Raw genomic sequence first — 140,872 nt, 5'->3', positions numbered from 1 at the left:
GCCAGGTGGGGCCAAGACCCCACCTCACAGTGTGTGCCGAGGGGCATGGACGGGACAGCGTACTTGTGGGGACGTTGTTATGACAAGGGACATCCAGGGTGGGCCGAGAGCAATCAATTTGTTGATTTCTCTGGAGACAGCTGCGTTCCTCTGGCTTTCTAGAGCATCCCTTTAAATCGTGTCAGGTCTGTGACCTGCAGCGGCGTCTGGTCGCGACGGCAGTTTGCTGGAGTTCGTCTCATGCCTTGCACAGCTTGCCCGTGCTTTGGCTCTGCCCCCACCTGTCACTCAGCAGCTTCCAGAGCCACCAGCGCTCTGCGGGGACTCAGGTTTGGGGCCGGGGCCCACAGTCTCTGTCTCCTCTGGCCAGACCTGGGGTCCCCACCTGTGGACACAGTCCAGGAATCAGGAGCGACCACACCGGGAGGCAGAGAGGCGTGTCCGCGTCCACACACGGCGGGGCTCTGGGTGGGGACCAGCTGCTGCCTTGGAAGCAGCAGTGAGGCCGAGGGGCCCCAGGTCTCCGGCCAGACTCAGCCCAGGGCCAGAACCCCCGAGAGCTCCTGAAGGCCACCTGGGTCAGGAGGGGTCAGTGGCAGTGGTGGGGGTGGGGATATTCAGGGAGGGGGTGTCCTTAGAGGACCCCCTAATTTATAACTGCAGAAACCCTGGGAGGGGCCAGGTGTGCACCGAGGCCAGTGTCTCCACTCCCTGCGGCCTGGCCAGAGCAGGGCACTGAGCTGGGTAAGCACAGGGCGCCGAGGGTCCCTGCCGTGTTTCCATGGGACACACTGTGCTGTTTTCTGTGCAGTTCATTTTTTAGACACGACTCCAGAGACTCTAAAGTGGTTCTGCTGCTGGCGTCAGGTCATGCCTGCCCTTGGGAAATCACTGCCTCCCTCCACCCAGACCTCGCAGCACCACCTCCTCCGGGAAGCCCTCCCTGACCGCCACCGCAGGGTGACCTGCTCTGGGCCCTCGCATGACCCCATGAGATCGGTGCCCTCACACTGCGCACCAGACCCAGAGGGAGACCAAAGGAGCTGGAGTTGAGCACAGTGGCCACAGGGTGCGTGGGGAGCCGGCGGTCTGACCACCCCTCGCCAGAGTCTTCCCTTCCCTCAGGTCCCCATCCTGCCCCTGGATGTGCAAGTCTGGGCTGCGTACTCTGCCTCCACTTAATAAACGTCTTTCAATAAAAGCAGAAGGAGCCACGAAGGCGCTGCCTGGGAGTGTTTGCTCGAAGCTGGAGCGATGTTTGTGCATTTTATTACAGTCACAGCAAACCATGGTGCACTCGCTATTTACGTGCTTATTAAAGAGAAAAGTGCAGAAGAAGTAATTGCCTGTGCTACAGTTAAAAATTGCCATCTCTATTTTATTTATCTATATAGGAAAATGGAAAGGTACCACATAATTCAGTGATTAGAACTTTACAGGTTTTCATTTCCTATAATTGCATGTTTTTATTCAGCCGAACCGTTGCTCTCATTTTTTTCTTAGCCCAAGTCCTTTCTGATCTGCAGGATCCTGGGTGAGGACGCGGGTGTGGGGTCGTCCTCCACCCTGTGGCTGCCGGGCCCTGCCCGCTGTGGGAGATGGGGAGGGATTCATGTCAGTTAACAAAGAGACAGAGATGGGGGTCTGGGGGTCACACAATCAAAGACCACTTTTCCCTGGAACCTAAATCCCACCCCCCAAGTGACGGAGGCCACTGGACATTCCTGCAAAAGGGGCAGCCAGCATCCTTCACTCAGGCTGTAGTTTAGGTGTCCTGCCTGTGAGCCTCGAGGACAGAGGGTGGACGGTGCCCTGACTATCCCAGGTTCCAGCCTCAGCATGGGCTGTGGCATCAGTCAGGTCCCCAGGGCTCAGGCTGGCAGGGTGCGGAGGAGGCAGCAGCAGTGGCAGGACGGGGGGCGCTGGCATGATGCAGAGGAGGAGGTGGTGGGTGCAGCGGGGGGCCTGGTGGGGTGCAGAGGAGGAGGTGGTGGGTGTGGGGGAGCTGGTGGGGTGCAGAGGAGGAGGTGGCGGGTGTGGGGGGCTGGTGGGGTGCAGAGGGGGGCTGGCGGGGTGCAGAGGAGGAGGTGGCGGGTGTGGGGTGCTGGCGGGGTGCAGAGGGGGAGGTGGCGGGTGCAGAGGGGTGGCTGGCGGGTGCGGTTGGGCGGCTGGCGGGTACGGTTGGGCGGCTGGCAGAAGCTGTGAGCAGCTCACTAGACTCCTCAGCCCGGGAGGCAAGCGCAAGCGCTGCCAAGTGCACAATCCTGGGTGCCTGGGCCGGGGCATGGACATTGCTCACCAGGTGGCCTTCCCAGGACCCGTGGCCTCCAGGGTCCCCAGGGCTGCCTCCCCCTCAGCCCCGAGTCTGAGGTTCCGTGCTGGCTCCTCTGACCTCCCGAGCAGGGTCTGGCTCTGTGGGGTCTCTCTGTGGGGTCACGTCCTCGCGGGTCCTCCCACCCGCACAGCTGTGGTGTGCTTCCCGTCCTTGAGGCTAGACAGGCCAGCACCCACCACGCCCGCGTGTCCCTGGCCGTCCCTAGCGGTCCCCGCTGACAGGAAGAGTGAGGGTCTGGGTGTGACTTTCCCCAGGCCCTGCCGATGGGGACCAAGACAGTGAACTCAGAGGGCCTCGGCGTCACCATAGGTGTGGCTGGGACAGAAGGCCCTGCAGACTGGGAGCCTAAAGGGGAAGCTCAGGGACCTGCAGCGAGAGCCCGTCCTCGCCCTGTGAGGACCCCGAGTGCAGCCATGTGCTGTGATGACCCTGAGTCCGTCCCAGCACCAGCACCAGCCCCGCCCGCCCGGCAGACTCAAGACATACCCGGGCGGAGACTCACAGCGAGGCCCCCGTGGCTGACGGGTCTGGGCGAGTGGCCTCTGTTCCAGTGTGGATCCAGCCACATTTGTGAAGATGGACTTTTCTCTGAAGTAGAAGGAGCTGAGAAGTAAGGCTCTGGGTGTGTTTTCCCAGTGAAGTCAGCTGTGTCTGAGGGTCCCCCACGGCCGTGGCCTTGCAGGGGCTCCCCATCCCTCCCTCCTGAAGCCGTGGGGTCACAGGACAGGTTCCTGTCTTGGTCCCCGTCGGCAGGGCCTGGGGAAAGTCACACCCAGAGCCTCACTCTTCCCGTCAGCGGGGACGGCCAGGGACGTGCGTGCTCACGCTTGGCTCCCGGGCTGAGGAGCCAGGCCATCTCCCACCCCGTGGCAGCTCCTGCTACGTTCCCCAGAGCGGGGACGGTGCCTGCTGTGGGAGGCGGTACCGCAGTAGGGCAGCAGGGCTGATGTTGCCTGGCCACTGAGGGTGCTGTGTGGCGTGGCTGGGCCTCCCTGGTCCTGCTCTTGGGGAGCCGTGCTGGGAGGTCCTCGTCCTTCTGAAAGAGAAACCGCACGAGTGTCGGGAGTTCCCCACTGATGCCGCCTGTGGGCGTCTGTCTTCCGCTGAGTGTGTGTGAGGCAGCGTCGCACACTGCGTGGACTTCTAATTGCCCGTCAGGATGCTTCGCAGGTGAGTCCCGATGAGCCCAAACCGCAACACTTCTTCAGCAACAGTGCAGGTTCACGGTTTCAGCGGGGGGACGTCAATTCAGTAAGACGAGTGAGGCGGCGCGTCTCAGCGGAACCCCGCCCACCGCCATCACCGTCGCTGACCACTCTGTTGGCTGATGTGGCGAGTGATGGCCGCAGTGGGGTTAGGATTCACCTTGGCAGTGACCTTCCACCTTCCAGGGGACGTCTCAAGCCCACCTCGTTGCTCTGGCCTCAGCCCCCCGGGCCACGGCTATGGCAGCATTGGCTCTGCCATCTGGTTCCAGGGAGGACCTGGGGGCACAGCCCAAGACGCCCACAGTGACATGAAACCTTCGTGGTCTTATTCCCCTGAGATGTGGGGCGTTTGCCCACCGTGGTGTTGCCGAGTCGCCACTCACAGGTGAAGCTCACAAAAAGCATCCGTGAGGCCGGGCGCGGTGGCTCAAGCCTGTAATTCCAGCACTTTGGGAGGCCGAGATGGGCAGATCACAAGGTCAGGAGATCGAGACCATCCTGGCTAACACAGTGAAAGCCCGTCTCTACTAAAAAATACAAAAAAAAAATACTAGCCGGGTGAGGTGGCGGCGTCTGTAGTCCCAGCTACTCGGGAGGCTGAGGCAGGAGAATGGCGTGAACCCGGGAGGCGGAGCTTGCAGTGAGCTGAGATCCGGCCACTGCACTCCAACCTGGGTGACAGAGCAAGACTCCATCTCAAAAAAAACAAAACAAAACAAAACAAAAAAAGCATCGGTGACTTCACTTCAAATCTTAGACCCAGCGCGTGCTGGCCAGAGTGACGACTGTCTCTCGAGCTGAACTGTGGACTCTTAGATCCTCACGGTGCCGCCCTGGTGGGTCTCCGCTCTCTGTACCTCTTTCGTCATCGGTGAAATTGGGGTGATAACAGCACCCAGGTTAGGAGGAGGATCAAGCAGGTCGACCGGGAGGCGGTTGGAGCACAGCCTCTGGGGACGGTTCCTGCCTGCAGGCTGCCACTTTCGCTAGGAGAATGGCTCCCGCTCACAGTGGGGAAGGCCGACGGGCGGACAGGGCAGGAGGGAGAGGAGATGAGGATGCCCTGTGAGGAGGCAGCGTTTCCACGTCTCATTAAGAAGTCCTGACACCTTGTCATCAGCGGGGCAAACCCACCAGGGCTCCTGTCCCGGCTGCGCGGTGCCTCTCACAGCTCCAGATTACCAGCTTGCTGCCTCAGGGAAGCCGCGTGGCTCCTGAAGGCCCAGTGTGCACGTTTCCTTGCACTTGGGGAGGCTGAAGCTACACCTTCCAGGAAGAAAGCATTGGTGTCAGATGCCAATGAAGTAAAAGTGACACGCTTTTAAAAAGGTCACATTCCGGTGGGAGCAATCAAGGGATGGTTTTTCCCAGCAATGCCCCGGTGCTGACATGGCCAGATTTGTGCTTCGTACTGGAAATGCCGCCTGTGCAGCCCGGCACCCTGGCGGTGGCCTCCTCCTGAGCTCGGTGACAGAGACCCCTGCCTCTGAGGGCCCAGGCCTCACAGCCTGCGGATGCTGCTGCCTGGAAGGCACCCAGCGTGGGGCAGCTCAGCAGGGGAGGGTTCAGCCCTGGGAGAGGCGCTGGCCCCTGTGGCAGGGACCTGGGTGCCGGATCCCGGATGCCATGGTGTCCTCTGGACCGGCCCGTTTTCAGTACCATGAGCCGTTTTTATAAGTTTGTGTATGGAAGTCTTGTCCAAATTCCTGATTTTCCCCAGGAATAAGAAGAAACCCCAAGAGAAGGTAAATCCTGGTGAGCTCGGCCTTGTGTCCTCTGGGTCGGCCGTGCTCCCCGTGCGTCCTCCGGGACGGCTGCGCTCCCCGTGCGTCCTCCGGGACGGCTGCGCTCCCCGCTGCGCTCCCCGTGCGTCCTCCGGGACGGCTGCGCTCCCCGTGCGTCCTCCGGGACGGCTGCGCTCCCCGTGCGTCCTCTGGGAAGGCTGCGTTCCCCTCACACCTGACCTCCATGTGGGCTTTCCTAGCTGGTTCACGGCTTTCTATGGCGTTTCCTAATGTTCCAGCCTTTTCTGCCATGTCTGTGCAAGAAATCAGCCGATACTAAAGTCATTGTTGTTAAGAGAATAAAATAAATACAAAAGACAATTTTTTTAAACCCCGTGATTCAGAAGTCACTGGTTCTGACTGTCCAGTGGGTCGTGGCTGGCAGAGGGAGCACCAGCCTTCCAGACGCCGGCTCCCAGCAGTGGCCAGTCACCAGCACAGGGACATGGATGCCCAGAACCCTGCGTGCTCGTTGTTGCTGAAATGCTGCAGGGATGCATCCTGGCCAGCTGCACGGTTTTCCTCACTCCCTGCCGATGGGTGGGAACCGTGGGGCTGGACGGGGCGGCCGACACCCAGGCAGCTGGGGCGCAGTGGGCAGCAGAGGCCTTGGCTTCCGTCCTTCAGAGGAATGAGTGATGCTGCCCCGGGGCTCAGGCAGTGTCTGCGGCTGCTGTCCCTCACCTCTGACCCTTGGAGGGCCTGGGTTTTCCTGTCCACGGCCAGGGGCCTGTCCAGGGGCCTGTGCATTCTGTCATTCTGGACAAGTCATGTCTCCAGAGCATGCCCTGCCTGAGTCGGTCACATGCCTTCACCATCAGGAACTCACCAGCCAGGCTGATGCCCTCTGGTGACCCAGTGCCCCACGCCGTGGGCTCTATCCTCCGTGCCCCCACAAGCTGGCACCACGACTCTCTCCCCAATTCTTTCCACGTCCCCCTCTGATTTTTTCGACAATGACCTCCCCTAGGTGGGGACCTCCTGCCCTGTGTCAAAGTGATGCTTCCTGGGAGTCTCCAGGTCGGCTGCACACCCCCGCGGCATGCCTGATGCTGGTGCACGTCCCTGGCCTTTGACCAAGGCCCACAGAGACCCACCCTGACCCTCGGCTCTGTCACTGTCCATTTCCAGCCTCTGCGTTTAAACATCATCTTTCCAACTTTCTCTGAAAAGCCTTGTGGCTTCCGCTCCGGGCTGCTGTGGTGGGAGCTGTGGTGTCCCCGGACACGTCCGGCCTGGAGGTGGCTTCCCTGACCGGCAGGGCGTCTGTGCGGGACGCCGTGTGTCAGGGCTGACCGAGGAAGCACAGAGACTGAGGGGCACCATCCTTCTCAGGAAATTCTGAGGTCGGCACCTTCGGACTTTCCGTGCAAAGGTTTGCAGGGTCCACTCTGCCAGGATTTGCACAACTCAGCTTTGCGGTAATGGAAGATTTCTGTGTCTGCTGGTTTTAAAGTCATGTATGAAAAACAGACGTGCAACAACCCTGTCGAGATGTGGCAAGATGCACGGCCTTTTCCTTAACAAGCTGATTGCTAGAGCAGGTCATAGCTTGTCCAGCGGATGGTGGGGAGATAATTGCAGTTAACAGAGACAAATTAGCGCTGACCCGTGACTTATAAGCCTGATGAACGGGGCTTTACTCAGCATTATAGCTGCAGTGCTGACAGGTTGTGCGTAACTTAATTTTTGCTTAATTGAGTTATATTCTAAATATGTTCTGAGGCGCAGCTCTCTGTTTGGAAGGAACTTGCTGTTCCTTGATGCAGGAGATGTTATCACAGTTGAGGTTTAACCTTAAAAATAAACCAGATTTCCATAAGCAGTTTACTAGCGGCTGTATTCACTCGGGCTTGAAGGGTGCCCTGCAGCCTCTGGCAGGGCTGGCTTTATTCTGCATATTTGATGGTTCAGAAACAATGTGTAAAATGACCACTTTCTGTAGAGTCCCATGTCCCCACTCCCAGTGTCATTTCAGACACATACTTTCCAGAAAGCATTTGGCCCTGGGATCTAATGAAGCCACCTCTCTTGGGTGAGATTCCAGGAGTAAAGTGGACAGGCAGGCACACACCTGAGTGCACACCTGTGTGCACACACAGACAACACACTCGCATGCACACACAGACAACACACATTCACACACACAACACACATGCACACACAGAACACATGCACACAGACAACACACTCACATGCACACAAACACGTGTACACACAGAACACATGTGCACACACAGACAACACACTCACATGCACACACACCACACATGCACACACAGACAACACACTCGCATGCACACACACAGAAAACACACATGCCCACACAGAACACACATGCACACACACAGAAAACACACATGCACGCACAGACAACACACATTCACACACACAACACACATGCACACACAGAACACATGCACACAGACAACACACTCACATGCACACAAACACATGCACACACAGAACACATGTGCACACACAGACAACACACTCACATGCACACACACCACACATGCACACACAGACAACACACATGCACACACACAACACACATGCACACAGACAACACACTCACATGCACACACAGAACACACATGCACACACAACACACATGCACACACAGACAACACAAATGCACACACAACACATTGCACACACAGAACACACATGCACACACAGACAACACACTCACATGCACACACACAACACACATGCACACACAGTCAACACACGCACATGCACACACACAACACACATGCACACACAGACAACACACATTCACACACAACACACATGCACACACAGAACACACATGCACACACAGACAACACACATGCACACACAACACACGTGCACACACAGACAACACAAATGCACACACAACACACATGCACACACAGACAACACACTCACATACACACACATGTGCACACACAACACACGTGCACACACAGACACAACACACATGCACACACAGAACACACATGCACACACAGACAACACACTCACATACACACATGTGCACACACAACACGTGCACACACAGACACAACACACATGCACACACAGAACACACATGCACACACAAACACACATGCACACACAACACACATGCACATGTGCACTTAACCACAAGCACACACATGCACACCTGCAGACAGTTGTGCATGCAGTGTCTCTCACATCCATGCTTGCACACTGGTACACACACACTGCACGTGCACACCCTCTGTGCACCTCTTGTGCACTTGTACACACACCCTCCGCACAGACCTGTGTTCTCACCCCAGCCCCATCTCAACCACTGGCAACTGGAATCTGTTCCCCAACTGTGACCACATCACTCTCCACGCTGAGCACGCTGTCTGAGTGGAGCCATAACATGTGTAAGCTTTGGGGACCAGCTTTTCCCCCAGCATGACTCCCTGGACATACGTGCAGGACGTCCCATCACCCAAGGTTCGCACCTTTCCGCCGCTGAGTAGCTCTTCACGGCACAGGTGGATCTCAGTGTGTTTAACATTCACACGAAGAGCATCCAGGTTATTTCCAGATGGGGCTGGTATGCATGCAACTGTTATCAACATTTGTGTGTAGTTTTTGTGCAAACACAAGTTTTGTTTGTCTGAGATAAATACCCAGCAATGCAGTTGCTGGGGCACGTGCTACTTGTATGTTTAATGTTTTAAGAAACCGTCAAACCGTTTTCAGAGGCGGCACCACTTCGCATTTCCACCGGCAGGTGCTGGGGATCCGGTTTCTTTGCATCCAGCATGTGCTGTTGATGCTATTTTTTATTTTAGCCATGCGGATAGGTGTGTTGTGATATTTCATTGTGGTTTAAATTTGCATTTCCCGAACAGCTGACAATATTGAACATCTTTTCATGTGCTTATTTGCCATTTATAGATCCTCTTGGTGAAATATCCCTCTCTGCCTTCTGTGCATTTTATAATTGGATTTTTTTGCTATTGGGTTTTGAGAGTTCTTTATATATTCGAGATACCAGTTCTGGGTTAGAGGTGAGGTTTGTAAATATTTTCTCTTAGCCTGTAGATTTCATCCTCTTAACAGTGGACTTTCACAGGACATGTATTTTACATTTTGATGAATTTTGAAAGTCTAGTTTATCACTTTATCCTTTTATTGAACATGCCTTTGGTGTCAAGTCTAGCCCTAGAGATCAAAGGTACTGAAGATTTTCTCTTTATGTTTTTTTCTAAAAGTGTTACATTTAAACCTATGGTCCATTTTGAGTTAATTTTCACGTAAGGTGTGAGGTTTAAGTCCAGGTTCCTGTTATCTGCCTGAGGGTGTCCACTTATTTCTGCACCATGAGCCCATCTCCAGGACGCCCACCAGGCTGCAGACCCCAGGCCGGGTCTTCCCACTCTACTGTCTTCCTAGGACCCTCTCGTCCCCTGGGTATTACTGAGAGGCTTCCCGCATTCTAGGTCCAGCCAATATCAGGTTTGGTTTATGAGAGAAGGAGACCTGGCCTGGATCAGACCTGTCCAGCTGGGCTGGCCACGGAGACAAAGTGCAGGCTCAGCAGAATTCCACCTCCATCCCCTGAGCCTCCCGGCGAGGCCTTCATGTCTCTCCACGTCCATCCTCTGAGCCTCCCGGCGAGGCCTTCGTGTCTCGAGGCCTGTCCTCACGAGTCCACCTCCATCCTCTGAGCCTCCCGGCGAGGCCTTCATGTCTCTCCACATCTATCCTCTGAGCCTCCCGGCGAGGCCTTCGTGTCTCGAGGCCTCTGTCCTCATGAGTCCACCTCCATCCTCTGAGCCTCCCAGTGAGGACCTCGTGTCTCAAGGCCTCCATCCTCTAAGCCTCTCAGCAAGGCCCTCGTGTCTTGAGGCCTGTCCTCATGAGCAGATTAGCATCAAAGTGGGTTTGTTATTGTGAGTGTGCTTATCACAAACATGAGTTTCCCCTCCTGTCCCCTTGCTGTTGCCTTCTCTTGCCCTTCTGCCCTCCCCGATGGGCTGCCACAGCATGAAGGCCCTTGCTGGAGGCCAGCACTTTGCCCTGGGACTTCCCCAGTCACCAGAAACAGCAGCCAAACACATTTCTGTTCATTATAAGTTAATCAGTCTGCAGCACTGTGTTATAGCAACACACAGTGGAATGAAACAGGAAGCTGGAAAGATGACTTATTCTAACGAGGTCTCAAGGGTGTCTTGTCCTTGAAGAGAGTCCTGTGTTCTTGAACTTCTTGTCCTGGAAGATAAAGGTGTTGCTTCCCTTCCAGTGCAGGACAGGTGCTTTCCACATGGGAATTTCATCTGCTTTTAAGAAAAAGCGCAAAGATCAAAGCGACCTGGCCGCACCTGCTGTGTTTCATGTGTCTTTAACTTAAAGTCAGTCTGCCAGAACAGCCTCTTTCAAGCCCTTCACTAACAAATATCAGCACCTGGGAGCTACGCATTCTACCCGGGGAACTCGGCACCCTGGGCTCCGGAGAGCTGGCCCGCACAGCCTCTGCTCCACGCAGGGCAGGAAGCGTGGCCTTGGGCCTGAGTCAGGCCCCAGCAGGCCTCGGGCCAGTGAGCCCTTTCTTCAGCCCCGATGTCCTCTCCAGATTTTTTTTTTTTTGAAACAGAGTCTCGCTCTGTTGCCCAGGTTGGAATGCAGTGGCACGACCTCTGCTCACTGCAACATCTGCCTCCCAGGTGCAAGCCGTTCTGCCTCAGCCTCCCAAGTAGCTGGGACTACAGGCATGTGCCACCATACCTGGCTAATTTTTGTACTTTTAGTAGAGATGGGGTTTCACCTTATTGGCCAGGCCAGTCTCAAACTCCTGACCTCATGATCTGCCTGCCTTGGCCTCCCAAAGTGCTGGGATTACAGGCATGAGCCACTGCACCTAGCTGTCCTCTCCTGATTTTAGAGTGGTCTGAGGAGCCTCTGGTAGAACCTGCTGACCAGTGGCTGGACAGACCCTGGCACCCCAGACCCTTCCAGACAGGGCTGCACACGGCGGTTGCTCTCCCCTCCCCAGGACCCCCATGTGCTTGAAGAGGCGATGCCCCCCACTGCCCTGCAGGGCTGCAGCCGGGAGTCGACTCAGGGAACAGCGCGTTATCAAAACGCAGAGGAGTTCAGATTCTGCCTCAGATGCCAAAGCCGCTTACACGTGCCGCAAATTAATTCAAGGAAAGATACGAGGCATCGTTTATGCCCTTTAGCTAATAAAAGGGCACGCAAAGCCATCAGTTTAATATCTGAGCGCTTCATTACATGCATTTCCTATTTTATAACCTCCACTTCCCCCAAGAAAACTTAGACTGGAACACTTTCCCTGGTTCCGTGAGTGTACCTGCAGCTTTGTGCATCGTTTCTACCTAACGGACGTGGCTCCTGCTATCAGCTCTGGGCCACCACAGTCCCCAGGTCCCCTGGCCTTTCCCGTGACTGTGTGGCAGTGGCTGGGCTGCCTGCATCCTGCTGGGTGCCGGCTCACACAGCCATGGGACGTCCTCTCAGGGTTTACACCACTTGCCCCAGCTGGTGGGGTGAATTCAGGGCAGGGTGCTCTCTGCAGATAACAGGTGGGAGGGGGAGTAAAGCCTCCTGAGTCTCCATCATCCTGAAGCCAGAACACAGGGTGCTCCAGCAGACAGAGTGTCCTGCTTGGTCCCAATGCCTGGACACTCTCTCCTGGTGACTTGCAAAGTGATGGTTTGCTCTCTGCTGAAAGGGCCGTTTGACAGAGGCTGTTAGAGGAAGGTGCTGGTCATTTCTCAGGCCATGGTCAGTCTGAGGCCAAGCAGTAAGTTATTAAGCCATGCAGAGATACAGGTGAATCTTAGACGCATCTTGCTAAGTGAAAGAAGCTAGTCCGAACTTACAGGCTCTGTGATTTCAACTATAAGATATTCTGGAAACTCTTAGGTTGGTAAACACATCAGTGGTTGCCAGAGAATCGGGCAGGGTGGGGAAGGGGGAAGGTTGACTGGATGATGCCCAGGGAATTCTTTCAGGGAGGTGGGACTGTTCTGTGTGATTCTGTGACAGCAGAAACGTAACACTGTCTATTTACCAAAGCCCATGCAACTTTACAGCACCAAGAGTGAGCCTTAAGGTATGTAAATTTGTAAAAACTCATTTAGGAGGTTGGGGAACCCCAGGACGGAATGCAGAATATGACAGGGAAAAGAATCCAACTGTATTACAAACTTAGAGACAACCTCACTGAAGGGAGTGGAGGAAAATGGGGCCAGGGCAAGCCACACGGGAAATAAGTGGCGTTTGCAACATTAAATGCAAAGGAGCTGTGCGTAGACTCTGCTCTCTAGTTGATAAGGTTGTTTCACATGGGCTGTGGGCTGACAGTTTCGAGGCTGCTGTGCGTGCACACTGGAATTGAACAATTAAGTGCACAGATGGTGGATGGTGGGAGCTGGGTTCCGCACTGTGCAGTAGGAGGTCACAGATGAGGAAGGAGGGACTGGAACGATGCATGTGGTGGTGGGTTAGAGTCGGAGCCTCAGTATGTATGCACGTTTAGCTTCACGTAGATATAAACTCTTCCATGGTGAGCTGGTCTAGGCAAAGCTACTCCTGGGGCTGAGGAAGCTGAGAGGCCAAAGAAAGAGGCTGACAAATCCAGTTTCTTACAAAGAAACATTTAGGTAGGGCGCGGTGGCTCACGCCTGTAACCCCAGCACTTCGGGAGGCCGAGGCAGGTGGATCACCAGGTCAGGTGCGGTGGCTCACGCCTGTAACCCCAGCACTTCGGGAGGCCGAGGCGGGCGGATCACCAGGTCGGGCGCGGTGGCTCACGCCTGTAACCCCAGCACTTCGGGAGGCTGAGGCAGGTGGATCACCAGGTCAGGTGCGGTGGCTCACGCCTGTAACCCCAGCACTTTGGGAGGCCGAGGCGGGCGGATCACCAGGTCAAGAGATCGAGACCATCCTGGCCAAAATGGTGAAACCCCACCTCTACTAAAAATACAGAAATTAGCCAGGCGTGGCGGTGCGCACCTGTAGTCCCAGCTACTCAGAAGGCTGAGGCAGGAGAACTGCTTGAACCCGAGAGACAGAGGTTGCAGTGAGCCGAGATCACATCACTGCACTCCAGCCTGGTGATAGAGTGAGACTCTGTCTCAAAAAAAAAAAAAAAAGAAAAAGAAAAAGAAGAAAGAAACATTTAACAGGGACTCACAAACAGAACCAATGTCCTGGGCAGCTACCAGATGAGATGGTGGATCCCCGGCCAACACCCCGCAGACCCAGGACGATGAGATGGTGGATCCCCAGCCACCACCCTGCAGACCCAGGACGATGAGATGGTGGATCCCCGGCCACCACCCTGCAGACCCAGGACAATGAGATGGTGGATCCCCAGCCACCACCCCGCAGACCCAGGACGATGAGATGGTGGATCCCCGGCCACCACCCTGCAGACCCGGGGCTTCTACCCCACAGGGAAGGGCCTTCCAGGACAATTGAAGTCAACCCTTCAAGGAAAGGCGAGGTCGCTGTGTGACTCTGTCTGAGGGCAGCATTGTGGTTGAGGTTGTTTTGACCTGAGGGCAGGATTTATGGAAACAGTAGAAAAAGTAGAAATCTTAGAGGAATTTGTCAATGAAAAGAGTTAAACTCTGTAAAATATTTGAAGTGACTTATTCTGAGCCAAATATGAGTGACCAATGGTCCATGACATAGCCCTAAGAGATCCTAAGAACATGTGTGCAAGGCGGTCAGACTATAGCGTGATTTTAGGCATTTTAGGGTGACATAAGGCATCAATCAATTGGTTAGGTCTGGGAAGGCAGGACAACTGGAAGGGGGTACTTCCAACTCATTGGTGGAGTCAAAGATTTTCTGATTGGCAATTGGTCGAAAGAGTCTGTCTAAAGATGTGGAATCCATAGAAGGGAGTGTCTGGGTTAGGATAAGGGGCTGTGGAGACCAAGGTTTTTATTATGCTGATGAAGCATCCAGGTAGCTGGCTTCAGAGACAATAGGTTGTAAATGTTTCTTATCAGACTGAAAAAGGTGCCAGACTCTTAGTAAATTCTTTCCTGGATCAGGGAAAGGACTTGGAAAGGGAACACGATTCTCTACAGAATGCAGGTTTTCCCCTTGAGAGACAGCTTTGCAGGGCCATTGCAAAATACGTCAAAGAAATAGATTTTAGGGTAAAATACTTTCATTTCTTTCAAGGCCTGCTCTCTGTCATGTGATGCTAAACTAGAGTCAGGCTGGAATTTGGTGTCTTACTGCTACAAATTCTTCAGGTCTCTGTTTAATGTTAATGTTGATCACCTGTGCCTGAATTCCAAAAGGGGGAGGGTGTCATGAGTACGTCCAACCCACCCCATCCCAACATGGCCTGAACTAGTTTTTTAGGTTTACTTTGGAATGCCCTTGGCTGAGAGGAGGGGTCCATTCAAATGGTTGGAGGGACTTAGAACTTTATTTTTGGTTTGCACATTCCTGGAGCTGGCATTAATCAGAAGCCAACATGTTGGATTAGCATATGAGATGGAGCTGCTCTATCCTGCTCACAAATGGTCACATGGGAACATTTAAGGTATGAATGTGGTTTAGTACATGCACGTACGTTTAAGATGTGAATGTAGTCAGTACATGCACATATGTTTGAGGTGTGAATGTGGTTAGTACATGCACATATGTTTAAGGTGTGAATATAGTCAGTACATGCACATACGTTTGAGGTGTGAGTGCAGTTAGTACATGCACATAAGTTTGAGGTGTGAGTGTGGTTAGTACATGCACATATGTTTGAAGTGTGAGTGCAGTTAGTACACGCACATACATATGAGGTGTGAGTGCAGTTAGTGCATGCATATACACTCACTTGCTCTGTTGGCAGATGGGGCCTGCAGTCAGTGACACCCCAGGAGCAGTGAGCACCCTACCACCCAGACCTTGGCTTACAAACACCCTTCTCCAGTGAAAGCAGTCAGGGCTCCCGATCTTATGACTGAGGCAAAAAACACACAAGGTGTGACTGGGGTATCTTATAGTGCCAGAAAGTGAGGAAGTGCTCAGATGCACAAAGAAATCAAGACAAAACACCCACAGTCACATCAACCGAAGGAGCCCCTCCATGAGGCAGGCCACGTGGGAACTCTGCACCATCTTCGCAGGGTTTCTGTAAATTTAAAACTATCCTAAGATTAAACATTTATTTACAAAAATAAATGCAGTGTGCATGGTGACTGCTTAGCCAGTTAGCCTCTGTGGGCAGAGGCCACTGGGCAGGGGGAGGAAGCATGGGCATGGGCTCCAGACGTGGGCAGTTGGGAGCCGAAGTAGCAGCTGGAGGGCTGAAGTCCTGGGAAGCACCCTCAGCCGTGGGCCCTCCCTTGGTCCTGTCAGCCCAGGATGCTGCATCCCATGGCACATCCTCCAGAACTAAACAAAACCCTCTGCGTGCATTGTTTGGGTTGAATCTAAAGCAGCAGCCTGCTGTTGTTTTCCTCGGGAGCAACTTCTTGTCTCAGGTGGGAAGGGATGCTCACTGCTCATTGTAACATTGTAGAAAATGCTGGGGTGGGGGAGTCACTTATCACCCCAGGTCCTGTAGCTCTGTGGCTCAGGACATGCTGTGTGGCTCTGTGGCTCAGACATGCTGTGTGGCTCTGTGGCTCAGACACGCTGTGTTGCTGTGTGGCTCAGGACACGCTGTGTTGCTGTGTGGCTCAGGACACGCTGTGTGGTTCTGTGGCTCAGGACACGCTGTGTGGCTTGTGGCTCAGGACACGCTGTGTGGTTCTGTGGCTCAGGACACGCTGTGTGGCTGTGTGGCTCAGGACACGCTGTGTGGTTCTGTGGCTCAGGACACGCTGTGTGGCTGTGTGGCTCAGGACACGCTGTGTGGTTCTGTGGCTCAGGACACGCTGTGTTGCTGTGTGGCTCAGGACACGCTGTGTTGCTGTGTGGCTCAGGACACGCTGTGTGGCTGTGTGGCTCAGGACACGCTGTGTGGTTCTGTGGCTCAGGACACGCTGTGTGGCTTGTGGCTCAGGACACGCTGTGTGGTTCTGTGGCTCAGGACACGCTGTGTGGCTGTGTGGCTCAGGACACGCTGTGTTGCTGTGTGGCTCAGGACACGCTGTGTGGCTCTGTGGCTCAGGACATGCTGTGTTGTTCTGTGGCTCAGGACAGGATGTATCCCTACTGGCTGTTGGTCCCAGGGAGCCTCTGGCCCCAGACGAGGCTGCATCGTCACAGCGAGCCTTTCCCGTGGGCCCAGGCGAGCATGTCTCTGATGGGCACATGGGGTGTCTCTGATGGGCACGTGGAGCCTCTGCGTGGCGTGCACACAGGTCAGGTGTGGAAGTCCTCCAGCAGTGCCGGAACGTGATGGGGGTGGATGTCCAGGGATCAAGCCGACCCCCACAAGGCCAGGCGTCCTGTGTGCAGCATCACCACCAGCTGTTGCAGGTCCACGCCGCCGTTCTGGAGACACAGTGTAGCTTCTGTGTCTGGGAACGACCCCCCGTGTCTGAGAACGGCCCCCCGTGTCTGCAAACGGCCCCCCGTGTCTGAGAATGGCCCCCCGTGTCTGCGAACGGCCCCCCATGTCTGAGAACGGCCCCCCGTGTCTGCAAACGGCCCCCCGTGTCTGAGAATGGCCCCCCGTGTCTGCGAACGGCCCCCCGTGTCTGAGAACGGCCCCCCGTGTCTGCGAATGACCCTCCGTGTCTGAGAATGACTCTCCATGTCTGCGAATGACCCTCCGTGTCTGCGAATGGCCCTCCGTGGACTCGGACGTAGCGTTTCCAACATAAGGAGCCTCCAGAGGCTGGGCCACGAGCTGCGCCCTCACTGTCTCGCCTTTCTGGTTTTGTGGAGGTTGTTGTCAGAGACAAGCAAAACGACAGTGGAGGAAATTAGAAGATAAAGGGAAATCACTGCCCATCACGAACCTGAAGTCACGTGGGATGAGGCTTCAAAGAAGGAAAATGGAAATGAATCATCACCAGTGCGAGCGTGAGGCGTGTCCTGGAAACCACGGCCTGGGCTGCTTCCCACACCTCAGCCCAGCTCAGCCCACACGGGCAGCTCCAGTGCCTGACGGGGGACGGTCTCCGACTGAGAGCCCATTTCTGCATCCGGGGCCTGTTCACTGGGGTCCTTTTCCTGTTTACATAAGAGCTTAACTATCTCTTTTCCTCAAGCAAAAAGCAATCCCAAACATGGCTTTTCTCCTCTGATGTGAAAAACATGACAATGAAGATTTTGCATTTAATATCCGGGAGATTCCTGCCACCGTGTGAGGAGCTCCCTGCCTGGGCAGCGTCGCTCCTGGGCTCCCTCCAACTCTCCAGGGCCTGATCCAGTTCAGCGCAGTGAAGTCCTGTGGTTTGCAGACAACGTCTGCCTTTTGCATCTCCTGGGCAGACACCAGGAAGCAGAGACTGTGCTTTGCACCGGGAGGTGGCTGTGGGAAGGCATCCCCTTGTTCCCAGCCAGGCCCCTCCCGCCCCACGCCACGCGAGGCTCACCCAGAGACGCAGGTTTTGTGGGCGTGTCGGCTCTGGTTGCTCCCCTCCTCCACACCAGCTGGGACCACAAAGAGGGTCCTGGGCAGAGCCTCTGGCTCGTGGCCAAGGAGGGACCAGGCCTTCACTGGGTGACAAGCTTCTTAGGGACTTCCCTCTGCCGCAGAAGCATCTGGGGGTCTGGTGTGGCTCGGGGCTTCCTCTGGACCCTGGAGGAGATGGCCTGGCTGTCCAGATGGGAGGCTGGACAGTAGCAGAGGCCACAGGCGTTGTCCTCTCACAACCCCAGAGGCTGCAAGCCTGAGATCAAGGTGCCGGCCGGGCTGGGAAGGGTCCTCGCGTTCCCACAGCGTTCCTCTCAGTGCATGTCTGTGTCCAGATGTCCCTTTCCGTCAGGACCCCAGTCCTGCTGGGCCAGAGCTCATCCCGTGACTGAACTTTCACCCACTTGCCTCGGGAAAGGTCCTGTCTCCCAGGAATGCCACACCCGAGAGCGAGAGACGGGGATCTAGGGACACGGTTCGACTCACACAAGGCCACCTCCCGTGGACAAGTGGTCCCCGCAGGACGGAGAGTCCATCAGGCCTTCCCTGGGCCAGGCAAGGGTTTAGCTTCTGACGACCGCGCACTCTGTGGCCTCAGGTGGACTTGGTCCTGCGCCGTGAGGAGGGCCCGAGGGAGAGCACGGCCAGGGCCCCGGCTCATTCCACAGCCCAGTGAGCGGCCGCGCCTGCCTGGCTGTCCAGAAGGTTCTGGGACCCTGTGATACTCGGTGTGGTTCAGCCCTCACAGGAGGATTTGGCGTCTCCCTGGGGGAGAGGAGCTGCGCCTGCCGTGGGGGCACAGGGGGCTGAGGGTGGGAGCAGGTGACATTCGGGGGAACAGGAGGTGAGCTCCCCAGGATCCACGGTACCTTCACATCGCACGGGGTGACAGTCCGGAACCCGACCCGAGACGGCCGGGGCTTCCCAGCACGTGGGCCTCAGTTTACCTTCACCTGGGGCCCACTGAGCGGCTCCTGGGCCCTCCACCCTTGGGAGGGGCTGGCCAAGGCTTTACGTCCAGCTGGCCCAGGGCGCTCAGTCCCACGGGACATTCTCGCCTGCCAGTTCCCTGTTCCCCTCCCAGCCCCCAGCCAGGCACATGGCGGAGGCAGAGGTATCTCACCTGCCCGCAGTGGTGACAGCCAGTCCCTGGGGAGGAAGCGTCCGGGACGGGACACCCAGGCCAGGCTTTGAGGCCGGGAACCAGGGGCACAGCTGGCTTCCCAGGGCCTGGGTGGCCTTTGAGACCCCGGGTGTGGGACAAGTGAGTCAGCACAGAGGCCCGGACCCCGAACAGCCGGGCGGCAGCCTGGAGATGCCCACCGGGCCCAGGTGACGTCAGAGTCAGTCTGGGAACAAGGCAGAGGGCTGGGCACCTCCCCAAACACAGCACCACCCCGGCTGCCTCTACTGGGCAGGGGCAGGAAGTCCGGGGGCTCTGGGTAAACCTGACCCAGAGGCCGAGTGTGCCGGGAGAGGGAGCCCCGCCGCCTGGGCACAGCTGGCACCTCCCTGGAAAGAGGGGCTGGAAACAGAGGGGCAGACGGTCAGTAAGCTGAAGAATTGTCCATAATCACGAGGGGGCCTCAGTTAAACGTTTCCCACACTTGGGACTTGAGAGAGACGGCAACGGAATGCTTGTCATCAAAAGAACAAAGTGGAAAAAACCCAGCCAGCTTAAAATGAAGGAAGAGCGTTCACATTTAAAACACGGATTAACGTAGCTTCCTCTTTCTCTCCTGGACGTTTCTCAGCCTCCTACGTGCTCTGTCCTTGCCTAGAATGTTTTCCTTTAATCTGCGTGTCCGGTTCCACCAGCCTCCCCTTTGTCCCACATCCAGGAGTGGTGGACGGATAAGACCCTGCCTCGGGACCACGTTTAGAGGGTCCCGCCAGCCATGCTCCGAGCGTCAGGGCAGCTGTGGTGTGCAAGGTGTTTGGATGAGACGGGGAGGACCAGCACTGGGCCACCACCTGGGAGCATCTCTCTCACACCTCCCTCAGTGACGGTGATGGGGCAGGAAGGAGGGTCGGGCCCCCAGGAGCGTCCCTCTCACACCTCCCTCGGTGACGGGATGGGAAGGAGGCCCTCACCCCCAGGAGTGTCCCTCTCACACCTCCCTCGGTGACGGTGACGGGGCAGGAAGGAGGGCCGGGCCCCCAGGGCCTATGAGAGAGGGTCTCAGAGGAGCCCACGGCTGCACAGCCCGATCTGGTGGGGGACGGCGGCTCACATCTCGGAGCCGCAGGCTGAGCGTCAGGCCAGGCCCCACAATTCCAGAGGATCCGGTGCAAAAGCGCTCGCTCTGCTCCAAACCCGGGTCCTGGTCTGGACACAGCAGCCTGAGCCCTGGGAAGAGATTCAGCAGCTGCCCAGGAGCCGGGCGGGGAGGGCTCCTCACCCCGACGTTGCCCTGAGTGCACTCGAGGTGCCCCCACTCACTGCACGGCAGCCGGGAATGTCTCCCGACCCACAGGGCCCAGGCCGAGCCGCAGGGCGGACAAGGCACCCCACACGTGCACTCTCCTGGACTCCAGGCACAGATTCTCTCAGACTGAGTGCAATTCCCAGTGGAGGTCACCCTCCCAAGCCCAACACAACAGCCTTGCTGGAGTCCATCTCACGCCAGCACAAACAGCCTGCCCGGACGCAGACATCAGGTATGGGCTGCACCAGGCCCCTGCAGACAGGTGTGCCCCTCACGTCGCTGCGAGCTGCAGCCTCAGCACACTTTGGGAAGAAGCAGAGAAGCACAGTAATGTTCGGGACTCAATGTGGCTGTAATTAGCCAGAAGGAGAACGGCTCTTTCCCCAACTTCGGAGTCAGGAGAGACGTCTGTGAACGACCACTTCCACGCTCCCTTCAAACCACACTGTAGGCACAGGCAGCTGCCACAAGGCTGAGTCTCTGTGGAATCCCTTCGTCTCCGAAGGGGCCTATGAACCGTGACCAAAGGCAGTGAGGAGGGGTCTGGAGAATCTCAGGGCGCGAGGACACCAGCAGGGGAAGCACGGGGGCGAATCTGCAGTGGCAGCTGCCAGGAGCCAAAATCAGGGTCAACCTTTCTGTGAGGCACTTTTGTACGATTAGATGTTTAACTCCTGACTTAAGCAAAAAACATCCTTACGTCTTAGGTACATTTTTAAAACCTGGGTTTTACATTCGATGGAAATAATGTACCATCAGTATTGCAGCGCTGCTAAAACGGGGCACGGGTTTTCCATTATCGGGGTGACCCTGGCTCCCGTGGCAAATGCTGTCCCCAGTTGCACGTGGGGTTCTTCAGTGTACCCAAGTGCTGCATCTCCATGGGTGGCAATTTCTCCGAAGCCTGGCACGGTGGCACCAGAAGCGGGTACTGGTGCCCTCAGGAGCGGGAGGGTCAGGGTCCAGGGCCTGCCCTGCACTCGCCGAGGCGATGGGTTGATTAGAGGAGCCACAGTTCCTCTCTGTGCACTCACGCGAATTACGCACGATGACTCAACAGCCCCAAGACATCACGGCTCTGAGCGAGCGGCCGCGCGTCGGTGCCCCAGTCCAGCCCTTGCTGCTCCTTCACACTCATGTTTCCAAGCTGAAAACACAAAGGGCTCCAGGCTGGAAAGGAAAACAGCGTGGCCGGCCTCTCGCTCCCGCAACGCATGCTGTGGGCGACGGAAAGATGGGGAGGAGGAGAGACCACCAAGGGTGCCCCCTCTGACAGTTACCCGCCCTTTGCCCCAAGGCTGTCTTTGAGGCTGGTCTTAATTGAAGCATCGGGCATTGACTGTCCCCTCGTGTGGGCCGGGCGCTAACCCTGGCTGGGGTTGCTGGGCACCAGCCCTCATCACAATAAAAAACCCACAGTGCAGACGGGTCAGGGGCTTGCACTGTGCCAGGTCTGCTCATCCCCACAGCCACGGGTTTCCCATCGCAGGTGGTCTGGAAGCCCCAGACGGCGCCCGTGTGAGGTGGCCAATGACCGGCCACCACGGAGGTGTGCAGACCTGCAGGCCACGGACATTCCCAGAGAGCTCCTGTGTGTAAAACCTGGGCACGCGGTGTCTGTGAAGCTCTGGGATGGCGTTTAGCAGGAGTAACGGGGGGTCTTCATAGAATCAACAAAATAAATGTAGCATCTTGGGTTATGAAGCCAGTTTTTATTAGGAAGGGACTTAGGGCAGCTGATGAAGAAACAGGAAGACAACAAAACTCCATGTCCAAGAACAAGGAAGCCGAGGAAGGAAGCAGCCACCGCGTAGCCGCCCAGAGGCCGGCACTCACCTGGGCTCCGCGCTGTGCGGGGAGGGCCGGGTCTCGCCAGCAGCCGGTGGCACAGGCGGGCAGCACAGGGGCTGCGTGGTGGCCTCTGCGATGTCCCCTGGCAGAGGTGCCTGAGCTGGGCCTGGCGTGGAGGGCACAGGCCTCACTCCCTGACTGCCTGACAGTCCCTGCAGTGAGCGGGACCCCCTTATTAAGGCTGTGGGGCAGAGTGGACGGCAGGCGTTGAGGGGTGGGGCCCAGCCCCAGGCACCCGCACGTTCCTCTCTGCCCCGGGAGAAGTGTTGAGAGACGGAGCTCGGGATCAGCTGGCATATCTATCACGTTCCAGTGTCAGCCAGGGAGCACAGAGCCCTGAACATGCCCTCGACAGCACTCCACACACTCCTGGCACAAACTCCAGGCCACAGCACAGCACCCAGACGGCAGCAGCCACGCAGGTGACCCAGGATCCAGAAACCTTGACAAAAAAGAGACTTTGGGGCATTGGGATGTGTGAGGCTCAGGTGGGAGGAGAAGGCTCCAGCCCTCACCACGCCTGGCCCTGCCTCCAGCAAGGACCCCCACCCCAGGGCTCCGGACCTCGGGCTGGCGGCGTGTCCAGGGCCTGCTGCCTGTCTGATGTGAGCGTCCTCACCCTGTCCAGAAACCCACAACTGCCGGGACCATGGGGTGACAGCCACAGTGGGCTCTGCAGGACCCTCTGGTCTAAGACACCAGGAGGCCACGTCCAGCAACCAAGGCCACTGGGCAGGACGCGTCAGGACGGAGGTGCGGTGAAGACCACGGTGGATGCCTCCAGAGGTTCCTGCCTGGCTTCCAGTGGAGCCTCTGCCAAACCAGGCCTGTGCAAGGACAGAGACGAGGCCTGGCAGGGTCTGAGCAGGCCCGAACCCGCGACGCAGCTGCTGTGCCTGGGTCTGAGCTGCACCCACAGGTGATGTGAGGGGCGCCGAGGAGACGGGGAAGGCGCGGGGCTGGGGAAGCTCGGGGTCCCAGAGCTCTCAGTGCGTGCGATGCCAGGCGGCCTGGTCAGTCAGGGTCACTGTGGCGGGGAAGTCGGGAGCCAAGAGGCAGCTCTGTTGGAAGCAAGCCCCCCAAAATCTGGCCATAAAGTGGCCCTAGGACTGGCCGTAAACAAAATCTCTGCAGCACTGTAACATGTTCACAATGGCCCTAACGCCGGCCTGGAAGGTTGTAGGTTTACAGGAATGAGGGCAAGGAACACACGGCCTGCCCAGGGTGGAAAACTGCTTGAAGGCATTCTTAAGCCACAAACAATAGCATGAGCGATCTGTGCCTTAAGGGCATGCTCCTGCTGCAGTTAACTCGCCCGACCTAGTCCTTTATTTGGGCCCATCCCTTCATTTCCCACAAAGGATACTTTTAGTTAATCTAATGTCTATAGAAACAATGCTGATGACTGGTTTGCTGTTAATAAATATGTGGGTAAATATCTGTTCGGGGCTCTCAGCTCTGAAGGCTGTGAGACCCCTGATTCCCCACTCCACACCTCTACATTTCTGTGTGTGTGTCTTTAATTCCTCCAGCGCCGCTGGGTTAGGGCCTCCCCGGCCGAGCTGGTCTCGGCACAGTTCAGCTGCAGGTAGCTCAAGACAGCAAGGGCTGCAGAGGGACCAGGAGGTTCAGGCAGCCAATGGTGCTGGCGATGGGACCAGGATGGGGCAGGGCGGGTCCCCGAGGCCTGCTCACTGGGTCAGGCTTCCGAGGCCACTGCTGGGGATGAGACAGAAGAGATGGCACGGCTCGTGTGATGGGTGGGGGTCCAACACTCCAGCCCCAGCCCCTCCCTGGCTTCTGGGAGGCCTGGGCTGCTTCTGGGCAGGAAAAGACGCCGCTCCCTGCAGGCCAGGCCAGCTCCAGTGGAAGGAAGTCCTGGGCGTCCACTGCAGGCTGAGGCCTCTCCTGTGCACCTGCCCTCAGTGCAGCTGTAAGGACGGACGTGTCGGGACCGCAGGGCGGATCCTCCACGGTTGTCCTGGTCTGTGTTACAGTTTTCCTGGCGTCGTGTCCCTGGATGGGCCTCTAGGTAAACATAAACTCCCGGAGACTGCAGAGAGCAGTATTGTCGACGATGCCACCACTAATGAAATATTTACCGAAAAGCCAAAGTGAGACATTTTTCTAGTTAATTAAAACAGTGCGTCTTTCAAGCAAGCTCCCTGGAGGGGCCAGGCCCACACGGACCCAGTGGGCAGGCGGCCCGAGGTGCTCCTGAGCGGGTCTCGACTGGGAAGGGGGCGCTCAGGACACAGGAGAGGTTCCTGCTGCACGATGCTGAGGGGTGGGGGGACAGACGCCACAGAGACCCTGTGGAGGCCCCTCCCAATACGTAAACTCACGCATGGTATGCGCTGGCAGCGGCGTCTGGGCCTGCGCTCTGGAAATGGTGGGGGCCCTGGGAGGGTTTTTTGGCCAGGGACAAGAGTACTTGGGTTTGCTTTCTGGAAAGGTGAAAAGAGAGGTTTCTGTGCTCTCTTGGCTGTGTTAAGCACTGGCAGAAGTCGCCTTTTGGGCCCTCCGCAGGGCTACGAGAGGCTGGGGAAGTGGGGGCTCGGGAGGGAGGTCAAACAGCCTGCAGACTCCGCGGCAGAGTCCGCACCCCTGGAAGGAAGCGTCAGGAAAGGCACCGCACCCACGCGTGGCTTCAAGGGCAGGAGGGAGGTTACACAGCAAGCGGCCCCCGCGGCTCTCCTTCCCTCCTTCCTTCCCGCTGGACCGGGCGCAGTTGGAGCTCGCCGTCATCCCCCTTCATCCCTTGGCCCCTCCAAGGCTCAAGAACTGGGAACCCGCCTGGGTGGCAGACACGCTCCCCGTCACCACGGTCACTGTCACCACACTCCCTGTCACCACGCTCCCGGTCACCACGCTCCCAGTCACCAGCTCCCCGTCACCACGCTCCCAGTCACCACGCTCCCGGTCACCAGCTCCCCGTCACCACGCTCCCCGTCACCACGCTCCCCGTCACCACGCTCCCGGTCACCACGCTCCCCGTCACCACGCTCCCGGTCACCACGCTCCCCGTCACCACGCTCCCGGTCACCACGCTCCCCGTCACCACGCTCCCCATCACCAGCTCCCGGTCACGATACCCCCTGTGGGTCTCTCCGTCCCCCATGCAGCAGAGGGGGCCGCGTGCAGTTCCCTGAGTCTTTGGAATGTGCAGGGCACCTGTGGGGCAGTTGCCACCTTGGAAAAGTTTGCATGGTTCTGGCCGGGGCTGCCAGCTTCCGAGCACACCCTAAAGCCGGCAAGGAGGGGTCCGACCATTTCTCGTGTACGGCCACGCGCCACTTCCGTTCACAGAGACCCCAGCCTCTCCGGGCGCCAGGTGCCGACATGCCACATGGGCGTCTAGTAGACACAGATGCCACATGGGGGTCTGGTAGGACAGCGGGACCCGCAAGGAGGGTGGTGACAGTGACCGTGGTGACCCGGACCGAGTGCAGGGACCTGCCCTCCTGCTGCTACATAAACGTTTGGGGGTGGGGGGCTCCAGAACGGGGCACCAGGCGCTCAGGAAGACCCGGTGGAACCTCCACCCCCCAGGCCCAGGGGCCGTCCTCTTTGTCAGCCGGGTGGCCTCACAGCCAGGGGTCTCTCCCCCACCAGAGCCAGAGTCCAGAACACGCTCCAGGAGCCGCGGCACGTCTGGTGCCCCAGGACCGTCTCTGGTGTCTGCAGCTCTCCTCTGGGGAGAAGAGGATTTCTCTGCTGAACGCTCTTCCCCCACATTAAAATCCAGGCTGTTGATCTGATTCTTAGCACCGTGATTTTATACAGTGTGTTTTCTTAAAAGAGAAAAAAGGGATTTTTGTATCCTGAAAAACGCATCATCTTGCTTTTGTAAAATCTATAAAAGAGCCTGTGATTTCTTTTTTGTTCCACATGGTTTATTGAGCTACGAGGCTGGAGTTTCTTTCTGACAGTTTAATATCGAGTGACAGCCGAGGCTGCCTCCAAAAGACGCTGTTTCTGAATAAATGAAAAAATACACTTTTCCAGATTTAGATAAAGGTGAAGGTTGCTTGGGGTTTGAAATGTTTTCCTTTTCATGCAGCGTAAACATGCATCAGGCACACACCTGAGATTCTTTCCGGCACCTTCCACACTGGGTGTGTGCTGCCTCCGGAGCTGGTTTGCAGGCGGGGCCCTTGGGATGTAGGTACCTGCCTCGCACTCTGTGCAGCTGGTGTCCTGGTTCCTGGAGCGGCGGTGGTGTCCTCGTGTGGGTGGGGGCGGCTGGTGAGTAGCCATTGGGTGCACGCACCCCACCTCACACAGCCACCGGCTGGAGGGAAGGACCCGAGGGGACATGACCCAGGTGGAGCCGGGGCCCCTTCTGTGGTGCATGGGGTGGGGGATGGGGGGACTCCACCAACCTCCCCAAGGGCAGTTGTGACATTTGTGTCCAGGATAAAGGCAAAGTCCACCATGGTGAAGACACTGTCCTCCCAGTAGCAGGTGACACGAGCCAGAAACGGGGTCCCTCATCCTCAAAGGGCCGGGGCTGCCCCAGACCTGGGCCAGTCAGCGGAGCACCCCATGCTCCAAGCCGCTAACAGCGTGTGAACTTCAACCTGGGTTCAAGGTCATCCTCGGACACACCTGCATGTTGGGAGCACCCTCCCCTTTGTGTCACAGTGGCTGGACACGCGGCTGTTCCAGAGGGCATCCAGTCTGAATTCATGTCCGCCCATCCACGCCCCCAGCTACTTCCAGATGCATTTGAAGAGGGGGCCTGTGCCCTGCTCAGCTGCTTTTCAAAGGGATGCCAGCACCTGTCCATGCGTCACTAACTGAAGCTCCATGCCGGGCACAGGCTGGGTGTCAGAGCCACCGAAACACCAACCTCTGCCCCAAGTCACTGGGCAGGCGCCTGACATCGACATGCAGGTTGTACCACCCATGAAGGGCACAGGGATCCCAGGACCTTCAGAGGAGCCAGAGTCTAGAACGGGTGAAAGCAAGGGCTCTGCCGCAGCTGGTGGGGGGTCTCGGGCAAAACACAGAACCTTCCAGAACTCAGCATCTTCATCTGCAAGTGAAGAGATGGGCTGGGACCCCTACACTGCACCCAACTCTGGCCTCTGACGTTCTAGGTCCAGTTACCTGCTTTGGGAAGTGCCGTCTGGAGCCCGGGGCCACCGCCTTGCAGTCCCATCCAACACCCAAGGACCTGAGTCTCTGGGGTGGGTGCCGGCTGTGGGGGCAGAGACATGGCTTTGCATGTGAGGAGCTGCCGCCTCCCCAGCGGGATCCCCAGCTCTGCCCACGCTCTCATAGGTGATCACTGACCAATCATGTCCGAGCAGCACCAGATGGGCCCGGCCATTCACACGGCCACAGACCAGTGGCCCAGACCACCTGAGGTCCAGCCAGAGCCAACGAACTCAGGGCCTCCCCTCACCCCAAGATCCGGGGACCCTGCCTGCCCCTGGTCCAGCCAGGCACCAGGGTGCGGACTCACGCCTCCTGCCCTCACAGCCCCTCAAACCGCCGGTGGAAGCCCCACTGTCCTTTCCTGCCGTGTGGACAGAAGTCATCACAGCCCTGACAGGACAAATGAGAGAGTGGGACTCTCGGCGGGACGGCCACCTTCTCCCCCAGGAGATGGCCACCTTCTCCCCCAGGGGACGGCCACCTTCTCCCCCAGGAGACTGACACCTTCTCCCCCAGGGGACGGCCACCTTCTCCCCCAGGGGACGGCCACCTTCTCCCCCAGGAGACTGACACCTTCTCCCCCAGGGGACGGCCACCTTCTCCCCCAGGGGACGGCCACCTTCTCGCCCAGGAGACTGACACCTTCTCCCCCAGGAATCTGACACCTTCTCCCCCAGGGGACGGCCACCTTCTCCCCCAGGGGACGGCCATCTTCTCCCCCAGGGGACGGCCATCTTCTCCCCCAGGAGACTGACACCTTCTCCCCCAGGGGACGGCCACCTTCTCCCCCAGGAGACTGACACCTTCTCCCCCAGGGGACGGCCACCTTCTCCCCCAGGGGACGGCCACCTTCTCCCCCAGGAGACTGACACCTTCTCCCCCAGGGGACGGCCACCTTCTCCCCCAGGGGACGGCCACCTTCTCGCCCAGGAGACTGACACCTTCTCCCCCAGGAATCTGACACCTTCTCCCCCAGGGGACGGCCACCTTCTCCCCCAGGGGACGGCCATCTTCTCCCCCAGGGGACGGCCACCTTCTCCCCCAGGAGACTGACACCTTCTCCCCCAGGGGACGGCCATCTTCTCCCCCAGGGGACGGCCACCTTCTCCCCCAGGGGACGGCCACCTTCTCCCCCAGGAGACTGACACCTTCTCCCCCAGGAGACTGACACCTTCTCCCCCAGGGGACGGCCACCTTCTCCCCCAGGAGACTGACACCTTCTCCCCCAGGGGACGGCCATCTTCTCCCCCAGGGGACGGCCACCTTCTCCCCCAGGGGACGGCCATCTTCTCCCCCAAGGAGTCAGGAGAGGGGGTGGCTCCAGGAGTCAGAGGCAGCAATGCTGTTGCCCGGGACACCTTCTCCGAGGGTGTGTGTGTCTGTGGGGAGCTGTGAACACTATTAGTACCCCAGTGCTTCTGTGGGAACGCGTGTTTCCAGTTCCAAAAAGCCAACCAAATGCTCAGAACCTCCCCCCAGGCTGGTTGGGATGACTGAGACTGGTCGCTCCAGCCTGAAACTGTCTGCGGCGATGGCCGCCCTCCCGCCGGCCCCTCTGCAGTCCCGGCCCCAGCCCTGGGTTGAGGGAGGGGTGGGGAGGAACAGGGACAGACGGGCAGGTGCCAGGGCGCTGGGTGCTGCGTGAACGTCGCCTGTGGTCACAGCTGGCGTCCGGCGGGCCTGGGCATGGAGTCAGGACAGGAAAGCGAGGCCGGCAGCAGCGCCAGCTCCTCAGCAAGGCCCCCGCTGCCGACTGGGCACCGACACTTGAGGGGTCGTCTGGCACGTGCCGGGATCCATGCATGGAACAGTTTAGAGAGATGACGCCGTGCACAGCGGTGAAGCAGCAGAGGACCAGAGACACTGTGGCTTAATGCCTGAATCCCACGGTTTCTTGGCACACAAACAATTCCTAACAAGTGTAGGTATTTATCCCATTCCCGCTGCACACAGCTCGTTTTCACTGTTCGGGAAAGGTCAGGATCTCACACCGATGGGCACACGGTGGTCACAGAGGCCGCTGGGTCTCCGGGGATGGTTCCTCCAGCATCGAGGTTGGCGGCCAAAGCGTCCAGGCCAGGCCGACTCCGGGTCCCCTTCTGAGTGGGAGTATCTCATCCTCGTGAGTCAGCATCTCAGCCAGTAGGATGAGCTGACTGGGGGCTCCTCTTTCTACAGTCCCTGGACGGCATCCACCTGTGTCCGGCTCTCCTGGAGGTCGGCGCACCAGGCTCATGACGTTGTCCCTCCTTGGAACACCCCAACGCGGTTGGTCTAATCAAGTTTGGGCGTTCCAGACACTTTGGCAGACATCCGAGCTTACAAACTGTGAGAACGTACCCACATTACACCCATAAACTGCACTCCCAGCAGGCGAGGCCCTGGGGCCTACCCCACGTCAGTCCTGCCCGCGCGTGACTGCAGGCCGAGAACAGCCTCTTACCTCCGTTCCCTCCCCTCTGGTGTCTCTCGGCACCCACCAGCCCCAGCGCGGTTCTCTCTGACCTGCAGCGCAGCCCCCAGAAGCATGCAGAGGCTCGGGTCATGGGTTGGTCCCACCCCACGATGTCCTTCGGGGGCCGCTGAGCCCCGCCGTCACCCACGAGGAGCCCCAGTGCTGGCAGGGCCGGCTCTGCGTGAGCACCGTGGAAAGAGGCCTCCGCCGAGGGTCCAGGAGACACGTCCTGCTCTCCGGAGTCGGCCCTCGGCCTGGCTGGGCTCTCCTGCAGACCCCACCGGGGCAACGTCAGCCGAGTCCTCTGAGCTGTGCGGAGAGAACCCCCTTTGGAATACACGGGCGGCCTCCTGACGTTGCAGGGCAAAGGTGGACAGCGATCGACCCTTTCTGCCCTGGAAGTGGGAATGCCCCGGCCCCCAGCCCCCACCCCGTCGTCAGGAGGCAGAGGTGCTCACACAGGCACGGGTTTGGTGTGGCTGCTCGGCCTCTGGAGCGCGTGGAAAGCCGGGTGCCTGGCGGGTCTGGATGGACACCACACTCCTCAGGATGGTGGTCCAAGCACCGCAGCGTGGGTGGCAGAGCTCACGGCGAAAACGGACTTAAACTGCTCTGCAGAATTCAGTTTGAATCATTAGCTACAAACTCAGAAATGCGCCTGTCACAGGCAACTCTGGGTTTCTGGCAGCTCGAAATCATTTCCACCGAAGGATCCCTCAGCCGCGGCGGCTCTGGGCCGGAGGAGAACTGTTTCCTGCCTCCCTCCTGCCCCGCCGGCGTCTGTTAGATTCTCCCGAGTCCTCGGGAGGCCAGCCTGCCCTGAGCCATTGGGAAAACAATTTATTTGTAAAGAATTTGCTGAGCTCTTGTCACTGCTCAGGGGACGTTCCCAGGAGCCCTTTGGCCTTGGAACCCAGTGGAGATTTGGGCTTAGGATGGTCTCAAAATGGCCGAGCAGGTGTCTGAGCCTCACTCCCTCTCCCTCGTATCTCTCCGGCCGGGGCACTTTAATCAACACCTTTCAACTTTGCCTCCTCGAGCACAGGAACGGAAGGGGCTGCCTGTACCCTGTGGGGCTGGTCCAGGCCTCCCCAGGCACCGGCCAGCGCCTGCGTTTCCAGGAAACGTCCCCCCGACCACCCACACTCGCAACCCAAGCCTGGCCAGGCCGTCTGCAGCATGTCTCAGCCAAATAGAAATCGGTGACACCAACGTGACCACGGCAAGAGTGAGCTGGAGTGGAGCCTCCGGCAGCCGCGACTGACAGACGAGGTTCACAAACACATGCACCTTCCAAGAACGCCAGGCTGGCCTCACACGACCTGGGCCTCACGGAGTGCAAAGCGTCCCTGGGTGTCAGGGCGGCTGCCCAGAGCTGTGGCTGCTCCCGTCTTAGCCTCAGCCTGTGCCCGGGACCCTGTGGATCCACGCGGGGCGGCGGTGTTCAGGTCCATGCGGGGCGGCGGTGTTCCAGGTCACAATGGAAGGAGGTGGGGCCACAGACGACTGTCCTGGATCTCCGGCCGCTGAGCCTGCAGGTGTGACCACTGAGAGGACAGCTCCTTCTCCTTCCAGCCCCAGGATCTTTGAGCTCCCGCTCCTTCCAGTCCCAGGGTCTTCACTCCCGTTGCCAGGATGAAAGTGTGAAAGACGTGGCTGGGTGGGCGCCCTCGCGTTTCCTGCTCACAGGAAGGCACCTCCTCCTGAACGCGCTCGTGCTGACCTGAGCGGACTCCAAACCGGGGCCGAGGCGTGGGGACTGGTGATAAAATGCCCCTGGCTCACGACGACCTCATCTTGCTAGAAACACACGTTCTCCTCTATGACGGCCAAAACCCGAAGCTTCCGTCTAAACATGTCTCCAGGAGAGGTTTTCTGGGGTATGAAGCCTCCAGGGGCTGTTTGGTGACTCTGGGCTTTGCCGAGGGCCGGGTGGCACCGTTCCGTTGACTTAGATCGGACGTGGCTGCCGGAGTCCGCGTCGCTCCTGCGGCCGGAGCAGCATCTGCCCTGGCTGGTTCGGGGCCACTGCCGCCTCAGTGTTTCCGAGGTGTCCTGCGTTGTCTCGGGAATCAGTGAGCAGTTTGGAGGCAGCATCCTACTTTTACACTGCTTTTGATTTTTTTTCCTCCATAAATTGAACTCTTACTGTCTCTGAAAACTTGAAATCGGCTCCTTTGTCTCCAGGAAGCATAAGTCAGTCACGTAAAACTTCGCCCCAAGCATTTCAATCGCTTTTAAGTAACAATGGAAATGTCACTGGATCCGCTCTTGCCGCCTGTGAAGCTCTCACTCCTCCCGCCTCGGAAAGCGCCCGGTCTGTTCCCGCCAGTCTCAGGGTCACACACCGACAACAAAGTCAGCTCTGGAGACGCCGGCAGGGCCCCAACCAGCGTGGCAGCAGCTGGCACTGCAGCAGGCTTGACGGCCTGTGGGGGGTCCAGGATCTATGGCCACGTTATTTTTACCATCTCCCTTTGCCGTGAGACCCGGGCGGAGCAGTCCCAGAGTAGCACTGCGGAGATGCGGGCCCGGGGCTCCCTCCGCGTCCCTCGAGGCTGCGGCCGCTCCCGCTCCCGCCTGACTTTGGGACCACAGGGTGTCACGTCCAGTGCCTCATTTCCATAACACTGGGAAAGGTACAGGCAAGACATGAAGACTACGGTTTTTGAGGTTAGCCCTCCGATCTCCCTGAGGCTCCCTGGGGCTTCCTGGAGAGTCCGGACACCCTGTGTTATCTGATCAGCACAAGGGAGTGAACCTTAGAATGCGGCAGCTCCCATCACGCCGGCTCCCTGCCTTCTGTCCAGCAGTTCCCAGCCCTGTCTGGGGACAGCACCGGCGCCCACACGGAGGACGAGGAGGGCTCATGAGAGGTCTCCGCACGGCACGAGGCGGCGTCCCGGGGCCACGGCTCCCGTCTGCAGCAACACCCTGCATCCCATCCCTTCACACAGCAAGGCCTGCAGGTGCACAGCGGCCAGCGGGCGGGGAAGCTTCCTCTGGAGTCCGGGAACGGCCGACACAGTGTGGCATTTTGGCATTTGGGGACACCCTTAATCTTTGGTTTCTGTTTATTTGCCAAGGGTCTGTTGCGCACCTGTGAAGCCCAGGTCCAGCTTGTGGGAGGACGAGGCAGGAGCCCCCGGTCCCCCCTTGCAGTGATGGGCTCAGAGGCACCGTCGGTGAAGCCCAGCTGAGGGCAGGAACAGGTGTGGGAGCCGGAGGGATCTGGGGCGACACAGCCTTTGCCAAACGAAGAGGGAAGGAGGGCCCTGCCGAGCATGAAGCATGGAGTGTGTAGGTGGGGAGGGTCCTGGGGGGGTCAGGGAGGCCAGCCGACCCCCAGGAGAGCGTCAGAGCAGAGGCCGGTGTGGGCAGACGCCGGCCCTGGAGAGAGGCGGGTGGAGGACGAGGCCTTGCTTCTGAGTGAGAAGCCAAAGGGTGGGACCCACAGCTCTCGGGGAAGAGGAGCAGGGAACAGGGCAGCCCGTGGCCTGACGCAGGCTGGGCTCTGCACGCTGGGAGCCACGCAGGGCAGTGAAACTCCCAGGTGGGGTGCGGGAATGTGTTCTGCTGGGGAGGCAGGTTTCCTCGGCACATGGACGTTGGCAAAGAAGGGAATGGGGAACCCAGGACCACAGCGCCCATCTCTCTCCTCAGGGGCAGGGCGTGGGGCACCCGCTTGGCTCCTCCAGTGGGGCCCCTCAGGTGCCACAGTGACGCCCCATGGCCCACATCATCCACCTCCTCACAGGAATCCCGGCAGCACCAGCCTCCTCTGCACCAGCAAGGCAGGCCCAGGCTCCAGTGGGGGTTTGCAGGGGGCGTGTCCACCAGCCCCAGGCCACTCAGTGCCCCGCTGGGCCTGCTGCCTGCCTTACGATGTGTTCCGGGGACAAAACTCAACAGTTACCAACCACCCCTCGCTTCCTGGCGATTCTTGCCTTTAAAACCCTGATGTTACTTTCAAAAAGTAAATGGTTTAAACAGGCTCACATGTATTAATGGTTTACTGTGCTGGCTTGCAAAAGTGAGCAGGGTGTCTCTTATCCAGCGGCAACACAGAGCTGGACACACGTGGCTGTCAGCTGCAGCTGGGGCCGGCTGAGTCTCTGAGGGGCCTTGGAGCCACCTAGTGCCCACCCCCTTTCTTGCTTGTAGTTCTCAAGAATCACTGCAGATTCGTGCTGGAAACGCAGCATCCTGAGAGAGGGAGGAGCTGGCCTGGCAGCCGGGCTCTGTTCCTGTCCCCCATAGAGCAGGTGTGCTGCAATACTGAAGCCTGGTGCATGCTGTCCCCTCGGTGTGGACTCAGAGCAGCACCTTCTGGATCCCTCCGCTGCAGTGCAGCATCGCGCAGTGAGGCCCGTCCCGCCCTGGGCTCCTTTCCTGAGCCTGGGGGACCAGCTTGTCACAAACCCTGTGAGCCTGGGGGGTCAGCTTGTCGCAAACCCTGTGAGCCTGGGGGGCCAGCTTGTCGCAAACCCTGTGAGCCTGGGGGGCCAGCTTGTCGCAAACCCTGTGAGCCTGGGGGGCCGGCTTGTCGCAAAGCCTGTGAGCCTGGGGGGCCAGCTTGTCGCAAACCCTGTGAGCCTGGGGGGCAGCTTGCTGTGAACCCTGTGAGCCTGGGGGGCCAGCTTGCTGTGAACCCTGTGAGCCTGGGGGGCCAGCTTGTCACAAACCCTGTGAGCCTGGGGGGCCAGCTTGCCGTGAACCCTGGGCTTCGGCTCTCCCTTGCTGCCTGTCTGGATAATCAGGTTGCTCCTCCTAACTGGTGTGAGTGCCCTGCCTCGCCCAGCTCAGGCGAACACTCTGATCCCCAAGTGTGTGAGCTGCGCGGTGTTTCGAGTCCTCTCCTGAGGTTGGTGCCTGTGCACTGGGAGCTTCCCAGAGCTCACGGACACAGCTTTGCCGTGAAATCCGAGCTTGAAATCCGAGCTGAACCCACGGCACAGAATGTGGAGCCCGTGACCTCCGCAATCTAGCTGTGAGGGCCTTGCGGGGAGGCAGGCGGGCTCACGGTCTTCAGGTCACATCACGTTTGTCATTTGAAAAGTCAACTGCAAGTGCCTTTTCCTTCTTCTTTCGTGATCAGTTGGCCAGTAGTCAGGCTAAGCATGGATCGCAGGACCAGCCTTCCAGAGCTCTCTGACGTGGGACTCAGCCCAGATATGGCCTCTTGGGGAGCTCGTTTCTCCTCTCCCAGCCCACCCCTGGAAACAAGAATCTCTTTTGTTGGAAATACTTTCTCCCTTCTGCACTGACGTTTATCTCGGTGTTTGAGGAGTCAGTTACTTGTGCCACGCCTGGAGGCTTTGATTCTGGAGAGCAGGACGTGCGTGTGTTTCATCTCCGCACCTCATTGTACCCGGGAGTCAAAGGGGCTGGATGTGTCTGTTGAGTGAACAGCAGGATGAGTGGATGAATGAATGGATGGACGGGTGGGTGGGTGGGTGGGTGGGTGGATGGATGAAGAGGCAGGTAAACAGATGGATGGGTAAATTGGTGGGTGAGTGGGAGGGTGGATGGAAGATGGGTGTGTGTGTGGATGGGTGGATGCATGGGTGGGTGGGTAGATGGGTGGATGGGTGCGTGGGTGGGTGGGTGAGTGAGTAGGTAGATGGGTAGATGGGTGGATGGGTGGGTGGAGGGATGGGTGGGTGGTTAGATAAATGGGTGGGTGGATGGGTGGATGGTTGAGTAGATGGGTAGGTGGCTGGATGGGTGAATGGATGAATGGATGGATGGGTGGATGGATGGGCAGGTGGGTGGATGGATAGGTGGTGAAACTCGGGGGCTATTCCCTTGGGATAGATAGCTCTGGTGAAGACAGGGGTGTGGGCAGCAGGGTGGCCGTGCTGGCTGAGGCCTCTTGGGAGCATGAGACCCTGTTATAATTCACTCATTTAGGATAGAACATGGCTGCGTAGAGCACCCCTGGAAACTTGTCCAACCCCTGGGTCCTCTGCCCTCCTCCTAGATGTCGTGAATAATTTAGGAGCTTGGCATTTCCCTGGCAGGGCCATTGCCCCCTTCAGCGCTGCCCAGTTCACACTGAGTGAGCCGTCCCAGGATCAGGGCAACACAGTTGCCAACGGACCCGTGGGCGGGTGGTGGGAGGCCAATCTCCGCTGCGTCCCATCAGAGGGCACCTGCAGAGGGTCCGAGGGCAGCCACAGCCGGCCTACCTCCACCTCCACAGGCGCAGCTCCTGGGCCTCTTCCCTAAGGGTGAGGGTCTAGGTTGCCCTGGGGAGACTCGGATTGACCAGGTGCCGGCCGAGCCCTGGAGCAGCTGAGCCTCAGTGGACACGTCTCCCTGAGAAGCCAACACAGCAGACGCGCCTCCCTGAGAAGCCAGCAGCTTGCACCAGGTTTGAGCCGAGGCCCAATTCTCACCGGCCACGTTCCCAGGCTCTGGGTTCGGGGCTGCAGAGCTGCAGGACCGTGCAGTCCTTTTCAGTGTGAATGTTTTCACCTTCCTGTTTCACGTCACCAGGGAATGAGGCCATGCCCCCACCCACTTTCCTTCGACTTCTTTTCGGGGAGCTGATTCAGGGGAGCCTGGACGCCAGAGTCTCGGGGGCTGGGAGTGCCAAGCCGGAGTCCCCACGAGATGCAGAGGAAACGGTGGTGCCAGGAGGCGTCCCTGATGAACGGGCAGCTTAGTTCCGGATCACTGGAGGTTCAGAGCCGTAGTGAATAATTCAGCATCCTAAATAAAACATGAGAACATTTAGATGAGCCAGCATTTTCCATTCTTTTCTTCAACAAAAACTGCGTGACAATATTGAACCAGGATGTGGTCCGAGTGCCACATGTCCCCTTCCTGGGTTCTCTCCCCCAAGGCAGAGGCTGCTCCTGAGCCTTGGGCCGTAGAAATTCAGGGCGTCACACTCCCAGAGGGCTGTGAGACCGGCGGACTCCTCGCCACATGCCTGGGCTGAAGTGCTGTCACAAGAACAGAGATTGTTGCCACCCCAACAACGCACCGGGAAAACCAAACCACAGGCTGCCCCTGTTACTCCGGGACCGTGAGGCCACACCCACCATGGGGGAGGCACCGGGGTCCCGTGTGCCGGGGTCTCTCAGTGACACAGGGGCTCCTTGTCCACAGGGGCGCACGCCTGAGTCACCTGAGCTTCACGATGTCCCAGTTCCATTGCAGAACCCACGGGCGGTGCTCGAGCCCGGCTCCGGCCTGGTCCCATTGAACTCCTGGGTGTCCGAGGGCTCTGCACAGACAGACACACCCTCATTCCAGCAGGCGCGGGCGGGTTGGGAGACGCACAAGAAGCTCTGGAAGCTGGACTTCAATTCGTCTTTCCTCATTCAACACAAGGACGTCACTCATCGCAGGAGGGACCCTGCCTCCCAGGCCTGGACCCAGTCGCTGCGATTGGACGTTCCAGTTAAAAATACAACTTCAGAAGCACATCATTCGAGCTGGCCTCGAGAGCAACCAAATATTCTTACACAGAAAGTCCAGGACCACTCGCAGCTAGCACCAGTAAATGCCGTTCTCTTCCTCTAACAGCAATAGGTTTGTTTAAAAAAAGTCCGCACTTTCTAACAAAAGCCAAGGGCGCCTGTCACCGTGCAACCATCAAAGGGAAGGTGGATGCATCCCTCGTTACGGGCCGGCCCTCACAAAGTCCGCTCCGTTTTATTTTTGAAGCATGTATCAAAAGCCCACTGGTTCCTCTGGTACTGAAGCAGCAATTCAATAATGCGGCTCAACGGGCCCGCCCACCGCTGGCCAGGAAGCCGGCTACGAGCTGCCTTTGAGGACGCACCTGCCGCCGGCCGAGCTCCGCGGGGCTCTGAGGTCTGATCTCGCAGTAAATGGAAGAGTGGAAGGAACATCGGAAAGACAGGCGCTGTCTCCTGGGATGGTAGCTGGAGAATGCTCCGTGCCTCGGAGGCCGCGTTCGAGGCCCAGGTGGCCTTTATAATTGATGGTGGATGAGAAGACGGGCCGTGGGTGGCATGTAGGCACCTGGCACACACGTTGTCTTTGACCTGCCGTTAAAGCGCATTCCCACGTGTCACAAACAACGCTGTCCCTGGCGTTTCCCCATCAGGAGGTGTGAGGTGCTTCGGCGGTTTCTCCTCCACTGAGGACGCAGGCCGGGAGTTTGCTACGCTTTTTCTCATTTAAAGTTTTCATTGTCTTTCTTCACCCGGAGCCTGCGTTCTGCTCTGTGTGTCTTCCAGCGTGATCAGCGAGCTGTGGGAATGAGGGCAATTTTTCTTCCAAGCTCCCTCTCCCTGGGAACTGCAGGAGCCGCGCTGGCAGCCGGAGATGAAGGGGGCTCTGCTCTTACCGCGAGGTAGATCCCCAACCGCGTTTGCCGTTTAGGGTGAGGTGGGGGAGGGGAGCTGTGCTCCACGTCCCTCCGAGGGGCCCGGCCGCTGGCTGACTTGCCCGCCTGGCAGGAGGCACCTGCCCAGCCTTGTTCCTCTCCAGCCCCACAGATCTCAGGCCCGGCATCCCAGACCTGGACAGGGCGATGGGACTCCCGGCGACTGCAGGCTCTCATCGCCAGAGCGGGAACAGGCTCTTTCAGGCCTCCCCCTGCTGAACGGGGCTGCACTGGGCCGGATCCGGCTCCTGTGGGCCCCCACGAGGCTCCTGGCTCCGGCTCCTGCTGGCTGTCCATCCTCCTGGCCTGGACACATGTCCCTGCTCTGATTTCTCCAAGCCCAGCTCTTTCTCGCCCGGGGCCTGTGTCCTGGCTCATCCCCCTGCCAGGAATGAGCCTCCCCCGCTCCTGGTATGGGGGTACAGCACGGCCATTCCCCCACTCCCCAGGGCTCGGTTCAAGGCCTCTCCCAAGAGAGGCCATCCTGTCTCCCACACTGTGTGCTCACTGGGTCCCCAGCAGGAGCTCCGAGGATGAGGCCAGTCTGACTTGTCGAGGCTGTGGTCCCAGCACCAGCCCAGTCAGCCCGTGGAGGCTCCCACAAATGCCTGTCGGATCAATCAGTCAATTGGCCTGGAGCCCGGGGGTAAGGCAGGGGGATCCCACCTGAGCGGATGCGGGGAGCAGGCACCCAGCCGTGGTGACGGCTCCATCCTGGGACTTGAGATCTGTCTGTGGGTGCAGGAGGTGGGAGGCATGTGGGGTGGTGGGGGCCTTTGACCAGCCACCTGGGATGTAACAGAGGGGCAGAAGCTAGCCAGGGCACAGAGGCCATCACCGGGCACCAGGTGCTGAGGCACCAGACAGGTGGGGCTCCAGGGGACTGGCACAGAGGGCGTCTTTGCCAAACAGCCCAAAGTTTCTATCGTAGCTCCCACCTGAGCTCACAGCCTCCTGGAGCACAACGGTGGGAGGGCCATGTCACTGGCGTGGGGAGTGGGGAGTGGGGCTGCCTCTCCCGGAGCCCCCCAGGCAGCTCACGCTAAAGGCCAGCCCAGGAGGAACCTCTGTGTGACGGACACTGTCCTCTCCCCGCCCCCTTCTCCCTCATGGGAATGTGGCTATCCCGGGTCACTGTGGGTCAGTGGAGGAAGTGGACACAGGTGGCCCTGGGGGCAGACACCTGCAGTTGCGCAGAGAGCAGGGCCCGGTCACAGCTCCTCAGTCATGCCAGCCCGGGAAACTCCGCTGTGGTGTGAATGTTCATTCTCCCAACCTCGTGTTGCACTGTGATCCCCCGCGTTGGAGGTGGGACCTGGTGGGAGTGCATGGGTCACAGGGTGGATCCCTGAGGAAGGGCTTGGTGCCCTCCCTGGGGCAGTGAGCTCTTGCTCTGAGTTCCCCACGGAGCTGCCTGTTGAACAGAGCCCGGCACCTCCCACCCCTCTCTCTTCCTTTCTCCATCCCCATGAGATGCTGGTTCGCCTTTGCCTTCCACCAAGCGTGGAAGCTTCCTGAGGCCTCAGCAGAGGCAGGAGCTGGGGCCACGAGTCCTGTGAAGCCTGCAGAGTTGTGAGCCAAAGGAAGCTCTTTTTAAATAAATTACCAGCCTCAGGCATTCCTTTATAGCAACACAGACAGACTAAGACCCCCTCTCTTCCAAGGGGATGGGCGCCCCAACCCTCCATGCTCCTCATGCAGCCTGGGGGCCTTGACAGCAGACCCCCACCCAGCTCTTCACGTCTGAAACCTGACCCTGTCTGCATCCTCTGGGCTGCAAAAACAGAGCTGGGGAAGCATCAGAGGCCTAAAGAAGCCGCAAAGCAATGGAACCAAGTCACCAAGTCAAAGTCCCAGTGGAGGGAGATGCAGGGACACGGGGGCTCCACAGACGTGCTCCTGGGGAAAGAACAGAAACGCAGGACAGAAAACACAAAAAGCCGCGAGTGATGAACGCAGTCCGGAAACACCCAAGAAGACGCAACAGCACGGCCGGCAGAGGCCTCTCCCCGCAAGGCTCCCGGATTGCAGGGAGACACGGCATCCTATGGGTACTCAGGCAGAAAAAGCAGGTTACGTGTGGGGAGAGAAGCCTGTCCTCAGGCTTCCCACAGAATCCCAAGGCCCAGAAACGTGTGAATTCTGCATAAGGAAACTATGGCCAAAAGTGGAATCCCAGGCAACAGACAGCAGCGGGAATTTCTCACATACGAGGGCACCGAGGGGATGACGCCCGTGAACTCCTCTCCCACGCGGAGGGAACGCGGGAATCACGCCTGTGAACTCCTCTCCCACGCGGAGGGAACGAGAGAATCACAGCCGTGAACTCCTCTCCCACGCGGAGGGAACGCGGGAATCACGCCCGTGAACTCCTCTCCCACGCGGAGGGAACGAGGGAATCGCGCCCGTGAACTCCTCTCCCACGCGGAGGGAACGAGGGAATCGCGCCCGGGAACTCCTCTCCCACGCGGAGGGAACGAGGGAATCGCGCCCGGGAACTCCTCTCCCACGCGGAGGGAACGAGGGAATCGCGCACGTGGACTCCTCTCCCACGCGGAGGGAACGAGGGAATCGCGCCCGGGAACTCCTCTCCCACGCGGAGGGAACGAGGGAATCGCGCCCGGGAACTCCTCTCCCACGCGGAGGGAACGAGGGAATCGCGCACGTGGACTCCTCTCCCACGCGGAGGGAACGAGGGAATCACGCCCGTGAACTCCTCTCCCACGCGGAGGGAACGAGGGAATCGCGCCCGGGAACTCCTCTCCCACGCGGAGGGAACGAGGGAATCGCGCACGTGGACTCCTCTCCCACGCGGAGGGAACGAGGGAATCGCGCCCGGGAACTCCTCTCCCACGCGGAGGGAACGAGGGAATCGCGCCCGTGGACTCCTCTCCCACGTGGCAGGTTGAGGGAATCACGTGAGCCCGTGAGCTGCCGTCACACGTGTAGAGAATCCCGGGGACTCTGGCTGTACAACTGCTCTTGAAAACTGACTATTGCCCGAGTCCACCAGCCAAGACCAGAGCCGGAAAGAACCTCGCGTTCGGGTAGTCCCAGCCCCACGGTGCTGCCCGGGAGCCCCTTCCGTGCTGAGCACCGGGAGAATCACGGCTGTAGGAGCCAACACGGAAACCGTGTGCTTTGCATGTTCACATGGCTTGGCTGTGCTCCCTCCCAAATCTCCTCTTGGACTGTAGTCCCCATAGTCCCCACGTTTTGCGGGAGGGCCCGGTGGAAGGTGGTTGGACCGTGGGGCGGTTTCCCCACGCTGTTCTCATGACAGTGAGTGAGTTCGCACGAGATCCGGGCGCCGGGCATCGCCCCTGCTTGCACTTTTCCCTGCTCCTGCCTTGTGAACAAGGTGCTGCTTCCCCTTCAGCCACGATTGTGATGAGGATGAAGCTCTGATTTTTTTTTATCTCGCCGAATTCCTATCTAAGGAGTCTGGGGAGTCAATGCCCTACAAACCATCAATTCTCATCAGATGGGTTTCATTTAACCCTGTACGTCGTGACTTCCTTTCTAATCTTACTCTGGCAGAACAAGGGAAAAAATCAAAATGTTTTACCCTAAAATATAGTTTCTTGCTGTATCTTGAAATTGCCCTCCAGAGTCTCCTGTGGGAAAAATCCGCATTCTATAGAGAACCCCTTTCCCCTTTGTTTTATTTCCTTTCTTTCTAGGTTCGGTAGATAATCAGCTAAGAGCCAGGCACCCTTTTAGGTCTAATAAGAAACTTTTTACAACCTACTCTCTCTCTGAAGTCTGCTATGGGAGAGCTTCCTCCGGACAATAAAACTTGGTCCCCACAATCCTTTATCTCAACCTGAACATTCCTTTCCATTGATCTCAGGTCTTCAGATAAACTCAGCCAATTGTCATCCAGAAAATGTTGAAATTCACCTATAGCCTGGAAGCCCCGCTCGAGTTGTCCCAACTTTCTGAACCAAACCAATGTATTTCTTCAATGTATTAGATTGCTGTCTCATGCTTCCCTAAAAATGCATAAAACCAAGCTGCACCCGACCACCTTGGGCACCTGCTCTCAGAACCTCCCGGGGGCTGTGTCATGGGCCATGATCACTCACATTTGGCTCAGAACAAATCTCTTCCAATGTTTTATAGAGTTTGACTCTTTTCATCAACAATTTCATGTAAAATTCATTTGTAATGTTTTGTTGAAATAGTATATTTGGCCGGGCGCGGTGGCTCAAGCCTGTAATCCCAGCACTTTGGGAGGCCGAGGCGGGTGGATCACGAGGTCAGGAGATCGAGACTATCCTGGCTAACATGGTGAAACCCCGTCTCTACTAAAAATACAAAAAACTAGCCGGGCGTGGTGGCGGGCGCCTGTAGTCTCAGCTACTTGGGAGGCTGAGGCGGGAGAATGGCGTGAACCCAGGAGGCGGAGCTTGCAGTGAGCCGAGATCACGCCACTGCACTCCAGCCTGGGAGACACAGTGAGACTCCGTCTTAAAAAAAAAAAAAAGAAAAAGAAAAAAAAAGAAATAGTATATTATTCCAATAATCTGAAATAAATTCTTTTTTCTTTCGAGCTGTGAGTATGTACAAAGAAGTATCTGATTGTGTGGTTGGATTTTAGGTAAGTTTTTACTTTCTTGGTAATTTTCTGCACAACTTGAATTTTTCTGAATGAGGAGCATGTATCATATTTTACAAACACAATTAAGTCATTACTATGAAAAGAGAAATATCATGCAATGAGATGATGGACTGAAAGCAATAAACCGTCGCTGCTGTAGGAACTGAGGGACTCAGGTACCCTCCTGGGGGTCTGGCTCCCCACTGGATGCTGAGCGGCCTCCCCCGGGGTGGGCAGAGGGAGCTGAGCCTTCGCTCTACCACCTTGTGTGCCTCGTAGGCCAAGGTCTCTTTCCTGCCCCCAGAGCAAGATGATGATAACACCTGCCCAAACACCTTTCCAGAGAGTATTTTTTTTTATAGCTCAAATGAGATGCTGATGTTTGTAAAAGAGATCCACAGACTGTAAACAACCTCAGATATGCCTGGGGTCCCGGGATGTCAATCAGTCTGTACTAAATGAATATGCTAATTTAACAAACCTTCCCCTTGCCAGGAAGGACAGCTAACATCCACTAAGAATGTTTTTAAAATCACTTAGGATATAAATTTTTAAATGAGTAAACATCTTTTTGGTTTGCAGAGAAAATCCATTGTTTTTAGAAACACGTTAATGTTTAAAGTATATGTAGATGAGGACAGAGATCTATCGCCCAGTCTAAGAGAACTTTAAAATGTGAGCGTTTCAAATAGAAGCTAATGAATTTTTAATTGATTTAGTTGCAAGTAAGTGCAGTTTCAGAATATTTTAGTGTAAAACAAAATAAAATTCTAAGCCCCCCAACTAACTGGACGGATCCCCCTTCATGGCCAAGGGAACCTGAGACACGGGATTCCCAGCCATGGTGGGAAGAGGCGGACACCTCTCGTTACACCCCTCCCCTTTGGTGTCTGGGCACCACTGACCAGCGCTGAGGTTACAATAGAGTTCTTAGGACGGACAGACAGACTCCCGGCCTGACTCTGGTGCAGCCTCCCACACAGACGGCAGACGGCAGGCCCTGAGGACGTGGACACGGTGCTCGCCACAATACACGCCTTTGGCCTGTCTGCTGCGGGGAGAAAATTGCATCTTAGAGGGTCTCCTTCCCTTTCTAGGTCTTTCCCAGACCTACAGAGGACTAACCAGGAGTCCGACATCTTTTAAATTTGGAAGAGAGATTTCCACCCTCCGTTCTCTCTGAAGGCTGTTTCCTACCTGGGAGCCTCAGCTGCTTAACAAGAACCTTGGCGTCTACAGCCCACTTGATCCCAACCCAAGCTTTTCTGTCTCCTGACTTTTTAAGTGCTTAGATGAAGCTTAACTCTTTCAACCAACTGCCAACCAGAAAACCGTTGAATCCAGGTGCAAGTCCCCACGTCCCACCTGAACCTTCCATGGACTGATGGACGTCTTTGCCTGTAACTTCTGTCTCCCTGAAATGCACAAAACTGAACTGTGACCCACCCACCTTAGGCACATTCCCAAGACCTCTTGAGACTGTAGCTTAGGCCACGATCAATCATATTGGCTCAGAATAAACCTCTTTCAATATTTTACAGAATTTGGCGCTTTTTTTTTTTTTGTCAACATTAGGAAAACCTTTTAAGATACACTTTCCATTTCTGCCAGAATATCACACTTTACATTACACTGATATAGAAGACAACATTATGGAATTCAGTGTACGCCCCACCCCAAAATTCGGAAAGACAGTAGAAAAAACTTGAGGTAACTCAAACTAGACCGTTTTCCTTTCCTGAGAAAATCCTCGTGTCCTTAGCTCCAAAGTAAATTCCAAATAAATAGTGACAATGGAACAAAGTAAATTATGCCAGCACTGTTGAACCTGTCTGTTGGGGAGCGGCAGGGCTGTGCTGGCTCCAGGCCTCTGTGCCTTGACGGGGTCGTCCCATGACGCAGGAGTGTGGGGTCCACCCTGCCTCGTCGGCACTGATGCTGCCCCACACACACGCTCACCGTGTAAGGGTCCCTCCCGTACGGGGATGCAGAAAGCCACAGCCTCGCACAGCTGCCTGACTCTGCCGAGGCTGGGAGGATCTGGAAAGAAGCCCCTGGAGTCTGGATCTTAGATGTGAGCCCCACGGACCACGGCTGTGTCCCTGACACCTCCCCAGAAACACCGGCGGCTCTCTCGCCTGGCCTCAGCTGCCCTGAGTCTGGATGTGTTCCCCTGGGAGGCCAGCCCTGCACGCAGCCGGTCCACCACCTCCCGGAGGCTCACACCGTCTCCGCTGGCGAAGCCCACGTTTGGGGTCTCCGGAGAGAGACCTGTTCCCATGCTGGATCCTGCTTCTCTTGCAGTCCCAGCTCCTAGGCCCAGGTGCCCACGAGGAAGGCCCTTCACACAAACCTCCTCCTCCTGTCTGCTCCTGGCTGCAGCGTCCCCGCCCTCCTCACTGCACCAACTTCTTCCACCTCCCTCCTGGGTCCACCTCTCTCCTGGGTCTGAGCAGTGGGTCCCTGGGACTGAAGAGTGTAGCACATTGAGTAACGATCCCCAAAGAGATGTGTGTCCATCTTAACCCCAGAAGCACTCAGGTTTGGAAAAAGGGTCTTTCGAGGCAAGGTCATCCTGGGTTGTGGGAGCAGCCCTAATCCAGGCGCGAGTGTCCTGGTAAGGGAACATGCATCTGGGGGCGTCAGGGAGGCCGTGCGCTGGGGCCGTGCTCCCCACCAAGGCTGGGACCCTCTGCAGCTGCAGACGTGGCCTCACGCTTCTCTCACCTTCCTGCTTCCCACAGTGACCTATGACCCTGTCATGACTTGGTGCCAGCCCCTTGGAGACACTGGTGTCCCTCCAACTCCACTGCCTGGGGGTCAGCAGAAACCGGAAAGAGGAGAGCACGGCCGCCTCTGCCCGCCTGGTCCCCGGAAGCCCCTCTGACCCGGAGCAGCAGCCGCTCCCTGCAGCCTGTCCCGGAGACCAGGAGCCACCGGGGCAAGGCTGGAGCTGGGCCAGGAGGCTGCTCTGTCAGACGTGGAGTCTCTGAACCTGCTCAGTGCACGTGCACGCTCCCCTGAGCCCCACTGTTTTCCTTACAGGACCCTGTTCTCATCCCTGGGTGGAGGTGGAGAGAGGCAGAGCCGTTTGCAGGACAGTCTGAGGGGCAGAGCCCCGTGACTTTGAGACTGTGCCGATCTCTGGGACCTGGGGACCGGGTGAGGTGGGTTGGGGGCTCCCTTCTGCAGCCCTGAGATTAGAGCAGACCTCAGGGGAGCCCCCCCAGGGCCAGCACTGCCCAGGCCTGGGACTGGGGAATGGGCCAAGGGTCCCATCTGTGGAGCAGCTGTGAGGCCCCTCGCAAGCCGGTGTGGACGCTGGAACCCCATGTGCAGAGGCTGCTGAGCAGACAGGCTTCCTTGTCGGCCTCCGTGCTGCCCCCGGGGCTCGTCTGCCCGACGGCCTCCCCAGCCAGGAGCACCCAGGCTCCTCCGACACAACAGGGCTCAACAAAGTCTGTGTGGAATGGGGATGAGATCACGGAAGCCCCCAGCCCCGCTGAGGCAGGAGAGACGCGGCGCCGCCCGGAACAGGGGTCTCTTATCAAAAGCCCTCGGCTTGCGGGGCAATTAGGGATTCTATGCACACAACCGGAGTGTTGAATCATGAATCAGACTGCCCTGGTGTGATGAGATTTCATAAATGAGCGATTTGCATATTGTGATTGATCACGGCCGCAGTCGGAAGCCTCTGGGGCTGGAGCTGGAGGAGCCGGCCAGGTGCCGGCTTCCATGTCCTCAGCCGGTGCCTCAGTCCTGCCCCGGGGGCTGCAGGGACGCAGACTCCCATGGCACATGGACCCTGCCCCGGGCGGCCGCTGGACTTGAGACTTGGGGAGGAAGCAGGCGATGTGGAAACGCAGGACCCCGGCAGAGGCCTCCAGAATCCAAGGGGACAGTGCTGCTGTCCTCTCCGCCAAGGGGACGAGGGCCACGGTCCCTCTGAAGGTCCCTGCCTTTGGGGGAAGCCAGGGTCGGTCCTCAGCGTTTGTGAGAGGCAGCTGATGTCCTCCGCCTGGGAGCTGTGCCCTTTCTGGCCAAGGGCTCGAGCCCAGAGGTCGCTGCCCCCACACGGCTCTGACATTCCCACACCTTCTGGAAGAATTCCAGCAGTAATGACGGCAGCCGCTCCTAGAAAACCCAGGGCAGGCCGGCTCAAGGCAAGTCAGGCCGGGCGGCTGCAGGACTTAGCAATCTTCCCACCGGCCTAAGCAGCCTGGAAACCGCATCCGCCTTCACGAAGCTGACACCAGCCAGCTGTCCCTGAGGATGTGGGATGCAGTGAGGCCAGAGGCACCCTCGGGACAGGAGGGGCAGGAGGGGCAGGAGGCCATGAGGTTGCTGAGTGGAGGCGAGAGGGACCTGGGACACCAGCAGCTTGGTGTGGGGGGCTGTGGGTGAGGTGGTGCAGGGTCAGGGCTGTGGGTGAGGCAGAGGGCGGGGGAGCTGTGGGCGGGGCAGGGGCAGGGCTGTGGGCGGGGCTGTGGGCGGGGCTGTGGGCGGGGCAGAGGCAGGGCGGGGCTCTTCTTCAGAAGCGGACATTGTGATGTCCACTGGGGGAGGAGACACGGAAAGCCCAGGTCTGAAAGGAGGCCCAGGCCAGGCATGGTGGCTCACACCTGTAATCCTGGCACTTTGGGAGACTGAGGCAGGTGACGCACTTGAGCCCCAGGAGTTTGAGACCAGCCTGGGCAACACAGCAGACTCCATCTCTAGAAATAGTAAAAAGATTAGCTGGACATTGTGGTGCACGCCTGTGGTCCCAGCCTCGAGGGAAGGTGTGGAGGGAGAGTCCTCACGCCCAGAAACAGCAGTGAGCTGAGATGGCACCACTGCACTCCAGCCTGGGTGACAGAGACTCTGTCTCAAGAAAAACAAAAGAGAAAGGAGATTCAGTTCCTCACAGACCAGCGGAGCAGGGATCAGGGCTGGGCCGTTCTCTGTGGCCTTCTCAGGGGTCCAGAGAGGGAGCGGGGCTGGCATTGCCAACCTTCAGCCCCAGGTCCAACTCCCTTCAGGGGTGGGGGGACCCTAGACCCATCCTCCTGGGAAGGGCTCCTTCACAGCAGCCCACCCCACCCACCACGCCTGGTCCTGGACACATGTACCTTGTGAAACCCTCACCTCCGAGTCCCCGGGGACTGGCAGCTTTCCAGCAGGGGCACCTGGCAGGGGTCCGGGAAGGCAGGGTCCAGGAAGGCAGGGTCTGGGAAGGTTGGGTTCGGGATCCATGGGGACAGGCAGGGTCCATGGGGATGGGCAGGGTCCATGGGGTCAGGCAGGGTGTCCCACACGATGCAGCCTGTCCTCATACGGGGAGCCCTGAGACTCCCTGCATGAGATGTTTGGGGGCAGAGCTGTGAAGACACAGAAGGAAAAGTTGCCATCTGCACCAGGTTCCCCACTGTTGGTGGCCCTGTTGTCCATGGCCCTGTGGCCTGTGGCCCTGTCTGACGAGGCCACACCACATTCACGTGGACAAGCACCAGGAGCCCCAGGTCACGTGAGAACACTGTTTCCTCTGACCTGACTGCCTCTCTGCCCAACGGTGTCTGAGCCAGCATCCAGCCGGCCTCGGTGAGGTCTCCTGTGACATTGCCTCAGAGGCTCTTGCTATGGGGCCGTCCAGTTTACCTGGGGTGACCTGCACCTTGAGCACAGCCCAACAGTTGGCCACACCTTGGGGGCCCAAGGGGCTGAGTTCTTCCCAGAGCAGCTGGAGGCTCACAAGGGACTTTTCCCGCCTTGGAGGGAGCCAAGTTCCCCTGGGGGGCAGGTGGGCTGCTCAGCTCTGAAAGACCTCAGTGCCACCGACACGCTGGGGCCTTTTCTGCAGACAGAGCCCAGGAAAGCACCGCAGGTGTGGAGCTGTGTGTGGAGGCAGGGTACTGAGCCGATTCCCTGAGAGTGACTGTAATAAAGATGGCTAAATAGAGCATATTAGCACATTTTTAAACATTTATCAAAGCGAGCCCTGGCAGACACCCTGGAAATGCAATCTTCCCTCTCACTGAGCGTGTCATCAATCCTAGGCCGTGGCCGGAGCTGGGTCGCGATGGAGATGGCGGCTCCGTGGCTCCCCCTGATGCTGACACAGATCACTGTCCCCTGCAGCTCCTCGAACCCCTGAGAGAAATTTGAGGGGGAGCTTTGGCAGCTCTCTAAACACCTCCAGCTCAACTGGAGCCCTCTGGAGTCAAAGTGAAATCTTTCTGTCCGGGTTCAGGACGGGGAAGCGTGCTGTCCAGCTTTGTGGCAGGCCGGGGACAAAGCCTGGACGTCGGCATCCTTGAGACCGGCCTGGACGGACGTCCCCCTGCTTGGGTCCCTTGAATGGACATCCCCATGCCTGGACACCCCACTGCCTGGACACCCCCGTGTCTGGATGTCCTCCTGCCTGAAAGCTTCCCTGACTGGATGCCCCCATACCTGGACGGCCGCATCCCTGGACACCCTCCTGCCTGGACGCCCCCATGCCTGGAAGCTCCCCCTGGGCTGGGACAGTGCACTGCACTGAGTTCTGGGCCACATGTCATGCGTACTGACCCTGTGACCCTGGCCCCCAGGCGCCTTGGAGAGGCCTGGGGAAGGTCAGGTTTGGCCCAAGGAGCAGGCATGAGGCTGTAGCGTCGCAGAACTCCTCCACTTAGGGACCTGGTGGGAAGTCACAGCCCACGCTCGTGTGGGCATTGACCAGCACAGCTGACCGTCCCCTGGGGTGCTGTCCAGGCTGCCCCACCTGCCCTCAGGTCTCCTTGACCAGTGAGTAGGTTGGGGAAGTGGGGCTGGAAGACCTGAGGGAGTCTGGGGTCAGGGATGGCAGCCAGGCGGTGGGGGCTGTGACCTTCCTTGTGAACGTGGAGACTGGAGACCCCCAGGCCCCCTGCTTCCAAGCTGTACCCCTGCAGCCCCCTTCTCCACCCCCCGGCTCCCCTGCCCTGCCTCCCCTCCCCTGGGGCCTGAAGCTGAGCCCCACAGCAACATCCTGACACCGCCCTGTCCCAGGGACCGGGGCCTTCTGCCTGCCCCGCCCACCACAGCACAACACAGGGCCTCACCCTGCCTCGGGTGGGGGTGGGCGGTGTCCAGTAGTGTGGAGGCTTGAATGGGCTGGAGCCACCTTGATCCCAGGTAGGAGCTGAGCACACACGGGGAGCCTCATCCTGAGGCCGCTGGGAGTTGGGGTCAGTCATCGTAGGGGCTGACCCCCAGTCGTCCTTCTCAGGCGCGTCCCCTGGAGAAAGCCCATCTGAGCACTCCGGCCACAGGCTCCTCGGTAGGGAAGAGCTCCCGCTCCCGCTCCCGGCTTCTCTAAGCCCAGATGAGATACAGAAGCTCATTTGATTCAAATGCAAACTTTTAATGGATGAAATTCTTCAACAGTGACTTTTTGGCTTTTCGTAATGAGAAAAAGATACGTTCTTCTCTGGCAACATTCTAAAATTTTGCGGCGAGACATTTTTAGAGCCTCGGAGTCTGAGGCCAGAGGAGGCCGAGCCGTCATCATGCCCAGGGCCAGGGCTGCGCACAGGAGGGCCCAGGGTGAGAAAGCCCAGCCCTCCTTTCCCACCGGACTTCCAGGGCGCTCAGTGGAAGGACGGCGGGGAATGGAGGCAGCAGGGGCGGGACGGGCAGCTCGGCGGGACGGTCAGGTTGCCGCCAGCCCAGAGGGAGGCTGCAGCCCAGCGGGGCTGGAAGGCACTGCCCTGGGTCTGACCTCACTAGGCCATGGCAGCCACGCGTGGTTGTGCTGGCTGGAAGCACCCGTTTGTCAGAACAACTCACAATCGGGCCTGGCCCTGGATCTTACCTTCCCGCCCCCGTGTCTCTTTGCCCTCCAGGCAGGGGCACCTCGTTCTGACCACAGGGCATCTGGCCGTCCCTCAGGTCACTGGCTCACTGCTCCCCAGCTCCTGGTCTGCCCCAACCCATGGCCCTGTCCAGGGTTTGTCATCCCTCAGACCGTGAGGTCACTGCACCCCAGCTCCTGGTCTGCCCCCAATCCATGGCCCTGTCCAGGGTTTGCTGTCCCTCAGACCGTGAGGTCACTGCTCCCCAGCTCCTGGTCTGCTCCTGCCCCATGGTCCTGTCCAGGGTTTGTGAAATCATCACGGACTGATGACTCGGAATCAGATCAAGATTCAAAGTGTCCTGTGTCCCTTGCTCTCTAAGTGGCCTGGGGGTGAACCCATGAACCTCTTAAGGCCTCAGAAATGTGGGGAGAAAACAACATCAGCTGTGACACGAGGAGTCAAGCCATGGACTGAGGACATGGGGCTGGTCCATGCCAAGACACTGAGGACACGGGGCTGGTCCACACCGAGACACTGAGGACACGGGGCTGGTCCACCCTGAGACACTGAGGACACGGGGCTGGTCCACACTGAGACACTGAGGACACGGGGCTGGTCCACGCCCAGACACTGAGGACACGGGGCTGGTCCACGCCCAGACACTGAGGACACTGGGCTGGTCCACCCTGAGACACTGAGGACACGGGGCTGGTCCTCACCCAGACACTGAGGTGCCCTGAGCCTGCTGCTTAGAAAACACATGAAAGCTTCCTCTCTGCACACAGCCCTGTCCCGCTCACCCGGAGCTCCAGGCCTGGCCCTGGTAACCAACACCCAAGAAACTCAGAAACTACATTCAGCTGCCCTCTGGGAGGAGCAAGACGGTCACACATCAGTATGTGTGTGTGTGTGCACGTGTGTGAGTGCAGGTGAGTGTGTGCATGTGTGTGTGCGCCTGTGAGTGTGTGTGCATGTGTGTGCCTGTGTGTGCACGTGTGTGTGTGCATGTGTGTGTGCATGTGTGTGCCTGTGTGTGCACGTGTGTATACAGCAGGCGTGCATGTGACTCCTCTCCTCCCCAAGACAGAAAGTCCCCACAGGCTGCACATGAAGGCACCTCGCTGCGCCCCACCCAAGGACGGCCCCAAGGGACTTGGCGCCTGGCAGGTGTTCGCGTCCTGGAGCAATCGTACATGCCAGGACATTCTGGATCACTCTGCAGGGATGTGTTAAGCTTCAAAAGTAAAAGGAAGAAAAAGCTGCAGGGCACAGTGGGGCATTCGCTGTTCTTTTCAGTAGGAGTCTGCTGAAAGATTCCCGCCAGGCAGGCGGTCGCCCACGCGTGGTCTCCAGCCTTGGTGCTCGGCGCAGCCACACGGGTTCCTGCTCTCCTGACTTCCTGGAGCTGTCTCCTGCATGTCTGGCCTGCTGGGTGTTATCGTGAGGAGTAAAATCCAAACTCTGATGACACCCGCCTGGAGGCCAGCTAGGGCTGAGTGTTTCTCCGAGCTGCTCAGTCCCTTCCATGACCTGCTCCACCACCAAAGGCTCTCGGACCTCGGAACGGGGGCGTCTGCTCTCCCCCGCCCAGAGCGTAGCCCCCATGCTGGTGGTCCTGGGCCCCTGAACGAGGAAAACAGCTCCTTCACCTGATTCTAACTCCACGCCTGGTACTCTCAGCAGCATGAGGCCTCTTCAGAACTGGTGGAGCACTTAATTGAATCTGCTCCCAAACTGCCAGCTAAATGTGCACTAATTAAATTTGCCATTGAAGCCAAGACAGAATTCCATGCGTCGAGGTCCCTGGCTCGGTGGCCTGTGAGGTGCATCCCAATCGGGGACTCAGAGGCTCCTCTTGCACCTCTCGCCCCGTCCCGTCTCCCAGCTGAGTCACTGGACTCTTCAAAGCTGTATTCATGTCAGAAATAAATTGGCTCTTTTTTTTTTTTTTTTGGTTTTGCTTTTTTCATGGGAGGAGAGCATCTTCAAATGAAAACTGTTTTAGCAAATTAAGTCCAAATCAAGGAAGGAAGCTTGAAATTAATTTTTTAAAAGCCTTCCATGCGTTATTGTTCAGTGCCCAGGCCAGTGGGATTGCAGCGGGGCACGAGGCTGTTTCGGGGCCAGCTCAGGAACCGCTCACCAGGAAGGGGGCAGCTCCAGCAAACTTGGGCTTCTGTTGTTCCCTGGGGAAGGTGCCCGGAGGGCTCGGCACGCCTCAGAGACCAGTTGCTAGGAGGGCCCCAAAGCAAGTGTTTGGTTGGGTCGAGGGGTCACAGATTTGAGAACGATGCAACTATTTCCACGTACAAGGCGCAGAGGTGCTTTTCTCCGTCCGAGCTCGATTTGACCAGGGCCCCCTGGGCAGAGTCGGGCAGTTCTTGGGGAGCAGCCGTCACCACCCAAGAGTCTAAGTGCCCCCCGACGTGTCCTCCCAGGCGTCCCCCCCAGGCATCATTTCCAGGTGCCCCCACAGGTGTCCCCTCCAGTCACCCCTTTCCGGAAGCCTCCCCACGCAGAAGCACAGGGAAGCGCGACCCGCTGAGGACTGTGCATCGCTCCGGGTCTCTGTCTGTTCTGAATTTCGATTATTTTCTACTCAGGGCCTCAGAAGCCACCTTGCGATGTTGCCTTCGTGCAGCTGGCTCTGGTCAGCGCCCACCTCGGCTCTGACGTGGTCCACACCTGGAGTCCTTCGGGACAGAGCCTGCCCAGTGCACACCCGGCCCTCGGGCCCCCACTGCCCACTGTCAGGACCGGGGTCTGGACGCCTGGCCACAGCTCCAGGACAGCAGGGCTCAGCACCCACCCCCCTGCCCCATGCGAGGCTCTCAGATTCTGACGCACGACCGGCATGTGGCCTCCTGCACCCGAAGTAACCTCCTCTCCCTGCGGAGGCCGACCACACACTTCAGCCGCCCCCCTCCAGTGTCACCGGCCAACGGCACCGGCAGTGCCGCTCCATTCACGCGTGCACCCGGCTCCTGCCCGCGCGTAGGCCCCGTCAGCTACGTCTCAGGCTTCTCGGGGTGCGGCTGTGCAGGCAGCGACCTCTGAACGCACCATGGCTCACCGTCTGTCCGTGCAGAACCGACTCTAGACGCTCTGTGATGCTGAAGTTGGTATTGATCCACGGGGCCATCTGTCAGCGACGTCTTCCAGGTGTGGCCTCTGTCGCTCCGTCAGGCCTTTTGCCCACAGGACGGAAGCGTCAGCTCCTGCTCTGAGATGCGTTTGAACCCCCGGCGGAAAGCACAGACCCCGGGGCCTGCTCCTGCCTTGTCCCCCCCTGGCCGACTCAAGGCCACCCTGCACCCAGCCACTGGCTCTGTTCAGTTGTTTCTAACATTGGGCAAATGACTAAGAGGCCGATCGTGTGTTGACAGGAGAGAGGAAGGACCTCGCCGGGGCCAGAGCCGGAACTTTCTTCTCTAAGTTCCAAATGTCGACGGCACACCAGGAAGCTCAAGTTGAGACGGTTCCTGGTTCAGCTCAGAGGCAGCAGGGACTCGTCTCCCGCCCCGTGACCCAGGCTCAGAGAGCGGGCACCTGAAGTGCTCTTGGCAGCTGCTGGGAACCCCACCCTGCACCCCACGACCTGAGCCTCCCACGGAAGTGCCGCTGGTGCAGAGCTGGCAGCAGAGAGTCCCCGGCCTCCACCGGGTCCCGGGCTCCAGACTGCAGGTCCCACCCGAAGGTGCAGCTCTGTGGCCCAGAGGGTGGAGGCGGCAGGAGGAAGCCGTGGGACACGTGGGCTTGGACCTCACCCCCGCCGACCCCACTAAGGACACGGAGCCTCTCTGTGTCCTGAAAATGCAAAAGCTCTGCCGTTCACGTTCCTGTCTTCATGGCAGCTTAAATACTCCTGAAAATGTGTATCTGTCCTTTCTCAGCATCCATTGATGTGGTGGTTTCCTCCAGGTCTGACGGACAAGAAACAGGCGCTTGCCAAGCCGCTTTCCCGGAACAGCAGGCGGAGGAGAGGAGGACGCCGCTGCATCCCGAGGAGGATCCCACCTCCCTCGGCCGGATGCTCCTGGGCGCAGGGCATGGGGTGAGAGAGGACAGGACTCCCGGTGTCAAATGTGTGAGCAGAGAGGGGACAGCGGGGTCCAGAGGAGCACAAGGCACCCACAGCGTGGGGGTCACACAGGAAGGAGTCAGGGCCACGCCTGCGACAGACGCCCCCACCCCGGAGCTTGCTCCACAGACTCTGGGCTTTCCACAGCTCCACAGCCCTGACCCCCACCCCACCCGGACCCACAACCCACCCAGGCAGGGAGCAGCAGCCGTGGAGCCAAGTCCCCAGGCCCTCGTCACCAAGCGCTGAAGCCCGTCTCCTGTCACCCGGGGGCTGGACTCACACGGGACTGCAGCAGGAAAGACAAGCGTTCTCCTGTCTCCCATTCGTCTTTCTATCTCCCGAGTTCCACCCAGCGTGAGAACCTGCGTGTCCACCTCCCAAAGCAGATCCTGAGTCCGTTGGTTTCCTCTGCGCCAGGAATGCCCAGTGTCCAGCCCCTTCCCGGGAGGCGTGGAGCGGATGCTCATTTAGACGGCTCTGCTGTGCAAACACATGGCGTTGTGAAGCTACTGGCTCTGCCCACTGCCCGTCAGCCCCGTTCATCCTTCTCAATCAATAGGCAAACAGCTAACCCAGGGACTGACTGGGCCTTCGTTCACCCCTGAGCTCCCTGGGGGCCGAGGGGAAGGGAGAAGCCAGCGTGTTGCCCTGGAGAGACTTGTCCACGTCCTTCCTTCCTTGACTGACAGCGAGGGTCGTGTCGGCCACAGCCACGGAGCGGGCCAGCTCCTCCAACGGGATGGACAGTGCCTGGCACAAAGGTGCCCCTTCTGAGGCACCTCAGGCTGGCCCAGCCTGGCAGGGACCTTGCCCCACAGCGGGTGGTGGCCCCTGCTGCAGGTTCCTCTTTGAATCTCTGCCTCCACCACCTTGCGGACCTACTGGCAGCACTGGTTGCAGGGTCCAGCCTGGACTCTCTTCTCCAGCTCTGGGTTGCTCTCGCGAGAGGCCTCTCGGTGCAGGCTCTGCAAGCCCCAGAGGGACCATGTGCGGTTTGGAGGGCCCCCAGCAGACCAGGAAGCAAGGACCCCACCATGGGCCCACCTCCCGAGGCTGCACCTCCCAGCTCAGTGCCCATTGGCGCTGGGAGAGGCCTGGCCCCATCCATGATCTCCCCAAGCCAGCAGGGCCAGGGAGGGTGGCTGAGCCCCAGCTCCAGGAAACCGGCCCTAGGTGGACGGGTGGTCCCAGAGGCTGGCCATGCTGCAGAGGCTTAGCCGCCCTCCCTGGCCCTTCCTGGAGACTCGTTCAGCCCAGCTTCCAGGGCCGTGATGGCTCGGAGAGATCGTGGATGGAGTGGGGGATGCCTCCCTCACAGTGGGCATGGGAGGGGGAGTCAGCTCTCCTGAGCGGCTCTCAGGGCCTCTGTCAACAGAGCTGTCCACCCCCACCACATGAAAAGAGGGGGTTCCCATCTGCACAAAGGGCCTACGCCCCCACCTCCCCACCAGCAGGCAGCTGTGAGCCTCAGGTGGACAGGAAGAGGGGCTGGCACTCCCCGTTCAATCTGGTGTAAGTCCCCAGAGAACAAAAACTTGAAGGACAGATTTGCGAGGACACGATGCATTTGGTGTGGGGCCAGGGCTGTCGGCCGGGACAGGGGTCCTGGCCCCCGAGGCAGGGAGGGCAGTGGGTTTGTGTGAGGGAGGTCCCCACGGTGAGCCGCTCCGCAGGACGGGTGGGGCCGGGCTACAGGTTCCTCCGAAGCCTGGAGCCGGCTGCAGGGCTGGGACTGTCTGCCGCCCAGTGCTTCCTGATGAGGAAGACGGCAGGGGGCAGCTGCTTGGAGCCTTGCCAGGTTGCAGGCCACCCCTAGATGCTTTTATCAGGCTGGACGGCGATTCAGCTGGGGTCCCGGTGCTGGTGTCTAAATTCCGGCACTGATGTGGGGTCCTGGGCACTGGTGTCTGGATCCCTGCACTGCCTCTGGGACCAGGCTCGGCAGCTCCGTGGCTCCGTTCTAGGGCCCAGAACGCCAAGCCCCTTCCACATTTGTTTGTTCTCTCAGGCCTCACAGCAGTGGCCCCGCATCAACGCTGACCACGGAAGTCCAGCGGGCCTCACAGCGGTGGCCCCGCATCAACGCTGACCACGAAGTCCAGCGGGCCTGGAAACAGGGACGGGTGGGGATGCGGGTCCTGCCGGGAGGTCGGCCGCCCGACCACACTGACTCCAGCACTGAGGTCAGAGTGAGTTATCTCTTCATTTAAATGCAGATTTCACGTGGAACCAAATCGTTTTCCTCTTAAGAAATTGCCAACCTAAGAGTGCATGCTGAATTAGAGCAAGATAATTCCAGGTTATTTGAAAATCACCTTCTCCAACACGGTTTTCAGAGGAAAAGAGGACAGCCGACGAGAGGTCTGCTCAGCCCTGGAGTCTGTTCCCGGGTGGCAGGGCCCGCGACTAAGATCTAACCGCCGGGCTTCCCAGGACGGAGCACTGACTCCCCCAGCTACTGACAGAGGCCCAGCAGCCCCTTGAGGAGGCCTCCTGACTGGAGGGTTCTGTTTGCAGGGCTGCGGCCTGCGCGTAGTGTCCTGGATGGCGTCTGTAGGGCTGCGGCCTGGGCGTCGTGTCCTGGGTGGCGTCTGCAGGGCTGCGTGTTGTGTCCCGGGTGACGTGAGGCGAGTCAGTCCAGGAGGGTCATCAAGGTGACTTCCTGGGCTCTGAGGGCCACGTCCAGCCGCTGCCTGAGCCTTGAGGTGCTGGGTGCTGGGGGCTGTGCGGAGAGCAGGGGGCCGCCCACGGGGCCAGCCAGGGCCCCATGTCAGAGTTCAGGGAGACACTGGGCCCCGGTGGGATTCTGGCCCCAGCTGAGGTGGGCAGGGCTATGCTGGCTCCCACCACCCCTCACCCCTGTCACCAGGTCCTCAGGGCACCACGCTAGGCAGAGGCATCCACCAGCCTCCCAAGGTGCCCACCAGCAGTGACAGGAGAGACCAGCACCTAAGACCGTACATGCAGGAGCCCAGAGGGCCGGCCGCTCGGCCAAGGTCAGCCAGCTTCTCTGAGAAGCCACGGAGCTCAGTGCCACAGCCACTGTGCAGGCTCCTGGAGGCAGAGGGAACCTGGAAGGCCTCCTGGGCCCCCAACCCCAGCAAGTTCAGCACTGTGGGGTGAGGACAGCAGACTGCACCGAGACCACCCTGCCCCAACCAGGACACACGCTGTATTTGTCCATTTCACACCGAGACCACCCTACCCCAACCAGGACACACGCTGTATTTGTCCATTTCACACCGAGACCACCCTACCCCACAACAGGACAGATGCTGTATTCATCCGTTTTCACAATGCTATAAGAAATACCCAGCCGGGCGCAGTGGCTCACGCGTGTAATCCCAGCACTTTGGGAGGCTGAGGCGGGTGGATCACGAGGTTAGGAGATTGAGACCATCCTGGCTAACGTGGTAAAACCCCATCTCTACTAAAAACAAACAAACAAACAAACAAACAAAAACTAGCCAGGTGCAGTGGCAGGCACCTGTAGTCCCAGCTACTCGGGAAGCTGAGGCAGGAGAATGGCGTGAACCCAGGAGGCGGAGGTTGCAGTGAACTCAGTTCGCACCACTGCACTCCAGCCTGGGTGGCAGAGCAAGACTCCATCTCAAAAAAAAAACAAAAGCAATACCCAAGACTGGGTAATTTATAAAGGACCGAGATTTAATTGACTCACAGTTCTGCGGGGCTGGGAAGGCCTCAGGAAACTCACAATCATGGCAGTAGGTGCCTCTTCACAGGGCGGCAGGAGAGAGAACGGGAACCAGCTGAGGAAATGCCAGACACTTACAAAATCGTCAGCTCTCATGAGACTCACTCACCACCACGGTGAGAACAGCGTGGGGGAAACCGCCCCCACGATTCAATGGCCTCTACCTGGGTTCTCCCTCGACACGTGTGGGTTATGACGATACGATTCCAGGTGAGGTTTGGGTGGGGACACAGAGCCAAACCACACCACGCACTCTGCCCCCAACCTGCAGCCTGAGAGTCTCGGTTGCTGGAGCAGGCGGGCCCAGCCGCTGGTGCTGTGCCTCGGGGGTGTCAGTTGGGAGCCGGGGTTCTCTCCCAGCCAGCCCGGGGCTCTGCATTTACACAGTCAGGCTCCCGGTGGGCAAGGCAGCTCACGCAGATCCCACATCCCGGAGAGCCCGTGTGATATTCACACCGCTCTGCCGGAGCATCCGAGGCCAGTGTCCTGGGCCTGCCATTCTGGCTGCCCTGGGGACCTCACCAGCACCCGGCTCCTCCCCGCTCAGGTGAAGCCCCAGAAGTGTGGGGCCCTTTCCTCTCCTGAGCTGTGGTGGGCAGAGCCAGACACGCCCTCAGCCCTCAGGTTGGAGGGTTCGGGTTTCTGCCTCGGCTTTGAACCCCAGCCCAGCTCCCAACGAGCCAGGCCAAGACCCCGCCCGGAGCCACCTGGGGGTCCATTTGCAGCACACATTCTAGGGCCCACCCCAGCCTTGCAGAAGCAGCTGCCAAGGAAGGGCCCCAGGAATCTGCATGGCTGACAGCCCCTCCTACCTTCAGAGACCCCAAGAAACTTGAGGCGTTACCCAGCCTTGAGGTCACGTGGCTGCCTCCTCCTAACTGTTTGAAGCATGTTGTGTCAGAGAGGAGAGAGGTGTCACCCTGGGCCGTGGTCCCAGCCCGTCATGACCCCATGACCCCACACAGGACCCAGCCATGACCTCATGACGCGTGAGCAGACCTGAGCCCAGCCATGAACCCCAGGGCCTTGCACAGGCAGATGAATCAGGGAAGGCAGCTCGTGCTTGGGACCTGACTCGAGCATCCAGTCTTGGGGATATTTGCCCCAGCACAGGGAGCAGATGGGCTTTCAGATGGGTGGATGGGGTCTCAGGTGGGCAGAGGGGGTCATAAATAAACAGATGAGATCACGGATGAACTTATGAGATCTCAGATGGTCAGATGGCGTCTAAGATGAGCAAATGGGGTCAGAGATGAGCTGATGGGATGTGCAGATGTGCAGATGGGGACATGGATGAGCAGATGGGATCTCAGATGAACAGATGGGGTCATGGATGAGCTGATGGGATCTCAGATGAACAGATGGGGACATGGATGAGCTGATGGGATCTCAGATGGGCAGATAGGGTCACAGATGAGCTAATGGAGTGGGATTGACATATGAGTTCTCAGACAGATGGGGTCTCAGATGAACATATAGGGTCTCAGATGAACAGATGGGGTCTCAGATGAACAGATGGGGACATGGATGAGCTGATGGGATCTCAGATGGGCAGATAGGGTCACAGATGAGCTAATGGAGTGGGATTGACATATGAGTTCTCAGACAGATGGGGTCTCAGATGAACATATAGGGTCTCAGATGAACAGATGGGGTCTCAGATGAACAGATGGGGACATGGATGAACTGATGGGATCTCAGATGGGCAGATGGAGACACGGATGAGCTGATGAGATCACGGAGGAACTGATGAGATCTCAGATGAGCTGATGGGATCTCAGTGGTCAGTCTCGGATGAACAGATGGAGTGGGATGGACATATGAGTTCTCAGACAGATGGGGTCTCAGATGAACAGACGAGTGTCAAATGGGCAGACTGGGTCACTGATGGGCAGATGGGATCACGTGTGAACAGTGGGTTCTCACATTGATATATGGGGCTATGAATGGGCAGATGGGGTTTTAGCTGGACAGATGGGGTCACAGATGACAAATGGGGTCTCAGATGAACAGACGGTATCTCAGATAAACAGATGAAGTCATAGATGACAGGTGGGGGCTTACATGGGCAGATGGGTTCTTGGCTAGACAGATGGGGTCTCGAATGGACAGATGGTGTCTCAGATGAACAGACAGGATCTCAGGTGGACAGAGAGGACCAGGAATGGGTGCTGGGACTTCAGATGAGCATATGGAGTCTTTGATGCACAGAAGTGGTCACTCCTGGCTTGATGGGGCCTCAGGTAGGCAGATGGAACCTCGGAGGGACACGTGGGGTCACATATGAACAAATGGGGTGAGATGATCGAAAGGGTTTTCAGAAAGATATGGTGTCAGATGGGGAGACAGCATCTTGAATAAACAGATGGGGCTTTGGATGGACAGATGGGGTCTCAGATGGAGCTTCCCACAGCCACACACCCCACGGCCACATCACTGACGCGAGTCTGATTCGCTCCTGAAGCTGTAGAGAGGGTGCGCTGGGCGTCGGCGAGGAGCAAGGCTTCTGCTCACCTGGCTTCTAGCACCTGAGACAAGTCCACAGAGAGGCTGACCTTGGTCCCGTGTTCCCCAGCAACAGCCACACGGCTGAGCACTGGACTCCTTTTCAGACCTTCAGACCTGACCTCCGTGTGCACAGCAGGTGTAGCTTCCTGAGGAAGCCTCCCAGGTTGGGGGTGAGCAGGGGAGGGGAGAAGCAGGAAACCCCCGCTCTGCCCTCGGCCCTTGCTGTGACTCTCTGGATCTCCCTGGTTTCTTTTTTTTTTCTTTAATTTTCTTTCTTTTTGTTTTTTTGTTTGTTTGTTTGCTTGTTTGCTTGCTTGTTTGTTTGAGACAGAGTCTTGCTCTTTTGTTCAGGGTGGAGTGCAATTGTGTGATCTCGGCTCCCTGCAACCTCCGCCTCCCAGGTTCAAGCAATTCTCCTGTCTCAGCCTCCCAAGTAGCTAGGATTACAGGTGCCCATCACCACACCCAGCTAATTTTTTATATTTTTAGTAGAGACGGGGTTTCACCATGTTGGCCAAGCTGGTCTCAAACTCCTGACCTCAGGTGATCCACCTGCCTCGGCCTCCCAAAGTGCTGGGATTACAGGCGTGAGCCACCGCACGCGGCCAGGGTCTCCCTGGTTTCTGAGTGCCCCCAGGACAGGCTGTGGTCTTCTGTGCTGGCATGTGGGGCACCGCCTTTGCTGTGCATCTCTGTATAATCCTCATGGAAACTGCTTGGTGTGCAGTGAGACCCCCTTGGAGAGGACCTGCCGCTCCTGAATGACCTCACTGAGGAAACAAGAGCCCCTCGCAGGAATGTGGAGCTGAGAGCTGCCATGGTGTGGCTTCCTGAGGGCTGAGGGCACCGTCCAGCCTATGTAATTAAGCCAGGAGGCTAAAGAAGAGACAGAGAACCCAGGACGGCATCCTCCATGGCTGGGCGGCTCAGCCGCTGTGGCCGAGGGACAATAAAGCTGGCCCCGTGCAGGCAGGTCCCGGCCCTCTCAGAGGGAGGGGAGTGGATGGGGTTCTGGAGAGTGGGGTGAGGGGGTCTGGAAACAGTGGTGAGTAGAGGGTCTGCGTCCGGCTTGGGAGGTGAGCTGGCCACACGGGAACTGTGGCTGCTGGAGCTGAGAGGGGCTGTGGTTTCCACGTCGAGCCACGAGGAGGCTCTTTGTGAGACGTAAGGGTCCTGGGAGCTTCCGGAAGCAGAATGGATGCTGGCCCCCAGGACACAGGCCTGAGGCTGCCCAGTGAGCTCTGGCCCCTCAGAACCCCCCTGATAAAAACGGCCGTCAGACCAGCTACTCGCTTAGAGATGGCCTGGGCATGGCTTCACAGCTGGGAAGCCGGGGGACTGGGGAGCCGCAGGCCCAGAACCCAAGGTCGTGAGAATGGCCCCCACAGAGAAGGCCGTGTCGTGGGAACCTACTGCCCGCACACGGCCCGTCCACGAGCTCATCTTCCGCACCAGGCCCCAGCCCCTGTGCTGGAGCCCAGGGCGCAGGAAAAGAGGACGGGAGAGAAGCTGCAGGGGGTGGAGGGACGGAGAGTGAGAACATCATCTGTCTCCATCTGTCTAGGACGTCTTTGCACAAGGTTTTCAGCTGAGAGGGCTAATTTAGAAGGAATAAAATAAATGATATTGACCTTGGTGAAAACCTTGTCCAAAATAATTTTCCACTGCCTTTGCACGTCACTTGGAGACTCTGAGGCCCGAGATGAAGGGAGGGGCAGCTGTCCAGGTCACATGGCCAAGAAACCTCAGGCCAGTCAGGAATCCATCACCCAGTGGCCACGGGGCCACGGGAACAGCCACATGGCCACGGGTCACAGGCTCCCTTGCAGCTGTTTAGGAAAAGAGAAGAGGGGAACAGAGCCCGGGCCTCAGGGCGGGTGCCAGCCACTTTCTGTGCTTCTTCCTGCACGTGCCTGGGGCAGGGGCACATCAGACATGGAGGGGAGAGTGGGTCTGGATGCCCAGCCACAGGGGACCTGGGGAGCAGCCCTTCCAGGGTGGGACAGGCTCAGGCCCGAGAAGAGGAGTGGCCGTCACTGACATCCAGACAGCGTCAGGCTGCAGGGACTCCAGGGCATTGCCTCAGACCCCTGGGGCCCCTGTGCCTGCACCTGTGGACAATCCGTCAGCTCAGGGCCTCCCTCCCAGGAGGCCGGCTTCACCCGCAGGTGGTGATGCCCTGTGGCAGGTGCAAAGGCAGGTGAGGAGGGCAGGAGGAAGAACCCCAGCGGGATGAGGCAGCCCCACACCCACTGGGAGACAGCTTTGAAGGGCTGAGGTCAGCAGCGACCAGCGGGCGGAGGCACAGTTCGGACGCAGGAGGGACCGAGCATCAGGTGACCAGCACAGGGGCCCCATGGCCTCTTCCAACCTGGAGCATTGAGCAGAGGAGGGAGCAGGGGATTTCACCCCAACCTGTGCCCTTCACAGGGAGGAGGGCAGGGCAGGTGTGCACTTCCTGGAGAGGAGGGCAAGGCTGAGTGAGTGCAAATCCCCCTCCACACCCCACAGGTTCTTCCCTGGCTCCCACCTGTGGGCTGTGCCTTGATTTTGATTTTGTTTATACAGGGCCTGGGAAGAGCGACATTTAGTCCTATTCATCAGGAATTAGCCAAGGTGCTTTCTGAGAAACGGTGTATCAGAAGATACAGTTTCTGTGTCCTTACAAGTCCCAAGTCCTCGTTCTGCCACAAACTTAATGGAATGGTTCTCAGAACCTCATGTCCCTAAATAAGAAGCCAGGCTCTGGTGCCTATGGCCCCAGGGCAGGTGAGGGTATGTGCAGGTGAGGGACCGGGCAGGTGAGGGACTGGGCAGGTGAGGGTATGTGCAGGTGAGGGACCGGGCAGGTGAGGGCCCCCGCAGGTGAGGGACCGGGAAGGTGAGGGTATGTGCAGGTGAGGGACTGGGCAGGTGAGGTACTGGGCAGGTGAGGGACTGGGCAGGTGAGGGGCCCCGCAGGTGAGGGACCAGGCAGGTGAGGGTATGTGCAGGTGAGGGACCGGGCAGGTGAGGTACTGGGCAGGTGAGGGACTGGGCAGGTGAGGGGCCCTGCAGGTGAGGGACCAGGCAGGTGAGGGTATGTGCAGGTGAGGGACTGGGCAGGTGAGGGACTGGGCAGGTGAGGGACTGGGCAGGTGAGGGGTCCCGCAGGTGAGGGTATGTGTAGGTGAGGGACCAGGCCAGTGAGGGTATGTGCACGTGAGGGCCCTGTAGGTGCTCCCTTGCCTCCTCTGGAGTCTCCTCTGCCGTTTGTGGCGGTGCCTGTGGGTTGGTGGTTTTCCTGGGGGGCTGTCCATGCCCTCGGGTGTGGAAGTTCCCGTCCTCACTCCCTCCCTCCCCTCCGTTTCTTCACTTGCCCAGGTGGTGGCCTCTGGGTCAGCCCTGCAGCGGCCTCACCCTCTCCTTTCTAGGAATTTCCTGGGCTTTCCTCCCAACCCCTCCACAGGACGTTTCTCACCCCCACAGTTTAATTTTTGGTTTCAGAGAGCTCCTTCTTTCTCTGACTTCTCTTTTCCGCTCATGTCTTGGTTTTGGTTTGTGGTTCTAACATCGTCCTAACCCTCGTGCTCTTGTGAAGAGTTTGGCTCCTGTGGGTTTTGTTTGCTTGGGGAAGGAGCTTCCTTTTGCCCCCCAAGCTCCTGTGTCTTCCATGCACCTTTTCAGCGTTTGGCCATCAGAGGCTGGACACTGCTGGAGCCGGTACCCCTGGGGTGGGGGCCTCCTCAGGGCATGGGGGCCACTGTCTTGACTGACACAGTCACCCCATCACCAGCCTTTTGGGGGGTGGGAGGTGGAGGACTTGGATGTGTGTGGTCAGCCCTCCTCCCTCACATATCATGAATCTGTTAATATCATCGATTAAACTGCAGATTGAACTCAAAATGTCATCCAACCTCACCCACTGCCTGTTCCCCAGCCCTTTACACAGAGGGGCCACTCCCGCTCCTGCCACTTTGTGTCATCACCGTGGGACGTCCCAAGTCTTGTCTGGAGACAGCATCACCCGTTACCTTTATTTCCATTTCCTTTTCCTTTTTTGAGTCAGGGTCTTGCTCTGTGGCCCAGGCTGGAGTGCAGTGTCACAATCTCAGCTCACTGCAGCCTCGACCTCCCAGGCTCAAGTGATCCACCTGCCTCAGCCTCCTGAGTATATTTTTTTACGTTTTGTAGAGATGAGGTCTTGCTATGCTGCCCAGGCTGGTCTCGAGCTCCTGGACTCAAGTGTCCACCTGCCTTGGCCTCCCAAACTGCTGGGGTTACAGGCGTGAGCCACCACGCCTGGCCTCCATTTCCATTTATTTTCATTTCTTCCCAACTGCTTAGTGGAATTTAAAGTGGGGTTTTACCTTTCCCTAAGAAATAGACCTCTCTCGGCCCCAGGTGAACACCCTGATTTTAAACTACCGGGGCAAAGTGGAGGGAGCTGGGCTTTCTGTCCAGAGGAGCTGGACTCCCAGATTGTAGCCAGGTCTCCACGCCTCTGCCTGCGTCCTCACCGTGTTGAGCACCTCTAGGTGCCAAGGGGGCAGGGCAGGGGGATTCTGCCCACATTTGGCAGCTGCCCACTCCCCACTCAGCCTGGGGTCTCAGGGCCCTCCCTGAGCGACACAGGCCTGGGGGCATCCGGTCCTCCCTGAGGGACTTCCGGTGGCTGCTGCCCACACATGCAGCCTCTGCCCAGATCTTCGCTCCTCATCCTGAAGGAACAATCCGGCTCTGCGTGTGTGCCCGGGGCTGGGTCCGGGGACCAGCTCGATTTCACGTGCAGGGAAACAGAGGTCTTCCAAAGTCACCTGCGGCTGTGCCAGCTCACTTCGAAATGAACACATCACATTCACTTTCCGTATTTCACGTTACACGGTGTGGTAAAGAAACCCCCTAATGTACACGAGCTGGGGCTTCAGGGTCGTTCCTCCGCCCCGGGCTCCCGGTCGCCCTCTACGTGGGGAGGCCGGCGGCCAGCCTGGGTGGCAGGAGGACCCCTCCCCAGCCTGACAGCCTACGGTGCCCACCAAGCAGGAAATTAGGGATTGGGAGCCAGGAGACACCCGGCAGTAACTTCCGGCAGGTTCACACCCACCCCACCCGGGTTGGGCTCAGCACAGAGACTTGCACAGCATCTTCCGACACTCCCCATGTAACACCTTCAGCAGCAGATGGTTCTGGTGACTTCCAGATGAAAGAAAGCTCCACAGCTGGCACCAAACTGGCCGTTCCAGAGGCCCAGCAAGGCCACGGGTCAGGAGGGTGGGCACGGCGGGACCCCCGATGCCACCGCCTCAGGGAAACCCTCCCCATGAGCCCCAGGGACGGCTGCAGCTCCCGATCTGCCCATCACTGGCCTCCCCAAGGGCCAAAGGGCAAGGGCTGGGAGGGACCCTCGTGGGGAGCCCACAGGTGCCAAGAGAATGAAGCCGATCTGGCTTGCCCCACGGCCCAGACCGGCCTGCTGCAGGCTAGGAAGGCCCTGCTCCTTCTCTGAGGGTGGACCCATGTGTGGCTGGCCCGCTGGCCACGTCTGCAACACAGGCCAAGGTCCTCGACCTCTGGGCACACTCACACGGTAGTCCATGGCCGATGGAGTTACACCGCCTGCCTCTTGCTGGGCACACCATGTGTGCCCCCGTCCCTGGGACTCCCAGCACAAAGCTGAGCCTGCCGCCCCTCTCAGCTGCCCGAATGGCCCCCAGTTGCCAGCCAGGTAAATATCAACCCACCCAGCCAGCAGCCAGCAGCCCAGGCCTCCATGGTTGGGTCAGGCCTTTCCCCTCCTTAAGTCTGATGACACCAGCCTCCCCTGTCAGTCCTGTGCCCTCCTGGCGGGGGCCACCCACAGGCACCCACGCTTCCTTCCTCTGTGCCCTCCTAAGCCAGGTGAGGGCCCTGCAGGCGCTCCAGGCTCCACACTCATCTCCAGGCTCAGGTCCCTTCACCAGCCGCCCTGCCCGGCGTGCAGTGAGTGCACAGGTGACGTTCCGTGTTGGGGCAGCTGCGGGCTCCGTGCACAGGAGAAGACAAAGGCTCTCAGAAACAAAGCCCACGTCAGATTCCAGCCTCACAGTTGTACCCCATTAAGAGCTCAATCATTTCTAAAGGTCAAATATGCTGGTGCTTAAAAAATAATCCTATTTAGCTGTTTAGATTTAGGGCACCGACAAAAGTTCTATCCAAGAACGTCCTGTGGCTCGAGGTGGGCCGCGCTCCCCTTGGTGCTGAGTCCTGAATTCGAGGCGGCGTGACCCTCTCCTCCATCCGGGTGCCAGCTGCCGAGACGGGGACTCCTGCTGAAAGTGGAGTGGCCCGCCTGCTGGCCTTACCCCTCCCCACAGGCAGCAAGGTGGCCAGAGTGGCCCGTGGGCGGCTTGGCAGGGCCGCTGAGCCTCTTTCTGCCTCACGCTGTTTCTCTTCCAGTTTCCAGGCACCCGTCCTCATCCAGGACCCCATTTGGAGGGGTGGGTTAGCTTCTAGGCACCCGTCCTCATCCAGGACCCCATTTGGAGGGGTGGGTTAGCTTCTAGGCACCCGTCCTCATCCAGGACCCCATTTGGAGTGTGGGCTGGACCCTGATTTGGGGAGGGTTTTCCCACAGCCATGGCTGCCGGGCTGGACTCATGACCAGCAGAGCTGCACCTTCAGTGTGCGGGTGGCTGGGGCTTCAGGCTCCCCATGTCAGCCACAGGGCCCACAGGCAGAAGCGTCAGACCTGGGCCTGCCCAGCATCGCCCTGGAGTGTCACATGAGTGGGTCCTGTGCCACAGGCCCTCCTGGGGTGGAACCCATCCCCGCCGTGGCCCTTTTGCCATTTCTGTGTGGCACTCCCCACATGGATACGCCCCAAAGCATTCATTCTAACACTGGACATTCAGGTCACTTCCAGGCACTCCCCACATGGATACGCCCCAAAGCATTCGTTCTAACACTGGACATTCAGGTCACTTCCAAACGTTGGCTTTTAGGAAGAATACTGATAGGAACATTCATGTCCGTTTCCTTAGTAGACATACGTACTCATTTTTCTTGGGTGATTTCCCAGGATTAGAATTCAGGTCATGGGATATACATAGCTTAGCACCAGTAGACACCACCAAACGCTGTTTTCCAAAATGAGTGTCCCAGCATACACCGCACGAAAATAGCCGGTTCCGGGGGCTCCGCACCCGCGTGGGGCAGCGTCGGTCCTTTCTGTTTTAGCTGCATGGGGGAGGGTGTTGGTGGAACCATTGTGCTTTCGTTCCACGTTTCCTCAGTGACTCACCATGTTAAGTAACGTGTCATGTGCCTACTGGCCGCCACTGGCCGCTCCTGGGAAGAACCTGTCGACTCGGCTGCCGTTTTCCCTGGATCATCCGTCGTCTTTCTCTTGAGTTAGAGTTCTCCAGGCTTTCTGGACCCGAACGCACATGGCAACACGCCCTGCAAATACCCTTTCCCAAAGCCACAGCTTACTTTGTAACGCTTCATGGTGTCTTTTAATAATCACAAATTCCTAATGTTAATGAAGTCCAATATTCCTGGTGTTTTCTGTGACAGTTTTTTTAATGCCTTCGTTTTAAAATCTTTGTCTCTGCAAGTCCTCAAAGATGAGTCGTCTCTCGGTTTCCCCAGAAGCTTCTCTGTCTTTCTTGTATTTCCCGTCAGGTCTGCAAGCGCCTCAGGTCACTGCCGGGGTGGTGTGGAGTGGGGCTCGACCCTTTTTCCATGGGACTTGGCGTGGGTCCAGGGCCCAGGGTTGCAGGCCCCGCCCTCCCCAATCCCACTGTGTGTGCAAGTCGATTCCGGGCCCTTTCCTGTCCCTTCCGTCAGCACATATCTCAGTTATTGCCGCGTTAGAGGAAGTCTCGGTGTTTGCAAGTAGAAGGTGCCTCTCATCCTCTTTCTAAGGTCATCCTGGAAACAAGCGGGGTCCCACCTCCGTCCCTGGGTGTTCACCAAGTCCTGGGCCTGGGTAGGACGGGGCTCGGGCAGAGGAGCTCTGAGGGTACAAGAGCCACAGGCCCACCTGGAAGCACGTTGCCTGGATGTGCAGGGACAGAGCCTCTGCCTGCACTCGTGCCCAGGACCTTTCCTTGCAGAAAGCCACAGTCTGGAGGCCACAGGTGCAGAGGAATCCCGTCCTCTGGCTGCCCAGTGCTCTTAAGGGGAAGATTTTTCTTGGCAGATTTAATTTCATTAAAACTTACAGGACAGTTTACATGTCTGTTCCTTCTGGGACGAATAAGTCGTGTCTTTCAAAGAGTGTGCCTGTGCCGTCGGAATTTCCCAAGACAACCACACAAAACGGTTCCTTATCCGGGCTCCTCGCGTTGCCTTTCCACGTCAGCTGCACCCGTGGTTTTGTAACCCTTTCATGTCTGAGACGGCTGATTCGCCCTTCTTTCGTTTCTGAGATCCACACACATTTTTTCTTTTTCTCAATTGTCCTGCAGGGACCTGTGCATTTTGAAAGTGTTTCCAGTGAAACAGGGTTTGGCTTTAGCAATTTTCTGCTTCACGTTTTCCGTCCTGTTTCCTTTGCTCCTCCCTTTGCTACTTCCTTTGGCTTCGACTCGCTGCTTTTCTAGCTCCTTGAGACGGGAGGCCGGGTCCCCGGTTTCCCACCTTCCTCCCTTCTTGCGTGTGCCGGAGGGAGGAACGTTTCCATTCGAGAACCGTTTTAAGTACGGACCCCAAATATCGATAGCTGTTATGTTCGTTATTGTTTAATTCAAAATGTTTTCTATCTTTCATTTTAATGTCTTCTGTTACCCATTTCAAAGGGTATTGCTTGATTTCTAAATGTTTAGAGATTTTCTAGTTATCTTTCTCATTGGCGTCCTCTTAGTTCTACCAAGTCAACACGGTGCCCAGTGATTTTGGAGGCTGTGGGCTGGCTCATGGAGTGTGGCGTTCCACAGGGTGAACACACACACACAGTCGAGAAGGCAACATTCCGCTGGGCGAACACACACACGCACTCGAGAAGGCAACATTCCGCTGGGCGAACACACACACTCAAGGCGACATTCCACTGGGCGAACACACACATGCACTCGAGAAGGCGCCATTCCACTGGGCGAACACACACACGCACTCGAGAAGGTGGTAGTTCTGCTGGGCGAACACACACACTCAAGGCGGCATTCCACTGGGCAAACACACACACGCACTCGAGAAGGCGCCATTCCACTGGGCGAACACACACACGCACTCGAGAAGGCGACATTCCACTGGGCGAACACACACACGCACTGGAGAAGGTGACATTCCGCTGGGCGAACACAGACACGCACTCGAGAAGGCGCCATTCCACTGGGCGAACACACACACGCACTGGAGAAGGCGGTGTTCCGCTGGGCGAACACACACACGCACTCAAAAAGGGGGCGTTCCAGCTGGGTGAACACACACCCACTTGAGAAAGTGGTGTTCCAGCTGGGAAAACACAGACACGTAGTCCAGAAGGCAGCGGTTCTGCTGGGCGAACACACACACACACACTCGAGAAGGCGCCATTCCGCTGGAAGAACACACACCCACTCGAGAAGACACACGTTCTGCTGTGTGCAGGGCTCAGCATATGTCAAGTAGGTCAATACAGTCGGTCAAGCTGTTTCAGTGTCTAGGTTCTTAGTGATTTTCTTTCTGCTGTTACATCATACACCCAGCCCCACTTGCCTTTTCACCCCATCTCCTGCCAATCTGTACCCCGACTCCCAGGCTTCAGGGACCCTCCCCTCCCCGGGCTGGCCACTCCTCTGCTCTTCTCCCTCTCAGCTGCCAATCTGCATGTTTGCCCCATCCACAGGGATTAGGTCCTTATAAAAGGGTGGGTGGGCAGGTGGGTAGATGGGAAATGGAGACAGATAAGTGAGTTGGGGATGGATAGATGGATAGATGGGTGGGTGGGTGGGTGGATGGATGGATGGATGATAGATGGATGGAGGGTGGATGTGTGGAGGGTGGATGGGTGGATGGGTGGATGGATGAATGGGTGGATAGGTGGATGGATGGATGGATGATAGATGGATGGAGGGTGGATGGGTGGAGGGTGGATGGGTGGATGGGTGGATGGATGAGTGGGTGGATGGACGGATGATGGATGGGTGGATGGATGAGTGGGTGGATAGGTGGATGGATGGATGGATGGTGGATGGATGGTGGATGGGTGGAGGGGTAGGTGAGGGATGGATGGAGGATGGATGGATGAGTGGGTGGATGGGTGGGTGGATGGGTGGATGGATAGTGAATGGATGGATGGCTGGGTGGATGGGTGGATGGATGGATGAATGAGTGGGTGGATGGGTGGATGGGTGAATGGATGGATGAATGAGTGGATGGATGGGTGGGTGGATGGGTGGATGAGTGGATGGATGGAGGGTGGATGGGTGGGTGGATGGATGGATGGTGGATGGATGGATTGGGTGGGTGGGTGGATGGATGGATGGATGATAGATGGATGAATGGTGGATGGATGGAGGGTGGATGGGTGGATGGATGGTGGATGGATGGATGGATGAGTGGGTGGATGGGTGGGTGGATGGATGGGGAAGGGTGGATGGGTGGGTGGATGGTGGATGGATGGATGGATGAGTGGGTGGATGGGTGGGTGGATGGATGGACGGTGGATGGATGGAGGATGGATGGGTGGATGGATGAGTGGGTGGATGGGTGGGTGGATGGATGGGGAAGGGTGGATGGGTGGATGAGTGAGTGGATGGAGGGTGGATGGGTGGATGGGTGGGTGAATGGTGGATGGATGGATGAGTGGGTGGATGGGTGGGTGGATGGGTGGATGGGTGGGTGGATGGATGGACGGTGGATGGATGGAGGATGGATGAGTGGATAGATGAGTGGGTGGATGGGTGGGTGGATGGATGGGGAAGGGTGGATGGGTGGGTGGATGGTGGATGGATGGATGAGTGGGTGGATGGGTGGGTGGATGGATGGAGGGTGGATGGGTGGGTGGATGGATGGACGGTGGATGGATGGAGGATGGATGGGTGGATGGATGAGTGGGTGGATGGGTGGGTGGATGGATGGGGAAGGGTGGATGGGTGGGTGGATGGTGGATGGATGGATGAGTGGGTGGATGGGTGGGTGGATGGATGGGGAAGGGTGGATGGGTGGATGAGTGAGTGGATGGAGGGTGGATGGGTGGATGGGTGGGTGAATGGTGGATGGATGGATGAGTGGGTGGATGGGTGGGTGGATGGGTGGATGGGTGGGTGGATGGATGGACGGTGGATGGATGGAGGATGGATGAGTGGATAGATGAGTGGGTGGATGGGTGGGTGGATGGATGGGGAAGGGTGGATGGGTGGGTGGATGGTGGATGGATGGATGAGTGGGTGGATGGGTGGGTGGATGGATGGAGGGTGGATGGGTGGGTGGATGGATGGACGGTGGATGGATGGAGGATGGATGGGTGGATGGATGAGTGGGTGGATGGGTGGGTGGATGGATGGGGAAGGGTGGATGGGTGGGTGGATGGTGGATGGATGGATGAGTGGGTGGATGGGTGGGTGGATGGATGGAGGGTGGATGGGTGGGTGGATGGATGGAGGGTGGATGGATGGACGGTGGATGGATGGAGGATGGATGGGTGGATGGATGAGTGGGTTGATGGGTGGGTGGATGGTGGATGGATGGATGAGTGGGTGGATGGGTGGGTGGATGGATGGAGGGTGGATGGGTGGGTGGATGGATGGATGGTGGATGGATGGACGGTGGATGGATGGAGGATGGATGGGTGGATGGATGAGTGGGTGGATGGGTGGGTGGATGGGTGGGTGGATGGATGGAGGGTGGATGGATGGACGGTGGATGGATGGAGGATGGATGGGTGGATGGATGAGTGGGTTGATGGGTGGGTGGATGGTGGATGGATGGATGAGTGGGTGGATGGGTGGGTGGATGGATGGAGGGTGGATGGGTGGGTGGATGGATGGATGGTGGATGGATGGACGGTGGATGGATGGAGGATGGATGGGTGGATGGATGAGTGGGTGGATGGGTGGGTGGATGGATGGAGGGTGGATGGGTGGGTGGATGGATGGACGGTGGATGGATGGAGGATGGATGGGTGGATGGATGAGTGGGTGGATGGGTGGGTGGATAGATGGATAAGTGGGTGGATGGAGGGTGGATGGGTGGATGGATGAGTGGGTGGATGGGTGGGTGGATGGATGGACGGTGGATGGATGGGGGAGGGTGGAGGGTGGATGGGTAGAGGGGTAGGTGGGGGATGGATGGATGAGTGGGTGGATGGGTGGGTGTGGGGACAGGTGGGTGGTGGTTGGCAGGCATGGACAAGAGGAGGAAGAATGAACGAATAGATGGCTGGAGAATGGACAGGGCAACAGAGGGAAAGGAATACAGGATGGTTTCTCCTTTCAAAAGAAGAGGAAGGTTGGCTCCAAGGAACAGCCTTAAGCATTTGTGTTTCCCTGGGAATTCACTCTGTCTGTGAATACTGACACACGGGGAGGACATTTACGGATCCACATCATAAAGAAATTTTTCTATAGAAATTCCAAAACTGGATGAAATATTAGGAACAAAATTATGTTTCAAGCCCCCCACCAAGAAACATTAGCTGATAAGTAACAAAGAAGCAGAGGGGCTGGAGGCGGGTTTCCATCCCCTCCTCCTGGATCAGAGCACAGGCCTGACTCTAGCGGTGGGAGCTCCGCGGCGGTGGCTGGGCTCAGAAGGCCGCACTGTGCAGGCGCAGACACGGGGTGGAGACGCCAGGACAGCTCACTTCATGGAAACCGCTGAGAAAGGGAGGAGAAGACTGAGGGAACCAATGTTTTCTCAGTAACTTTCTCTTAAATGAGGTTAAGTATCATAAATATACAAATTAGTTTAACAAAACAAACATGTCTGGGACTTCCTCAACTAGTTTGTGAAAATTATTCTGGTTTTATGTAAAGAAATGAAAGGTTTAGTGCTGTTTCTAAAAATGGCCATTACTGAATAAGGATGCAAAAGGCAGTGACAGAACAGTCCGGAAATGCGTGCGGTTTCCACAGCCTGCCGGAGCCGGTCAGCGTGGGTGTGCATGAAAGACGGACACACACAGACAGGCAGACACATGGACGCACGGGCTCGCGGACACGCAGCGGGAGTCTCTGCCCCACACGTCAGGGCGCTGTGGCCCGGTGCCGGCCCGGAGTGGGGACGGGGCTGCTTCTCCCGTCCTAGCTGGGGATGTGCTGCAGTGAGACCACCTGGGAGGTGCTGGACCTTCCTCCCGGGACAGTGAAGAGCGGAGCTGTGAGCCCCCAGTGTCCAGGCCCACCTGCCTGCCGCCCCACCCCCACCCCGGCACTGTGCTGGCCGCAGCAGCAAACATGTGTCACATGTGCTAGAAAGCCTGTTCCCGGAGTCCCCTGCTCCCACCTCCAGCTGCCTCCACTCGTCAAGTGCTGGCCGTGACCCTGGGCCAGGCTTGCTCAGGGACAGATGTTTGGGTGGAGGGAGGCAGCGGCATCAAGCCATCAGGGCAGAGGCCGGGGGCACCCTGGTCTCCTGCACAGCCTGGTAGGTGGACACTGGACCTTCTTGGCCTTCACAAAATGGCTCCACCTAGCCCCACAACACTGGCTGCACCACACACCTCGGCCAGCCGTGGGTTTGACTCTGTAAGGGGAGGGCTGGGCTGTGCGGCTGCTTAGCCCATTGGCTGAAAGTTGGGAGAGGTTCCAGAATGTTCTGCACTGAGGGGCAGGGCACCTGTACCTGGGCAAGCATCCAGTCCAAGCATCCATGGTCACACAGACGAGAGGCCCCACCCTCCCCTGGCCACAGCATGGCTCAGCAGGAGCCCTGAGAATCCAGCTTGGGGGAGCCGGTGCTGGGGAGCACGAAGGGGTCTCTCAGCCCCATGAGTTGTCAGCTCTCCTGTGCCCTGGGAACAGCCACCCAGGCGTCTGCCCCACATCATCCGAAGGGGGCTGACAAGTGCTGACCCTGTTCAGACCACGCTGGTGTGAGGTCCCTGCCAGCTGCCACCAGGACTGGCCCCGAGCCGAGGGGTGGCCCCGCCGTCTGCCCGGACTCCCGGCAGGTCCAGTGCTCAGAGCAGCCTCCCCCGGGTGTGTGGGGGCCAAATTCCAGCCCATGGCCTGACTGTGCAGCTGAGCCTGGGCCCTGAGTCCCAGATCTGCCATTTCCCTGCGTTCTCTGCAGCCCCTGGGGCTGTCATCACTTTATTCTTTTAATTAACTCGGCGATTACAGCCTCCTGTCACTCGTGCGGAAGCAGATTTGGGCTCTGTGGGGAGACAGGAGAGAGCTCCTCTGTGGGAGCCACCTCTCAAACAGCACCTGCGGCCGGCGTGGCTGCGTTTTAATTATTGCAAAACCCTTTGGTGGCTTTTCATCTGTTTCAGACCAAAACCAATAAACACATTCATTTATGTCTAAGTGAGGCCAGCGCCAAGGGCTCAGTGTGGTCACGGCACACAAAGACCTTTGGAGAAACCCAATCGTGCCCTTCGCTGGCCCGACGTCCGCAGGATCGGCCGCCCCGGGCCTGGTTCCAGCTCCTGCCGGCTGCTGTGGGGGGCCTCAGACCCTGGGACCCACAGCTGGGAAGCTGGAAGGGAGGCCGGGGGGCTGTCAGCAGGTCTCAAGCAGGCCTCTGGGGTGCTCACACCAACCCTGTCCCATGTGTGACCTCAATGGAGCGAAGAAAGGGGTGGGAAGGCGGCTGACGTTTTTCTAGAAGCACTGGGAGATGTACTTGGCGTTCTGTTGTGTTTACAGAGGACGTCCACATTTTCCCGGGGCAGTGTGAGGAACCTCGCGCCTCTCCGCCCAGGGCAGGCGTGGGAGGGCAGGGGGCTGTAGGGTGCAGAGCCAGGGGGCCATGGGGTGCAGAGTCAGGAGGCCGTGGGGTGCAGAGTCGGGGACACTGGGTGCAGAGTCGGGGAGCCCTGGGGTGCAGAGTCGGGGGGCCGTGGGATGCAGAGTTGGGGGGCCCTGGGGTGCAGAGTCGGGGGGCCGTGGGGGTGCAGAGTCGGGGACACTGGGTGCAGAGTCAGGGGGGCCGTGAGGTGCAGAGTCGGGGACACTGGGTGCAGAGTCGGGGGGCCTTGGGGTGCAGAGTCAGGGGGCCCTGGGGTGCAGAATCAGGGGGCTGTAGGCTGCAGAGTCAGGGTCCCTGGGGTATGGAGTCGGGGGCCTCTGGGGGGGCCATGGGGTGCAGAGTCAGGGTGCCCTGGGGTATAGAGTCAGGGGGTCCTGGGGTGCAGAGTCAGGGGGCCCTGGGGTGCTGAGTCAGGGGACAGAGGTGACAGAGAAGCCACACCCTGCGACGTTTGACCCTCCCTGTGCGGAGGAGGCCTCCCCCGAAGCCCCAGGCTCCTCTCTACCAGCAGCTCGCCCTGTGCTGGGGAATCTTTGAGAGCTCAGCTTTTGTTCTTCTAGAGACAGGATTTCACTCTGTCGCCCAGGCCAGAGTACAGTGGGGCGATCACAGCTCACTGGAGCCTCAACCTCCTGGGCTCAAGAGATCCTCCTGCCTCAGCCTCCGGAGTAGCTGCTAATAGAGCTAGACACGACAATGCCTGGTGAATCTTTCTATCTTTTACTATGTAAACATGGGTCTTGCTATGTTGCCCAGGCTGGTCTAGAACTCCTGGACTCAAATGATCCTCCCACCTCTGCCACCCACAGCGCTGGGATCACAGGTGTGAGGCCCTGCGCCTGACCAGAAGCTCTTCTGACCTCATTTCTCTTTCTATTTCTGCCCACTGGCCTTTGAGGCTCAGAGGAGCTGGCCCTGAGGCCCTCACCACTCACAGACTCGCCGGCCTTCCTCGTCGCTCTGCCCTGGGCCCTTCCCATGACTTCTCTCCTCTCCACTTGGTTCCTATTCATCTTTCAAAGCCACTTCCTCCAGGAAGCCCTACCTGCTTGCTCCTCCCTTCCTTTGCCTCAGGTGAGCGCCTGTCCCTAGTGACTTGAGCCACAGCTATTTCTGTGCCTGTCTCTCCTCAGGGGCCGCCCACCTGGCTCACATCCTCCGTGTGACTTTGCCCATCTACACAGGCTGGTGACCTATTAGAAGGCTTAAGGAGCAATTTCAGAGATCAATTCCTCCATTGCTCTGCAATCTCTGATCTGAGTGGAGACACCCCAGCCTCTCAGGGGGTACAGCAGACCCAGGAAGGGGCACATGCCAGGCAGATGCAAGGCCATGGGAACCACTCGCGGCTGAAATCCCGATACGCTTGTCTGGGCAACGTCCATCACCGCTAGGCACAGATGGCGCACAGTGTGCCCTGCCGAGGGGGCTGTATGCCACAGTCACCTGATAGCCAGGGCCGGAGAGCTCGGGGCCACACCCAGCACAGTTGGACGGACAGGCCAACCGAGGCCCTCATCAACGTCAGCCTTCCCAGAGCAAAGGTGCTGCTGGGATCTGTGGCAGCTTCCCCCAGGACCCAAGCCCCAAAACCCATGTGCAGAGGCCCTTCCGAGGTTAACTCACACCAAGAAGCCTCCAGCCAGGAAGGAGAGAGTGAGGGAGCTCAGGGGGTTCCAGTACAGAGCTGTGTCCCTCCTGCTCTCCCTCCCTCTCTCCCTCTCTTTCCTTCCCTCTTCTCCCTCCATCCGTCTCTCTCCCTTCTTCCCTCCCTCCCTCCCTTTCTCTCCCCGTCGGGCCTCCCCACTGTGCTGCTGCTCCCCCAGGGTCAGACTCAGTAGCCTGTGGCCCCCAGCCTCACACACCCTGAGCCCTCAGTGGATGTCATGAACCAATGACTTTAAAATGAGCCAACCCACTCTCACCCCGGGGCCAGGCACAGCAGATTCCTTAACCCAACTGCTGCTATTGCTCAGGGTCACAGGCTGGCTGTGGCTGACAGCGTCCAGCCACACACTCCTTCCCCAAGACGTGGCCTCCCAGCTGGGGGGTCTAAGTGGGCTCTGGCAGAGGGAGGGCAGCCCTGGGGGCCTCGGGAAGCCGTGGGGTGGAGCACAGGGCAGGGCGACCCAGGCCTGGCCTTGGCCCTGGAGAAGAAGCAGCTCCACAGCTGCTCTCTGGGCAGCAGATGCCCCTGCCAGACGCTACAGGCCTCCAGGCACCTCAGGATGGGAGGTGTCCTCATGGACGAGGGTCTTGAGAAGTGGCTGTTCCCAGAGACAGGCTGGTCCTGGGCTTCCTGTCTCCACCCGCGTGGGTGCCTGCCGGTGGCAACACCGTCCAGGCAGGGACTCAGGTGAGGCTGGTGGTGCCGGGGCCTGCAGAGGACGCCCTTCCAGGAGATGGGCAGCCGTGGGAAGAGTGTGGCCCGGGCAGCACCGTGGGCCTGAGAACATCCTCCCGGACCACAGCCTGGAAGGGGAATGCCGGAGATTCCTGCAGAGGAACGGGCAGAAGCCTGGACTCCAGAGGGCTGCCCACAGGTGGGACATCTGCCTGGGGAAGGGCCTGAGGGTCCTGGTGACCAAGGACACTGGGAGCCTCTTCACTGGAGGAAGAGTCGGCTCAGGGTGGATGGAGTCTGGCCAGACAAAAGCAGTTTATCCCCCAGGATGAAAGGTGCCCCCGGGAGCCCCAGGCTGTGACCAGGAGGCCCTGGAGCTGCCACAGGTGCTGACGAACCTGCACTCACCACAGGAGGTCCGGCCGGAGGGCAGGTCCAGGCAGGGGCCCCAAGGTCTGTCCTTCCTGGGGCCCTCAGGGTCTGTCCTGCCTGGGGGGCTGCCTGGCCCTGCCTGATTTGCCCCATCACTGGAGCACCAGTTGGATGCCAAGTGCCAAGCTGGCACGGTTGTATCCACGGGTGTATCCACGGGTGTGTCCACAGGTGTATCCACGGGTGTGTCACGGGTGTATCCACGGGTGTGTCCACAGGTGTATCCACGGGTGTGTCCACAGGAGTATTCACCAGTGTGTCCACAGGTGTATCCACGGGTGTATCCACGGGTGTGTCCACAGGTGTATACATGGGTGTATCCATGGGTGTGTCCACGGGTGTGTCCACAGGTGTATCCATGGGTGTGTCCACGGGTGTGTCCACAGGTGTATTCACCAGTGTGTCCACAGGTGTACCCATGGGTGTATTCTACCTCGCTGAGAACCGAAGAACTGTAAGTAGCACATTCACAAAATTCACACATCAAGCTTTTAAATTTCATTTCCAATTTAATATCATCTGTCTGAGTCTGTTTCTCCCGTAATGCAGTCTTTAAAGTTAAGTGGGCGCGACCCACTTAACTGTTCCCATCCCTTCCAGCGCGGCACCCTCACCACCCTGGGCGCCCCTCAGGATTCTTGGGACCTGGATTTATTGACCTGCTCAGAGGCGAGCCCAGCGGCCATGCAGATGGGAAGGCAGCTGCTCAGAAAACAGGGCGTCTTTATTTGTTCCCGACTTTCCTAGGCAACAAATAACCAGAGGCCGCCGACTCGTTTGGGGAAATTGCTTCTGAGAACAGGGTTATTTTTACCTCCGTCTTGCAATCCTCTCACCCACCCGGCACCCCACCGCCCAGTGCACGCAAGCCGAGTCCCGGAGCTGCCATGCTCGTCTGTGAGGAAACGCTGGAGCTGGGTCCCCAGTGCTGCTGGGGGTCCGCGAGCCCCCAGGGCCAGGCTGTGAGCTTGGTGAGTGGGCCCATGGCCGGAGGCTCCAGGCTGGTGAGGACCCCAGGCATCAGGAGCCCCCATTGCCTTCTGGGATCAGGGCTGATGCTACAACGCTGGCCCAGTGGCCCCAGGTGGCCTTACGGCCTCAAGGACAAGTGGATGCCAGAGCCCAGGTCTCCCTGGAGGTCCCAGTTACACAGGAGTCGCTGAGGCCGACAGCGGGGCCTTTACCCACACCCCATGCAGGCCTTTGTACAAAGGTCCCCCTGCAAGTCCTGATAAAAGGGCGATGTGTGTGCAAACGCGTGCACGGTGTGTGGGTAAAGTGGCAGAAAGGGTGTCATGAGGCAGTGACACTGCCGTTCCCACGGCCGCCCTCATCTCACTGATGCCTCCCTGTCCTCACGCAGATGATTTTGAAGCGAATCCCCAAGATTGTATCACCGACGAAATATCCAGTGTGCATCGCTAAAATACAACGGCTGTGAACTCTTCAAAAATTAGCAATAAAATTCCTGTTTGATCAAATATTAAGTCTAGGTTTCCATTTTCTGGGTTTTCTTTGTACAGTTTATTTGTAAAATCAGGACCAGCACAGGCCCCAGGTGTGGCTGGCTCATGTCCCACCCTCCATCTGGGCCTGCCGGCCTCCGCCAGCCACCTTTGTCTCCCCGAATACTCTTTGCTGAAGAGATGCCAGCATCCTCCCACTGAAGTTCCACCTGTGGACTCAGCGGTGTCGCCCATGGTGTTGTTTACAGGGTCTTGTGGCCCCTTGTCTTTTTTTTTTTTTTTTTCCTTTTTTTAAGAGACCAGGTCTCATTCTGTTGCCCTGGCTGGAGTACAGTCACCTCATCTCAGCTCACTGCAGCCTCAACCTCCCGGGCTCAGGTGATCCTCCCGCCTCAGCCTCCTGAGTAGCTGGGATTACAGGCACACACTACCACACTCAGCTAGTTTTTGTATTTGTGATGGAGATGGGGTTTTGCCATGTTGCCCAGGCTGGTCTCGAACTCCTGAGCTCTAGAGATCCTCTTGCCTCGGCCTCCCAAAGTGCTGGGATTACAGGCGTGAGCCACCACACCCAGGCCCCGTGTGTCTTATAAGTTTGCAGCTGTGTCTGAGGTACTGACCACTCAGAGGTGATGGAGTCTCTCTTCCTGCAATGGCTGTTGCATGTCCACTGACCCAGCAGGGGTCGGAAGGCCAATCCCCTCATCTCCTTTTCTTTCAGTGGTCCCTGTAGACGCCTGCACAGCTCCACGTGGTCCGTGGTCCCTGTAGATGCCTGCACAGCTCCCTGTGGTCTGTGGTCCCTGTAGATGCCCGCACAGGCCCCCGTGGTCCGTGGTCCCTGTAGATGCCTGCATGATCCTGTGTGGTCAGTGGCTCCAGAGTTCCCCCGAGATGATGCCGGTAGCAGTGGCCTGGATTTCTGGTGCTGTCAGACCCCGGTCCCTGATGCCACTCTTCCTGCTCCAGCTGGACATCACCATCGTGCCCAGGAGACCGGACTCCTTACAGGGGCTGCGTGCTTTAGAGACCTCAGAGGGTTTGCCCAGAGTGTTCACTGAGACTGGGCTGCTCAGTGCCTCTGGCCTTGTTTAACTGGGCAAACTAGGAAACATGGCAGCCCCCAGGCCTGGGGACTCACATTGGAGTGAGGAGTGGGTTGGGAACCACAGGTGCTGGCAGCCCGTGGGGACCTTGGCTCAGGGTGAAGATGGGGGTTAGTGTGAGGACAGTGACACAGGCCTAGGGCCCGGCCGTGCGCTCAGAAGCAGTCGCCCCTTGGGACCCTCCCCTCCGACCTCTGTCACGAGTTCCCTGGGGGTGGAGCAGAGGCTCCCGCTCTTCACAGGCCACAGCAGAAGCCTCAGGCCCCAGCCCTGGCCTGTGGTCACAGCAGGGAATAGCCACAGGCCCCGAGCTCTGTAGCCCACGGCAGCCCCAGCAGAGGCCCAGCGGCTGACCTCTGTGCCGAGGCTTGACCGACAGTAACGTGTCCAGCCCTGCTGAGACTTCCATGTAAACTGCAGAGCACACAGCTCCTGCACCTCCCACACAGCACAGCCCAGTCAGGGAGCCCCAAGTCCACACAGGAACCAGCCGTTTTCTCCGGGTGAGCTCCCTTACCGGGCAGGTAGGAGAGGGCAGAGTGGCGGTCGCAGGGCCACCCCAGGCCACGCCAAGCCGCATGGAGGGAGGAACAGGCCCAGCCTGGAGCGGTCACAGTCCCTGTCTACCTGGCAGGCAAGCTGGAGTCATGTGGAATCATATGTGGGCGCCCTCGGTCAGGAAGACAGCACCCACGGACCAGACATCGAGCGCGTTTCTCTGCAGCCTTGCCCTGGGAAGAGTGGGCGCTCAGGTCTGGTCCAGGAAGCAGCTGGGGCTGAGGCGGCCCACGGGCGGCAGGGCTGGCAGGAGGCTGGGGCCTGGTCTGTGTGTCCTCCCTGCTGGCCACACACCTGCTACCTGGGTCCTGTGGCCCTCGGGGTGTCCTGGGCGTGGCACGACCAGCGTGGGGAGCCGCCTCTAAACCTACTGGCTCTTTGAGGAGTGAAAAGGGAGGGCGGAGATTTGGGGGAGGAATTTTAAAGTCCATTTGAAAGGCCAGCTTCGTGGATCTGGCTGTGTCCAAAATGCATTTGGAGAAAATTGCTGTGTCAGGAATCTTTTTTTAACCTGCGGATGAGGAAGGCTTGTTCTATCCGTAGTTTAGGAGTGACAGGGTTGCGCTGTGTGATGAGGTGAGTGCAATGCTGGCTCCTCATGCCCCAGTGGGGGGCCCTGGGGCCCCTGGCATCCATGGAGCCGCAGGCAGGGTCCTCTGGGGAGTGGCCCACATGGGAAGATGCAGCCTTTTCTCCATCAAGGGCTGTACCCGCCCCTTGCTCCCCCAGCATCACAGGCCAGAGGTCTGGACCTGGCCTGGACACCATTCCTGACGTGCCAGGCAGCCTTGGACCCTTCTTCCCCCACCCCGGGCACCCTCAGGGCGTGGGGCAGGTGAGGGGCAGACAGGAGCAGACCCCCCACAGCGCAGATCCTGCAGATGCAGGCACAGCAGGCCACGGGGTCCAGGAGGAGGACGCGGCAATGCTGGGTGCGTGGGCTGCGGGCCAGGGGCAGGATCTGAGCAGGATCCACCACATCTGAGGGACACGGGGACGCCTCACGCCCTCTCAGCCATGTCCCTGCACCTCGCTCACCCCTCCGGGTCCTCAAGCCCACAGCCCTTGCAGGGCAGGTGAAACTGGGCACCGTGGACCGGCCTTTGCCTCCGGCTCTGCCTCCACCTCACGCCTCATCCTCTGAGTCTCCCGCCAGCTGCTCTGGCTGTGAAGATGGCTGAGCATATGGATGCACTGGTCAAATATTTGGAGTTTGTGAACTGTGTTTTGAAATTAATGAGGATTTTAGTATTCATAGACTTCCAAAATACACAAACATGCCAGCTTCTGGGGAGGATGCGCCTGACACCAACCGCTTGTCAGCAGGGCTGTTTGCTTCCGGGTGGCACCTTTAGGAGCCGGGCTCTGTGGCCGCGTGTGCCGGTGCCCATGTCTCAGGCCCTGGGGGTTCCCCTGCCTCCCGGGTGACGATGTGGTTCCCAAAGTCTCTGCATCTTCCAGGGAGGGTGTCTGTGCTGCCGTGGCCCAGCCCAGATGGAGCCGCCATCTCATCACCAGCCCCCAGGGCCCCTGGCCCGGTCTCCCTATCTCTGTGGCACCAGCTGCTACCCACGGATGCAGTTGGTTCAAGTGCTTATCACCCCCCAGAGCAATTCCTGAGGGCAGGGCCTCCCAGCAGTGCCCCCCACCCAGCCCAGTCCGGGAAGGTCCACTCGCTGCTTGCACGGGAGCCTTGTTTGGGGAGATGGGCTTGTGAGGCTCTGACAAATGCCCTCAAGACCCCGAGCACGCGCTGCAACCATCTGTCCACCGCTCTGCGAGTCACCGGCTTCTCTCCCTTCCACAACACGGGGAAAGGTCCCCACGGAGGGCCTGAGTCCCTGCAACCGACCCCCACTTCTGGTATTAGCTTGTTCTGGGCTTCGGCTATTACCAACAGCTCAAAGCAGGAATCACTGGCTCAAAGATTATCAGAAATTTTTAAATAAAAAGATTATTTTTAGGCTCAAAGATATTTTGAAAGGAGAGAAAGCAATGTCTCAAGACATAAAGAACTGAAAAACTGCCCCACGGTGTGCCAAAATTGCTAATCCTAGAAAAACCAGCGACTCGGGAATATTAATTTTCAAACAAATAATTATTTTAACAAAATTGCCAGGTGGAACGACTCGCTTCCGACCACATCTAATTTGGTAAAATTGCTTTGGCCCAGTTGCCAGAGCCTTGGCAGGAGCCAGGCTAAGGCAGCTGGGCCAGCCGTGGAGGGGAGCGCGGCCGAGCCAGGCAGGGCCAGGCGGCACCAGGCGGCAGGTGCGGTCAGACGGAGCAGGTCCCACGGGAGGGCCGGGGCTTGAGCTGGACAAAGGCTGGGCCATCAGGTGGGCAGGACTGCAGGGACCAGGCCTACTCTGGGGAGCACCAGGGACAGCTCCCAAGCTGCGGCTGGCTCTGGTCCCCAGGGAGGGGCTGGCTGCACCACGGGCCTGTTCAGAGTCCTCCAGGCCAGACGCCCTGGGGACAGCGCCTGGGCTAACCCTCGAAGACACGCCAGGGCTGCGGGTGAGGCGGGGAGGGCTTCACGAATGTCAGGACAGTGCGGCCCGGGGGTGAGCCGGAGGCAGGCGAGGGTGTGGTTGGGAGGGAAAGCATGCTTGGTCCTTCCTTGGTGGTTCAGGGACAGTATTATGGGGCCGCCTGCTTCCTCCTCACTGGACCTGCCCTTTTGCCTAAACAGGATCCAGAGGGCCGCGGTGGGGGCTGGGCCCCCGTCCTTCCTGTGACCACGGCCCAGGGACGGCTGGCCGGAAGGGGACGGCGTCCCAGCCCCGACAGAGCAGGGACGGGGCCAAGAAACGCCCCAGAGTCACCCCCACTCCTGGGAAGACCCCAGCGGTGGCCTCGGCCCCGGAGGGACCAGAGGTGGCTCCCGGCCCTGGAGGGACCAGAGGTGGCTCCCGGCCCTGGAGGGACCAGAGGTGGTTCCCGGCCCTGGAGGGACCAGAGGTGGCTCCCGGCCCCCAGGGCTGGAGGCTGTTGTGAAAAGCAGGTCGTGTGGCTGATTATTCAGGTCTGGAAACTGGAATTGTCTCTAAAATGTAAAACCATCTGGACACTTGGCTGTTTCTGTTTCAGCCTTTACCCCACGTTGAGATCAGGGTAGACCCGGGAGCCAGCTGGGCCGGACGCGCGGCTCTGACACAGGGAAACCAGAGCCGCAGACACGTCCCACGTTGAGATCAGGGTAGACGGTCTTGGAGCCTGCTGGGCGGGCAGCACCGCTCTGACGCAGGGAAGCCGGAGCCGCAGACCTGGATGTAAAAGCCCCATGTTTACAAAGCTTCCCAAGGACCCATGTTAACTTCTGAGCCCGCAAGGAATCATCCGCATGAAATCGGGGGTCTCAGCGTGCTCCCGCATCTTGGCGAAGATGGTGTCTGGTGGCTGTGGGCTTCGCCATGCGACTTTGTGGACGTTAAGGGGCAGGAGCGCGTGCGTGTTGCTGGTAAGGTCAGCCCCGCGGCTCTGTGGTGTCTCTCATCGCTCCCTGTGATGAGCCCTCATTACAGTTCCAGGCTGCGTGTGACGGTTTCTGCGGCAGTTCATAGGAAGCGTCCTCACCCCACATCTGTGGCCGGGTGCCCAGGCCGCGTGTCAGCCCTGGGAGGGGTGGACAGAGACTCACGTCAAACACTCCTGAGCCTGCCTGGAGCAGCCACAGTGCTTGGGGTGCACCGATGGGAAGCCCTCCTTGGTCTGCTGAACCCCAACTCCTTGTAGAGGGCTCGGGCCTCACCAGGGCTGCCCTTGTGAGTCCAGGGCCGTCAGGGGTGGAGGAGAGCACCAGGAGGGCACGCTGTGTGCTGGTGGGCCCCCCGAGGTCATCCACCCACAGAAGCTATGTTCTCATTATCAACACGCCCTCTGGCAGGACCCCCTGGAGACAGAGCTTCCTCGGCAGCACCAGGCGCTACAACCAAACCCAGGCACCAGGCAGCCGGCAGCAGGGGCCGCGCTTGGATGCAGCTCTACGCGAGGATTTTGTCCCTGGCACAGCCACTGGCAGGCAGGGACACTGTGGGTTCCCAACTACTGTGGCCTGGTCACATCTGCTCCCTTCCCCAACTCAAGTGTCCAGACAGAGGCCGGGGGAGCTCCTGGGCTGCAGAGGTTTTATCCATCAACGCACAGCTGAGGACGTCAGAAAGCCATGTCTGGGGTGGGGCCTGTGGCGCCGTGGGGAGAACGGGTGAGGGCGTGCCGCCCCCAGTGTGTGAGCAAAGCTGCAGCACAGCCATTGCCCCAACAGCCAAGTGCACACCGGCCCCTCACACCCCCCACCCCCGACACCTGCGTGGCTCCCCTGGCCTGCAGAATGAGCAGAATCCCACACCCATCCAGCCCTCCCCACCGGATCCCAGACTGCCCCAGGTGCTCTCTGCCTGGGTCCTGGGTGGGTTCAGTGAGCGAGGAGGCCACGTGACTCCTCCAGGGCCACCGGCAGGAGCCAACAGGAGCTGTGGGGGCCCCAGGCCACACCAGGGACCCCAGGACCTTGTAGGATCGGGGTTCAGCATAGGGCCTCCCTTCCCAGGAACACCCACTCAGAGCCTCCTCCTGCCTTCTTTCAATACTCTCCACAAGCCTTCAGCAAAACCAAGGTTCACAGCTTGGAGAGGGGAGGCCTTTATGCCTTTTCCGAAGAGGAGAAGGTACCTGAGGCCCAGCGGGTAGAGGCCTACGAGACCCCACAGCCTAGGCCTGAGGTGGGCATAGGATGCTGAGACAGAGCACACCCCTCACACAGCCGGAACCCTGACCCTCAGAGTCCGCCCCACAGTACAGGCTGATGGAACCCTGCAAGCCTGGATGCGTGTGCCAGGGCCTTGCACTGGACACAGAGGCCTGGCCGAGGCACCTTGGACGCAGGCCCTGTGCAGTGAGGCCTTCCAACGTAAAACCCACCAGAGGGGCTCATTCTGCAGGGGACCCACAAGCACCAAAGGGCCTGTTCACCACACGTGGTGGTCAGTGGAGCCACGTGAGGTTCCCCAGGGCCTCCTGCCTCCGAGGGAGACTGTGCTTGCCCTGCGTGCTCTCGGGGGCTCTGCTGAGTGCTTAGTAAAGAGGCAGCAGCGAGAAGATTTTAGGTTTGTTAATTTTATTATTTGGTTCTCAAACGAGGCTTCACCTCAGGGTAAGCACGAATCTGTTGGCTTGAATCTTGGCTAGGAATGGTCTGCACAAATTCAAACTGACGCTGGGGGGAGACGGCTGGTTGCCGTGGCAACCAGAGAGCCGTTTTTAATTCCGCTGGGTGAGTGGCGGCTGCTGCGCGCTGTCTCGGGAGGACGGTGGCCCTGGGTCCCGCTCTCGGCGGCCAGGCTTCCCACCCCCGGAGGCCGCCATTTCCTCTCTCGGTGGGCTTCTAAGTTCAGGCTCTCAGAGTCCCCACCAAATGCCTGGAAACGAACACTCTCAAAAGTGTTCCAAAAAGAGGCAGGTCCTGCCCGAGACACCAGTGACATGAGGCCATTGTTGCTCCAGAGTTCAGTGATCACAGCGAGCTCCGCACGCGAGTCCCCAGCAGCCACGGCCCTCCAAACGAGGGGCTGGGGAGGGGCTCACCACCGGCGAGGGAGGACGGGGCTGGGGGCTCACGCCTGGCGAGGGAAGACGGGGCTGGGGAGGGGCTCACCCCCGGCAAGGGAGGACGGGGCTGGGGGCTCACGCCTGGCGAGGGAGGACGGGGCTGGGGGCTCACGCCCGGCGAGGGAGGACGGGGCTGGGGAGGGGCTCACCCCCAGCAAGGGAGGACGGGGCTGGGGGCTCACGCCTGGCGAGGGAAGACGGGGCTGGGGAGGGGCTCACCCCTGGCGAGGGAGGACGGGGCTGGGGGCTCACGCCCGGCGAGGGAGGACGGGGCTGGGGGCTCACGCCCGGTGAGGGAGGACGGGGCTGGGGAGGGGCTCACCCCTGGCGAGGGAGGACGGGGCTGGGGGCTCACGCCCGGCGAGGGAGGACAGGGCTGGGGGCTCATGCCCGGCGAGGGAGGACGGGGCTGGGGAGGGGCTCACGCCCGGCGAGGGAGGACGGGGCTGGGGAGGGGCTCACGCCCGATGAGGGAGGACGGGGCTGGAGAGGGGCTCACCCCCGGTGAGGGAAGGCGGGGCTGGGGGCTCACCCCTGGCGAGGGAAGGTACCCATCACCATCCTAAGCCTCCTGCGTCAGCCTGACCTCCAGCTCTGTTACCCTGCCTGAGGCAGCGTCATCCCTGGGACTGTTTCCTGCTCTCCCACAAACAGCCTGCAGATCCCAAAGCCACAAGATGTGGAGACGCGTGGTCCCCTGGCTGAGGCCTTGCAGGCAACACGGCCCACTCTCTGGGTAGGGGTGGGCCCAGCCCCCATTGTTCCTTCCCTGCAGAAGCAGTAGCCGCAGCTCAGGCCCTGAGGTGGGACTGCGGCAGGAGCAGGTGGCCACCCACGGGCGCCCCACATCTTGTGTCCAGCAGGATCCCCTCAGAGGGAGGAAGCCCACATCCACTGCTAAGAGGGCCGAAGGCTCCTGGGAGGAGGCAAGGTTTCGGCCACGGCCCCAGCATTTCGGAGGAGGTCCGAGTGGCCTCCCCAGTGAATGGGGCCAGGTTCCCCAGTTAATGGAACCCCAAACTGACCTTTCCGGGAGGTAGGCAGAATCGCAGAGCAGTGGGAAGGGCTGGAGGGTCCCGTGCACCCGAGACCCTGTGAGCTGGGGCCTCAGATGCCAAATAAATGACAAAGCCCTTGAGAGTTGCCTCAAAAGTGGGGTTCTCCGTGCTGTCAGGGCAACGTCCAGCAGCTGTTTCTTTGGAAGGTCAGTGTTGAAGGCGTTAGGATTTGTATCAGGAAGAACTGCCCCCCCGTGCCAGCCCCATCTCCACCAAGGCCAGCTGGGCTGCGTTCAGACTGCCTGGCCCTCCGAAAAACCCTCTGCAAACTCGGCCATTTCTTCTGAGAACATCTTTCCTCCCACAGTGAGGCAGGAGCCACGTGCCTGCTTCCGTGTGGACTGTGAGCTGCGTGTTCTCACAGTTTTAAACCATCAGAAAAAGTCAAAAGAAGAATAACCCTTCGTGGCACGTCCGTGGGTGATGCTTCGTGGCACACCCCTCGCTGGTGTGCTGCCTGCAGTGCTGAAGCCGGGAGGAGGCTGCCCTGATGAAGGACGCAGCTGGAGGGGCTGCAGTGGCCGGCCCTGGGCGTCCGCTTGGCAAGGCTGCTGTCCGCAGTTTTCCATCGAGCACTCGTGGAGTTGCTGCTGAGAAAGGGGTGGTGTAGACGCGGTGACCATGACCGGCACTTGGCCGTCTGTGCTATAGGCCAAGGAGGCCTGCGTGGGCCCACCTGGCTGCAGCGGGGAGCTGAGCCTCCCTGAGGAGGAAGGAATCACGCCTGAGGCAGCAACAGCAGCTCCTGCGTGCGTCCCTCATGGAGTGAGCCGACTCCTCGATTCCTCTATTCCTCGCAGTAAAGCTCTTCACCTATGTAACTACGCATCATGGAAACAGGAACGTATCCTCCGGCTCTGCAACTCTGGTGGAATCCAGGCGATACCTGGTGAGACACCTTAATAAACACGTGAATAGACTCTGCCGTGGTGAGCACCTACACCCACGGGGCAAGCATGGGGTGTCTTCCTGGCTAGGAATTCCATCTTTTTCACCACGAGACTCGTCATGGACTTACATTTTGAAATAGCATTGTTTGGGTTTGTTAGGGTTTTAAATTTCATTCTTCTTTGCCTTATTTCCATTTCCTGGTCTTTTCTATCTTTTTTCTTTTGTTTTCCTCTATTGGGGAGGTAAGAGTCAGGAAGGCAGGCGGCACCTCACCCATGTGCCTGCAACATGGACAAGACGCTTCCCTCTGGCCGGGACTGGAAAGGTGGGCCCTGTGGCCAGCCAGTGCCACGGCCAACCCTGCAGTCCGGAAAGTAGAGGCTTTGCTGATGAACAGCCAGCAGAGAGAGGGCCGAGGGCCGGGGGCTGGGAGCCGGGGGCCGTGACATCTGGGGACAGGGCAAGTGCTGACGTCCCCTGGCTGCAGGGCAGATGGCCGCCAGCTCACTTTCTGAATGCCACCCAGAGGCCTGCATGATCCTCCAGGGTGGCACGAGACTGTCTGTGCCTCAGTTTCCCCATCCACAGGCAAGCCACCAAGGCCACCATGTGGGACTGTTCAGGAGACAGCACCCGGTCCCCAGCACCACCCCAGAGATGAGGCCTGAAGCAGGTGCCTTCCAAGGGCAGCTCCAGGAAGGGGCTGGCAGAGCAGCGGGGGAGGGGCCCAGGGGGGCAGCTGTGAGTGGGCAGGAGACGCCCGGCACCCCCACCCCTCACAAGACTGGGCCCCACAGACTCTCCCCTAGGGCAGCTCTGGGACATGTGGCAGTGCCAGCTCCCCCGGGATCCCTCTCCTTCACCAGGGTTAGCACTGGGTGTGGAATGGGGGAGCCCTCCCGGGTCCCAACCACCACATGCGAGGGCAGGGGGACATTCACAAGCCAGTGGACCTGTCTGCCTCAAGTGCTGGACCCCAGGGCCCCCACAGCACCTGGTAACCTTCTGTGTGTCCTACCCAGATACCAGCGGCCTTCAGGGCTTTCCCTTGGACAATCTTTCCCTTTGGAGCCTGTGGGGGCCCAGTCCAGGGCCCAAAACCAGCTGGGACTGAGAGGGGTAGTGGGAGTTCTCTAGGGCCTCCCAGAGCCTGGCTGGCTCCACCACCTCCCTCTGCCCCCACAGCACCTTTGAGAAGTTCCCCCGCAAAGCCCCCATGGGACTCAGGGCAGGGCTCGAGTCTGTGTGCAGGGAAAGAAACAAGCCAGGGCCCCCACACCAGCCGGGGCCTCCTCTGGGCCCCAACCGTGATGTGCCAGGAGCCCCCCGGGAAGACAGGTTGACCTGTGCTCAACTTGGTACCCCTCACCTGGAGCAGTCTCTGTGGTGGGAGCTGCTGGGTGCAGGAGGAAGATATCAGGGCAGAGCCCAGGGAGACCCCTGGCCTGGGGGTGCTGGGGGCAGAATCCTCCCCTTCCCAGCCCTCTTGTCCAGGACCATCACCCAGGGGATACCAGGGGGCTCTGAGGCTCCAAGGGGAACAGTGTCCAGGGAGTCAGGGCGGCCAGGGTCTGGGGTGCCTGGAGTGTCTCCAGCTGGGAACTGGACCATTGCCTGCCTGGACCCTGTGTCCCTTAGCTAGAGTTCAGGGCCCATCACAGTGTCCCCACAGAGGGGCTCTGGGGACACCAGCTAGATGGGGCAGTGGGGCCCTAAGGGAAGCGGAGTGCTGTCACCCCTGCATCTAATTCTACCTCTGTGAGTCTTCATGACAACCCCCCACTAGTACATCCTTCAGGCCCCTCAAAATCCATGGCAGCAGGGCCTGGGGATCCCCTGAACAGGTGCCAGTGTCAGAGAACCTGGGGCAGAAGCAGCCATGCAAGGGTGGAGGCCAAGGACAGAACAGGTGGAGGGGAAGTGGGGTCACCCAGGGCCAAGGACGGAACAGGTGGAGGGGGAGTGGGGTCACCCAGGGCCAAGGAGGGAATGAGTGGAGGGGGAGTGGGGTCACCCAGGGCCAAGGACAGAACAGGTGGAGGGGGTGTGGGGTCATCCAGGGCCAAGGAGGGAATGAGTGGAGGGGGTGTGGGGTCACCCAGGGCCAAGGATGGAACAGGTGGAGGAGGAGTGGGACACCGAGGGCAGTTCCTGAGACTCTTGCTGAGGCTGCCACCAGGCCAGCATGTGCCCCAGAAAACTGATCTTGTGACGAAAACTGGAGTGGACTTGGACCCACCTTGTGGGGTAGGAGGCCCCTGGGGGCAGGATAGGGGCCTGTGGGCTGTGCACAGAACCCACACCTTGCTGCGGGTGGGAGGCTGGGCTGTTCGGACCCTGGCACCCCAGCCTCCACACTCACCTTGGCTCTGGGTGCCCGGCTCTGTGGCCTAGGATGCAGGAGGGTTGGGGTGGAGGGACAGGGACGTTTTCAGCACAGCCACGGGCCCTGTCTGTCTACACCAGCTGCGTCTGCCCTGCTGACTCACACTCAGACGGGTTCACGACAGGTGCACCTCGGTTCTGGCATATCTGGACTCGAGAATGTTAATAAAGGATGGAAAATTCCGTCCAAATCCATTTTCTTGTGTATATTTCTGTTCTTGCAGCTTCTCCACGGATGGAGATCTCCTTTGGGAATAACACAGGGTCGTGCAGTCCGCCCCCCGGCGTTTTCAGGCGAGGGTCTGGTGCTGGGGCGCGAGCGCGGAGCCGGGTGTCTCTTTAAATGCGCTCTGCAGTGTGACGGCGGCCGCCCGGCTGGAAGAGCCATCCCCACCCTGCGGCAGGAGCCCGCCCGCCGCCATCGCCCGCCCCGGTCCCCATGGTTACGCGCCTGCCTCCGGCCCTGGGTCCCCCCTGTCGCCCAGGGAGCTACTCGCAGAGGCGGCGGCGCTGCTGGCCGGGCCGGGGCCGCCCGTGCGCGGGGCTGTGACTCACCGGCCGGCGCCGCAGCCCCGCAATCTGTTGATAACTGGCTCCCAGCTCGGCCGCTGCCCTCGCGAATGGAGAGCGGGACCCCGGCGGCGGGAGCGCAGCGCGTCCGTCTCCAGGAGCGCGGCCCGGCCGCCCCGGCAGCCGCTTAGGCCACAGCAGGTGGGAAGGACGAGAGGGTCTGGGCGCGGGTCTGGGCGGCGGGAGGGACGCGCGGGGCCGTGGCTCGGCAGAAACGCTCCCGCCCCGGGGTGACGCCGGCCGCGGGGAAAGAGGCTCCGAGTAACTTTCGGCTCCGCTGGGGCGGGAGGAGCAGCGGATAATCCAGGGCCCCCGCCCCGCGCGCCCGGCCGCAGCTCGAGCCACATCCAGGCAGAGCAGGCGCCGCGGCCGGGCTGGGGCGGGCGGGTCACTCGGTGCCCGTTCCGGGTGCAAACGCCTCGCGCGCCTCTGGCTTTGTGCAGCCCGAGATCGTTGAGTTTGGCTCCGGAGCCGGGAGTGGGGCGCAGATTGATTTTTAAACATGGAGGAGACGCATCTGCCGCTGGCACGTTCGGTCCGAGCCCCCCGCCTCCCCCCGGTCCCCACCGGCACCGCCTCCACCAGCCCCAGGCGCAGCCCCCACGCCGCCCGCGGAGGGGAGGGAGCGACAGGCGCCGCGGCTGCTCGCCGGCGGGGTCGGGGCTGCGAGCTGCCCTTCGCGGGGACCCTCCTCCCGCCCCGCTGACCGCCGCTGTCTTCGCAGATGGGAGCAGCTCCGGGACTGCGCCCGCCCCGCCACGGTCACCCTGAGGCCCGGGGCCCGGGAGCGCGACCTCCTGGCCGCCGTCTGGGACTTTGACCTTCCGGAGGCCATGGAGGCTGGCGGGGAGCAGGGCGCGACCTGATCGCCTTCCCCTGGACGCCTCCTCCCGCGGCGCTCACGCTTCGGTAACTTTGCAGCGCTCATGGTGAGTACAGGGGTCCCGAGGGTCCTGCAGCTGGGGCTGGTCCGCTGGGGGGGCCGCCACCCGTTCAGGGACTCCCAGGCTGGAAAAGTTGTGGAGTGGTGAGCTGGTGACCGGGCTTCCGTCCGGGCTCAGTGCCGGGGTGGGAGGCTCTATGGGGTGGGGGCCGGGGACAGGCCCATGTCTTGGCGCCTCTGCTCCCGGTGGCTGGGTGCTGGTCATACTAATGAGTTGCAGGCATACAGCAATGTCGAATCATTTAATCAATGGAGGTGACGTCCCTCCCGCAGAGCCGGCATCGTGTGCTGTGAAAACCGGGTCTGTGCCTGGGCTGAGGTCCCTGCCACCCCAGGCCCCTCCAGCCTGGTCACCAGGCCTCCCCCACGCCACCATGCCAGCCCCTTCCCATCAGAAAGTTGATGAAAGGCAGTGGGGACAGACGTAGGTGGGCTTCAGTGGAGGCTGTGGCGGAGAGAAGGCGGCCGCACACACGACAGGCACGGGAAGGGTGTTTCACTGGGAAGGGGCTCGTGGCTGGCAGCTGGCTGGAGCGGCAAGCGGGACCCATCCTGAGTCCCTCCCTGAGGCTCCAGCAAGCTTTTGCTGCAGTTGCTGAAGGTCTGGGCTCCGGAAGGGCTGACAGCTGAGTGCACAATGCATTGTGTGTGCTGGTAAGGGGCAGCTGACAGGCGGTGGGGACCCAGGGCACGTGCAGAGAATGCCGATGGCCCCAGAATGTGCGGCTGCCACAGACGCCGGCTGGCGTGCCTCGGAGCAGACCCAGTGTTCGCTGTGTAAGGAGCCATCCGTCTAAGTCACTTGTTCATTTTCTTCTTGTTCCATTCAAAATGTCCAAGCAAGAGCGATGCCTTTGCCAACATTCAGTATCATCTTCCAGCGGCTGCTTCACCCTGAGGCTGGCTGAGGCCTCCGCACTTACCTTTCAGACACCTGACAAGGTTGCGTGTCCAGCACCGGCAGCACCTCAGGGGGCAGCAGGCCGGCCCCAGGGCTCCTGCCCACCCCCAGGCTCCCACCAGCCTCAGGAACCATTGCTGTTGTCCCACAGGTGCCACACCCAGCCCAGCCCCAGGCCTCCCAGTTGGCAGGATCTGTGGCTTTTCAGCCTCAAATTCAGGCCCTTATTTGCAAAATGGAAAGCTGTCATTGACAGAGGACAGTGAATGGAGAAGGGCTTCTGAAGGTGGGGGAGAGTGTGGCATTTCAGCTGCTCACTGGGTTTTTATTCACAACAAGTAACATTTGCACCTGAGAGAATCTCTGAAAGGGACAGAAAGTGTGTGGTGTTGCCCTCCTGTGCTACATCAATCTGGTACAGCACTTTTCTGCATGTGTCTCCAAGTTCACAGTGTAGATACCGGGGCAGGCTCACCCCATGGCCGTGGGGTCTTGGGAAGGAAGCCTGGAGGCCGTGGCCAGGGCAGGGTGGCCCTGACTCTGCCTGTCCCATTGCTGCGCTCTGGGGGACTCCTGACCCCTGCCAGGGGCAAGTTGACTGCTGAGCTCCCAAGTGTAAGGGCATAGGGCACAGGTCACGGGTCAGATTCTTTGGTGGCACCGCTCCTGGTCGTGCACAAAGGCATGAGCCAGCCCTGGATTCTGAGCTGCTGTCCAGCAGGTTGGCTGGGCCAGGCCGTCCTCCCAAAAGGCTGGTTTGTCGGCCCATGGTGCTCCACAGGATGGACAGTTTGCTCCCCTCTGGAGGACCTGCGGGCCACATGTCCAGTGGTTAAAGCTGGGGCACCTCCTTCTACAAGCTGTGTCTCCGTCACCACCGTTAACAAGCAAAAGCAAACGTGAACTTGCCTCTGTCTCCGCAAGGGGTGCCGTCAGGACTTAAGTTCCAGCAGGCTGCGAAATGGAACAGGTGTCCCTTTGCACCCTGTAACCTGCAGTCCTGACACTTAACCCGGAGAACAGTTGTTCTCGCGGAAAGCCAACCGTCAGTCTTCGGAATTAGATACAGCTGCGGAGCTTTTGCCTTCCCTGGGACCATTTCCCTCAGAGAATGTGAGTCTGGTGGCTTCACACTCAGCACAGACTTTCGCTCTCCTGAACACTGTTTGTGGCCAGAAATTAAACAGAATAATAAGATTGGCATGACTGATGTGGTGTGGTGTGTGGTGTGGCTGGTGTAGTGTGGTTGTAGGGTTGGGTGGTGTGGCTGGTGTAGGGTGGTTTTTGTGGGATGGGGTGGTGTGGGCTGGTGTAGTGTGGTTGTAGGGTTGGGTGGTGTGGCTGGTATAGGGTGATTTTTGTGGGATGGGGTGGTGTGGGCTGGTGTAGTATGGTTGCTGTGGGGGGGCAGTGTGGCTGGTATAGTGTGGTTGCTGTGGGATGGGGTGATACAGGCTGGTGTAGGGTGGTTTTTGTGGGATGGGGTGGTGTGCGTTGGTGCAGTGTGGTTGCTGTGGGAGGGGCAGTGTGGCTGGTGTAGTGTGGTTGCTGTGGTTTGTGGTGGTGTGGGCTGGTGTAGGGTGGTTGCTGTGGGATGGGATGGTGTGGGCTGGTGTAGTGTGGTTGCTGTGGGATGGGGTGGTGTGGGCTGGTGTAGTGTGGTTGTAGGGTTGGGTGGTGTGGCTGGTATAGTGTGGTTTTTGTGGGATGGGGTGGCGTGGGCTGGTGTAGGGTGGTTGCTGTGGGATGGGGTGATATGGGCTGGTGCAGTGTGGTTGTAGGGTTGGGTGGTGTGGCTGGTGTAGTGTGGTTGCTGTGGGATGGGTTGGTGTGGGCTGGTGTAGGGTGGTTGTGGGGTTGGCTGGTGTGACTGGTATAGTGTGGTTTTTGTGGGATGGGGTGGTGCAGGCTGGTGTGTGGTTACTGTGGGATAGGGTGTGGTATGAAGATGTCGTCTGGCCTTTGTGGCTACTTTCATTCCACAATTGCAATATTTAGGTGCAGCTGGCGGCATGAGCTCACCCTCCCTCAGTGCTCAGCCCCGTGCTGGTGGCACCACTGCTGGTCAGCATCTGTGTCCTGTGTGGTCACCTGAGAGCCACTGGCTTTCTGTGATTAGGGTGGAGGCTCTCAAAGGAGACTGGACAGAGCCCCTTCCGGCTCTCAATTCAGGGCTGACTCTTGGTCATCAGAGGCACTGTTTGCTGCATCCTGCGGGTTCCCAGTGCCTGAATTGAGTGAGAGGCCAAGGCTGACCTGCTCCAGCTTGGGCTGGGGGACCCGAGAGACCTGGTGTGTGGGGAGCCCCTTGAGTCTAGCACTTCACTTCCCACCTTCCGAAAGGCCAGGTGCCTTCGAAACCGCCAAGGAGACAAGGCGGGTAGCTGAAGGGTGAAGACCTCCCACTGGAGGGTGACAGGCTCAAGGTCAAGGCCAGGCTCCTGGCGGTGCCCCCAGGAAGGCAAGTCTCAGAAGCTGAGACTGAGAAGGAGCCTGCAGCTGCTCCCCGAGGCCAGGCCCGTGCAAAGTCCACCCTGAAGGGAACCAGGATCAGGTGCTGGCCCACAGGCGGGTTGTGGGAGTGTCGGAGCTCTGAGCTGTTAGGAAGTACGTGAGCCCGCCTGTGGTGGGTTTATCTCTGCTGCAGTTTCACCCCACAGCCTCTACCAGGAATGGCCGTTCAGGAGATGGGAGGGGCCTGTCACAGGGCGTAACGATGGTCGAACATTTCAGAACATTTACGAACATTTCAGAGCCGTACCGAGTTCTTTTCAGCTGGCTGCTTTTTAGTTTAATATCTAAATTACTAAAAATGGCTACAGTCTACTTCCTTCATCTCACGGATGGAAAGCTTCTCATCCCACCTCACATCTTCCCGAAAATTAAGAACTTTAAACAAGTAACTACCAGTCTAGAAAGAAGGCGTCTATGATATTTTAACACTTTTTTTTCCAAATTCTTCAAAACTTCACTAGCCCATCTACCCCTCCAAGAAGAAAATCATAACACACCTTACAAACGTAATGCCGACTACAGGTCATCTGTGTTCTCCTCTACCTTCTGCCTTTCCCGTGGAACACATCCGTGAAAAGTCGACAGATCTGTAGAGGCAGTTATTATTTTAAAGGCAGACGAGGGAATACATCAGGCTCTCAGGAAATCAGTCTTTGTTGGCACAGAACCAGGAAGTAAAACAGAGAGAACCCGAAAAAACAAGAAAGAGAACCAGGAAGAACCAGGAAGAAGCACCTGAATGAAGAAGGAGAAAGAGGGAGGGAGGGAGGGAGGGAGGAAGGAAGGAAAGAAGGAAGGAAGAGCTTGAACCTGGAAAAAGGAGAAGGAGGAGGACTCGAAGCACCTAGGAGGATATGTGTTCCTTCCTCAGTCAGTCGGAGCTGCGGACCCGGCCCGGAAGCCTCACCCTCCGGGAGGAAGTTTCCTCAGTCAGTCGGAGCTGCGGCCCCGGCCCCGGAAGCCTCACCCGCGGGAAGGAAGGTTCCTCAGTCAGTCGGAGCTGCGGACCCGGCCCGGACGCCTCACCCTCCAGGAGGAAGGTTCTGTCAGTCGGAGCTGCGGACCCGGCCCGGACGCCTCACCCGCGGGAAGGAAGGTTCCTCAGTCAGTCGGAGCTGCGGACCCGGACCCGGAAGCCTCACCATGCAGAGAAGAAGGTTCCTCAGTCAGTCGGAGCTGCGGACCCGGCCCCGGACGCCTCACCATGCAGGGAAGAAGGTTCCTCAGCCAGTCGGAGCTGCGGACCCGGCCCCGGACGCCTCACCATGCAGGGAAGAAGGTTCCTCAGCCAGTCGGAGCTGCGGACCCGGCCCCGGACGCCTCACCCTCTGGGAAGAAGGTTCCTCAGTCAGTCGGAGCTGCGGACCCGGCCCGGAAGCCTCACCCTCTGGGAAGAAGGTTCCTCAGTCAGTCGGAGCTGCGGCCCCGGCCCCGGACGCCTCACCCGCGGGAAGGAAGGTTCCTCAGTCAGTCGGAGCTGCGGACCCGGCCCCGGAAGCCTCACCCTCCGGGAGGAAGGGTCCTCAGTCACGGAGCTGCGGACCCGGCCCCGGACGCCTCACCATGCAGGGAAGAAGGTTCCTCAGCCAGTCGGAGCTGCGGACCCGGCCCCGGACGCCTCACCATGCAGGGAAGAAGGTTCCTCAGCCAGTCGGAGCTGCGGACCCGGCCCCGGACGCCTCACCCTCTGGGAAGAAGGTTCCTCAGTCAGTCGGAGCTGCGGACCCGGCCCGGAAGCCTCACCCTCTGGGAAGAAGGTTCCTCAGTCAGTCGGAGCTGTGGCCCCGGCCCCGGCCCCGGACGCCTCACCATGCAGGGAAGAAGGTTCCTCAGCCAGTCGGAGCTGCGGACCCGGCCCCGGATGCCTCACCCGCGGGAAGGAAGGTTCCTCAGTCAGTCGGAGCTGCGGACCCGGCCCCGGAAGCCTCACCCGCGGGAAGGAAGATTCCTTCAGGCCACTGGCGTTCCCCAGGTTTGAAGAGGTCACTTTCCCACCTCTCGCTGCTGCAGAAAGGTTGTTTTTATCAGAAAATTCACACGTAACTTGACTGACTGCTTTCTTCTCATCTTTCCTCCTTTATTTTTGTCTTTAACACCCTGACCCACTTGATTTGCAGAACACACCAAGGAGGAGACCTCCAGTGAAAATGAGGAAACAGAGGAGGAAGTTATGACTCAAGAAAGAGGAGACACAAATAAGCCAGAACACGAGTCCCCCGCACGCCGGGCTCACACGCTGGCGGGACTGTTGGCTCCGAGGCCGGTGGATGGGAGATGGAAGCCAGCCTTCCCCAGGGGAAGCAGAGACATCTCTGGGCAGCTTCCAGAGCAACCTGGGCCATGCTGCAGGCACAGAACCAAGCTGGCATTCCGGCCATTACATCTGGGCCAAGAAGGTCGGGGTCACCTTCATCCACCCCTCCCCAGCCCCCTTGGGTCCTCTGAGCCGCGTTCTTCACCCCCCAGGAGCCCGGCTGCTTTCCGTGCCGAGGGTCCAGGAGCTCTGCTTCTGTGGCCTCACGGGGACTGATCAGCCCACCCCCGTCAGCCAGGCTCTGTTCAGCCACAGATCAGACCATCAGGCCCTGGGAACACTTGCAAAGAGGAACCCGTGCATGTGCAAACTTTAAAAGACAACACACGTCTCCACTGCGCGTGACCCACTTGGAATTTTAAATGTCATCTCTGAAAATATAGAAAGGCACTGTTGATAACTATAATTTGGGGAAAAGAAAAGAAAAAAAAGAAACCAAAGCAAATCACATGTCTGTTTCTTATAAAACATTTTGTTGACCCACGGATCATTGCATAGGTGAGGACCGTGGCCCAGGCCTCCAGCTCACGCGGCAGCTCCGGGAGTCCACAGCTGCCCTTGCCACCTCAGTCCATGTGAAGCTTCACAGCTTGGCCTTCAGACGAGAAGCCCCACGCCAGGCGGCACGGCCCCGGCTGTCACTGGAGCTTGGGCGGCGTCTTCCCAGCGCAGCCGCACCTTGGACTCACGCTCTGCCGTGTTTGCCTCCTGCATGAAAAGCAGCTCTGACTGGGCTTAACACAAACGGGTTTGTGTCTGTGACGAAAAGCGGCAGACGGGAGGCTAAAGTCTCCTTCTGGCCCTGGGGACGGAGGCAGCGGGACAGGACGCGGCTCGCAGGCACCACACATCAGGGCACACACTTTCCCGGCTGCCATCTGCGCCTCCGTCTACCGTGGCTCCACCCCCCGCCCCCACCCCTGCAGCTGAGCAGGAGTCTGAACCCTGCAGGAAGGTGCGAGGCGGCCACAGCAGCCCCAGGAAGGCCATGGGGGGACGTGTGAGGGCCGGGGCAGACCACCCCAGGATATTCAGCACACAGATGAGAACGAAGTCCTGGTTCCAGGCAACTCACGGAGTCCTGGTTAGACTCAGAGAGGGCTTAGACACTGAGTGGACCCCACTCTCTGGGCTTCTCTCATGGATCTGGGTTTGCAACAGCAGCTCGTGGGAACTGTGTAGAGTGTTCACGTTTATTTTAGACCCTGGGTCAACGTCATGGAGGAAAAGCCATTGACTCTCGTGGAAGAATCCCGGGGACAAGAATCTCAGGCGTCACTCGCGCCCTGTTAAACCTTCACTTCTTCTACCCACATAGGGTATTCCCCACCTCCCAGCAGCAGAGAACTCACTGGACAACCTGATGTCAGGATGTGGCCGGGAAAACGTGCTTTTCTGTGACTTTGGAGCTGTTTGCAAGTGGCAGAAAGCTGGCGCCTACTAAACCAGCAAACGTGGGACAACCGGCCCGGCACTGCCCGAGCCACGTGAGGGCCCCCATGCATCGCCTCCCAATGGCGAGTGCTCCAGCAGCCAGAACACCAAGGAGGGGTGTGGGAGAGCGTCCACAGCTGGCCGGGCTGTCCCTGGGCTCTCTGGGAAGTAGCAGCCCCAGCTGGAGCGCGGACCGGACACTCACCCCACAGCTGTCGCAGGAGGCAACTGACGCTTCAGGCTCTGGGGCACTCAGGAGAATCCGGACAGAGGCCCGCCCAGTTCACCTCTTTACAGAGCGGCTGAGTGAGGGTGGGGCTCTCCTGGGCCCTGACCCTCCCGAAAACCCTCAGGGGCCTCTGTCCAGGGTGGGCCTCAGAGCCGAGCCTGAACCACAGGGTGCTGTCTCTCTGTGGGGTCCCGGTGTCCAGGAAGAAATGGGCAGATTCTAAACACTCCCCAGAAAGCAAAGTGTCTGCCGTCACTCCAGCTCCGCGGCCTCACACCGATACCCGTTCCTCTCCCAGGTGCCTTCGCCCTCGCACAGGTCCAGGCTCCTCCTCCCAGGATGCAGGGCCCCTCCAGTGCCCACCTGGCCAGTGCTGCTCGAACCCTGGGACAGGGGCCCTGTTTCGGACTTTGTCAGCCAGTCCCGTGGCTCCCCAGAGCGCCCTCTGTCTATGGTGGACACTCTATAGCCAGCCAGGGCCTCGTCTTGGCTGGACGGACAAGAAGTGTGGCCTCAGGAGGGAAGGAGGAGCTCTCGGGCCACTGGCTGCCTGCGTCCTGACACAGGTGACACTGCCTCCACCCATAGCCCTTCAGGCACAGGAGGGTCCCTCTCCACTTCCCGCCTCACTCAGCTGGGGCCATCCCAGAGGCCCAGCCGGCTGCCTCCTCCTGCCCCGATGCCCAGGGCAGCACCCACGACATGGTCAGAGCTGCCAGAGCCTGGCACAGGTGCACCGATCACCAGGGGGCTGGGGAGGGGCCAGGTGGCTGCAGCCCTCACCCCTGCTGGCACCCACCCACAGGGTTGTTACAGGAACATGGCACCCACTCCGCGGGGCACACTCGCCTGCCTGACGTTCACAACGAAACACCACACACTGGGGCCCTGAGGCAGACGTGTTTCCCACAGTCTGGAGGCTGGAAGCCTGAGACAGAGCTGAGTGCAGGCTGGTGCCCCAAGGCCCCCGTCCCGGGCCTGTACACGCGTGTTTCTGGACTCTGGTGCCCCAAGGCCCCCTTCCCGGGCCTGTACACGCGTGTTTCTGGACTCTGGTGCCCCGAGGCCCCCGTCCCGGGCCTGTACACGTGTGTTTCTGGACTCTGGTGCCCCGAGGCCCCCGTCCCGGGCCTGTACACGTGTGTTTCTGGACTCTGGTGCCCCGAGGCCCCCGTCCCGGGCCTGTACACGTGTGTTTCTGGACTCTGGTGCCCCGAAGCCCCTGTCCCGTGCCTGTACACGTGTGTTTCTGGACTCTGGTGCCCCGAGGCCCCCGTCCCAGCCTGCACACGCCTCTGTGATTCCCTGGTGAGCTCACCTCGCTCACCTGATGAAGGAAAGATGAAACCCCATCAGCTCCAAGCCTTTCCAGCCGGGGCGATTTTCCCCCAGTCTACTCTGCCACAGAGAACACACATTCCCCTTTGAACTCTGACCCTGAACCCTCTTCTTGGGCAGTGAAGCAGGTGGAGTTGGTGCCCAACAGCCTCCACTCTTTCTGCATCTCACAGAAGCTCCTACAGGATCCTCCCGGGAGATGTTGACAAGCAGGGTTTCAATGAGTGTGGGGCTCCCAGTGCGGCTGGGGGCCATCCCATGGGTTTCCCTGCCTCTCTTAAGGCCCATCCAGACCCACCCAGCCACCCCCAGGCGATGAGAAGAGAGGAGGCTAGAGGCAGGCATCAGTCGGCCGAAACACCGTCTCAGGACCTGGCCTCAGAGCCACACAAGGATGCCTTTGGCCAGCAGAGCCGCTGGAAAGCGAGGACAGACGTCGCTTGGTGGCCACATGAGGCCCCTCCCGTGCACTCCCTGAGAATCCACAGACGAAGCCTGACCGTCCTGCCCCAGGCAGCCCCTTTCCCTGAGACCCCACACGAAAATGCCTGGAGCGGCTGCAGGGGAAGCCGAGCCCCAAGGGGATGCCCAGGGGACAGCACCACCCACAGACCCCTCCAGGTCAGTCACGCACATCTGCTTTGCTTTCTCCTCAGGATCTGAAGACAGTGCTCTCCCTGCCCCGCTACCCAGGGGAGTTCCTGCACCCCGTGGTGTACGCGTGCACGGCGGTCATGCTGCTCTGCCTCCTGGCCTCCGTCATCACCTACATCGTGCACCAGAGGTGAGCCTGGCATGGGCAAGGGCGCCCACTGTGCCCGAGAAACCTGTTCTTACCTTCAAAGGCAAGTCCCTGAAGGGCAATGTCGCTGCCCCCTCATGTAGCAAGAAGTCCCTGAAGGTACAACTCAGGTCTCCAGCCAGCTCAGACTTGCTCGGCAGCCTGGTGCCCACCACACAGCCGAAGGGTGGCTGGAGCTCGGGGGAGTCACGCCCGTCCACTCAGGCCTCCGTCAGGGTCTTCTTGACGGCATCCCCTGTGTCCTTAACTGGGTGAAATAAGTTCTTCCAGAAGTGGGTGCAGCCCTGAGAAGCTCAGGTCCCCCTGGGTGGTCACTATGGCCGGCAGAGCCTGGGAGAGGCACCGAGAATATGAGGGGGTCCAGCCGCAGTCAGGGTGGGCATGCCCACAGCCAGCCATGGGCGGGGGTTCAGGTATGTCTGAGGCTAAGGTCGCCTTGGTCACGGACAGAGCTTGGATGCGCCCAGGGCCACAGTCTCATCGGAGACTTGGGCGCACACAAGGCTGTGATCACAGGAAGAGGCTTGGGCAGGTCCGAAACTGTCATCTCTGCTGTGGCAGAACACGGGGGCCTTGATGGTTCATTGATGGTAGAAACTTGACTTCTCAGTTCTGGAGGCCAAGGTCCCAGATCAAGGCACCCGTGACGCTGTGTCTGGAGAGTCTGGAGAAGGCCGGCTCCAGGCTCACGGACGGCGCCCACTGCCTGTGTCCCTGCCTGTGTCCCTGCCTGTGTCCCTGCCTGTGGGGGGTGAAGCCCTCTCGGGGCCTCTTTCTCGAGGTCCTTGATCCCATCACAACGGCTCTGCCCAGAGGCCCCCGCTTCCGAATACCATCAGCTTGGTGGTTAGTGCCATCCTACCAACTGTCGGGTGGGATAAAATACATTTAGACCAGAGTGGCTGTGATTACAGGGACAGGCTGAGGCGAGGCCATGGCTAGAGTCACAGTGGCCGCCGGGCAGCCGTACCTGTGCTGGCCACAGCCTGGATGAGTCGGGCCCCAGACATGGTGGTGGTCATGGAGAGGGTCACAGCCACAGGCGGGCACGGCGGGCTCAGCCCCAGGCTATGGCCGAGGTCATGCTGAGCCAGTCTAATCACAGTCTCGTCCTGATGTGCCTGACGCCTGCTCCAAGGGACGCCCGCGGCCTCTGTCTCTGAGACAGTGTGTGGCCGAGTCCTGGCGTCTCAGGGCCTCAGTGTCTTCATCCACCAAGAGATCAGGTTGCTCAAGCTTCTGCAAACCCCTTTCAGCCTCAGTGTGCCAGGGTGACGTAAGGCAGAATTTTCCAGTGGCCACCACTCAGGGCAGACTCAGACGGCCTGTCTGCTCTCCCCTGACCGGGTCCTCAGACAGCTGCCCCTGACTCCACAGAGAGCCTGGACTTCCCAGGGACAGAGCCTGCGCCCCAGGGGGCCCCTTCCACGCCTCCCTGTGCAGGGGACAGAGCCTACGCACCAGGGGGGCCCTTCCAAACCTCCCTGTGCAGAGCCGCTGCTCACATGAAACCTCCTTCCTGCCCCACAGCGCCATCCGCATCAGTCGCCGGGGCCGGCACACGCTCCTGAACTTCTGCTTCCACGCGGCCCTGACCTTCACGGTGTTTGCCGGCGGCATCAACCGCACCAAGTACCCCATCCTGTGCCAGGCGGTGAGTGCCGGGGCGCCTTCGCTGGCTCCTACCAGAGGGGAAGTGTGGAGCATTGTCTTGTTTACTGAATAATATTCCAGCATTGGCTCAGCTATTTCCCGGGAAGGGGTTGGGCCCCGGTGTGTTGGCGTCTTGGCTTCACGCCGTGCGAGGCCCGTGTGCCCCACGTTTGACCCCAGGGTTGAGTCCACCATGCGGCCCCCTCCAGGCCTGCACTAACATTTACCGTCCCCAAAGAGCGCACTCCCTGGGAGCAGGGACACAGCCTGCCCCTCCCGGAGAAAGTGGTGGGGCAGCTCGAGGAGGGACACACGCTCCCGTCAAGGGAGGAACCTGCAGGTGCCGCTGCCTGAGTCCCCAGGAGGGCAAGTGCATCCTCTACACAGACCCCTGGAAGCCAAACAGAAATGTCATTCGGGAAACCCTCCTCCCCCGTCGCAGGGAGAGCTGGAGACTTGAAGCACACAGGAGGGCTCCTCACTTCTAGGGGCCCAGCCTGACCTTGGTTTAAAAGGGGGGACATGTACCTCACACTCAGTTCCTGGCAGAGCTCATTGTAGAGACCCTCACATCAACACTAAGCCCCGTCCTCATCCACTTTGGGCTGTGGCTCATGGCCAAGGAGAGGACCTGCCCGGAGCCTCTGTAGCCACAGCTCTGGGGCGGCTCCTCCCTGTGCACCCAGCCCAGTCCCGGTGGCCACCCCACTTCAGCAGCCACACAGCCCCGTACAGTCACCTCCAGGGCCCAGACACAGCCAGGGGGTTGCCATGGACAGCAGGGCAACTTGCCAGGGATCTGCCCTGTGGTTTCTAGGACCCTCCCGTAGTACCTGGCACTGACGTGCACCTGCAGACAGCAGTGGTCGAGACTCCCACAGGGGCTGCTCCACAGGGGTGTCTGGGGAGAATCCGGGCAGAGTGCACAGAACCCCCCCGACTCCCCCTAGGCTCCCGTACCTGCCTGCAGCGGCCACGGGCTTCCTTCCTTCCCAGCACCACACTTCCATGTGCCAGACCAGGACGGGCTGGGCAGGCGCTCTCACAAACACAGGGCCCTGGCGTCCGGCACGCAGAGGAGATGCCCTGTCTGTGTGACCGCACATCATGCCAGCCTGCCCCGAGGCCGAGCCCAGCATGGCCCCAGGCGGAGGGGTCGCTGGCACGCACCTGAAGGTGGCTGAGGTCGGATGCACCTCCTGCCTCCTTAATCGTTCCTCTGATACGCTGGAAACAACCACAGCAAGTGCCTGGGAAACGCCACTGATGTCCCGCCTGTAAGTGCCTGCGAGAGGCCATCACCGTCACGTCTGCACTTCGCCACCAAGCACGCCACACACAGACAGAGCCTGCTGGATCCGCAGGTGGCCCCCCACCACCACCAGCCAAGGGCCCTCGGCAAACCCTGCCCACGCCTTCGGGAGCACCTGCCACCGCCTGCCTGGATGGAGCTCCCGGGGCCCGAGCCTGTGGCGACAGCTTGGGGCGGATGCTGGGGTGTTGGGGCTGCGGCGGGCAGGTCTGGAAGGTTCTGGAGGGTTGCAGTCTTGGAGGACATCTTGGTAAGGCTGCAGTCCTCAGGAGGAAATCAGCGGAAAAGACTGTGGCCTGTCTCCAGATGCCGTCCTGATCTCCCAGGGAGCACGGTCCACTCACTCGCTCACTCAGCAAACGTGCTGAGGGCCTATGAGGTGCCAGGCCATGCTCTGGGCACTAGGGCACTGCCAGAGACAAGCCCACATGGCTCACTGTGGAGCCGCATTCCAGGACAGGAAGCAAGTGTGGAAGACGAACCGTGGGAGCAGCCGGGGGTGGGAGATGCCTGCCGGACGCGTGACGCCAGGTTGGGGAATTGGAGGCAGGGGCCGCAGTGGCTGCAGTCCCAGAACCACTCGGGAAGCTCACAAGGCAACGTTCTCCGAGCCCCCGATGCACTGTCTTCCCCTGTGCTCTGCCACGTGAACAGAAGCTTTCTCACTGATCTAACACTGAGGCCAGGCCGGTTCCACATTCGCAGCCTCTGGGTAAGGAGGAAAATTCAGCCACCACCGGCTGGAGGAAGAAGACCTGGGGGTCTAGTAAAAACTAGACTTGGAGCCCGACCTGCCCACACGTGGGCCAGTGGTGCCCGGTCCGCCTGCCCCCCCGCCCGCCTCACGCTTGTCACACCCACCTTCCTGCCCGCCTGCCCCGCCCACCAGGGCCACAGCCCAGCACTGAGTGAAGCCTGGTCCCAGGCTCTGGATGGCTGGAGAGGACGGACGGTTGCTATGGCGACAGAGAGATGGCCACAAGCCCGTTCGCCGGCTGAGTGACATCGTCAACAGAGACAGGCGCTGGCCCTGGGTCTGGCAGGGTAGGCCGGCCGTGGAGCACTGTTGGACGCCGATGGCTTCCCTGCAGCCTCCCCACCTGTCCAGCCTGAAGTCAGTGTCTGGGACTCCGAGCTCTGCCGCTTATACCTTCTCGTGATCCCCAAATGCACACGGCCTGGGTGAGGCTCAGCCCAGACAGACAAGGGGCAGGGCCGGCTCTGCCATCCTCCTCAGCGCCCCAGGCAGTGACAATGACAGCCCCGCGGCTGCTTCCTTGAAAGAAAGAACCCGAGGCCCAGCTGCGGGGCCTCTGCCCCGCTCCTCCACATGGTGCCCCGGTTTCCAGGCCTCCCTGTCTCCACCAGGCTGCACGAGGCCTGGGCACGGGGATGGGACTCGCCAGGCCAGGAGAAAGGGTGGCGCCCCCGGGGCCTGCTGTGTCTCCTGCCGCCAGCGGCACGCAGGGAGCTCATCTGAAACTGCAAACGCGGCCGTCCGGTCTTTCCAGCCCACCCCACAGCATTCTCATCAATTATTGCAGAGCCTCCTCAGAAGTGAAAATGGAGCTCTGGATTTGATAAATCATCATAATGGTGTGACGTTAGCTTTATGCGGCAAATCTCTATATTCCTTAAACATTTATGTCCTTTCCAATTATAGCAGTATTTTACCTGTCATTTCAAAATGTCAGGTTATTACTCCAAAGGTAGCAGTGTGGCCCTGGTAATCAACTAACGCAGGAAATCTCCATAGCAATGAGGAAAGGCGACCTGCAGGGTCACACGAATGCGTCCCCATGGGGGGCTCATCCTATTCACAGTAAGAGCATCCTGGCATGACCCCCTGGAGGACTTCACCTCCTCTCCCTTGGTGGACACCTGTCCAGGTCTGAGCTCAGGGGACGTTGGTCTGCAGCTCACAGGGTCCCGTGCCTGGGCCACAGGGACCACATTGGGTTGTGCATGCAGGGGCGTGTGAGTGCACAGAACCATTGGTCCCCACAGACTCCCTGCTCCCGTCTCTGTGCGGAAGGGGAGCAAAGTCGAGCCGTTCAAGGGTCTCTGCAGCTCGGCGTCTCCCTGTGACTCCCGGGCGGCTGTGGGGTGGCCGCCGTCTGCCCTGGGATACAGACGCTCCTGGCTGCCTGCTGCTCTCATTCTTGAAGCCGCAAGCCCAGGCCGGGGCTGCTGGGCTTTGGGGGGTGGGTCCCCACCGAGGGCCTGGCTGACCGCTGCTCTCCCACAGGTGGGCATCGTGCTGCACTATTCCACGCTGTCCACCATGCTGTGGATAGGAGTGACCGCCAGGAACATCTACAAGCAGGTGACCAAGAAGGCCCCTCTGTGCCTGGACGCAGACCAGCCGCCGTACCCCAGGCAGCCCCTGCTCAGGTACTGAGTGCACATGGGCGCGAGGCCCTGCCACCTGGGCCCTGGACACTGCATGCGCCTTCTGGGCTCGCCTTCTGGGTCTTGGCAAACCTCCTCGCCAGGCCACCAAGGCCTGAGGACGATCCGGTCCGTGGGGGAGGGTCAGTGTTCCCAGGGAGGGTGGAGAGCAGGCGAAGGAGCTGGGGGTGGGGCAGTGTGCTGGAGGGGAGGGGCGACGGTCCCTGGGGGTGAGGCGGAGGGGACCCAGAGGGTGGAGGGTCCCGGGTGGGGTCTGAGGCAGGCGGTGCCCTGCCCTCCACATCTGCGGCTGGAGCCCAGCTGGTCTGGGGCTGGCATGTGCTGGGGCTGGACGAGCCTCCTGTGCTGCAGAATTGCTGGCACGAGACCCTCTGTGCCCCGCAGGGCAGCCACGCTGGGGAAATGGGCTCTGGGTGGTTTTGGCTTCGGCTTCATGGTCTCCGTAACATCAGGCAGCTGACTGTTGGTGGGGGAAAACCTCACATGCTCAGGCACTCATTTCAAGGTGGCCCTGGCCTGGGCCTTTCGGACCAGGAGGCAGGTGTGGTCCCCCAGTTCCCAGCACCTCCCCATCTCTGCTGTGTGAGGCCCGGGTGCTGGGATGGGACACTCGCCCCCACCCGCAGCCTACACCAGCTCTTGGTCCCCATCCATCCCCAGGCCGGGATATCACCGTGGCCTTGGTGGGAACCATGGGCCTGCCTGGGGGTGGAAACAGCCCATGATGGCATGGGCGCAGACCTCCCTCTCTCCCTCCCTCCCTCAGTCCAGAGCCAGGGAAACCCAGGCGTCCACGTCTGGGCGGTGGCAGAAGCTCCCCTGCACCAGCAGGAAAAAGCCGGGTCAGGGAGCCCGGACAGCTGCTTTAGACAGGGGTCTGGCCGCAGCCGTGACGGGGCCGCGGAGCTCGCCAAGGAGTTCCAGCGCCTTTGGTGTTTCCTTTTCTGAACTGAGACTGAATTCCAAACACTCAGTCGGCAACAGCCAGGCTCAGAGTGTGGCCTCGAGGCCTTGGGTGCCTACCTGGCCCATCCTCTGGGGTTCCCTGAGGCTCCCTGAAAGCCTGCCTTGGGCACCTTTGGTTTGCCCGGAGCAGCGCCCTGTGTGAGGCACCCCTGCCAGAGGCTGCTCTGAGGCCGGCGGTCCCCGGGGGTCTTGGAGGACATTCGTCCAGTTGCGTGTGAGATGTGGTTCCTGCTGGTGCAGGGACACCTGCTTCCTCGGAAGGGCTGTCTGGCACTGTCCCATCCAAAACCGTCTGAAGAATTCATTTCAAGGCAGATACAGCCACGTCCTGTGTTGTCTCGGTAAACAGGGCTCACCTTCCACCCGGAGCATTTTCTGACGCTGTTTGATTTTCAGATCCACGCAGACACGTTGCCACTTAGCAACCAGGGCTGGGTGGTGCTTCTGCCGCTGGTGGGGGCTGGGGAGGTAGGGTTTCATTATCTTGCCTCTCCTGCCAGGGAGGCCCCAAGTCCCCTGGGTTTATAAATCACTCTCAAAATGCATTTCCTCATCTGTAATTGATGGAAGAGCTGCCTGGTTTTGAAGACCAGGCTGGCAGCCGTGGAGCACCCCGGCACTCTTCTGTCCGCCGTCTGCCAGTGCGCACCACAGAGCCGTGCGTCTGTCCAGGTGCTGGGGGGCCAGCGGGCCCGGGCTTTGGCACTGACCGGCGGGCCCAGCGACGGCAAGGCCCTGCTTGCGGCCACGGCGCTGAGGCGACTGCTGTTCCTCCTGGGGCTGCCTGGAGACCCCCATCCTCCACCCCCTGCCCTCTGGGCCCCCTTCCTCTGTACAGAAAGGTCTTGACATTGTGGCAGGGGGAGTCCACATGGTGCCGTGTTCCAGCTGTGTTCCTTGGTTACTGGCCTGCCTGGTCACTCTGTCTCCCCAGCCGCTCCCCAGGTGCCTGGTTAGGGCTCGGCCTGTGCACCCCTGAGGCAGGTGCAGACTCGGGAGTGGTGGGCGGTGTTAGCTTGGACTTCGCTGAGGGCCTGCCCTCTCCATGGCCAGGCCTGGGGCTGCTGGGAGACTGTGCTGGGAGACTGGGCGTCACCTCCTCAGGGAGACCAGCAGGCTGGAGCGGAGCCTTTCTCCCCACACCCCAGAGGGGCTCACGATCAGCCCTGCAGGCCCTGGCCCAGAGCCTCTTCTCACCTCCCCCTCCTCCACCAGGAAACCTCCTCATCAGAGAGGCCCTTCCCAGCGGCCCTGCCTCCCCAGCCCCATTCCCTGGCCTACACATTATCACCGCCAACAGAAATTTGGTTCCTGAGTTCCAAGAATCTTGCAGTCTGGGAGGGAAGGGTGTGGACGCCTCTCCAGGCAGCGTGTTGCCCACACCCTCTCTGGCTGTTCCCATGCTGCCCTCTGAAAAGAAGATCCGCACCACTCCCTGCCTGACCCCCGCCGGGACGGGGCGGCACCGCCAGCTCCCACTCACCCGCCGGGACGGGGCGGCACCGCCAGCTCCCACTCACACCGACAGGGGCCGAGTCTCAGCTGCTGCGCATGAAGGAGCCGTGTGTACCGCCCGCCCACCGCCGGCCCAGCTCTGCAAGTGTTAACAAGAAGTAACGAGAAAACGGCCGTCCCCGAGAAGCGGCTGTGTGAACTCAGAGGACGCTCCTGGAGCTGCCGACGTTTTGAGAAAGCCCTCGCCATCCTGAAGGCCCACAGCCAGGGTTTGCCACATGCAGCGGCCGCCTCTGCTTGACTTCGTGGAAACCAAACCTTCAAAGTCCAGGGAAGATACAGCCACGTCAAATGTTGCCACACTGGTGTCCGTGAGCATTTCACACGCCTGAGGCCCTCTCTGTGTGAGCATGGGGGATGCCCCACCTCTGCGTGGGACCTCCCCTCTCCACAAGACAGCCTGGTTGGCAGAGGGGGCGGACACCCCCCAAGACCCCCAACTCTGCAGGGGTTGGACTCCGTGGGCAGGAACCTGCCCTCTGGTCAGGGTGAGGTCAAGGAGTGGAGGGGCCAGTCCAGGGAGGCCCAGCAGCGAGAAGCCAGAAGCTTCTGTGGCACAGCAGGGGCCCCATGACCAAGGTCACAGCCACCGTCCACCTCTCCCCTCACGCAGGGGTGTGGCCCTTGTTACTATGACAACACAAGCCTGGGCTCTGCGCGGGATTCTGCCACTTTCTAGATGGGGATTCACCTGATCTCATCTCCCCTTGGTCCCAGGATGAGCCCCCCACGAATGTGGGCCTGTGTGGAGAGATTTGGGGGCACCCTCTGCCACCCCAGTTAGGAGGCACTGCACAGTCAGGCCCTCAGAACCGCCCTGGGCCTGCGGAAGGGCAGTGGCCTGACGGGTGTGTGGTCTGAAGCCCACACCAGGGCGAGGGCGGCAGGACTGGAACCCAAGGGGGGTGCCTTGGATTTGGGGGGCGCTGGAGCCCTTGCTGGCTGCAGCTTCCCTGCTTTGGTCCCAGGCCCATCGCTCCCCTCCATTCACACAGTGTTTTCTCCAAATTCCAGCAGCATCGCAGCCGGTGAGGCCCCTGCCGACTGAATGAGTCACACGCAGGCCCCAGCTCCTAGGAACCTTTGGAGACCCTTTTCCAGGCCCGAGCTGTGGCCCTGCCTGGGCCCCTGCCCAGCAGCCCCACCAGGATGGGTCCCTCTGCTCTCCTCAGCTCCTGCCATGCCAGGATCTGGTCATCTCCATCCACCCACACGGATCCCTGTGGGCGTCCCTAGCACAGCGGCTCTGGGCCAAGGAGGGTGCACAGGATGGGCGCAGCCTGGCCTCAGGGCACAGGGGACTGGAGAGCCCCCAGGAAGGGCACCAGCCACCAGATGCTGGCTTCCCCACATCGGGGGCACCGTGGCAGACACCTATCCCAGATCCTGTTGAGGTGAGGCCTGGGCGACTGGATGGACGTCCCACAGAATGTGCAGCACGCTTCCTGGGGGAAGGCCGTCAAGACCAAAGACACTCAGATAACGTGGCAGGTCATGTCTCTGTACACAGTCTCACCCCCGCGGCTCAGAGTGGCTATCACGGGCTCCTGGGCAGTGTTTATCGGGGCCACGCCAGCTCTGAGCATCACTGGAGTCACAGCTACATCTGAAGGCCGTGTTAAGAAGCACTACGTCTTCCAACCGTGAGCACAGGACGTGTTTCCTTTTGTTTAACTCTGTAATTTCTTCCAGCAAAGCTTTGCGGAAGAAATTTCCAGTGCACACATCTTGCACCTCCTTGGCTGAATTTTCTCCCAAGGATTTTATTCTCTTGATGTTATTATAAATGGGATTCTTTTCTTAATTTTCTTTTTGGATTGTTCATTTGCTTGTGAACAAAACACAACTGATTTCTGTGTGCCAACCTTGTGTCCTACAGCTTTGCTGAGTTCCTTTATTGGCTCTAGTTAGTGTTTTGTTAATTCTTTAGTATTTCCTGTATATATAATTATCACGTCATCTGTACACAGGGATCGTTCTACTTCTTCCCTTACAGTCTGGAGGGCTTTATATTTTTTTCTTGCCTAATTGTGCTGGCTACAACTTCCAATACAATGTGATTCTCTCTTTTTTTTACTTGTCAGTCTAGCTAAAGGTTTGCTAATTTTCTTGATCTGTTTAAAGAGTCAGTTTGAGTTTCATTAATGGTCTTCATTTTTCTGTTGTCTATGTTATTTATCTCCACTCTGATCTTTATTACTTCCTTTTTTCCATTAGCGTTGGATTTAGCTTGCTCTTCTCTTGTCAGGTTTCTTATGGTGTAAAATCAGATGGTTGACTTGAGCTTCTTTTTCTTATGTGGATGTTCATGGCTATGAATTTTCCTCTGTGTGCTGCTTTTCCTGCATCCCTGAGTTATCTTGTGGGGTATTTTGTTTCACTTATCTCCACAGTGTCACTTCTACTTTTCCTGGTGATTTCTTCTCTGGCCCACTGGTTGTTTAAAAGTATGCTGTTTAATTCTCACAGATGTCTAGATAGTCAGGGAAAAAAACACCCTAAAATTGTGCTGCAACTGTTAGTGTCAAGCTGAATGAAGGGAATCCCCGCTCGATCAAAGCAGCATGGCTTTGGGGAGCTTGTCTCTGTAAGGAGATCTTCATTACAATGATGAAAACATTGTTTCATTTCTTCCTTGTGATTTGGGTACAGCAGAGGGGTGGGAGGGAGTGGGTGACCCTGCGCATCCTGCTGTGTGGCCTGCCCTGGCCAGGCCAGCCTTCTTCCCTTTCTCCACGTGTGAGGAGTGGAGCAGGTGTGGGCATGAGGGGCCAGGGAGTGCCTCAAGGTTAGGCCTGGACCAGACGTCACACAGACCTTTCTGAGCACACCTGGGAGTGTGCAAGGCCTGCTGCCCTGCTGGTGTCTTCAGTGCAAGTGTGGTTGTAGGTTGAGTGTGAGTCTGTTTCCTGGCCCCAGAGCTCTGCCTTGGGGCCTCCTGTGGGTGAGAAACCACACAGAACCTGGCATGAGCCTTCAGCCAACAGAAGTGCCACCCTCAGCCTTGCAGGAGGGAGTTTAGGGGAAGGACAGATGCAGCCTCAACCGAGGAGTTCATGGACTCTTGGCACTGCTAAGTGGGGCTAGGGTGACTCCGTGGAGAAGGAAGTAGGGAGGGACGCCAGACGGGGAGAAGGAAGCAGCTTGGACACAGGACCCCCCAGGCCCACAGAGGCACTGGCTCAGCCACCCAAGCCCTCGCAGTGGCGCCTCCTCGGATTCAAGCACCCTCACCTTTGACCAACATGGTGGCCACTGTCACCTCCCAATACTCTCAAGATTCTAGACACTAGACTCTGTTGCAATACTCTGTCCCAAAAACACCATTTGCAGTCTGCACACCAGTCCTGACCACCACACACATTTGCCACAGCCTCCTGTTGCCTCCCTCAGATATCCCAAGACAGCTCAACACTGTGTGCATGTGGCCCCAGCTCCACTCCTCCCTCAGTCCCACAAGGGAACCAGCTCCATTTGGTCCCAGCTCCACCCTTCCCCTCATGTCCTCCATGGCCCCAGCCCCACCCCCTCCCCTCATAGCCTCCATGGAAGCAGCCCCACCCCCTCACCTCTCGACCTCCATGGAAGCAGCCCCACCCCCTCACCTCCCGTCCTCCATGGAACCAGCCCCACCCCCTCACCTCCCGTCCTCCATGGAACCAGCCCCACCCCCTCACCTCCCGTCCTCCATGGAACCAGCCCCACCCCCTCACCTCCCGTCCTCCATGGAACCAGCCCCACCCCCTCACCTCCCGTCCTCCATGGAACCAGCCCCACCCCCTCACCTCCCGTCCTCCATGGAACCAGCCCCACCCCCTCACCTCCCGTCCTCCATGGAACCAGCCCCACCCCCTCACCTCCCGTCCTCCATGGAACCAGCCCCACCCCCTCACCTCTCGTCCTCCATGGAACCAGCTCCACCCCCTCACCTCTCGTCCTCCATGGAACCAGCTCCACCCCCAATGTCTTTGCAGCTCAGCAGCCGGCTCTGCTGTCCCAGCATTCGTGTCTGGGTGCTGGACATTGTGCCAAACTCTCTACCTGCTTTCCCAGATGAGGCCACACCTCCAGGCCCAGGAGTCTTCCCCACCTCTCCTGTCCCTCCTCCTCTCCCAGCCCCACTCCCTGGACCTCATTTTTCCTGCTCTGTGGACTGCCCTCACCCCAGTGGGCCTCCGTGCCCTTTTCTCAGCCTGCTGCTCTGCCACCTCCACACCACCTGGATACTTTTTCTCCCCAGCTGGAAGCCTGACTGCCTGCCCCCACGACCACCCCCCAGACCCCCCATTGCTGCTCAGCTATGGCTCAGAGACTTCCTATCTGCCCCTTCCTGGCCTCGCCTGCCCTTTGGGCACTGAGGGTCAGTCCCTCCAGTGGGATGGGCACCTCCCATATCCACTCCAGTCTCCTCCTTGCACCTCAGCTTCCTCTTAGGTGAGACCCCTGACCCTCTGCCTGGTGCCCACCCACTATTGCAGAGCAACTGTCCCCTGACCTCTCCTCCCCTAGATGACAATGACAGGAAGGTCCCTCCTGCTTCGTATTCTCCAGGCTTGGCATCCAGCCCCTCCTGGTTAAATGTTGAAACCAGAAAGAGACAAACGGCAGGGATGTAGCAAATACGTGTGAAATTGCCTCCATGCTCAGCTGGGCTGGATGTGTCGATGGAAAGCAATCAGTTTCATATTTGTTCTGACGCGTGGGTGAGCAGCACACTGCCCGTCAAGCGGTGTCAGGCCCCACAGCCTCTGCACACTCAGGGAGGGGCTGGAAGGACCCAGGACTCAGCAGTGGCGGCGTTTCTGGGTGTGGTTTGTCTCCATAGAAGGATCCACCACAGGGTCAGCGAGGGAAAAGGCGTCCGGCAGAGACCGAGACTCCAAAGTTCTCCCGGGAGACGGCAGGTGGGGAGGACCCACACAGAGCCTGCTCCTTCCCCCAGCAGCAAAACGCAGCAAAGTGCGCCCTGCACTTCTGCCCAGGAGGCCGCTCAGGCTCAAGCTCTGGGTTCTTGCTGGGACGGGTCACTCCTGTGTGCTCTGCCAGCTCCACTGGCCACAGCTACGGATCCTCACACTCCGGCGGGAAGGCAGGTGCCGCCATCAGTCTCAAGGTTCATGCAAACAGCCCAGGCTGCTGTAGTGCTACATCCTGCGTCCCTGCACACAGAGCAGCCTTATCAGGCAGGGACGGGGGGAATGTGTTGAAAGCCACTGACCCAGGCCCCTGCCACGGCCCCGGAGCCTGGCCCTTCTGCAGAGCAACACCGGGCTGCACAGGGTCGAATGTTCTTGAATCCGTCGTTTCTAACTATATGGGTAAGAAGAAAGAAAGGCTGAGAGAGAGATTCGGTAAGAAATATAAAGAAATACTGGAAGAAAAAGAATAAGAGCAAATATGATGTACCCTGAGCTGATCCTTTCTACACAAAACAGGGGCCAGCAGCTTGATGCCCGTGTCTGAACGATTAGCCTGCTTCCTCTACACCCAGATCTCACAATCCAGATTTGTTATTTTCCGGAATTCCGTTTTGACCTCTATTCAGCCACTTCCCCTTCCTTGTCTTTAGTTTCCTGCTCAGTCTCTTTGCCACAGAGTGATGTCTGCCTGGGGCCCTGGACGCAGGTGCTGCTGGATAATTCAGTGATCCCCGGTCCCCAAGCACCTGCTCGCATGTGAGCAGAGCCCACTGAAGGGTTGTTTCTGCATCCTTTAAGTGGAAATGTGGCTGAACTGGGGAGGTTTTGGGTAGGCTGGGCCTCCTGCCCACCACGGGCACCTCCCCTCCTAATCCTGCCAAGCCACATGCCTGCCATGGGCACCTCCCCTCCTAATCTCGCTGGCCACCTGCCCGCCGTGGGTGCCTCTTCTCTTAATCCCTCCATACCACTTGCCCACCATGGGCACCTCCCCTCCTAATCCCACCAGACAACCTGCCTGCCACGGGCACCTCCCTCCTAATCCTTCCAGACCACCTGCCTGCCACAAGCACCTCCCTCCTAATCCTGCTGGCCAGCCCACTTTGAGGAAGGGCCTCTAAATAGACTGAACTTTCCACATTTTCTGCTCCCACTGCCAGCCAAAGGGAAGCCACTCCAGAAACAAGCAGGACTTTTATGATTTCACAGGTGCTTGGGGGCTAATTCCCCATTCAGCAAAGAGTAATTACATCCTAATTTTGCAATCTGGCCACCCTTTCTGGTCAAGTGCACCAAGCTGTGTCGGTTATTTGAGGTCTGTGGGGTGTGTCGGTTATTTGAGGTCTGTGGGCTGTGTCGGTTATTTGAGGTCTGAGGGCTGTGTCGGTTATTTGAGGTCTGTGGGGTGTGTCGGTTATTTGAGGTCTGAGGGCTGTGTCGGTTATTTGAGGTCTGTGGGCTGTGTCGGTTTGGAATTCCACTGGCACCAAGACACTTGGATTCTGTGTCACAGCCCGGCTTGCTGAGGACACCTGCTCCCACCTTTACCCGCCTCGCAGCCTCCCCGGTGCTGGCCAGCCACAGAGGGACGCTCGTCCCCACTGCATGGATGAGTGCTTTCCTGGGACTCTCAGCCAGGAACCCCCTCTAGGCCACAGGGCAAACTCTGGAGACCGCCTTGGGCTTGGGACCTGACCGTGGCCACGCGCTGGGCCTGGCTTGGACCCCACAGGGCTGAGGCCCTCGGGCTCTGGGGCCCTGGGAATGGCCAGTGGGAAGCGTCCACTCCCTCCTGTTCCATCTGGAATGCGTGCCCGAGGCCAGTCCTCAGGATGAGCTGCCTAAGAGCGGGCAGAGGCCACAGGCCAGTGAGCAACCTGGCGCCTGCCACTTCTAAGAATGTGGGTTCACACGGAGAGGGCAAGGATGGGGGTGGGTGGGAGGCAGCCGAGGGAACTTTGTGCCAGGAAAGCCCTGGGGGGAGCAGCTCTGAGGTCTCTGCGAAGCAGCCCTCCCTCCCTTTCGCATCTCCCTGTGGACGCTTGGACGGCAGGCCAGGAAGGGCTCGGGCCTTCCAATTGTGTGGACGCTTGGACCTCAGGCCAGGAAGGGCTCGGGCCTTCCAGCTGTGTGGACGCTTGGACGTCAGGCCAGGAAGGGCTCGGGCCTTCCAGCTGTGTGGACGCTTGGACGTCAGGCCAGGAAGGGCTCGGGCCTTCCAGCTGTGTGGACGCTTGGACGTCAGGCCAGGAAGGGCTCGGGCCTTCCAGCTGTGTGGACGCTTGGACGTCAGGCCAGGAAGGGCTCGGGCCTTCCAGCTGTGTGGACGCTTGGACGTCAGGCCAGGAAGGGCTCGGGCCTTCCAGTTGTGTGGACGCTTGGACCTCAGGCCAGGAAGGGCTCGGGACTTCCAGCTGTGTGGACGCTTGGACGGCAGGCCAGGAAGGGCTCGGGACTTCCAGCTGTGTGGACACTTGGACGGCAGGCCAGGAAGGGCTCGGGCCTTCCAGCTGACCCTCTAGTCCAGCCCTGAGCTTTACAGATGGGGAAACCGAGGCCCCAGAGGCACGGAGGCTCGCCCAGAGTGCTGGCCGGGCCACCAGGACCTGGCATCTCACACTTTGGCGGTCCCCTGACTCTGTAGACACCGTGAGTACCTCCCCCTCCTGCTGGTCCTGTTGTCTGCTGACAGCAGTGTTGGTTGAGGATGGGAGGAGGGGCCACGTGGCACAACCCCTTCTCCACCCCCAGGAGTAGCACCAAGCCCAGTGCCAGCCGCTTAGCTCCCCTGAGCAGGAGCAGAGGACACTGGAGCTTCGAGGGCAGAGCAGGACACACCGCCACTGATGCCTGGGTCCAGTGGTGGCCCCTCGAGGCCACACGTGGCCTGACATCCTGGAACACAGGTGCTCTTCACAGCACAAGTGATCCTGCAGACCCATCCGTGGGTACCCACTACGAGTGGACATAGCGACAGTGCTATGGCGTTCAAAGCATCTTGTCAGTCATGAAGCATCTTCGGCTCGTGTCTGGAGCCGGGCATCGTGGTGCCATCTGCAGGGCACGGCTGGTGCCTGGGACAGTGGAGCTGTCCTTCTCCACCTGACTGCTGTCTTGCCAACCTGCCTTCCTCCTGGTGCCCACGCCGTCCTCCTCCATCCATCCTCAGCAGTGATGGAATGCAAAGGAGCCCAGGATGCACTTCTGAGGCTCGCCTGTGACTTTCCAGAGATACTTAGACAAATGGACGTAAATAGCTCTTGGATCCTAGCAGGAATTCTCAACCTGATTTCTCTGAATTCAGAAGTCACAGTTAACTCAGAATGCTAACCGGGCCAGGGACCACGATCTCACAGAGGGGTCCTGTGTCCCAGGGAGGTGAGGGTGCCAGGGCTGTCTCCTGAGGTATCTGCTACCCGCCCCTGCACTGCCCGCTCCCCGAGGCCACGTCTGCACATGTGATTTCCTTGGCTCCTTCTGCTCCTGGGCGGCGCCAGCCTCAGGTCCACACCTGGAATCCACCGTCTTTCCTGTGACAAATGACCTCGGCGCATCGAAGGCCCCCGGGGGCCACAACCTCTATGAGTGTGACTGGCTGGTGGGGCAGCGCTGCTGTCCTGGGGACACGCTTCCCGTGGAGAGGCGGCTAGGAGCCTGGGGGGCTTCATCGAGGGGTTCTGGAAGGGCTCAGTGGTCAAACTTCAACGTGCACCTGGGCCTCACCCATCGCCTGAGTGGGGCTGTCCCGAGTCCACCCCCAGCTCCTGAGCCCTCCTCACCCCTCAGCCTTCCCCTGGGCGGGGCTGGCACAGGCTGGGGTCCTCCACATCATCTCCGGCAGGGCAATGGCACACAGGCTCTGCCCAGTGGTCAGCAGCAGGCACGGGCAGGCACAGGGAGGAGGCAACCCCAGAGTAAAGGGAAACCGACAAGGCCTCTGTGCCCGCGAAAGCCGGGCTCTGGATCTGGCCAAAGAACGGTCCTCATGAGGCCACAGCTGGACTCAGCCTAGAGGCCTGACCCCAAAGGACATGGTGGATCAGGGGTACCCTGAGAAGGGTGGCCCCAAGGCCTGGCCCATGCTTGGCAGAAGGGTTTGCAGCGCTGGTCAGCCGCCTCCTTGAAGACGGGGGGAAACGAATAATCACAGGTGGCTCCCCGGGAAGGAGCCCAGGACCCCACGGGCACTGTGAGGACTCAGCACAGCCAAGGACCGGCTCATGGCGCTGTCATCCCTCCCGGGCCCCTCGAACCACCCACTGCTGGGACCCTGGACACGTGAGCTGCAAGTCTCCAGCCCTCACTGTCCTCAAGATGGCCATGTCCCCTCATCCTCTGAGCTGCCAGGGCCACACATCAGACCCAGCCCCGAGACACCACTGCCAGGTCCTGGTGTACTACAGCCCCCAACCCCTCCCTGCCTTCCAGAGACCCTGCCCCAGGGGAGAGCTGGCGCTCTGCTCCAGCATCCACCCAGCAAGACCCTCTCCCTACCTTATCCCTCCCTCTTACCCCTCCCCCTTTCCCTCCCTCCTTTCCCTCCGCTTTCCCCTCTCCCTCCCTCGACTCCTCCCCTCCCCTCCTCACCTTCCATGGGCTCCAGGTCAAGCCCAGGGCTAGATGCATGCCTGGCCCACCCATGCCGCTCTGCAGGGGCACTCCTGGTGGAGCCCAGGCCCCCTGCCGCCCTACCCTGGGCCGCTGCCCATCGCAAGGCCATGATGGACGAGTGTGGATTGGGTGAAAGACACAGTAATGAAATGTGGTGAAAATGCTCCTAGAAGCCCAGCTGTCGCCTTGCACAGTCCCTTGGCCTTTGGGGGATCCCAAAGCTCTCAGCTCCTACATGGTCCAGGCTTTGTCAGTGCCCCCTGCCCCCCTGCTGCCACACACGGTCCCTTCAGGGCCACCACGGCCACTCCAGCTCCCTCAGTCCCTGTCTGGTGGGCGTCCCCTGGCCCTGCCCAAACCCTCCTCCCACCCAGACCACACCCAAGGCCGCCCCCAGCCGCCCCGCAGCACACCCAACCCCCCACAGGCGTCCTCTCCCTCCGGTGTGGCAGCCCTCGGCCCCCACAGGCATCCTCTTCCTCCGCTGTGGCAGCCCTCAGCCCTCTCATGATGAAGAGCCTCCGACACCCAACCAGAAATATGGGGCAGCCTAAGGAGGGCCCCCTTCCTCTGTGGTGGGGACACCGCCGATGGAACCCCAGGCTTCCTTCCTGTTGGCCACGCCTCTTTCTTTCCTGCATCCTCTCCTGCCCATCAGACCCCACCCTCTGGTCAGTTCCGAGTCAGGCCAGGGGTGGGCAGGCCCCTGGAGCAGAGGCTCCTCTGGGAACCCAAGGCGAATGAGGAACACCAGGATAGTGTCAGCAGACAGATGCAGGTCTGACCCCTGGTTCGGGACAGAGGACGGGGAGGGTAGAGGGTGGTGGGGATGCTTTTCACCATCACTGTCCCCATCCAGTCACTGGAGCAGCTTGTGGAAGGTGGCCTCGGTCGGTCATGCTCTCTGTAGTGGGGTCCAGGGCTCAGTCGCAGGTGCTCTCGTGGAGGCACAGTCAGAAGGGGGAAGGTGAAGGTATGAGCCAGCCGGATGCCAGTGTCAGAGCACCCCAAGTGAGGGGTCAGTGCCCGGCAGGAGCTGAGAGTCACATGCTGTCTGGTCCAGAGTGAGGACTGCTGGCCGCCCTCCTGCGAGTGGACAGAGGGACACAGTCCAAGGCACAGAGGCAGCACCCAGAGTCCACCCCTGCCCACTGCCTGGGTCCGAGACCCGAGAACTGTGCATACAGAGCAGGCACCTGCCCAAAGCCTGGCCTGAGTGAGTGCCCAGGGTGCCCAGCAAACACCCACGGAGCAGCCAACTGACGGTGCATCCAGCCTGGAGCCCCACAGAGGCCAAGCGCTCAGTGTGGCCACACCAGACCTGCCCCCTGGGAGGTCCCGTGCACTGTGAACGCAGCCAGGGCACGGCCCGAGAGATTGCCTGGGCTGGGAGGCCCCAGGATCAGGCCCTCACTAGCCCAGGCACCTGCTCAGGGCTGGTGCTCCCTGGTCTTACCCTTGGAGCTCAGGCCATGGACAGTCGAGAGGAGATTGGCAAGGGTCAGCTCAGCATCTGGAATGGGCCTGGAGAAGGGGATCGACTGTGTCCCTAACCTCAGCCGAGTCCCATGTGTTTCTGGGTTCTGCGCACGTGGCCTCAGTGGCTGAAATAACGGGCAGCCAGCAGTGACTTAGAGACACGAGACTGGCTGCAAGGCCACTTGCAATCTGGTGACTTCATTCTGGGATCCTGGGAGGAGTCCCTGCCAGGCCCAGCTCCCCTGTCACCCTAGTTGCCAGCTCCAACCAGTGGCCAGGCAGCAATCATCCCCACCCGTCCCTTTGCCCACACGCTGGTCGTCCTCCTGTCCCGTCCGGGACAGCAGGTAGGGCTGTGGCTAGTTGACTGGTAAAGCTGTGTTTGACAGTGGAGCCTGGGAGGGAATGAGCCAGCTGATCAGGCCAGCCAGGTGAGCCCTGTGGGGAGCTGGACGTGTCCCCAGGCTGACACCACTGCACCCAGTCAGCACTGGCACCAGCTTCCAGATGATTCTCTGGTCTCACCGTCTCCAGGAACTGCGGCCCCACCAGCCTCTTCCTGCCTCATTTCCCAAACTTCCTTTTCATTAGAGAGCAAAACCCCTTGAGGACCAGCGGCTGTATGGTCCACGGAGGCCTCGGGTAACAGTGCCCACAGGATTTTTAAGTTAAGGTATGTACATTGTTTCTTTAGGCATAATTGCTATCGCACTTAGTCAGCTACAGTACAGTGTAAATACAACTTTTATGTGTTGTATTAGTCCACTGTCACACTGCTATAAAGAAGTACCCAAGAGTGGGTAATTTATAAGGGAAAGAGGTTTAATTGACTCACAGTTCCGCATGGCTGGGAGGCCTCAGGAAACTTACAGTCATGGTGGAAGGGGAAGGAGAAGCAGCACCTTCTTCACAAGGAGACAGGAGAGAGAAGGGAAGAGCAAAGGGGGAAGAGACTCCTATAAAACCTTCAGTCTCGTGAGAATTCACTCAATATCATGAGAACAACATGAGGGAAGCCACCTCCTGATCCAACCACCTCCCACCAGGTCCTGCCCTCAACACATGGGGATTACGGGATCACAGTCTGAGATGAGATTTGGGTGAGGACACAGAGCCAAACCATATCATGTGCACTGGGAAACCAAAAACTGTGTATGATTCACTTTATTGCAGTGTTTGGAACTGAACCTGTACCATCTCTTCAGTGTGCACACACATCACACACACATGCACTCACACACCACACACATGCATTGCATACATGTGCACATACACTCATGCAGTTACATCACACGCACTCACACACACACCACACACATACACACACTTGCACTGCACACGTGCACACCCAGGCACTTACACGCACTCACACTCACACCACATACACACACACTGAACACGTGCATACTCAGGCACTTACATGCACTCATACTCACCACACATATACACACACTTGCACTGCACATGTGCACACTCAGGCACTTACACGCACTCACATCACACACACACACTGAACACGTGCATACTCAGGCACTTACACGCACTCACATTCACCACACACATACACACACTTGCACTGCACACATGCACACTCTGGCACTTCCATGCACTCACACCACACATACACACACCTGCACTGCACGTGTGCACACTCAGGCACTTACACGCACTCACATCACACGCATACACTCTTGCACTGCACATGTGCACATTCAGGCACTTACATGCACTCACACTCACCACACACATACACACACACTGCACACGTGCACATTTAGGCACTTGCATGCACTCACACTCACCACACAAACACACACACTTGCACTGCACACATGCACACTTAGGCACTTACATGCACTCACACTCACCACACACATACATTCTTGCATTGCACACGTGCACACACACTCATGCACTCACGCACTCACATCACACACATACACTCTTGCACTGCACACGTGCACATTCAGGCACTTACATGCACTCATACTCACCACACACGTACACACACTTGCACTGCACACATGCACACTTAGGCACTTGCATGCACTCACACTCACTACACACATACACACACACTGCACATGTGCACACTTAGGCACTTGCATGCATGCACACTCACTACACACATACACTCTTGCATTGCACACGTGCACACACACTCATGCACTCACACACTCACATCACACTTGCACACACACCCACGAAACGTCGTACATGGAGCACAGCTCAAGTCACAGCACCGGTGAAACTTCAGCTAAGCGTAAACTGAGGCGGGTGTGGCAGAGGAGGCCATGAACATGACCTGAGGCCTTTGCAGACCATACAGCCGCTGGTTCTTTATTGCTAAAAAAAAATGCTAGTGACTTCCGCAAGTCATAATCTCCCTGCGGGCAGAGGGTCCCGCCTCGATGTGGACCGCTGGGGCTGACCAGGGTGGTGGCGGCTGAAGGCTGGAGTGGCTGCGGCAATTTCTTAAAATAAGACAACACTGATGTTTGCCACATTGATTTTTCTTTTCACAAAAGAGTTTGCTGTAGCACGAAGTGCCGTTTGATGCATTTTACCCGCAGCAGAACTCCTTTCAAAACTGGAGTCATCCTCTCAAACTCTGCCACGGCTTTGTCAACATAGTGTATGAAATATTCTCAGTCCTTTGTTGTCATTTCAGTAGCGTCCACGGCATCTTCACCAGGAGCAGATTGATCCCAAGAAACCTCTTTCTTTGCTCATTCATAAGACGCAGCTCCTCTTTGGTTACGTTTTACCACGAGACTGTAGCAATGCAGTGCCATCTTCAGGCTGCACTTCTAATTCTTGGGTGGCCAGGAGCAGTGTCAACTAGCAGCAATATTTTGCAAAGAATCTTTTTGAGCAATAGGTCTCAACAGTGGGCTTTAAATATTCAGCAAACCGTGCTGTCAACAGATGTGCTGACACCAGGCTTTGTCGTCCTCTTACAGAGCACAGGCAGAGTACATTGAGCATCATTCTTAACGGCCCCGGGATTTTCAGAATGGTGAATGAAGATTGGCTTCAACTCAAAGTCCCCGGCCGCGTTAGCCCCTAGCAAGAGCGTCCGCCTGTGCCTGGAAGCTTAGAAGCCAGGCACGGTCTCCTCTCTAGCTGTGAGAGTCCTAGAAGGCATCTCTTCCAGTAGAAGGCTGTTTCATCTGCGTTGCAGATCTCTTGTTTAGGCTAAGCGCTGTGGCTCATGCCTGTAATCCCAGCACTTTGGGAGGCCGAGGCAGGCAGATCACCTGAGGTCAGGAGTTCGAGACGAGCCTGGCCAAGACAGCAAAGCCCAGTCTGGACAAAAAAAAAAAAAAAAACACAAAAAATTAGCCAGGCGTGGTGGTGGGCACCTGTAATCCCAGCTCCCGGGGAGGCTGAGGCAAGAGAATCACTTGAACCTGGGAGGTGGAGCTTGCAGTGAGCCGAGATCACGCCACTGCACTCCAGCCTGGGTGACAGAGCAAGAGCCTGTCTCAAAAAAAGAAAAATCACTCTTGTTTAGTGCAACCTCCCTCATCGCTATCCTGGCCAGATCTTCTGGAGAACTTGCTACAGCTTCTCCATCAACACTTACTGTTTCACCCTGCACTTTTATGTTATGAAGATGGTTTCTGTCCTTAAACTTCATGAACCAACCTCTGCTAACTTGGAGCGTTTTTCCTGCTGCACCTCTCTCGGCCGTCATAGGGTTAAAGAGAGTTAGGGTCTTGCTCTAGATGAGGCTTTGGCTTGAGGGAACGTTGTGTCTGGTTTGATCTTCCATCCAGACCATTAAAACTTGCTCCACATCAGCCATGAGGTTGTTTCACTTTCTTATCATTCGTGTGTTTGCTGGAGGCAATTTTCTTCAATACTTTTCCTTTGCATTCACAACGCGGCTGTTTGTCACAAGAGGCCGAGCTTTTGGCCTATCTCTGTTTCGACATGCCTTCTTCACTAAGCGTAATGATTTCTAGCTTTATAAATAAAGCAACAGACATCCAACTGTTCCTTTCATCTGAACACTTAGAGGCCATTGTAGGGTTATTAATTGGCCTAATTTCAATATTTTTGTGACTCAGGGAATAGGAGGGAGATGGGGAACAGCCAACCCGTGGAGCAACCAGATCACACAGGACATTTACCCACTAAGTCCACCATCTTATACGGGCGTGGTTTGTGGTGCCCCAAGACAGCTACCACGGAAACCTCAAAGATGACTGATCACAGCTCACCATGACAGACATAGTAATAGCGGTAAAATGTGAAATATTTAGAGAATTACCAAAATATGACACAGAGACATCAAATGAACACATGCTGTTGGAAAAATGGCCCTGATGGACTTGCTCAACGCTGGGTTCCCACAGCCTTCACCTGTGAAAAACGCAGGACCTGCGAAGCCCAGGTGCACCTGTGCGTGTGTGAGTGCCTGTGCGTGTGTGAGTGCCTGTGTGTGTGGAGGGCCTATGCATGTAGAGTGTGCCAGTGTGTGTGTGTGTGTGCGTGGTGTGTGCCAGTGTGTGTGTGAGTTGAATGTGTGTGCATGTGCGTGTGGTGTGTGCCAGTGTGTGTGTGTGCATGTATGTACGTGTGTGCCTGTGCATATGGTGTGTGCCAGTGTGCACGTGTGTGCGCCTGTGCATGAGTGTGTGTGTGAGTGTGCATGTGTGCCAGTGTGCCGATGTGTGTATGTGTGTGCCTGTGCATGTGGTGTGTGCCAGTGTGCATGAGTGTGTGTGCATGTGTGTGCCTGTGCATGTGGTATGTGCCTGTGCGTGTGCCTGTGCATGTGGTGTATGCCATTGTGCGTGTGTGCCTGTGTGTGTGTGAATGTGCGTGTGTGTGCCATTGTATGTGAATGTGTGTGCCTGTGCATGTGATGTGTGCGTGTGTGCCAGTGTACATGTGAGTGTGCATTCGTGAGTATGTGTGCTTGTGTGTGTGATGTGTGCCAGTGTGCGTGTGTGTGCATGTGTGCCAGTGTGCATGTGGTATGTGTGTTCCAGTGCGGGGGGCATGTATGCATGGAAGTGTCATGCAAGCAAATGTGTGTGCACATGTGAGCATGCATGTGGTGTAAGGAGAGGTGCAGCATGGAGGCAGAGGCAGTGCCGCCCACCTGAGCCCAGAGATGCAGTGTTGGTCTCAGAGGGGCTGTCCTGGGTGGCACCTGGGTCCAGGACCTTTTTGCTCGGGCTTTGATGGTGCCACTGCACCTGGGGAGAGGTGTGAAGTGTCAGCCATGGCGGGAACCGAGCCATGGCGGGACCACACCCATGGTCTGAATCCTTGCTCCATTTCCCCATGTCCCAGCGTGCGTTGATTCTGACCATCGGCTCCAATCAGCAGCGGGCAAGTGTGTCAGGAGGGATCACAGAGCCGGCAGCACCCAGGTGGGGCACGTGCTTCTGTGGATGGTTTAAGGCACCCATCCTCATGCCACATCCGCACCATGGCTCCTCCCCGAGGCTCCCCAGTCACCCGCCGTGAGCAGCAGCATGTCCATCCTGTAGCTGTGAGTGGCTAGGGTTCACGCACCGCTGGGGCCGCACCACAAGCTCAGTGGATAAAGCAACTCAGGGGGATCATCCGACAGTTGAGAGCCGTAAGTCCAACATGGGCCCCGCTGGACCGACATCGAGGTGTGGGCAGGGCTGCCTCCCTCCCCCGGCACCTTCTGGGGCTGCCTCAGCCGCCATCACTCCTGGGCTTGGGGCCTCGTCCACCCTGAAAGCCAGCAGCCCTGCATCTTCTCTCCACTGGGATCTCTGCCCTCCCTCTTAAGAGGACCCCGGTGATGTTGTCAGTCCAGCCAAACAACCCAGGACAGTCTCCGCTCTTCACCATCGCTCATTTAACCACACCTGCAATGTCCCTCTTGACGTATGAGGTGAAACCTTCACTGGTTTCAGGGAAGAAAACATGGATATCTGGGGGCGTTATTCAGTCGACATAGGACGGAGCTCCTGTTCTCCTGTGCAACGCTCATCTACCTGCCCCAGCACTGATGGTCACTCCTCCCTCACTTGGCCCTGGGTCACGTGGCGGTGCACTCAGGGCTGGTCCCGGGCTCTGCAGCCTCCCCGGCCAGGCCACCCTCCCCAGCTCTGCACCCTCCCTGGCCAGGCCACCCTCTCAGGCTCTGCACCCTCCCCAGCTCTGCACCCTCCCCATCCAGGCCACCCTCCTCAGCTCTGCACCCTCCCCAGCTCTGCACCCTCCCCAGCCAGGCCACCCTCCCCGGCCTCTGAGCAATGTGCTCTGCCGTAAGTCAGCTTCCGCTTTGCTCCTCTGGACACCTCTGGGTGAGGTTCACAGCTCCCAAGGGGAAGCCATTAGGATTTCTCGAGATTCAGATCCGCCCTCCCTTTCTAGAAACCTTCTTCTAACGCAGGCGTTGGCCTGAGCCCCGGAAATCATGTAACCGGGAGATGTTCCAGTGAGTGGCCTGGCATGGCGAGCCACTGTCCCGACGCTGGGACCTGGGCACAGAGGGGTGGCTGGACATTCCTCGACGCCCAGAGTCCACCTGGGGTTTAGATGGGATTCTAGGTAACAGAATACGACGCTTGAGTGACAGACGCGTCAGCGCCCAGAGGAGGAGGACAAGCTGGACCCCCACCCTGACTGGGGCTCGGAGCCATAGGAGAGGGTGTTCCCAGCTGCCAGACGGGCAGGAACCACTCCCCGGACACAGGTGGACTGAGGCGGTTGTGAGTGGCCCACGTCGGGCGGTGGTTGGTGGATGCTGGACCCAGCAGAGCCCCCCGCCCCGCCCCGCCCCGCCCCCGCCCCAGCCCCGCGCCTGCGAGTCCACGGCAGTCACTGCCCAGCGGCGGCGGCGAGAAAAGCGGCGGCCTCCAGCGCCCTCTGCCGGCCGACCTGCGCTGCGCGCCGGGACGGAGCCCGGAGCCGGTGGTCCTGGCAGGCAGGGCCGGGCAGGCAGCTTGGAGACGGCCGGCCGGGCACAGACAGACCCTCCCACAGGCTGCAGCGGGCGGCGTGTCCTCTGAGCAGCTGCCAGCAGCTTCTCCACGCCCGCTGCAGGACACTGGGGTCCTCAGGAAAAGACCTGCAGCCACAGGAAGGCAGGGGAGCTCACGGTGCTGCATCGTCTGGCCAGACCCAGGCAGGGCCTCTGGGACACGTCAGCTGCTCCATCATCCAGCCTTGGACGCGCAGAGGCCACTGCTGCAGGCCTTCTTGCCGGCTCCTTGTGGGTAACTGGGGCCACGGGCCACAGAGGAGCGTGGCGGGCTGGCCTTGCTGCACAAAGCACGCCCTGAGCCATCCCTGTCACAGCTGTGCCTGCTGAGGATGCCAAAGGGGACTTCAAGGCCAGAACCTGTAGCTTCATCTCCTGCAGAGGGTGGAGGGCTGGCTCGGAGACAGTGGCCTCCTGTGTGTCCAGAGCGGGGTCTAGGGGATCCCTGTGCCTGGCAGCAGCAGGACCCTGGGGGGCTTTCTGTGTCACCGTTGACTGTGGGAGCAGAGCAGAGGTGCCCGTGCTGACATCACAGGCTGGCCGGGTGTGGACAGCTGAGCCCAGGCCCTGCTAGAACAAGCTCTGGATGGTACTGTCCCAGCCAGGTGCCCGTGGCCTCTATAAGAAGTTGGGTCTGCTTTCCCACTCCATGTCCTGTTTTGCCACCTGTGGGCTTCACAGCCAACTCTTTGCCAAAGTCATGTGCGGCTCACTCCTCCCTGTCTTCACCTTCAGAGAGACATTGGTCTTTATTTCTCCCGGGCCCCCGCCCCGCTCGGCAGGAACAAACCGCCAGACTGACTGGGTGACAGCGTCGGGCAGGTTTCTCCTGCTTCCCATCCACTGGGGTGGTTGGATGTCTTCTCAGAAAATCAAAGGACTGTCTCTGGTCTGTCCTGCACCACAACTGTGCGCCGTGGGTCCGTCCTGCACCACAACTGTGCGCCGTGGGTCCGTCCTGCACCACAACTGTGCGCCGTGGGCCCGTCCTGCACCACAACTGTGCGCCGTGGGTCCATCCCGGACACTTCTGCATCCCATGGGCCCCTCTATCTCACTGTCTTATCATCGACTTTGCCTGGCATCGGTGTAACCGCTGTAGCTCTCTTAATCTCACAGTTGGCATTGCATGGCTTTTTCCATCCAGTTACTTTCAACCTACTTGTGTCTTATATTCAGTGTTTCTATTCTAGTCACCATGTTCCATGAGCTTACTATCTATCCTGATAATCTCTGCCTTTGGATTGGAGCTTTTAGCTTGCTAAAATTAATTGGAATTTTGATTTGGTTGGATTTAGTCTACATTTTACTCTTTGTTTTCTGTTTTTACCACTTTAAGTGATTGTTTTGCTCTTTGGAATTCTTCCATTTCTCCTTTACTTCCTTCTTTTGGATTATTTTAACATTTTTTAAAATTTCGTTTTAATGTATCTATTAGTTTTTTTGTTTGTTTGAGACGGAGTCTCACTCTGTCGCCCACGCTGGAGTGCAGTGGTGCGATCTCGGCTCACTGCAACCTCTGCCCCCCGGGTTCACGCCATTCTCCTGCCTCAGCCTCCCTAGTAGCTGGGAGTACAGTCACCCGCCACCATGCCCAGCTAATTTTTTGCATTTTTAGTAGAGACGAGGTTTCACCGTGTTAGCCAGGATGGTCTCAATCTCCTGACCTCATGATCCACCCACCTTTGCCTCCCAAAGTGTTGGGGTTACAGGCGTGAGCCACCGCGTCCAGCCTAGTTTTTACCTAGTTTTGTATGGTTGCTCTAAGGGATTAAAATCCACAACCTTTCCACATCCTATGTAGAGTAAAATTGTTCTCTTCATATAACACATTTATAGAAAACTTGCAACTGTATAGGACTGTTTCCTGCCTCCCACCTTTCCTCCCACAGATGCTGGGCACAGCACCATCCCCACGTACCCTACACAAGGCAGTGCTCAAGTTCTTTCTTGAAACAGTCATTGCAAGAGGGAGGAAATTAAGAAGGGGGAGACAAAGCTTTTCTATTTATCCCTCAGCGTTTCTGGTGTCCTCCTTCCTTCCGGACAGTCCAAGTTCCCCCAAGCAGCCCAGGGGCTCCCTGCTGTTCTGATGAAGTCCACAGCATGGACCCCCCACCCAAGGCCCACCGTGCGGGTCTGGTTAGGGTTTTCCACAGGTGCGGTGCCTGCGGAAGGGTCCACTACCCTCCACCCTGAATAATTTCAGCTAGCATTTCCTGAAATACAGGTCCATACATGGCAAGTGCTCTTAGTTTTATTATTATCAGAAAGTGTCTTTATTTCATCTTTATTTCTGAAGGAAATCTTGGGATATAGAGTCTGGGAAGCACAGGTTTCCTAGGGGGTCTCCAAGAACTACCAGACCCAGGGCCACCCCTCCCACCCCTGCACCTTGGAGCCCACTGAACACGTGGGCAGGGGTCCGTGGCCGACCTGGGTGTTCCCAGCAGCCGGGGAGACAGCACCCATGGGGGATGGTCTCTGAGCCGGCCCCTAGGTCACGCATGCTCCATAGGGCCGGCAGCCAGGGTCAGGCCAGGGGCTGGAGGCGGTGAGCAAATGCACCTGGTCCGGGACACACAGCATCATGCATGGACCCCTGGGTGCCCTCAGCACGATTGCCAGGCCCTGCAGAGGGGAAGATTAGCCCCTGCCCTGGGCTTGGGCTGTGCCTGTCAGGATGAGACTCTGCCCCTCCAAGGCAGGGTTCCTGGGTCTGACAGGGAGCAGAGACTTCCGCCCTCTGAACCTCTTCCCCTGAGGCTAAGCGGGGCTTTAAAGCTGTTTAAAACGGGGCACCACGGGTCACTGGCCACGCGCACTACCCGTGGGGAGGGGCCATGACCTGGAGACTCAGTGGGACATGCAGCTCCCTGTGTGACCCCACGCCAACCCGGGGAGCGGTCCCGCCTGCAGCCAGGGGCTCCCTGCAGCTGCAGAGAAATCAGCGGCTAACAGAGCTCTCCCGGGGCCCACCTGTTCCGGGACCTGGCCAGGGCTCTCTCCAGGCGCAGAGGCCCGCGGGAGGCCAGGCGAGGCCGGCACAGGCTGCTCGGTCGGCGGTCGGGGGTCGGGAGTCTTGGTCTCCTCCTGCTCCGCCCGTGCCCGCCGCTCTCCCTTGCCCCGCGGAGTGGGGGAGGGACAGCGTGTCCCCGGAAGATGCAGGCAGCGTCTGCAAGGGGGTCAGCGCCTTCCACTCTGGCAGGTTTTACCTCGTCAGTGGAGGGGTCCCCTTTATCATCTGTGGGGTCACGGCTGCCACGAACATCAGGAATTACGGGACAGACGACGAGGACGCGGCGTAGTGAGTACCGGGTGCCCAGAGCTGGGAGCTGGGAGCAGCGGGTGGGCTCTGTCCGAGGTCCCTCCCGGACACCTGCAGTGGGGGAGACCAGGACGAAGCAGCAAGGCCTGGGCCTGGACCTGGGGCTCGCCCAGAGCTGCGCCCCTCCCAGCTCGCGCCCCCGAGGAGTGCGCAGTGCCCCCTCCTCTCCCAGGGACCCCAACCTAATCTTTGCCTCTGGATGAGTCAGGCCTGGTTAGCCTTCTATGGGAGGGGCCTGGGGACAAATAGCGATTTGGCAGCATCATGGAACTCAGCTGAGAAGGGAAACCCCATAGAGTAGAACGAACCCAGCCGTCCCGCCATCGGTGCCCAGAGCCAGCCTGGAACCCCTGATTCAGGCCCTCAGTTCCTTCTGCGGCCCCAGGATGGCCCGCCCGCCTGCCCTCCGCCTGGCCCCGCCCACCCGGCTCCACCTCCACCTCCACCTGACCCCGCCCACCTCACGCCGGCCATGCCCACCCGGCTCCACCCTCTGCCTGGCCCCACCCATCCAGCGCTGCCCTCTGCTCAGCCCCGCCCACCTAGCTCTGCCTCTTCCTGGCCCCACCCACCCCACACCGGCCCCACCCACCCGGCTCTGTCCCTGCTCCTGCCCACCCAGGCCCACCCTGCACCTGGCCCCCCGCCCGGCTCCACCTCCGCCCACACCTGGGACACTTTCCTGGCTCCCCGACCTCCCAAGCTGGTAGGGCCAATAGGGCCTCGTTCCCATCCACACTCTCAGCGACTCTAGAAGCCCCCAAGGCCCCCAAGCCGCAGTTGTGCAAAGCCACTTGCTGGTCCGGGCGGGTGCGGCGCCCTTTGCTCTGCAGGAGGAGTCCTGAGTCCTGAGTCCTGGCCGTGCTGGCCCAGCTGACGCTGACGTGCGTCTCCCCACAGCTGCTGGATGGCCTGGGAGCCTAGCCTGGGCGCCTTCTACGGCCCAGCCGCCGTCATTGCCCTGGTCACCTGCGTGTACTTCCTGGGCACCTACGTGCAGCTGCGGCGCCACCCAGGGCGCAGGTACGAGATGCGCGCACAGCCCGAGGAGCAGCGGCGGCTGGCCACGCCCGAGGGCAGCCGTGGGATCCGGCCCGGCACCCCACCCGCACGCGATGCCCCTGGCGCCTCGGTGCTGCAGAACGAGCACTCCTTCCAGGCACAGCTGCGCGCTGCCGCCTTCACGCTGTTCCTGTTCACGGCCACGTGGGCCTTTGGGGCGCTGGCGGTGTCACAGGGCCACTTCCTGGACATGGTCTTCAGCTGCCTGTACGGCGCCTTCTGCGTGACACTGGGGCTCTTCGTGCTCATCCACCACTGCGCCAAGCGCGAGGACGTGTGGCAGTGCTGGTGGGCATGCTGCCCACCCCGCAGGGATGCCCACTCCGCACTCGATGCCAACGGGGCCGCGCTGGGCCGTGCCGCCTGCCTGCATTCGCCGGGCCTCGGCCAGCCACGGGGCTTCTCGCACCCACCGGGACCCTGCAAGATGACCAACCTGCAGGCCGCACAGGGCCACGCCAGTTGTCTGTCCCCGGCCACCCCGTGCTGTGCCAAGATGCACGGCGAGCCACTGATGGCGGACGAGGCACACGTGCACGTGCAGGAGGAGGGTGCCTTCGGGCACGACCCCCACCTGCACGGGTGCCTTCAGGGCAGAACTAAGCCGCCCTACTTTAGCCGGCACCCAGCAGAGGAGCCCGAGTACGCTTACCACATCCCGTCCAGCCTGGACGGCAGCCCCCAAAGCTCACGCACAGACAGCCCCCCCAGCTCTCTGGATGGCCCGGCAGGGGCACACACGCTGGCCTGCTGCGCCCAGGGTGACCCCTTCCCCATGGTCAGCCAGCCTGAGGGCAGCGATGGGAGCCCTGCCCTCTACAGCTGCCCCACGCGGCCGGGCAGGGAGGCAGCGCTTGGGCCTGGTCACCTGGAGATGCTGCGGAGGACACAGTCCCTGCCCTTTGGTGGCCCCAGCCAGAACGGGCTGCCCAAGGGTAACTTGCTAGAAGACCTGCCGTTTGGCACCGATGGGACCGGCAACATCCGAACAGGACCCTGGAAAAATGAAACTACTGTGTAGGCGGAGCAGGGGACACATTGTTCCTGGAGGAGCTTCAGAGCAGAGTGGGGGGCCCATCTGCCACATGAGGTCACTGGGGGCACCAAAGTGACCCCACCTTTCGGAAGCAGTTCACACCCCTGCCCCTTCCTTGTGAAAGACCTCAGCGGGGAAAAGCTCTGGGCCACGCCCAGTCCTTTTATCCCAGTTCCACGTGCTCGTCCCTGCACAAGGTCATCTGGTTTCTGTCCTGTGGCCTCCAGTCCTGGGGCGCCCCAGAGGCAGAGCAGGGGCTTCCATCAAAGGACCCACCCAGACCCCAGCGTGGCCCTGCCCGAGATGCCATCCATGGAGTCCTGGCTTCCCCTGGTGTGGCCAGGCGGGGCTGAGATCACAGCAGGGGGCTGCCCTGACCTTTCCCAGTGTTCAATGTGTGTGTCTTGCATTCTGCTCCAGGGGTGGTGGTGGCAGGTCTGTCCCCAGCATTCTCACCCTGGGCAGAACCCTTGGGACCCACTGCTGTCGCGTGTCTGAGCCACCCCTGCAGCTTCACGGGACCCCTGCACACCTCTGCCCACTCAGTGTCCCCTGTCAACCTTGTCCTTGTCACAGCCCCAGCCCTGCAGGGCTGAGAGCACCACGGATGCTGCGGGCTGCAGCCGCGCTCTGGACTTTGGGGATGGCTGTCGGCTTCAGAGGGCCAATGGGGTGCTCTTAGGGGCCCAAGCCTTGGGAAGATGCCCAGACATCCGTTAGTGAAGATTCGACTTCCAAAACCAGCCACCGTTGGGACTGGATTCCACTCCAGTATAGGCACTTGGCAACAAGGTTTATTCCAAAAAGAAGAGGGGCTGGCAGACGGGACATTCTCATGGACAAAATTCCTTTCCCTTTTTCTCATCTCCATGAACATCTGGGCACCAAGCCCTGACTCAAAGGACAGATGTGGATGACAATAAGCCTTCTGTGAAAGCAAGTGGCCCGTCCCTTGGTGGAAGGGAGTCCAGAGGGCCGTGGGTGTGAAACCGTACACAGTTTTCCCTCCCTCCCTCCTCCTTGTCTGTGACACGTGTTCACCCACACACACACACGCACACAAACACATGTGCATATCACACACATATACATACACACAAACGTGCACATCACACACATACACATGCACACACGTGCATATCACACACACACGCACACACACAAACGTGCATATCACACACACATACACATGCACACACACAAACACATGCATATCACACACATACACATGTGCACACACAAACACGTGCATATCACATGCATGCACATGCACGCAAACGTGCATGTCACACACACAAACGTGCATATTGCATACATGCACACACACGTGCATGTCACACACATACACATGTGCACACATAGTTAACACACACATGCACCTGCCATGCACATGTGTGCATACACGTAGCGGTGTGTTTTCCAGCCGCCCACACACTGGGTTTTCATTGGAGAGTGTTTCACCCTGCAAACGTCAATGTCAGCAGACTCGTGGGTGCACTCTGCTATCCGGTCGGGAGGTCTCACCAGGCGCAGAGCCTCCCTAACGTGCACCTCCGCGAAGAGGGGTGTTGGGGAGTGTTCCCGGCACCTGCTCGGTGGAAGGGCTCTCTGGAGGCTGGCACTCAGTATGTGAGTATGAGGAGCCCCACTTCCCGGGGTGTTGGTAAACTTGACCATGACGCTGTAACCCACAGTGTGCTCCTCCCAGCAAACCCCGTGTGTCCTTACAGGTCAACCAGACGGGCCACCGGATGACTGCCAGGCAGCTCTGCCTCCGCCTCACCTTTTCACCTGCTTCCGTAGCTGGTGTGAACCCGAATCCCCACGCTGTGCTGTGTACACACTGTAGGTGCAGAACTGTCCACACAAAAATACAGTCTTGGCATCGTTGGTTCTTTGTGAGGCTGGTTAATAACATCCCCGTGTGTTTTTCTCACCCTAGATGGGGGTAGAGGGACACCTGAGTGTGTGGCCCCCTTCTGTGTCCTGGATCCCGGGGTGAGGCTGCTCTGCCTGGCCCCTCCAGCCCCTCATGAACTTTCTGCCTTCAGTGCTCCTGGCTGAGCAGAGAGGCCTCCCATCATTCAACCAAAGAAAGTCAACATTAAACATTAAACCTCTGTGTGTTTCTATACTGACTTAGCCTCGTGAGTCCACTTGGGACCGGTGTTGGGCCATATCCATTTGCATGTAACGTTTTGGAGCATAAACATCCACAGCCCGACCACCCCAAAGGACTCCTGGCTCAACGTCAGCTTCCACCAGACCACGGAGCCAGAGCCAAACCCACGTTTCGCATCTGACTTTTGTGCCACTTCCTTCCTTGAGTGTGCCCGTGTGCCTGCGTGTCGGGTGGGATGGAGCGTGGGTGCGTGCCGACCTGTGTGGGCATGCTCGTGTGTATGCGTGTCAGATGCAATGAAGTGGTGCACGGTGGCCTGTGCGGGTGTGTGTGCCTGTGTGTCCTCGTGTCAGATGGGATGGAGCGTGGGTGCACGCCAGCCTGTGCAGGTGTGTGTGCCTGTGTGTCCTCGTGTCAGATGGGATGGAGCGTGGGTGCACGCCAGCCTGTGCGGGTGTGTGTGCCCATGTGCCTGTATGTCTGCATCTTGGATGGGATGGAGCGTGGGTGCACGCCAGCCTGTGTGGGTGTGCTTGTGTGCCTGTATGTTTGTGAGTGGCATGTGGGTTGTGTGGGTGTTGACGTGTGTGTGAGAGTGTGTGCCTGTGTGGTGTGCAGGTCCCTCTGTGGGAGTTGTGTGCGCACATGCACGTGTGTTTGAGGGTAAGTGTGCATGTGTGTGCATGCTCTTCAGAGGAACAGCTTGAGGTGGCCCCTCCGCCCTGCCTCTGTGCTGGTGTGTCACCTACCACACAGCAACACCGTGATGACTTTAGTCAGCTTAAAGGACTAGGAAGCAGAGGCCGCCTGTGCCTCCAGACCCTGACAGTTCTTCTCTGGAGCGGTCCTAGCTGAGGAGGCCTCCAGTCCTGGGAGACACACACACAGTGGCGTCTGCTGCATCTCCCGCGAGGGCCCCGACAGGGCTCAGATCTGGGCAGCTCTGTTTCTGAATGAGCTACCCCTGCAGGGGCTTCGGGCAGCTAAGGAGCCCCCACAGGTTCTGTGGGGAAGGGTCTGGGTCGGGGCCCACAGGCTCCACCTGCCTGACCCGGACTGACGGCAGCTGCAGGAAGCCTGTGTGGGGACCCTGGAAGGAGCTCGGGGCCCTGCCCTGATGTGGTGAGTGCACCCCACATGCAGAGACCGGCTGCAGCGGGCACTTCCGCACCTACCCAGTGCCCAGATGGTGCCTGACCAGTCCTGCCACTTGCCCCCTGACCCTTGGTGCTTGCATTTCTCAGGGGATGCTGTTGGGACCAGCATAGGCCTGAGGTGGAACAGTGGGTGTGTTCACTGCGTGCGGACCGTGGACCCTGCTCCCCCGTGTCCCAGGTGGACCCTGCTCCCCCGTGTCCCACGTGGACCCTGCTCCCCTGTGTCTCACGTGGACCCTGCTCCCCCGTGTCCCCCATGGACCCTGCTCCTCTGTGTCTCACCTCGTCACACTTCCCCTCCACTGCACCGCCAGGGTTTGCACCCGAGCCCAGAGGCTTCCACAGAGCCGTTACCGCACAGGCAGCTTGGGGTGGAAATCCTGCCTGCCGTACTCAAGGCCAAAGACTGTTCTGTAGCCTTTGAGGCGGGTGGGGTGGGGGTACCTTGAGCAGGTGGAGGCCGGCCCTATGTCTGCAGAGGCAGCATGTGCGCAGGGAGGCAGGGGACAGAGGAGGTGGGGAGAGAACAGGGTGAGCACCCCGTGAGGACAGACAAAGTGCTGTGAGACCAGGTCAGTGGTGGGGTAGGGGTGGGGCCTGGTGGGCATCTGGGGAGGCTACTGGGGACAGGGACAGAGAAGCCAATTTGGAGGGTCCCTGGGGCCAAGTCTGAGCAGGCATCCGAGTGCTGTGGTTGTTCAGGGCAGGTGGAGCAGGAGGGGCATAGGAGGGCCTGGCACACGTGAGAGGCCTGTCCCTTGGGCCACAGTTAGAAGACCAGTGTCTCCCAGTGAGACAGGTCAGGCTGCAGGGGCTCAGCGGCCAGACAAGCCCCTCATGCCCACCGTGCCGGCTCCTCTGGGCCCAGAGGGAGGGCTGCTAGGTGATCTGGGGCCCACCAGGGCAGCTCCCACCACCCAACGCTGGCTGTCCAGGCCTCCTGGGGGCTGCAGGGCCAGAGCCTGAGCACAGACATGGCTGCCCACAGACGGTCCTGCACGGACCCCGGACCCCGGACCCCAGGCTGCATCCCCCCGGCCACAGATCTGCAGACGGCTGAATTCCAGAGCACAAGCAGCACAGCTCAGGCCCAAGTGGGCGCGGACTCAGACCTCACACTTCTGTCCCGTGTCCCAGGAAATGACCGGGGCTGCCAGGGCCTGCCTTTCCTTTCCACTCCCGTCCCAGGACGTGGGTACTGGGAAAACCAGTGTTAAGAGGACACTCTTAAACTCACTCTAATTACTTCTTTTCTACATAAATGTCAACAACTTCCCTTGTAATCACAGCAGACTCCATACTCACAACTCCAACCACACCCAGCGTAGCCCTTCAGGGAGGCCTGCACGGCAGAAGCAGCAGCAGAGGCACCCAGAGCTCAAGTCCCTCCCTGCCAGCCTCCCCCAGTCTCTTCCAGACACGGTCACTGAACAAGCCACAAGGGGATACAGGGCTGACATCAGCCAGGGACATAGCGGGTGAGTACCCGTGTCTGTGCCCTGGTTCAGAGATTTCTCCAAGTCCAGGTCCTAGAGGGGTGAATACTCCTGGTGAGGGACAGTCTGGGTTAGTCCTCCTGTACCTGTCCTGGTTCGGAGAGTACCCTTGGTCTAGGTCCTATGGACTGAGTACCCTGGTGAGGGATAGTCTGGGTTAGTCCTCCTGTACCTGTCCTGGTTCGGAGAGTACCCTTGGTCTAGGTCCTATGGACTGAGTACCCTGGTGAGGGATAGCCTGGGTTAGTCCTCGTGTATCTGTCCTGGTTCGGAAAGTACCCTTGGTCTAGGTCCTATGGACTGAGTACCCTGGTGAGGGATAGCCTGGGTTAGTACTCGTGTCTCTGTCCTGGTTCGGAGAGTACCCTTGGTCTAGGTCCTATGGACTGAGTACCCTGGTGAGGGATAGTCTGGGTTAGTACTCGTGTCTCTGTCCTGGTTCGGAGAGTATCGTGGTCCACGTCTTCATGGAGTGAGGACCTCTGGCACGCAGTGCCTCCCTGTTAGGGTTGATGCTCATGCTGGATTCACAGTGAGGCTGTGTTGCTGGGTGAAATACTCGAGGTGACAGTAGTGAGCTGTGCTGCTGTAAGATGAGGACACATTTTCTGGGCTACTTTGTTGGTGCCACTGATGTGGGCTGAACTTTCACCCTCCGTGTGCCCAGGTGGCGGAGGTGGTGGTGCGTTTGCATGCACTGAGCCAAAGCTGTGCCCATGTGTCCTGTGTGTTTGGGAGGCTGAGTTCTCGTGGTCTGAGTCGTCTGAATTGAGTACTAGGTTCTGTGTCACATGGGCTGTGTATCTGTGGTCTGTGTCTCCTGGTAAGCACTGTTTAAAATGAGTTCCGGGGTCTGTGCCACCAAGAGCGTGCAGGACGCTGGCATGGGCTGAGCTGCCAGGGTAAAGACTCCTGTCTCCACTGCAGCAACTGTGGCTTCGGTGCCTCGGTGGGGTGGGGCCGATGGCCTGCAGGTGAGCAGCGTTAAAGGAAAAATGATTCAATGACGCTTGTTAAAACACAGCAGACTTCATTCAGGGCCATTGGGTCCCTGGGTGTGAGATAGCCTGGGTTAGCACCATGGGGGAGCTGGTCTCCCGGTCCCTGTTGGGGGGTTCTGGTCTCTGGGTCCTTGTTGGAGGGGGGCAAGTCTCTGCATCCCTGTGGGGGTGGGGGTGCTGGTTTCTGGGTCCCTGTGGCGGGGAGCTGGTCTCTGGGTCCCTGGGGCGGGGTCTGTTCTCTGTAGGGGGTCTGGTCTCTGGGTCCCTGTAGGGGGGAGGTCTCTGCATCCCTGTGGGGGGCTGCGCTCTGGGTCCCTGTGGGGGGCAGCAAGATAGTCAGTCAGTGGTGGGATTCTCACCCAGACTTGCTCTTTGGACCAGGGTGGGCTCATTGGTTAACTGGGGAGGAAGGAAGAAGCAGCAGCCAACCTCAGCAAGCAGCTGGGAAGCCCCAGCAGGGCCTCAGCTCCAGGCAGTGCCTTTGGGGGGTGCAAGGAAGGGCCGCCAGGTTGGGACAGCCCTATGCGCAGCTGCGCCTGTATCTTGAGCTGCTCCAGGCCTGCGGTGGGGCCCACTGCCTGCTCCTTAAGCTGCCGCAGCTCCGCAGTGCTTCCCCCGGGCACTCTGGGGAGTAAGGGGAGTTGGTGCCTGGGCTGCAGGGAATTTCTCCTCCTTCTTCGAGGGTGACCCTGAGAGTGGGTCCCGGCAGCTGGGAAAGGAACATGCACAACTAAGTGCCCGCTGGACCCTGAGGCTGGACTCGCAGTCGGACAACCGACCTCGGCAGCCCTGGGTGGGTCGTCCCTTCCCGGCCTCTGCCCCTGCCCTGCCCCTCTGCCCTGCCCCTGCCCTGCCTCTGCCCCTGCCCTGTCTTGCCCCTGCCCTGCCCCTCCCCTGCCCCTCCCCTGCCCTGCCCCTGCCCCTCCCCTACCCCTCCCCTGCCCTTCCCCTGCCCCTGCCCCTTCCCTGCCCCTGCCCCTGCCCCTTCCCTGCCCCTGCCCCAGCCCTCCTCTGCCCCTGCCCTGCCCCAGCACTGCCCCTACCCTGCCTCCCTGGCTTGCACCTGCTTCTCCATCCAGCCTGGTCTCTGGAGTGAGATGCAGCTCCAGCACATCCCTGACACCTCTGACCCTCCAGGGCTGTGAACTCGCGCCCATTCACACTCCTTCACGGGACCCCCCGGCCCACAGGCAAACCAGGGCCAGAGAGGGCCAAGCTGGCTGCAGGGGCATG

General features: G+C 59.2%; 1 protein-coding gene, 1 long non-coding RNA gene and 1 pseudogene across 2 annotated transcripts; 2 read left to right on the top strand and 1 right to left on the bottom strand.

The window, feature by feature from the left end:
* Positions 1-34,357: 34,357 nt before the first annotated feature.
* LOC139356029 (uncharacterized) lies at positions 34,358-36,498 on the top strand. The gene is made up of 3 exons (XR_011607399.1): positions 34,358-34,627; positions 35,969-36,139; positions 36,265-36,498. It is a non-coding gene; the product is annotated as an uncharacterized lncRNA (long non-coding RNA).
* A 40,502-nt stretch (positions 36,499-77,000) lies between these two features.
* On the top strand, positions 77,001-136,001 carry LOC105471098 (adhesion G protein-coupled receptor A1). Its single transcript, XM_071068896.1, is given in 19 exon segments — positions 77,001-77,237; positions 77,340-77,366; positions 77,929-78,049; positions 79,103-79,473; positions 84,020-84,119; positions 85,338-85,607; positions 86,166-86,323; positions 86,386-86,496; positions 88,919-89,136; positions 92,985-93,215; positions 97,626-97,810; positions 98,416-98,485; positions 100,886-100,980; positions 100,983-101,014; positions 102,443-102,570; positions 104,119-104,242; positions 107,802-107,947; positions 131,646-131,744; positions 132,666-136,001. Coding segments are annotated over 19 exon segments (3,891 nt in total). The 5' UTR covers positions 77,001-77,015; the 3' UTR covers positions 133,849-136,001.
* Positions 86,702-91,514, bottom strand: LOC105471109 (uncharacterized; annotated as a pseudogene).
* Positions 136,002-140,872: the final 4,871 nt, after the last annotated feature.

This window comes from Macaca nemestrina, chromosome 9 (genome assembly GCF_043159975.1).
Source record: "Macaca nemestrina isolate mMacNem1 chromosome 9, mMacNem.hap1, whole genome shotgun sequence".
Classification (NCBI taxonomy): Eukaryota; Metazoa; Chordata; class Mammalia; order Primates; family Cercopithecidae; genus Macaca; species Macaca nemestrina.
Note: the sequence above shows the minus strand (reverse complement) of the source record. Positions and strands in the feature narration are given on the sequence as shown.